This window comes from Pleurodeles waltl, chromosome 4_2 (genome assembly GCF_031143425.1).
Source record: "Pleurodeles waltl isolate 20211129_DDA chromosome 4_2, aPleWal1.hap1.20221129, whole genome shotgun sequence".
NCBI lineage: Eukaryota > Metazoa > Chordata > Amphibia > Caudata > Salamandridae > Pleurodeles > Pleurodeles waltl.
In genome coordinates, this window is record NC_090443.1 from 514,253,403 (window position 1) to 514,397,581 (window position 144,179).

Sequence of the window (144,179 nt, forward strand, 5' to 3'; positions counted from 1 at the left end):
TATGCTCCTGACTATTTACCTAGTGCTGGCAGAGAATGTTTCAAATATGGTCACCATGGACACAGAGCTACAAGCTCATGGGAAGAAGGGAACATAAATACTAGATTGTTAATCTGAAAAGGAGAAAGATATGGTAATAGAACAGATTAGTGAGAGTTGGGTTCAAATTCTGTAATTTTGACAAGGTAGATCACAAATGCCATGCTTTAACAGGAGATTATTAAATGTTTTTGCAGACTTCCATATGGATTTGCATACCTGCTATGATTTTACACAGGGGGGTCATGCTGAGCACCAAATCCACACAAAACCACTACCAATTTGGGCTTTATAACAGCAGTCTCACAACGGGCTAATAAAGAGTTATTATTCACAAGTGACATAACAAAATTAAAATTTGAAAGGAAGATTGTAATTTGTTTACTACATGAGTATCACTGACATCAGAGTGGGAAGGGTTGCCATTAATGGTTCCTTTGTACTGAGAGTGGTATACCATTGAAACACCTCTGACTTCAGATTGTGAGTGAGAAAAGATTGTAACTGACACTGAGATAAAAATTTAAAAACAGCAAAGAGATTTCACAGGTATGTAAATGAAGCAGTACATGTATGTACTAAATTATGAGTGTATATAAGGAGAAAGAAGCTGTGTAGGTTGTACACAGCAGTAAAAGGGAAGGTAAGTAATGGAATTAAGGAAAAACATAAAGAGCAGCAAAGGAGGAAGAAAACTGTCTGAAGTGAAAATGTAGTTATTTCATTGAACTGCAATGAATGAATGTGTTTGGAAGTAGATGTTGGTGAATTATTACTCTAAATAACTTAATAGTATATAATCCGTACCCACTCATGAAGAGAGGCAGACAATGATACATGCAGTTGCAGTCTCAGAACAGCTCATATGAACCAAAGAGAAATCTAGCCACACAGTAACTGACATAGCGAGAATAATATCAATGAAACAATTCCCACACCCATTTACTCTCCAATATATCCAGTTACATAGTGATTCAGACACTTATGAAGACAATGTAAGATCCACTCAGAAATATGCATAAGCATTTATGTATCCTGTACTTGGTCAATTACAAACACACAGCTATACAATTGATGATATATCCATTCAGCTAGCAACACAGCCACATACATATCTATTTAAAACACCATACAGCCATTCACTGGGCGAGTCGTAGAGCAATAGGGGGACTTACACATCCACTCTCACAGTTACAGAACAGCTATGTATAGAGCACTCCAGAGCTTTATGTATACACAGTAAATACAAGAACACTCAGTAAAACAGTCAGTAACTAATAGAGACAGCCACTTAAATACCCATTAAGAGTCCCTTAGAGTTAGTAAGACATCCAGTCACACAATAATGTAGATCCTTACACATCCAGCCACACACCCAGATAGCAACTGATAGTTACTCACATGTGTACTCAATTACTGAAACACCTAGTCACCCATCTCTACATTATCACATTTCATGTATTTACACATCCATACTGAGGGACTTACACTGCTTGTTATAGTCTGCATAGCCACTTCATTGATACAGCCACCTGGCACATTGGGAAAGATACCAATAAAATCATCCAAACACCCATTCACTGATGTATACCTCTTACATAGTCATTCACACCCTATTGCAGGCACTGTCAGGTCTGTTCACAGATATATACAGCCATTCATGTATACAGCACTCATTTAGGAACGGAGATACACAGCCATTCACCTGGTTAGACTTACAGTCGCCCACCCATGAAGTCACAAACATACCTTTGGACAAAACCATAGAACCACTCACACACCCAATAAGATAGCAAGAGAGGCACTTACACACCCACCCACACACCTACACAGCACTTATATATTCCGCAATAACACAGCCACTTGTACATACAGGGACATATCCCAACTCTAACTAACACAGCCAGTAAGCAATCCATATAGCCACTTACATAGCTATTTAGGGATCCATTGAGTTGTTAAGACAGCTAGAGATTTGTCTGGACTTTCATATGCTGTTAACCATATTCTTAAAACAAGAGATAATCTACAAAATCTGTCTGCGAAAGACTTTGTTGACAAAACTCATGGAAAGGATGAGAAGTTGGAAGAACAGAGACTTCCAAATATATTAAAGACTACAAAACTGTTATTTTGAAAATGTGGAATGCCAATATGGATATTCAATTTGTGGCCGACAAGTCCATAGCTGGTGCTCGTTATGTAACTTCGTACATAACAAAATCAGAGAAGACAGAGATAAAAGGTATGTGGGAGGAGATTTCTGCTGAAAAGTCCGTAAACAAGAAACTGTACAGCTTCAGTTTGAAGATGCTTTCACATAGAGAAATTGGACCCTGAGTGTTGTGACCGGTTGAATTCAGCTAGTTTATACTCGAAGTCAAGAGTAATTGTTTGGGTAAGTCTAGGCTTAGCATGCATGTGAAATAGAGTGTTGAAGTATTTTCCAGAAATTTAGTGCCCTGCTAAATTTGACTTGGAAAGTACAGACATTGTCAAAACACACATGTTTAACACTTAGGGGCCTTATTACAATCTTGGCAGATGGGATACAAATGTGACGGATATCGCTTCCGTGGTATTACATGTTCTATAGTATATAATGGAACTTGTAATATGGCGTACGAGGAAATATCCATCATGTTTGTGATGGTGTATCCCATCTGCCAAGATCCTGATCAGACCCTTACTGTCTAAAAAGAAGTCCACACCTTCAAAATGTTTGCCTTTATGAAATACTTCAACACTGCAGATATAGAAGCAATGTAACAGAAAATGTAGATGTTCTCCTTTTTTTGTAATGATGAAGGTAAATGTGCAGTAGTCGGTTGTGATGGTTGTTTAGTACAACACACGAACTGCAGTCTAATTAACCACAGAAAACTTAGTTGCCAAATATCCTGAAAAAAAGAGAGTTTTACTATTTGGCACTTCTATCACTGTTTAAACCTTGGGGTTCTGAATCTGAATTACTTGGACAGTTTGACTTAAATGACGACTCTTTCTGTGATGCAAAGGACAGCATTGAATGTTCAGGATATCCTAACTATTTGAAAATGTTAAATGGTGAGATTTAACACAAAGAAACAATTGCTGCTGAAACAGCTAAAAAGAGTTCATAAAACAGCCAAAGTTCAGGGCCTCTAAGTCAAGATCTTCTGGGACAGAAAATCATTGAAAATTAAGCTGTCATGCCAAAGAATGAGGCAGAGACTGCACTGCAACAAGCAAGGTGGGAAAGTACTGATTTGCAAGAGTTGGTTGGACAACTCAATGACAAGCAAAAAGTAATATATATGGAGGTGAAGGACATGAGTTGAGCATGGATTCCTCAGTGAGAAGTGAGAAAAAAGAGTGTGCATGCTCATCATTTAAGCCTATATTGCTGTATGTCAGCGGTCATACTTCATAATACACGTTTTCACTGCTTTCCTACAGGGGACTACAGAATGTAATTTGTCATGTGTAGTAACAGCACCCATTGGATTAGCATAGCTGAATACAATTTTAAAGGAATTACTTTACATCAACTCATGGCGCCTGTGAAACATGACCACAAACTGGAGTACCAAAAGTTATCCAGTGAAGCTTTTCATGAGGTGAGCGTGATCTCAAACTTAATGCTTGCCTTTGTACACTTGAGAATGCAGCAGATTCTAAGAACAGACTATACTATGATATGCTGTTCAGAGAAAAACAGTTGATTGTGTTTGGCGATCTACTACAACTTACACCAGTCAAAGAACAGCTTGTGTTTAAAACACTGATCCATGTTGAAACACAGACATTTTTGGGAAGTATTGGAGATGTAAAAATTTGGGTGAACTTCCAATACGAAGAACAATTTAGGAATATGCGACAAGCATCTGACATTGAATATGTAAATATTCTAAAGGATATTAGTGTAGGTATTCTCTCAAAAGAGGGGAAGCGTCTTCCAGGAAGTCAGCTTCTGAAAAAAGTGTTTCCTACAAACAAGATAGCAGCGGAGCTATTGTTAGTTTTCATCCAAGAAGGAAAATCAATTGTGCGCCTAATGCCTACATTTGAGGAGTGCACCTCTTTTAACAAACAATTGCTGGAATGAACATTTTGAGACTTAAACCAATAGACAAAATGGAACACCACGGTATGACAGTATTCCTAAATGAAAAGCTACAAGCAAAACTAGATTCATTGGAAAAATCTCCTTCCAGAACTGCGGAATTAGAGACATGTTTAAGTGTTTTCAAGAAGTGTACAGTAATTTTGTATTGAAATGTAAATGTTGTGGAAAGATTAGTTAAAGGTAAAGCTATGGATAAAGTGATAGATTTAATTTGCTTTCTGTAAGGAAATGCCTCCTTGGCATGGTTACCCCCTGACTTTTTGCCTTTGCTGATGCTAAGTTATGATTTGAAAGTGTGCTGGGACCCTGCTAACCAGGCCCCATCACCAGTGTTCTTTCCCTAAACTGTACCTTTGTCTCTACAATTGGCACAACCCTGGCACTCAGATCAGTCCCTTGTAACAGGTACCCCTGGTACCTAGGGCCCTGATACCAGGAAAGGTCTCTAAGGGCTGCAGCATGTCTTATGCCACCCTAGGGACCCCTCAATCAGCACATGCACACTGCTTCACAGCTGGGGTGTGCTGATGGGGAGAAAATGACTAAGTCCACATGGCACTCCACTCAGAGTGCCATGTCAACCTCACACTGCCTGTGGCATGGGTAAGTCACCCCTCTAGCAGGCCTTACAGCCCTAAGGCATGGTGCACTATACCACAGGTGAGGGCATATGTGCATGAGCACTATGCCCCTACATTGTCTAAGCCAAACCTTAGACATTATAAGTGCAGGGTAGCCATAAGAGTATATGGTCTGGGAGTTTGTCAAACACGAACTCCACAGTTGCATAATGGCTACACTGAAAACTGGGAAGTTTGGTATCAAACTTCTCAGCACAATAAATGCAAACTGATGCCAGTGTACAATTAATTGTAAAATACACCCAGAGGGCATCTTAGAGATGCCCCCTGAAAACATACCCGACTTCCAGTATAGGCTGACCAGATTCTGACAGCCTGCCACACACCAGACATGTTGCTGACCACATGGGGAGAGTGCCTTTGTCACTGTACTCGGTGGAGGTGCTTCTCACCTCCCCCTGCAGGAACTGTAACTCCTGGCGGTGAGCCTCAAAGGCTCACCCCTTTTGTTACAGCGCCCCAGGGTATCCCAGCTAGTGGAGATGCCCGCCCCTCCGGCCACTGCCCCCACTTTTGTCAGCAAGGCTGGAGGAGTAAATGAGAAATACAAGGAGGAGTCACCCACCAGTCAGGACAGCCCCTAAGGTGTCCTGACCTGAGGTGATCCCCTGCCTTGAGAAATCCTCCATCTTGAGTTTGGAGGATTCCCCCAATAGGATTAGGGATGTGACCCCCTCCCTCACAGGGAGGAGACACAAAGAGGGTGTAGCCACCCTTAAGGACAGTAGCCATTGGCTACTGCCCTCCCAGACCTAAACACATTAATATTTCAGTATTTAGGGGCACCCCAGAACCTAAGAAACTAGATTCCTGCAACCTTACAGAAGAAGGACTGCTGACCTGAAGCCCTGCAGAGAAGACGGCGACGACAACTGCTTTGGCCCCAGCCCTACCGGCCTGTCTCCCAACTTCGAAGAAAACTGCAACTGCGACTCATCCAACAGGGACCAGCGACCTCTGAAGCCTCAGAGGACTGCCCTGCTCCCAAGGACCAAGAAACTCCCATGAACAGCGGCCCTGCTCAAATACCTGCAACTTCTTTGCAACAAAGAAGCAACTTTAAAGACTTCACCTTTCCCGCCGGAAGTGTGAGACTTCCCACTCTGCACCCAACGCCCCTGGCTCGACCTGCGGAAAACCAACACCTCAGGGAGGACTCCCCAGCGACTGCAAGCCCGTGAGTAACCAGAGACAACCCCCCTGAGCCCCCACAGCGACGCCTGCAGAGAGAATCCAAAGGCTCCCCCTGACCGCGACTGCCTGTAACAAGGGACCCACGCCTGGAGCCAACACTGCACCCGCAGCCCCCAGGACCTGAAGGAACCGAACTCCAGTGCAGGAGCGACCCCCAGGTGACCCTCTGCCTAGCGCAGGTGGTGGCTGCCCCAAGGAGCCCCCTCCTGTGCCTGCTGCATCATTGAAGTGACCCCCGGGTCCCTCCTTTACTTCCTATCTAAAACCCGATGCGTGTTTGCACACTGCACCCGGCCGCCCCTGTGCAGCTGAGGGTGTACTTTCTGTGCCTTCTTGTGTCCCCCCGGTGCCCTGCAAAACCCCCCTGGTCAGCCCCCGAGGACGCTGGTACTTACCTACTGGCAGACTGGAACCGGGGCACCCCTGTTCTCAATTGAAGCCTATGTGTTTTGGGCATCTCTTTGACCTCTGCACCTTACCGGCCCAGAGCTGCTGGTGTGGTAACTTTGGGGTTGCCTTGAAGCCCCAACGGTGGGCTACCTATGCCCCAACTTTGAGACTTGTAAGTATTTCACTTATCTGCAAACCTAACCTTTACTTACCTCCCCCAGGAATTGTTGATTTTTGCAGTGTCCACTTTGAAAATAGCTTATTGCCATTTCTGGAAAGACTGTATATGATATTGCTTTTATTCAAAGTTCCTAAAGTATCTAAGTGAAGTACCTTACATTTAAAGTATTACTTGTAAATATTGAACCTGTGGTTCTTAAAACAAACTAAGAAAATATATTTTTCAATATGAAAACCTATTGGCCTGGAGTAAGTCTTTGAGTGTGTGTTCCCCATTTATTGACTGTGTGTGTACAACAAATGCTTAACACTACACTCTGATAAGCCTACTGCTTGACCACACTACCACAAAATAGAGCATTAGAATTATCTATGTTTGCCACTATCTTACCTCTAAGGGGAACCCTTGGACTCTGTGCACACTATTTCTCCCTTTGAAATAGTATATACAGAGCCAACTTCCTACACTTTCCCCATAGGAATGAGGTGGAATACCTAGCAATAAAATTTAATCAGATTGAGGGTGTAAAGCAGATACAAAGGTCTATTGTGACTTTTTTGTTTGTGAAAGACTTGTATGTTCAAAGGAAACAATTTTGTGTTTCTGTAGCATATACTGTGAGTATTCATAAATCTCCAGGTTCAGATGTAAGTGCAGCATTTATTAATATTGGTGGTACAGTATTTAAAGAAGGTATGTCATATGTAGCCTTATCTCGAGTTAGGACATTGTCCGGTTTGTATCTCGTTGAATTTGATGACAGCAAAATAAATTCCAATCTAAGTTGTGTGAAAAAATACAACTGATTAAGAAATGCTTAGGTTCCTCATTTAGAACAGTATCCATTTTATGAAAAACCCACCGTCAGTCCAAAGCAAAATCTTTCAAAGCATACCAGTGGCTTGGGGAGGCTACCCCTCCCAAACAATGTAACACCTATTTCCAAAGGGAAAGGGTGTTACCCCCGTCTCCCAAAGAAACTCCTTTGTTCTGCCTTCCTGTGCTTGAGCTGCTCAAGCAGTAGGAGGGCAGAAACCTGCCTGAGGGGTCACATCTTGGGCTACCAGGAAAACCCCAGAAGGCTGGTAGGAGGAATACTGAGGGTCCTCTAAGGAGCCCCCAGAGTGCATGGAATCATACTTCCAATACGTGCAACAGTATTGGGGTACGATTCCGACATGTTTGATACCAAGAATTCCCAGGTTCAGAGTTATCATTATGTAGCTGGACATAGGTATTGACCTACGTCCAGAACACATATAAAATGGTGTCCCCGCACTCACGAAGTCCAGGAAAATGGAACTAGAGTTCATGGGGGCACATCTGCTAGTGCAGGGGTGCCTGCCCTCACACACAGGTACTTGCCCCCTGCCCTTTGGTCTAGGAGGGCCTACTATATAGGTGACTTTCAGTGACCTGGTGCAGTGACCTGTAGTGAAAAAGGGTGCATGCACCCTTTCACGCAGGCTGCAATGACAGGCCTGCAGACACACTTTGCATGGGCTCTCCATCTGTGGCATAATACATGCTGCAGCCCATGGGGATCCTGTGGTGCCCCAATCCCCTGGGTATCTGAGTACCATATACAAGAGGCTTACATCAGGCACCAGTATGCCAAATATGGGGTGCATGTGGTTCAAGTAAACATGTTTGAAGGGAGAGAGCATAATCAGTGGGGTCCTGGTTAGCATGATTCCAGGGAACACAGTCAAACACACTGACAACAAACAGAAAATGGGGGGTAACCATGCCAGAAAAGAGGGTACTTTCCTACAAAAATGAACAAAACTTGTGCAACAAGAGACTTTGTAAAAACAAATTAACACTTTTGGCTTCTTGCAGCCTCAAGAACAGCAGCGATGGACTGTTCACTGACAGTTGACACTTTCTTGCACAGAGTGTTAAAGGTTTCCGATATTTGGTAGCTCAGGATCTCTTTCAGACAGACATTTTTCTAATTCCGGTGGAAGACTATCACAGGGTGCTACTTGTGTCCCACCTGATTCTGCAGGTTGTGGCGCATTGCGCTGTTTCTCCACCCTTGCAAGCTGCCAAGGATGTAAAGTTTTAAGATGTTTAAGCATACTTCTTGTCCCATGTGAGTACTTTTTGGAAGTACCCTGGACAGCACCTTCTCACACAGCTTGCACTTTACATTTTTGGCAACTACTTTTTTCTCTCCAGTTGGGATAGTGAAGATATCCCACACAGCAGATTGCTTCTTTGCCGGGCATGGATCCTCAGAAGAGCTGCTGTCTCTGTTCTGCTGCTGTGGCTGTGAATTGAGATGCCATTTTTTGTGAACAAACTGCTAAAAACACAAAGTGAAAAAAACTGGAGCTCCAGTATGAATAAGGTGTAATGTCAGCAACCACACCCAAAGAAGAACAAAGCTGGGAGGGACTGCCATTCAGAGAACAATGAAAGGAGTTTTAACCAATCAAATACCTTTATTCTAGAGACATGTGCGATTTGCAGGGCCGATGTTACCACAAATCCGGAAATATGTAATAAAACAACCTTACAATATAAATTTACTTATTGGAATGTAAGTTTCTGTATGATTTTAGAAAAGCACTTACCTCAAAGTACAATTTTATGCTCTGTATATATGTTTTTAAGTGTTGTTAAAAATCACACCGGATCTACAGATGTCCCGCAGACCCGGAATGCAGATAATGCAACGATTCACAGCAGATCTGCAAATTCGAAAAAACTATTTTAAAAAATAGAGCAGGTGCACAACCACTGTCAGTAGTCTAAGTCACTACATAGTAGCTAATGGGATGACGCCATCAATTCTGGACACTGTACAGAGCATTTTGAAAGAGATCGCTGAAACAATGTCCCAGAACTGAGCATGAGAACGTGTAGAGAATCACTCCATGGTCCTGTTACCCACCATCAGCAGCAGGTGAAAACACAACCACAATCTTACAGCAAACATTGAGCTCCCCAAAAAATACCAGGGACCAATTATTAGCTATTATTTGCAATTCCAGCCTGCAGACACCACACTGACAGAGGAAGGGAAAGTACGAAGACAGATTTCTCAAAATTCTCCCTGGAGGGTAACTGCATGCTATACTCCACGCTCTGGTGCTGAATGGCAGTATAGTAGGAATCTGCCTTTTTCGTGTTTTTGTCATACCCAAGTCTTCTAATTATATTGACTAAGCCCTATGCAATACAATATACATAAAAAGAGGGGCAAAACATGGTGCCATTTTTACTGATAGATAGCATGTGTCTGCTGTGGCTTCCATTCTAGGTCTCTGTAAAGGAGCACAAATATCTCTCAATTCCGTCTAAGAAATTAACTTTCAAAAGTTACAAGAACTTTATAATTTGCATATATTATTCAAACATTTTAAACATTCAGTAAAAAAGCAGAAGTTAAAAGGATGTATTTCTTGGAAATATAGTTTAAAAAAACTTAGCAATTGACTGAAAAACGAAAATTTAGAAGGATGTTATAGTTAGGCAATACCTTAGAACTTCACTTAAAAAAAACTAAAGGTTAGAGGAACATTATAGTTAGGTACAGATTTTAAGTGCACAAAACCATAGACATTCAGCAGTTATAGTTACGACCCTGCAATGGACTGTTTATGACCTCACATATTACATCACTTATGACATGATCAGTGCCATCACTGATAACATCACTGATTTGTAATTGCGTTAGAGTAATCGGAATAATCATTTGGACTAGAGTAACGTACTGTATTCAGGCCTCTCTCAAATGCGACTAAGATGTCTACAAGCAATTAAAAACTCAGCAGCCTGTCTGTTAATAAAGATTCCCGGACACTCATTGATCAGGACTGGTCTTAACTTCATTGGCTGCCATTTGGGAAGCATATCCAATTTAAATCTATGAGCACACACAGGGCTTTGTTTAACATCTGCCCATGCTATATTAAGAAGTTAATGAAACCTTACATTCCTTCAAGGCCCCTGCTGTCCTGTGATTTTCTGTTGACAGTGGTTTCCTGGATCACAAGACAAGAATTGGGGGTCGCTCCTTTAGATGTCTTGCCACAAAGATCTAGAAAAGTATGCAGGCCACTTTGTGGGAACGTCTTTTTGAAGCAGTTTTTAGAAAACCACTGAAAAAATAGCTTTTAAAATTTAAACTGCTACATTTCAGTGGTCTGTTTAAGCGGGGTAGCCCTCTTACAATTGAATCCTAGCTCTGAGAAATGTCTTTAGAAGGAGACATGCACTTTACAAATCATACAATCAATAATCAATCAATTTCAGTAATTTTGCATTACTCTTTTTTGATGCAAAATTCAAACAAATATGTAATAAAGCACGCTAGCATAATAATGAGTACTTTGGCAAAAAATCTTACTGCAGCAGCACAGGAACAACAAACTTAGTGAGTGGCTGCTGGCTGCTTTGATTCGTGTGTTGTTACATTCATATCTATTTACTTAGCACAAAAAGCATCCTCGTTCCATTTTGGATGCAAGGGCACATTTTGCTCTGAGAAAATAGCACTAAATGCTGGGTTATGCGCTTTGCATAATTCTACATAATCTTGCATAATTTTGCTGTAATTTCACATAATTATGCCACAGCAAATTATGCGAGTTATGCCCACCCCTACTTTTTGGGGGGCCAGATGTACTAAGCATTTTAACGGTCACAATTCCTCTGATTCAACATGTGTGACCTCTAAAATGCTTTTTCTCATGTACTAATCCCCAAAATGTTATCTTCCTCAGTGAAAGTATCTTTCTTTTCATAATCATCCAACTTTGTGTTGTTCACTGCTAAATAATATAAACTATGTACAGATACTCTCAGAATGTCTTCCTCGCAACTTCTAACTTTGTTCAGAAAACCTTGTGCCTTAATTTCTCCCAGAATCTACCTCAACCTTGCCCTGGTACATCAAATGTGTTATGTCCCAAGCAGTTGATATTGCCCTTTACTGTGCACATTTTCCTGGGAAACCATGGCATCCACAGATTTTCGATCAGGTGCCAGATTGGAAGAATTTTGAGAGCAGTTGATTGGTCTTCATATTCTACTTTCAAAACGTTTTACAATAAACCTCTTTCATGTACCCTGTTTTCAGTAATTAATGGACTTTAAACTTGCATAATAGGAGCCTCCAGTCTTGACATGTAATGTAGGCAGGGGAGTTCTAATGTCATTAAAGAGACAGAGCTGAGCATTAACCCACCGCTAAAAGCTTTAGAAATAACTGTCCTTTAAATACAAACTTATATACATGCTGACTATTTTTCTACGATTTATTGCCCCACCTTGCCATGTATTATCATTTTCCATATTATTTATGTATTGCTATTTTATAATGTTTCTGTCTTACCTTTTCTGAACATGTTTCTTCATTTTCATTCATCTGAAGATACAGACTGGATGGCAGTGCTTCTGTCATTTGCCTCCTTGCATTTCATTTACTTTTTCATTCCGTGCATGAACAAAGTGAATTGACTTTGTTCCGTCAAGAAAAAAATAAAAGACTATTGAGGAATCTGCTTTATATACTCCTCTTATGGAACACCTGAGAGACATATTGTAGTTCAAACCCAGATCCTGCTGGGATCTGACGTTTTTCTCCCTCTCAAAATAAGAAAGTGCTGGTACTCAGTACCGGACAGTACCAGCCCATTTAAAGCACTGTATTTACTGCTTTTACTGTACAGCTCGTTTGTTCTGGCTGCAATGAGATCATAGGCAAGGAAGTTGATGCTTAACACTCGCCTCCATGTCTTTGCTAGAATTACGACTTTGCTACATTAAATGAGAGAATTCCTCATTTTTCAGCATCACTTACACCGACCAGATAATAAATTACGTTTACAGAGACTAATGAAAACAAATGTAGATTTTAGAATGGCGGTGCTAATTTACCTAGCTAACTTTCCGGAAGTGGTTATATTTACATAATCTGATCCATTATCTATCATCTGCAGCAAACCCCATAAAAAAGCACATAAACGTTATTAATAGGCTTCTGCAGAACTAGAACAATGCCTGAATGTTCTCAAACATGTCTTGCGTGTCGTGCTCTCAAGGCAGGCTAAAAAGCCGAGACAAAGGGCAGTGGTGATTCAGGCGGGCCATGGGCTCGAATCCAAGCAAAGAAAATGGACGCCTTGCTCCCTCTGAGTAGCAAGGTTCAGCCATTCTTGGGGTGAAGAGACCCCAGTGTCAGGGTGCCGGTGGACCTGCAGCAATAAAAACAACCTCACCCCCCGATACAACAAAAAACAAAAAGTTTTCCATTCAGTAAATGCTCCCATACCAATGTTATGTTCACAGAAAGACACAGACAATGTTGTTTTTCGTTTACTGTACTGACTGATAAACGTGCCTTCGTAGCCAAGTTTTACGCAATTCCGCTTATCAGACTGCAGGTAAACAGTGTGTACTTGCGTGGAGCCTGACAGAACTGCCCCACACAGCACCAGGCCAGCGCACGGCGGCGCTGACGTGTTGGACTCCTTTCTGAGCGGGTCAAGGTGCCAAATTGGCACGTTTGCCTAAGGATAGATCAGTGAGTGCTAAGAGTAAACCCAGGAACTGACACGTGGAAGAATGCTTTCTGCAGAAACACAGCTGCTGCTCTTGTGTGTACACAAATAGCAAGTTTATCTTTTTCAAGTAGCTGTCAAACTGCGTCCCTGTGCTACACATAGCAGACAATTCCATTGTACTGGTGTTCGGGGAGGGGGGTGTTGATCCACAGGGGCCTGATTCATGCCACATTTTTAGGATATCCTCATAAAATAGAATTACACAAAGTGAATGAAAATCATGTCCATAATTAATGGTTATCGTAAAAAGTGTGTGTGTGTCTGTGAGCAACCCACTGTTAACCTATACGTTACACAGTAGTACTAATTTTATTGTCCACACAAAAATAGATTATCCTTGGGGTGGTTTCAAACTGGTGATCTGTGTGTTGCACAGAGGCCATTGCAGCAGGTCTGTTAACTCATTGAACTAACTCACTTTCAATAAAATGGATTACTGGAATATCATCCTCCTTGCTCTAGACTATTCCTTCCTCGCACTTAATAAAGTGGTCACCGTTTCCATCCACACACTTTCAAGCACCCAAGGTCCACCTCTGTCTCCTACAGTTCCGTTAGAAATCAGGCAGCTTGCTGAGTACGGAACACAACCCTGCACAACTTCCTTGTGGAGAGGAGCCAAATCAATCCACAGACTTCTGCCAAACCTCACTAAAAACATGTTCCTTCGGATCCCAAACTGCTCATTCGCACCCAAACCCAACCCCCTGGTCACCCTCAAACCTACTTCACTATCTGAATTAAGTGATCCTCCCTTCTATCACCACCCCATTTGATCATCAGCCAACTACAACTAAAGAGGTCTACATTGCTTGAATGGTTTATGGGTGACCTCTTACTTATAAGCCTCCTGTGCGGCGGTCACTGCCAAGACCATGGGTGGCAATATCGTCATGTATTGCACTTTCTCACTCACTTCTCTTCTCTCCTCATTTTATCCAGCACCATAACTTCAATTTAATCATACTTCCCACAATTGATACATATTTTCCACCTGTTTCAAAAGGCCAGGGCACTCGTATGAAATAAGATAAGAGTCTGTACAGTTAGGTTCTTGGTCTTCGGAGAATCAATATATAATCCAAACAGAGTTAAAGTTCAGTGTCTTTATTCTTGTGCGAGGTTTTCATACATGTTCATCACATCAGAAAGATTCCATATGTGGTCATCACAACAACATCCAACAGCCAACACGTGTTTCGTCTCCGAAAAATTAATCTCGTTGACTTCCTTAGGGCAAAATATAAGTAAGGTGTTAACATGAGTAAATGGCTTATCCTAATCAAGTAAAACCCTTCAAGAAAATGTACGATCAATAGAGAAAGAGTAGTGGGAATCACGTGACAGGAGCAAAACACTGTTATCCACGAGTCTTCGTGAGGGAGTACTCATAAGTCAGCACGTATGGATCCAAAATCTTTTACGGTGCGATCTATAAACAACTCAGTTCTTTTGGGTAAATTCTTGTGTTGGGGGCGCTGTGTCTTGCTCCCCGATAATTAAGCTGGCGTGTATGTAGAGAAAAAGGATGTGTAAACCCTCTGTCTCATCTAGACATATAAGGCATAGAAGAGACACAGAGTAAGGTCTCAGGAGTGTGTGTGAAACTCCTCCGCATTGTTTTCCACCTGTGTTGGGGTTTTCAATAGCCTATCCCCCAACAAGCCTTGGTTGTGGTGTGCTTTTGTGAGACATGCCAAGTTGAATCTCATCTACCACAGCAAACGTTTTTTCGGGAGGAAACCAGCCATCTACATTGAACCACAACTTGTTTTCAATGACGTCCATGGTCTTCGCAAGGGAGCCCACCATGCCTAGGTCCTTCCCACTCCAACAATATTGAACAAGATGTTTACAGATGCAGACCTCAGCTCTTTCAGAAATAGGACTAACCGTAAAACAATTATTTGAGTCTCACATTACGGTACAAATGGTTCAGACCTTTGTTTAAAATAGGCTATAAAGTCATATTGATCTAAATTAGGTCACAAATAGTAAAAGAAATCTTAATTGGCTCAAAAGCTGCAGATATTATACCATATATGATTGTCATGGAGTGAAAATATGCAGTGAAAGAAAACTTAACAGGCTTAAAAGTTGTAGATATTATTCTTGCAGATATACTTTTCATAGGGTGACTAACCGTATTTCCTGGATTTGACCCAGCATATTTCTATAAATGCGTCCCTTGACCAGGTTTTCAAAGATGTACACATAGAGGGATGATGCATACACTCGTTTGAACCCCAGTTTAATTAGTTATCAGCCCACATCAAGAAGCGATTTGAGTGACATTTTTACTTTGGTTCAAGTTTAATTTAATTTACTCTAGTTATTACCACAAAAACACACATTAGTGCTTCTTTATTACCTGCCCATTCCTCAAGACCCTGTTCAAACCTTTTATTGTCACAGTGGTCCCGACAGTGATGAAGACAATTCCGACAGTGGTGGTGACAGGCTGCTCTGGTAGCATCACCCTCCAGACCACTTGATGCAGCCGACTGAGCTTGCTTGAAGAAGCAAGCCCCGGCACTTTATATCAGCATTTATTGATCATAACAAGTGTGCAGGGTTTCCAGCTGGCAATTATTTTACCCACCTGGCCTGCATTTTTATGTTAGTAAAAAAACTGGAAGAAGCAGGAGAATCCAGTATTTTTTACCTTTTGAAATGTAAGTCAAAAACAGCAAACAAATGAATAAATCACTTAAAATTAGTTTGATAGCTCTATAACCGTTTACATGTTTATTAAAACAAATTAGAACATTGGAATGCTGGGGGCTCCATTGAAAACAATGCAGTGCTGCGGGCTTTTACTGGCCGGTAAAAGCCCGCAGCGCCAACATTTCAATGTTCGCTTTGTTCACAGCAGCAGCTGTGAACAAAGCCTCACGGAGCCCGAGGGGATTTTAATCCCCTCGGGCTCCGTGAACATTTTTTTTTTTAATAGAACATTCTGCCCTGAGTGGCAGAATGTTCTAATAGCCTTAGAACCCGCCGTAGCGGGCTCTACCGGCTATTAAAGTCCCTCTCCCTTGGTAAATGCCCTCGCCTTCGGCTCGGGCATTTAACGCGGGGAGCGGGCCTTTAATAGCCGGTAGAGCCCGCTACGGCAGGTTCTAAGGCTATAATAAACAGATTGATAATTGCTATGTTGCAAACGAATACTGAGAATTCCACACAAATTATTTTTCACCAACCAGAACTTGGCCGTTCCATTATAGCAAACCGTAAACATTGCAGTATTTGTATCCGAGAAAGGTGGCAAACCCACATTTATGTGGTGCACTGGTTCCCAAGGAGATCAGTAGTGTCACACTTGGATAATAAAGTCTTGCTGATATTCTCGACTACCGATTCTGGGTGTGCCTACAACATGTGTCATTGATTCTACAAATATATTTCATTCACTACCTTGCTGGAGAGAGTAGTTGCTATGTGCTTGTTATGTTATTCATCTATGCTCTAGTGATAAGACCCAGTGCAAAGGGCGAAGGCAGTCTGACACGTGATTAAATAATATTTTAATGCACAATTGTATGGAAGTTTGAAATAGATTGCTGGTAGGAAGCAAACCCGTTCAGTAGCTTTTGAGAAATTAAGACCCAAAAATAATTGTATATTTGGACGGTTGGGTCAGCAAGAATCTCAAGAGTTTCTCACAGGAGTGCCAATTTAAAAATAGAGTGTTCTGACTGGCCTAGGGAGCTTTATTTCCTTTGGGCCACTTCACTTCCAAGGAAGACAGACTCCTGCAAGCTCTCTGATTGACAGCGAGTAACATGAAAAAAGTGCTGCTGGCAGCCATTATAGGAGTCAGGCACTGTCCCCTGTCCAGATGTTAAAATAAAATACATTAAGGGGGCAGGTTAGGGATGGTCCCGCAGACCAAAAAAGAAAAATAAATGGCAAAAAATGCAGCAATCCAACAAGACTTGTGGGATCGAAAAAAAAAAAAATGGCGACTGATTCACATTCAATAGCTTAAGACCTGAGGAGCCCATCCCGAGGGCTGTATTCACAAAGGGGAGGGGGTTTGGCCCCCCTCCCTTATCCTCCAGAGGCCCCAGGAAGCCCACCTCTGGGGCTAAAATTTGATTATATGGGGGGCACATGAGCTCAACAGGCCCTGGGCAGCCCACACTCAGGGCCAAATACTTTGAGGGAGGTGGGGTGCGTGGCTCCCTCCGACAGCCATTAATGGGCCCAGGGACCACATTCCCCAGGGCCGACTCAGATGCTATGTCCTCTGGAGCCCATCCCCAGGACACCAGGACATAGGGGTTTACCTGCCTGCAGTGGCATGGGCAGGGATACCTGTGTTTGCTCTCACTTGGCGGGAGCATTTTCAAAACTCTCCCCAAGAGGGAGCAAACACCAAGTCTGCTCCTAGTGGGCAGGAGCTTCAAAAATGCTCTTGCCGGCTGAAAGGCTACTTTTGATCGGTTTCCCTGCCCACAGTGATGTGGGCACTGAAACAGATCAAAACTTTACTCCCACATGGAGGGAGCAGCATTAGGAGCTGCTCCGTGGGGGCGGGAGCAATGCCGGCTCCCACTGTATGCGACCAAGCTGCAATACCTAAGGCAGATGCGCTGCCCCAATTGCGCATGAAGGATCATTTTCATGCACATGTTGACTGTTCAGGCTCCATCCTTTGACTCCTGTGAGGGGAGGATTCGCTTCGGCCCAGCCTTGTCAAATCGGGCTGCTCCATTTCAGGCGTGGCTGTTGGGGCTGTAACATTACAGTGTACTTCTCGTCCTAGTGATGACACCGTAGCTTTGCACCTGAGCACAGTTATTGGCATTTTTGCTACTGCCTGGACAATGCCACCTGGCCTTTTCAATCTGACACATTTCCCTCTACGTTTACTCTTCAATCAATCAGTGAATCAATAAAAAAATTTATTACGCGAGCTACTCACCCGGTAGGGTCTCAGGGTGCTCTGGGGGGGATGGAGGGGAAGATGCCGATTACTGCTCAAAAAGCCATGTCTTGAGGTGCTTTCTGAATGTCAGGAGGTCCTGGGTCTTGCGTAGGTTGGTGGGGAGGGAGTTCCAGGTCTTGGAGGCGAGGTAGGAGAAGGATCTGCCTCAGGAGGTGGTGTGATGGATGTAGGGGAATGAGCAAAGGGCGAGGTCAGCAGAGCGGAAGAGTCGAGTGGGTGCGTGGAAGTTCACTCGTTCGTTGAGGTAGGCTGGTCCATTGTTGTGGAGGGATGTGTGGGCGTGGATGAGGACTTTGAAGATGATCCTTTTGCTGATGGGCAGCCAGTGAAGGGATCAGAGGTGAGCAGAGATGTGTTCGTGGTGTTGGAGGTTGAGGATGAGACGTGACTCTTCCAAAGACATTAAATAGTAAGGCATTCTGTGTATTTTTCCTGTGGTGAGCATGGACACCGTTTCATGACCTTTTGATTACCTTTGCTATCAGGATGTCCCTGCATCTATAAAAGTCCTGATGATACAGACCCCTTTACCCTTCCTAGGGATGAAACATTGTTGACTGTTAGCTGCAACAGACAAACTGACTGCTGTTTTGACTTTCCTGTGAGACTCATCTAATTATTCTTTGGAATTGTCTGCTGCCATACAAATGCTTTTTGCATTATATTTATTATGTGTATATCATTTATGATGTTGTTTTGACAGTGGGGAAACATTGCACTTTGTTTAAATTATGGTGTTAATGGTTTTACAGGCCGGATGTGTATGTTTACACTGTTTTATATTTTTTTTTAAACTTTTCCGACTAAGTGGTGTTTGTTGTGATTTCTGCACACATCAGAACCAAGGGTTCTGATAAGTTTGTAAATGTTTCAGAGTAGTTTGTACGATTTATTATCAGAATTCTCTTTTTCATAATACCTATGAGAACCCCGGTTGCTTGTAAGAAACGATTTTCAGCATAGTCACAAGAGATACACGTGTGTTCAGCAAATCCAAATGGAACTTACAAAGTGGTTAACTTCATAATTTGTGTGGATCCAGCCTTTCTTGGCCTATGTTGACACCCCGATTTAAAATATTCCTAGAAGTAATCTGTAATTATGATGCTGTGGGTAGGGGGAATGCTATGGGGTCCCTTAGAGCAGAGCATTAACAGGACGTTTAACAGTCATTTCGTTCTTAGTTGCCATGCCTAATTGACAAGTCAGTGGAACATAATTGTAGAGGAGATGGAGCTAAGCCTGCTGCACCATAAAAAAAAAACATGTGACAGACTCACATTTTTCCTGCCAATGTCCATTCTCCCCACAACCATCATGTCAACCATGCCAGTACCAGACAGAAACATGCAATGGCTACGTCAGTTAGTCTAACTTGTAATAAGCAAGCTCAGATATATTGGACTTTGACAGTCTGTTTGCTTTTCAATAGTGTATGGTTCAAACAATTCTGAATAGCAGTCGGTTCTTCTGCACACATAAGCCCACAGGGGCAGCCATTATGAATTGTTTCACGTTAGAACAAAACCACTCCAAGAATGATGCTGATGCATCAGCATACATGCATGAGTGGCCATCACCAAATGGGATTTGTTTTCAGCAAAAAAGTATTCCCAGATGGACATTCAGGTATCCACATGCTGGCTGACATTCTAGTGGACATCTTGGCTTTTTTTAGGAGTTATAAGTAGTTTACCATTGTTATATAAATTATAAATATAAAATAGTATACGCAGGATGCCCCACAAATTGAGATGTGAGAGGTCAGTAGCAGTGTGCATCTGCTTCACAAGCGCAAAAAACTAATAAAAAAAAAAAAAATGAGAATAGTGTGTGGTAATTGCAGGGGGTAAAGTAATGGGATTACCCTGTGGGGGGAGCAGGGTACAGTGGGGGTGACGGGAATAGAGCACTCGAGAGCAGTGCTAAAAGCTAAACAAAAAATAGTTCCCTTATGTCAGCAGGGGAAAGATACAACTCTTCCAACCAGAAACCATGGCAAAGACTCCAGAGGCAGGACAAACACAAGTACAGGAAGGAAAGCCACTGAACAGGGAGCAGTGAACTGAGGTAGGCAAGGAAGTCATCAAATCATGAGCAAGAGGATGATCCAAAGCCTACTCTAGGTGCATGTAAAGGTAGTGGCAGCTGTGCTATCTGTAGTATGTAGCAAGTCTACAAAAAATGAAGTGAAAATAATTGTCCCAAAAATGGTGCTCAGGAGTTAGAGTAAAAAGTGAGACCACCACTGGTGAAAAGAGATCAGCCTCGTGGTGGTCGTTAAGAAATAAACAAAACAACAGGGTACTACTAAATAGTATACTTGTGTTTCTATGTACTAGACATATTTATAAAAGGAAATCCGGTTTTATATCAGTGTCAACGAACTGAATAAGTCATTTGGATGTGAGTTGTAACAAAAGTCCATCTGAACAGCCAAACCAAATTATCCTAATGATAATGATAAACCATTTATAACAGGGATTATTATATCTTCTGTGGAATATCTGTTTTGCAGCTATACAAGTCATCATGACGCATGCGCACTCATGAGTGGCCATTTTGTAACAGGTTCTCTGAAAGAAAAAGCACCCCACGATGGTGCATGCAGCTGTATTGTGACATAATGATGCATGATTATGCATTGTAATGTACCCGCAGCTATTTTGTAGTTTTTTTTTAACGTTCAATTCGCCATTCCAAGAAGGCTGACTACCTTTTTCAAATTACATATTAAAATAGAAAAGTAAGCACAGGACCACAAAAATAAAGAAACTTACAGGTTAGAAGTATCATACAGCTGCCAGATTACCACTAACAAAAAATTAAGAAGAAAAATAAACTGCAGGAAGAGGGGCATGGGTGAGCAATGGTTAAGAGCTAGGGGTTGTCGGGATGAAAGGCAACAGAGGTATGGGGAAGGATGGGAGAGCAATGGAAGAACTGATGTGGGTTGGTGTGAGCTCTGAGACGTAGACGTGTTGAGGTGCAGGAGGTGTGGCCTCAGTGCACTACCGGTTCAGAGCTTCGGAGGCTGGATGGGGTCTTGGATCAACGCGGCGTGTGGCAGCGGGGTGTGCGGCTGTCCCTTCCCCAAGCCTCGCCCAAAACCAGCTTTCTGGCCTTGGGCCTTCCTGGCAGCCTTGGATCGTGGCAGAGATCACGGGCCGAGATTGCAAGCAAACTGCCACGAGCAAACAAGAAGACGGGAGCTGCAGTAGAAGGTGCGGGCTTAGCTCGGCCACAGCTCGACAGAGCGGAGAGGTGTAAAGTGTGGTGCACAGAACACCCCAAGCACCCCTAAGCACTCTCCAGCACTACCCAGCACTCCAGGCCCCAGGCTCCCAGGTCTCCCGGTCACCGGTCTTCTGGCCACAGTACCGCTGGCGGTACTGATATCTGATAACTGACTGCTGCTTACTGGTCACTGGTCGCTGGATGCCGGTCTCTGTCATTTGGATAAGGAAGTGAGGTGAAGCAGAAGGAGTGGTAAGAGCTGCTGTGGAGTGGGGAGAGGGGATTGTGGAGTGCGGAGTGCAGAGTCCATAGCCAGAGCCTGATCCAGTGCCGGTGTCCCTCATAGCCCAGTGACTTTAATTTGACAAAATTGGCAAAGTGCGCAAAAGTGCAAATAAAGGGCTGAATAAGGGATCAACAAAATCGGTGAAGGAGCGGTGAAGTCGTTTTAAAGAACCCTATCCAGACCAATATATAGTAATTTTGGAGTCCATTAAATGTCTTGAGAGAATTTTATTGTCTATTTTGGTACTTTTAGAAAAATCAGTGAATAACTCAGATCATACCCAAGACTTATTACTGTCCATATTGAAAGTCATCCTAGATCAAAAGAATATCAAACCAGTCCTGGATAAGAAAATGTTGTTCATCAAAAATTGGGGTGCTAAGGGCCTAGTCCATTTCCGTTCCCCTTGGACTCTCGCCCATCTGTAAATCTATTTAATCAGCCCACTCATTCTGATCAAGGAACCCAGGCAGGCAAAACGTAAGTTTTTTTAAATCTTCGAATATACGGGATCCCTGCAACCAAGACAGTGTTGCTTAATCCTTAGAAAAACTTTTTTCCAGACCCCTTTCTCTGAGTAATTCAGCATCTGCTAGAACCTACTATCCTGAAAGATGAGCCAAACCTATCGGTGGCCCCTTTCCCTATTTTTTTGTCGTTACCTAAAGTATACCCTGACTCTTCAATGGTGGAGTATAATGGGATCCCGGCAGCAAAAGCTGTTAAAGAGAGGAAAATGGGTAAGAAAAAGGGAAAAAAGGTGGGGGAAAAGGGGATTAAGCTAGAGGATATGGGTCCAGTAGGAACCTCTCCATGCAGGGAAGAACATGAACTGATAGGCACTAAGGGGGTCATTACAACATTGGCGGTAAAAGCCGCTTACCGCCGTGCAGAAGACCGCCAACATACCGCCGCAGCCGTGGAATTCCGCCACTGTCATTATGACCCACAGCTCGGAATCCGCCAAAATCCAGACACCCACACAAGTCCGCCACACCAAAGGTCAGTGATAAACTGGCGATAACAAAACCTACACCGTCACGCCAACAGGAATACGCCCACACTATCACGACCCACGAATCCATGCAGCGGTCTTTCAACCATTCCATTGGCGGTACACACTGCTGCGCTCAAAATACACACACATTTACAAAACAAAGCCACATTGGACAATTCGAAATACACACACCTGATACACATACACACACCACTCCCACACACCCAATACAATATAAAACACACACCCACATCACCCACAAATCCCTATGACTAAAATCCCGAAAGAAGGCCAGAGAGAGACACTACAATCTACAAACAAGCATCCACAGGCACACAACACCATCACCCACATAACATCCACGCACCCCACACACCACACCACTAAATATCACCCCACATATCACAACAAACTTTCCCCACACATCACCCACACCACCCCATGGCACGGCAAAGACACCCCAGGTTCTCTGAGGAGGAGCTCAGGGTCATGGTGGAGGAAATCATCCGGGTAGAGCCACAGCTATTTGGATCACAGGTGCAGCACACCTCCATTGCTAGGAAGATGGAGCTATGGTGCAGAATAGTGGACAGAGTCAACGCAGTGGGACAGCACCCAAGAAATAGGGATGACATCAGGAAGAGGTGGAACGACCTACAGGGGAAGGTGCGTTCCGTGGTATCCAGACACCACATCGCAGTACAGAGGACTGGCGGCGGACCCCCACCTCCTCACCCACAACTAACAACATGGGAGGAGCAGGTCTTGGCGATTCTGCATCCTGAGGGCCTCGAAGGAGTAGCTGGATGAATGGACTCTGGTAAGTCAAACCTTAACTACCTTATCCCCCACCATACCAGCATGCTATCACATACTCCCACCCTCGCCCTCGCCCTCACCCCCATCACTCCAACTCCTCACACTATCACAAACCACACATCCCAACACCAAGCCCTGCATGCAACACCAAAGCATGGACACCCATCACCAATGCATGGCCACGGCACATACCCATACACCCCCCTAAACCATCATCACACAAGGTCCCACACAGGAATGCAAGCACTGTGGTACACGGTCACCCACCCATTGCACACCATGGTACACACAGATGCAATAATCATGCTTTTACACCCCTGCTGGACCCCTACCCAACGTCACTGCACAGGAGGGTCCACACATGTCCACACCACCAACAGAAGAGGCCCACAGTGATGACAGCAGCTCTGTCCAACTGGATCTAGATGACCAGCCCGGCCCATCTGGGACCTCGGACTGTCGGTTCCCCTCACACAGTCACAGGCCACCACAGAGCTTCCCCCCTCTGGAAACACCAGCATGGCACCCACCCAGCGGGCCCATACCTCTGTCCCCAGGACACGTCAATCAGCAGTGTGTCCACCACTACAGGGAACCCAGGCTAACCCACCACCCCAACAACAGGGACCTGGGGGCAGTGGTAGTGGGCACACCGTTCAGGGGACAGAGGCCCAGGAACACAGGGGAACTGGGAGGGCTGCTGTATGACAGGGGGAGGACATGCCCAGGGAACCCACTCTCCACGAGGCCCTCTCCAACATCATGGGAGCATACCATCCTTCCCAGGAGACGATGGCAACGGTACTGGCCAAGTTTCAGGAGGCCCAGCGGCTGCAGGAGGAACAGTATTTGGGCTTCAGGGAGGAACTCATATCCATTAATTCCACCCTGGGCACCATCGTAGGGGTGCTGAAGGAAGACCTCAACACCAGGAGGGACACTGTGGCACAACAAGGGGCCCCTGACACTAGCCTGGATGATGAACTGCCCACCACCTCCGCAGGCGCTAGTGGACAGGAGGCACCGCCACAGGACCGCCACACCAGCACCCCACCCCCTGCAGATGGAGAACCACCCCGCAAACGGTCCATGAGATCCAGGACAAAGACAGAGAACGATGCCAAGACCCCCGCCAAGAAATGAGACCGCCCTGAATGTCATCCTTTTGTCCCACCTTGTCACCCTGTCCATCCTCAAACTGCCCCAGCTCCACTTCCTATGCCCCTTTGGACAATGCACCTTTGAAACAAATAGACTGGACTCTGCCATGGACATTCCTCCACCATCACCCCTCACCATTTTACAGCATTCTCCAATATTGAGCACCAAATAAACACCCTTAAAGCACAAAACAATCTGGAGTCTGTCGAAATAGTGTATTAGCAATTACAGTGACAAAATGCTCTTTCAACTGTAATGTCAACATACCTATGTCACACAGCTCTAGTCCATGAGGAAACAAAGCAGATGTCACACAGTGGGCCCCACATCTGTGAAATCGTAAGGGAAAGTGAAAACTCAGTGACCATACACTGGGAGAAAAGGACAGACAGTAGAGAGGTAGTAGTGTTAAATTACATGTAGTAGGCAGGTTTGTCTTCTTACCTGTGTCTCACTGGAAGTATTGCAAGATAACAGAGTTCCTGTTGTCGATGTCCTCTTCTTCTGCCTCCTCGTCTTCACTGTCCACAGGCTCCACAGCTGCCACAACACCTCCATCTGGACCATCCTCCTGCAGAAAAGGCACCTGTCGTTGCAAAGCTAAGTTGTGAAGCATATAGCAGGCCACGATGATCTGGCACACCTTCTTTGGTGAGTAGAATAGGGAACCACCTGTCATATGGAGGCACCTGAACCTGGCCTTCAGGAGGCCGAAGGTCCTCTCTATAATCCTCCTAGTTCACCCATGGGCCTCATTGTAGCATTCCTCTGCCCCTGTCCTGGGATTCCTCACTGGGGTCAGTAGCCATGACAGGTTGGGGTACCCAGAGTCACCTGCAAATGTCGAGGGACAACTGTTAGACACACACTAACCTGTAGGGATATCCCCAGACCCAGACAACTATTCCCACTGATTTTGTTCCAGGTGCTCACCTAATAGCCACACACGGTGTCTCTGGAGTTGCCCCATCACATAAAGGATGCTGCTATTCCGCAGGATGTAAGCGTCATTCACTGAGCCAGGGTACTTGGCATTAACATGGGAGATGTACTGGTCTGCCAAACACACCATCTGCACATTCATCGAATGATAACTCTTCCGGTTTCTGTACACCTGTTCATTCCTGCGGGGGGGACCAAGGCGACATGTGTCCCATCAATGGCACCTATGATGTTGGGGATATGTCCCAGGGCATAGAAGTCACCTTTCACTGTAGGCAAATCTTCCACCTGAGGGAAAACGATGTAGCTCTGCATGTGTTTCAGCAGGGCAGACAAAACTCTGGGCAACACGTTGGAAACATAGGCTGGGACATCCCTGATGCAATGGCCACTGTAGTTTGAAAAGACCCACTTGCAAGGAAATGGAGCACCTGCACTTGAGGGGGGATTCCTGTGGGATGGCGGATAGCTGCCATGATGTCTGGCTCCAACTGGGCACACAGTTCCAGGATTGTGGCACGATCAAGCCTGTAGGAGATGATTACATGTCTTTCCTCCATTGTCGACAGGTCCACCAACAGTCTGTACATCAGAGGATGCCGACATCTCCTCACATGTCCCAGCGGACGGTGCCTATGAAGGACAACAGCGAGCACAGTCAACCAACTCAGATGTACGTACACACAGCTTACACAGAACACAATACATAATCCGAAATTAGCATATATGAGTGTGGAGGCAAGGCCTAGGTATGTGTGACGCAGTTAAAAATAGAGCCATGTGGGCCCCTGAAATGGAAGCTGTCTGACCTGTAAAGTGGGACAATGGGATATGAGGTAACTGCGCTGGCATTGTACACTGTCGCGGTAGGCGGGTGAAGACCATAGCGCAATTCTGCATTGGTTAACATTGGACCCTATGGGTCCCAGGAGCCAATGACGATGTACGCCGGCGGTGACGGTACGCACCGCCGCGGACGTGACCACCATTTTCTATCTGTGCAATCACTTGATACCTGATCTTCGACAGGAGAGGACCTACACTGCAAGTGCTGCTGTGACCTCAGTCTGGAAGAGACAATGGCTCGTGCGTCTGGGGAAAGGGACCGTGCCTTCACATCGGAGGAGTTTGAGAAACTCGTGGATGATGTCCTCCCCCAGTACACGCTACTCTATGGTCCTCCAGACAAACAGGTAAGTACACTGGGAGCATGCTGTATGGGCTATGCCTGTGTGGAGTGGGGTGGATGAAAGAGAGGGGGGGAGAATGAGGCGTGCATGAAACGACGGTGAGTGCATGTGCCACATGGCAAGGGTAGGAATGCGGGCCAATGACTGTGACGGTGCAGTTGGTAATAACTTTTCTTTTTCCCCTGTACAATTCCTGTAGGTCAGCGCGCACCAGAAGAAGGATATTTGGTGTGCCATCGCCAAGGACGTCCGGACACTAGGGGTCTATCACAGACGGAGCACCCTCTGCCGTAAGAGATGGGAGGACATTCGCCGCTGGAGCAAGAAGACGGCGGAGGCCCAGCTGGAGATGGGCTCCCAACGTGGGAGGGGTGCCCGTCGCACCATGACCCCCCTGATGTTCAGGATCCTGGCGGTGGCATACCCGGAGTTGGATGGGCGCTTGAGGGCATCACAGCAGCAACAAGGGGTTGAGTACACTCTCATTCTGCTGATTCAGTGCGCAGTGGAAGTGTCTGGGTGGGGGAGGTGGGCTGTGGGTTCCCCTAGGCCAGGGCGAGTGTGCTAGTTAGGTCCCCACCCCAACTGGGTACAGTGCCCACTAAACCTAGTCAGGCTCCTGTGAAATCCATGTGTGCAGGTGTCAGCCATAGCCTTGTAGGCCATGTCCCAGGGATTGCTTAGTGGACCCCAAGTGTGAGGCGTAGTGCAGGGGGCTTCTGTATCTGTCGTGTCCACCAATGGTAGCGGTAATGCATGCACTCAACATGTCTTTCTTCTGTCATCCCCCCCCTTTTTGTGGTCTCCCTGTTCATGTGTGCATTAGCATCATCAGGCGGAGGAGCAGTGGCACCGGAGCAGGAGGGAGCTGCATCCCGCATGGCCCTGGAGGGCGACACTACGGAGTCTGATTTCACCAGTGGGACGGAGGGCGAGGGGAGTTCCACGGCGGGGACAGGAGCTGACACCAGTGATCCGGACTCGTCCTCTGATGGGAGCTCCCTTGTGGTGATGGGCCCATCTGTGCCCAGCCCCATCTACATGTACAGCCGCCACCCCCCTTCCAGCACCGCCCTCCCAGCAGCCCCTCAGCCTTTGCCCCGTGTCTGCTCACCCAGGAGGGTGGGCATCTCGTTTGCCCCAGGCACCTCAGGCCCTGCCCCAGTCACCCCTGCTACCCTCAATGAGGAGGCCATTGACCTCCTCAGGTCCCTCACTGTTGGGCAGTCTACCATTTTGAATGCCATCCAGGGTGTAGAGAGGCAGTTGCAACAAACCAATGCATTCCTGGAGGGCATTCATTCTGGTCAGGCAGCCCAACAGCGAGCTTTTCAGACTCTGGCCTCAGCACTGATGGCAGCCATTGTCCCTGTCTCTAGCCTCCCCCCTCCAACTTCCTCCACCCAGACCCGCACCCCTGTACCTCAGCCTACCCCAAGCACACCATCAGACCAGCATGCACACACCCCAACACACAAAGGAAGCTCAGGCAAACCTAAGCACCACACATCCCACAGGCACTCATACAAACATCACACACATGCAGACATAGCAACATCCACTGCCTCCGCTGTGTCCCCCTCCTCCTCGTCTCCCTCCTCCCTCCCAGTCTCGTCTCCACTCACACCTGCATGCACTACATCTACAGCCACTACTTGCATCACCAGCACACACACCACCACACCCCGCTCACATGTAGTCACCACCCCCACTACCATTCACACATCCCTTGTGCCCTCTCCCAGTGTGTCTGTGACGCCACCTCCCAAGGTACACAAACGCAGGCACACACCCACCCAACAGCCATCCACCTCACGACAGCCTCCAGCGCATGCACCTTCACCCAAAGTCACCAAACGTACACCTCCTACTACCACAACCTCTTCCTCCACTCCCAAACCCCCTCCAGCTACCCGTCCCAGTGTTCCCAAGAAACATTTCTGTCGACCCTTGACCTCTTTCCCTCACCTCCCCCACCCCGTCAGTCTCCTAGGGCCCGACTCTCCAGGTCCCAACCTAGCACCTCAGCCACGACATCGGCAGGATCAGTGGTGCCAGTAGTGACCGGATTCTGGAGTGCACCAGGCAGCAGGGCAGCCAGTGTGGCAAGGAGCCACAGCACGGACAGTCCCCCACCTGTCAAGCATCAAAAGTTGGCCAGTGCCCGGCGGGAGAGGGGCAAGACACCAGCCACCAAAGCCGCTCCCAGGGGTACAGGTGGGATTATGGAGTCAGCTGCGACACTTTCCAAGGTGGGGAAGAGGCACAAGAAACCCGGCAAGTCTGGGAAGATCGGCACGGCGGAGAAGATCGCCATCAGCCCCGCTGCCCAGGAGAAGACCGCCATCAGCCCCGCTGCCCAGGAGAAGACCGCCATCAGCCCCGCTGCCCAGGAGAATACCGCCATCAGCCCCGCTGCCCAGGAGAAGACCGCCATCAGCCCCGCTGCCCAGGAGGCGACCGCCATCAGCCCCGCTGCTCAGGAGGCGACCGCCATCAGCCCCGCTGCCCAGGAGAAGACCGCCATCAGCCCCGCTGCCCAGGAGGCGACCGCCATCAGCCCCGCTGCCCAGGAGGCGACCTCCATCAGCACCGCCAGCAGCAGCCCTGCTGGCCCAGACAGGACCGCCAGCACCAGCCCCGCTGGCCAGGAGGCGACCGCCAGCAGCAGGCCCACAGGACCAGACAGGACCGCCAGCACCAACCCTGCTGGCCCAGACAGGACTGCCAGCACCAGCCCCGCTGGCCCAGACAGGACCACCACCACCAGCCCGCTGGCCCAGACAGGACCGCCAGCACCAGCCCCGCTGGCACAGACAGGACTGCCAGCACCAGCCCCACTGGCCAGGAGGCGACCCGCAGCACCAGCCCAGCTGGCCCAGACAGGACCGCCAGCACCAGCCCCGCTGGCCAGGAAGCAACCGCCAACAGCAGCCCACAGGCCCAGACAGGACCGCCAGCACCCGCTCCGCTGGCCAGGAGGTGACCCCCAGCAGCAGCCCGCAGGCCCAGACAGGACCGCCAGCAGCTGAGTCGCTGCCAAGGACACCGCCGCCACAAGCACCGCTGCAAAGGACACCACCGCCACAAGCAGCGCTGAACAGGACACCGCCGCCACAAGCACCGCTGGCCCATGAGCGCCAAGAGCACTGATGCTTGGCAGGATGAAGCACTCTGGGCACAAAGCCCCCTCCAGAACCAGTGGAGAAAGGCATCCACAACCTCAGTCCTTGGCAGGATGAAGCACTCTGGGCACAAAGCCCCCTCCAGAACCAGTGGAGACTGTTATCCACTTGTGAGACTGTGGCTTTGTACTCCCCAGGATTGAACAGTGGGCAAACCTCCCACTGTAGAGACTTGAGAGACTGTGGCTTTCAACTCCCCAGGATTGAACAGTGGGCAAACCACCCACTGTAGAGACTTGAGAGACTGTGGCTTTGCACTCCTCAGGATTGAACAGTGGGCAAACAACCCACTGTAGAGACTTGAGAGACTGTGGATTTGCACTCCCCAGGATTCAACAGTGGGCATGTGGCCCCCTCGTGGATTTGGCGTTGTGCACTCAACCGGCTGAGGTGCCCCCCCCTTTCCCTTCCCCTGAGGTGCCTGTTTTATTTCTATCTGATGCCCCTGCAGTGTTCTCTCCGTCATGTTCGGGTTCCTTGTGTGGGCCTCAACCTTGCAGTGTGGGCCCAGTGTTCCACGGACTTAAATGGAGCAATACCTGGACTTCTATTCTTGGTTAATATATTTGTTAATAGTGTATATATATTTTTGCGTACTGGATTTTTATAGATTACAATGGTTACACTCATTTCCTTTTGACTTTGCATTCTTCCATGGGGGTTGGGGGGTGTAACTGTAATGTATCATGCTGTATTAGTGTATGTGTTGTAGTGGGTGAGGGTGGGGGTGTTGCGTATTGCGTGTGTGTGTGTCCCTGTTTTTTCCCTCCCCTGTGTCATAGGTGCAGTACTCACCGTGGTCTTCGCCGCCGGCGTTCGTGCTCCTGGTAGAGGAGCAAGAAGATAAAGGCTGGGAAAATGTGAAGCTCTGGTTCCATGGCGTCCTGGTTCCTCGTGGGGTGTGTAGAGGTGAACGTTTTCCCTTCGAAGTCCAGTTTCCGCCTTGTTTTTGTTCGCTCTGAATCCGCCCCGGAAAAGGTGGCGGATTGGAAGGTTGTGATACTGTGGGCGGTACATTGTCCTCCGCCTGTGTGTTGGCGGTGACCGCCGCGATGTTTGCTTGTACCGCCGTGGCGGTCGGAGTGTTAAAGTGGCTGTCTTTGTTGGCGGTTTCCACCACGGTAGTAATTCCAATTTATTTACCGCCGGCCTGTTGGTGGTTTTAGCGCCGCTTTAACACTGACCGCCAGGGTTGTAATGACCACCTAAGTCTTGGGAATTGTTGGATCTCCTCATCCAAAGGAAGAACAAGACTTGGGCCCTTTGTGGGGTTCACAACAGAATAATCCACCTGATATAATGAGGGGTGTGACTAACTTAAATCCGTGTGCCGACTCATTCTGTAATGTGAAAACACATGCAGTGGTATTGAACTCTACATCTAATCCTGATAAAGGTGGGGAAGTAAACAATAAGGAGGAAGTTATCAAATGGTATACAGAGTCCCCTGCATGTCTAGAGTTTTGTGCTCAATTTGCTCTGAATCTAATTCTAAATCGTTCTCTTTTAATCTCTAGCTTTACAGACATAGAGGAGTTAAAATTAATTGATAGCAGTGACATTTCTCGGGGGTATCTTGATCAAAGTATAGGAACGATAAAGACAAAAGTCTGTTTTTTCTCTAAAACTGTTATAAATCTGGTTTTAGTTAATTGTGAGCAGTTACAGCGTAGAGGCATAGATGTGGTCCCAGTATGGGAAAAGGAAATTCCTTTTAATAGGCAACAGTCCCCCCTCATACACTACTCGAATGATAGTAGTATCCCACTGTGTTCGTGACCCTATTTCTTCCTCTCTGAAAAAGGTGAAAGTTTCCCTTCTCCATGGGGAAAGAGTCGTAAAGATTGTGGAAGATGCCTCTTCACATTATTTAGGCACCAAACAGGAAAACTGAAGTTGGCTGGTGGGGGCTCTAAATAGCACTCAGGCGAAGGGAAAGATCTTACAACCCCGCCATTAACCTTAATTTTTCTGTGGTCTATTGGAATGTCGCAGGAATAGGGAACCACCCCAAAAAACTAGATCATATTTGTTCTGTACAGGCTGACTTAATTTGCATCCAAGAGACTTGGAGTGTATTGACTTCACCCGCCCTGGGTACTCTGGACTTTGTCAAAAGGCACAGCCTTCTAAGAAAGGGCACGCAAAAGGATGTAATGCAATGTTGCTAAGCAGCAACCATAAATGGGAATATGTTAGTTTTTCAGTCTCCTCAAATCTTTTTCAGATAGTGAGAGTGTACCCAATATTGGAGAATGGTAGGAAAACCCCCATGCTAATAGTAAACGTCTATATTCCACGGGTTAAGGACTATGATACAATTCTGCTACATGTGTTTAACCATATCTCTGCCATCTGTTCAGATTCACATGAAAGTGCCTATGAGGTATTGATAATGGGGGATCCAAATAGTACAATTTCTAATCTATCTCTTTCGATTTTTTATGATACAGAGAAAATTATTTTATCTTCGATAGAGACTTTGAATTTTAAGGGCCAGGGCATTAACTGTAATTGGAAATATGGTAGAATTTATCGGACACCCGTGAAAATATTACCTGTGAAAGAAGTACTTGAAAGGTCAGCAAATCACATTGACGAATGGAGCGGGATGTGTTAAATTATTTCACTGAATATATGAGATACATAATTCAAAGAGATTAGCCTAAGCGTACCAAGCCTCCTCAAAAGAAAGTAAGCTTATTCGTTTTAATGTTGAATAGAGAAATTAATAAACTAGTAAGGCGACAGTATTAATGGGAGTCTAAGGATAGGAGTAGAAGAATATCCCTTTTAAAGAGAAGAAGAGCACGAATGAAGTTAGGTATAAGGAAGGAGGAGACTGAACAAAAGTGGATTGCATTGAGGAAAGCCGCTATGGCTAAAAATACCCGCAGATTTGGGTCTATTATTTCTGGAGCTTGCGGGAATCGTAAATCTTCTACTGCCCCTCTGATAGCCGAGACAGATTGGAGGGAGTATAGACTTGCCCTATATCTGGAAAATCAGGACATGGAGCCATGGGAACTGGACCCAAGTACAAGTATCAGAACTGAACTGGACAGCTTCGGCTCTCCATCAGTTATTGAGATCGAGGGGATTATAAGGTCAATGCAGGCCTCTGGAGCAATTGGTCCCGATGAGGTCCCTATGACAATAATTAAACGTGAGCCCCAGGTCCGGGCAAGAATTCTATATCCGGTCTTCTATTATTGCTATTTACAAGGTAGGGTTCCGGCCTCCTGGACTGGGAGTGTTATAGTCCCTCTATATAAAAAGGGAGATAAATCTGTACCCATAAATGATTGTCAAATTGCACTGTTGGACGCAACTTGTAAGATATTTGCTAAAAGTATTCTTACGCATTTAACCTCCTGGGTCGAGGAAAACTCAATACTTCCTCTGGAACAAGCAGGTTTCAGAAAGGAACATAATACTTTAGATAAAGTTCTATTCAATCAAATTATAAATGAAAAATATGTTCAGATCAGGGGTGTTGTATTGTATTGTTGCATTGAGAGATTTTTCAACGGCTTTTGACAGGGTAGATCGGAAGATCTTATAGAAGAAATTATATGAGTTGGGTGTCCCACCAAATCTCCTACGTTTGATCATAGCTCTGCACTCTTCGACCTGGTGCAAAGTTCTCTTAGGTGGAGAGCAGGACCTGTCTTCAGAATTCCCTACAAAAAATGGGTTGAAGCAAGGTTGTCTGTTGGCACCATTGCTTTTTTCTTTATGTATCTATGACTTGCCTAATACTCTAGGGAATGCTGATGGCTTCGCACACAAAATTGGAGGGCGTTCAATCCCCTGCCTTCTATACGCTGATGATATAGTGGTGATTGACCTCACTCCGAAAGACCTAAATCAGCGTTTGGCCTCACTAAATCAATCCACTACGCAGCATCACTTGAAAATTAATATATCAAAATCTCAAGTACTTTGTTCCCTAGGGAAAAAGTCTGGTAAAAAATGTATTTCTCTTGGTCCCAGGGTCAACATAAGCTGGAGCGGGTGAAAACCTACTGTTTCTTGTGGAAAATCTTATCCTGCTCACTCAGCGACCAAGACCATATCCGCAATAATGTCAGTAAGGCTCTCTCTCAGACACAAGGGTTAGTGGCCTTTTATAATGCAGTTGGCCGGCGCCACTTCCCCCACTTACTAACTGCTTACCAAACAAAGATTCCGGCTACCCTTTTGTATGCTATAGAATGTACAGAGATCTCTAAATGGGATTTCCTTGATAACAGAGAAGGGTAGATCCTAAGACGCCTGGTTTCGTGTAACAACTCGACATCAGTGGCAGTCTTAAGGCTCGAATTTGGTATTACGAATGCCTTTGCACAGGGCCTTGCGGCAGTGGTCCGGAGGGCTTACTGCCTAGTACACAATGTGGAATCCGCCCTAAGACATCTAGCATTCATAGAAATGTTTAGCATACTAAGAGAAAAATCTATATTCTTTGGAAACTATACTCTTGCTGTGTAAGTGCTTGAGCTTGACCCTGAACTTATCCCATCGGTACCACACACTATTTTTAAAAAGTCCTTGAAAGAGGCGACATGGTGCAAAGGTTTTTCCATGCATTTTGATTCTTGTCATTTAAAGAGGAGACTCGTCACATTAACCAAATCAGTGATTTTCAAACACCCTCAACCATACTTAGCTTGGAATCTCCCACATGGGGTGAGGCGCTTCTACATTCTGTTGAGATTAGATAGAACGACACTTAGAGATCTGACCTCCCAATGGGATGGATCCTCTAGCACCTGTGATTTTTGCCAATTGGGGGTACAGAACCTTAAACATGTATTATTTGTCTGTCCCGCTTTAGCTACATTGAGGAAAAAATGGCTGAAACCTCTCTATTTGAATTTTAAAATACACTCGGCAGGACAGGCCTTGTAATTATTGTATAACCCACCTAATGAATTATTCTGTTTTAGGATTTTTACGTTTTTTAAGACATTTTTAAATATATATTGAGTTTTCTATGCATTGGTGGTTGTAAGATGAATCAACTTAAGTGAATTATTTTTGTACTTTGGAGGCACTTTATACGAATCTTACTGTAAAATAAGTAAGAGGGGTTTCTACAGCATAACAGACCTTGATAATGTTTTTGTAATTTATGGTTGATAGGCAGAGGGTTAGTTGTTTTGTACTCTGCAGATTTCCTTTTACTATGGATCTTAAATGTGTGCGTTTTATCTGCTCTTTATGGAGGGAAATAGTATCATACATTGGCTCCTCCTAGGGTACCACTCTTATGCACTGTGTGAGGCGCTTTATAGGAAGTACGGTATGAAATGAGTTTACAGGGTTCGGTTTTAATATTATTTTATATAGAAGTTAATTCTTCTGGTTTGCTGCATTTTATATATCGAATGTATTGTTCGAGATTGACTGTGTAATATATGCTTGGTGGGAAGTATTGCGAATGTATCACATTTCATAGCTAATCAACGTTTTCACTCAGTTTTTATATAGAACATTTTTCTTTTTTGTTGTTTTATGTTCTATCTATGCATGTGGACAACCTCGGAGTTCCAAGCCATGAAATAAATACATTGAATTGAATTGAATTGAACAACTGATGGGAAAGTTGAAAAGCTACAGAAGACAGGCAAAAAGCAAAAGAAAACAAAGAAGATGTGGGGGAGCAATGGAGGAGGTGGGGAAGCAACAGGCACAGGGAAAGCAATATCAAGGACCTGCAGTCTTGGGGGACAACTCTCATCAGGGGAGCAGGAAGGGGTAGCAAAGCAATTGAGAAATGTGTGCGAAGGATAAGAATCAAAAGTTGTGCAGGAAGGGCATGGCATAGCAATGGAGCAACTGGTGGGGGTGAAAGGCATTGGAAGAGTAGGGGATGGAAAGGTAACCAAGGAAGTGGGCGGAAGCAACGTGCACTGCACAAGGTATCAAAAAGGTAAAACAAAACACACACAGGGAGAGAGAGGAAAATACACAAGCACTCCCATAGGGTACTAAGAGAAAAAGAAAAAAAGTAGATCCATGACTGTAAGCAGTGGAAGGTTACAAGTCATCCAGGTAGAACACTGCAAAGCAGCTATGCAGGGGCACACAACAGAGGTAGAAAATCAATCAAAAAGGAAGTGAGAAAATGGGATTGATAAGAAAGTCAAGCACTGATAAGCAATGACTGACCCAAAGCTCACTCTAAGTATTGGTCTTTTGACAACAGACAGCTAAAGCACTCTGTAGATGAGACCTAGTAAAGGTGTAGTCTCCAGTATGTTCGATCAAGGACAGCAGAGTGTGCAGCAGGCAAACATGAAGTGGCGATTCACACTTCATTACATGTTTTTCCGTAGCTGCCAATAACGGTCCTTGCAGAGGACCATGATAGATCGCATAAGGGTGGAAGCAGTCACAGGCATGGTGTGACCTTTATGACCACCTCAAGATTAGCAGTGCATGGTGATGGAGAGGCAAGGCTACCTCCTGCATCCAGGGTCTCCCCCCCCCCCATGTAAGTGAATCCCTGCAGTATTCTTATAACCCTCTGTGCTCCAGCTCAATAAGTTCCCTGAGGCCTTCTATGTGCATATTTCAGAACTATAGCGCAGGCACATGGACAAAGACATTTCCTCATTTATCTACGACCACCTCCCAAGAGAAATAAACACTGGCATATGCCAATAAGTCTCGCTTTGGGGTCCTATTCGCTATACCTATGTTTTTTAGTGATGTTGTACAGCAAATACGATGCTGTGCAGCATTACTAAATAGGGGAGAAAAAAAGCATCTGACGAGGCTGGCCACATCATTTGGTAGGTGTTTGTACCACACATGCACATATCTACAAAATGTCACAAACACTTCTTTTTTCTTTGAACTTACCGATATGAGTTGGATCAGTAAATAAAAATAGAGTTAAAGCATTTTTAAAGTCAGAGGAAGAAACATGGAGGGTGTGGATGGGGGAAGCAAAACAGGGCACAGTTGGGGAAAGCAACACAAAGGGTGCAGGTGGAGGAAAGTATCACAGAGGGCGGTGAGGAGCAACACAATGGGGCAGAAGCAAAACAGAGGTCTATGTTGGACAGAAGCAATGCGGAGGATGGGGCAGAAGCAAAACAGATCGTGTGGGAGCAGAGAAGCACACAGACATGAGAGAGCAACACAGAGCTTTGGGAAGAAGCACACAAGTGAAAATGCAACATGGGGGCAAAAGCAAATGAGAGTAAGAGCAATACGGAGGCAGGTGGGGAAGAAGCACAATGGAGAGAGAGAGCAATCCATGGAGTGGAAGGGAGAACAGAAGTACAGGAAGTGGACAGCTGGGAAACACATGCACTCTCATTGAATGTTTTATGAAAAAAAGTAGTGCCTGATAATTAAGCAGTGGAATGACACAAGTAATCAGGCCATGCTTCCAGGGAGGGACAAACACAAGAATGAACAAAGCTAACAAATAAAACAAAAGCAAATGAAAGTGAAAATGAAGCCAACCAATGGTAAGCCAAGGATTGGCTTTACGTACACTGCAATTTAGCTGTAAGTCTTTTTGCATACAGACAGTTTACACTGTCTGGTAGGCAGAACCTATTGAGGGATTGTCACTTGCGGTTGCATTGCCACTGTCTCTAATTACAGAGGGGGCTATCTAAACAGCTGCAAAATGTGGTAGCGCAGTCCTCTCTCAGCTGAGTAGTCAGACAGTCAGGATGAGGGTGCAGTGAGGCTCCTCACAACCATGGCCCTTGGTGTGTTGGAGTGTAGCTTTTATATTCAATATTAACATGAAAAGCTTGCAAAATAATGTATAAATAATGCTGAATAGAAAACGTGGTAGAATAAATATTAATGCACACGTTTGAAATGTGTCCACGGGGAGTGGCCACCAATGTATACGATGATTAATGAAACTGACTAATAATGAATTAATGATGTACTCATGTATGCTTCTGTATTAGCACTATGAATTTTGTATTAAGGTTTTGCCAAATTAATCACTAGGCCTTAGTTAGCAAGGGTCTGGGCCTAGTAACCTGGTCTCATATTTAATGTGTTTTCCTAACATGCAATGTGCTGTCTTACTGAAGGACGTGAAACTGTACTTTTCCAGAAGCTAGAGATGTGTGTGTAACCGTAGTAAATTCTTTCTCATGAGACCCGACTTGCTCAAGGAGACATTCTTGCTGAATGCAACAGTGTAATTCGCAACAGGTACAAGGTCGCCTAAACTGGTAAAGACAATGGAAATTAGGAACCTGTTAGACAAGATTAATATAACGACGTGACACCAGGAGAAATCGGCATTCTTCCTCGCCATTTTGATGCCATTATTGAGCCATTACTCGCCTTTACCCTGCTGTTATTCTTCTTAGCTATCCTAGGAGACTTTGGCCCTCATTACAACATTGGTGGTAAATCCTGCTTACCGCCGTGCAGAAGACTCCAACACACCACCGCGGCTGCGGAAATCCGCTACAGCTATTATGACCCACAGCTCAGAATCCGCCAAAATCTAGACACCCACACAAGTCCGCCACACCAAAGGTCAGTGATAAACTGGCAATAACAAAACCTCCACCGTCACGCCAACAGGAATACGCCCACACTATCACAACCCACAAATCCATGCGGCATCTTTCAACCACGGTATTCCATTGGCGGTACACACCGATGCGCTCAAAATACACACACATTTACAAAACACTACCACATTGGACAATTCGAAATACACACACCTGATACACATACACAAACCACTCCCACACACCCAATACAATATAAAACACACACCCACATTACCCACAAACCCTTACAACGAACAATTTGGCAGAAGCAGAGAGACAGCAAAGCAAAGACCACACCAGCATACAGAGGCACACAACACCATCACACATACACATCCACGCACAAAACACCACACACCCCTAAACATCACCCCACACATCACAACACACACCACCTCACACATCACCCACACCACCCCATGGCACCGCAAAGACACCCCAGGTGTTCTGAGGAGGAGCTCAGGATCATGGTGGAGGAAATCATCCGAGTAGAGACACAGCTATTCGGATCACAGGTGCAGCACACCACCAGAGCTAGGAAGATGGAGCTATGGCGCAGAATCGTGGACAGGGTCAACACAGTGGGACAGCACCCAAGAACACGGGATGACATCAGGAAGAGGTGGAACGACCTACGGGGGAAGGTCCGTTCTGTGGTCTCAAGACACCACATTGCGGTTCAGAGGACTGGCGGCGGACCCCCACCTCCTCCCCCACAACTAACAACATGGGAGGAGCAGGTCTTGGCTATACAGCATCCTGAGGGCCTCGCAGGAGTAGCTGGAGGAATGGACTCTGGTAAGTCAAATCTTAAGTACTTCATCCCCCACCCTGCCTTCATGCTATCACGTACCCCCACCCTCGCCCTCACCCCCATCGCTCCAACTCCTCACATATGTCCCACTATCACAAACCACACATCCCAACACCAAGCCCTGCATGCAACAACAAAGCATGGACACCCATCACCAATGCATGTCCACTGCACGTACCCACACAGACCCCTAAACAATTAACACACAAGGTCCTACACAAGAATGTAAGCACTGGGGCACAGGGTCACACACCCATTGCACACCATGGCACACACAGATGCAATAATCATGCCTTTACACCCCTGCAGGGACCCTACCCAACGTCACCGGACAGGAGGTTCCAGACATGTCCACTCCACCCACAGAAGAGGCCCACAGTGATGACAGCAGCTCTGTCCAACTGGATCTAGATGGCCAGCCCGGCCCATCTGGGACCTCGGGCAGTTGGTTCCCCTGACACAGTCACAGGTCACCACAGAGCCTCCCCCCTCAGGAAACACCACCAAAGCACCCACCCAGCTGGCCCACACCTCTGTCCCCAGGACACGTCAAGCAGCAGTGTGTCCACCACTACAGGGAACCCAGGCTAACCCACCACCCCAAGAACAACAGGGACCTGGGGGCAGTGGGCACACAGTTCAGGGGACAGATGAACAGGAAAACCAGGGAACTGGGAGGTCTGCTGTGCGAGAGGGGGAGGACAGGACCAGGGAACCCACTCTCCACGAGGCCCTCTCCAACATCCATGGTAGCGTACCATCATTCCCAGGAGACGATGGCAACAGTACTGGCCAAGTTTCAGGAGAACCAGCGGCTGCAGGAGGAACAGTATTTGGGGTTCAGGGAGGAACTCAAATCCATCAATACCACCCTGGGCACCATTGTAGGGGTGCTGAAGGACCTCGTGAACACCAGGAGGGACACTGTGCCACAACAAGGGGCCCCTGACACTAGCCTGTATGATGAACTGCCCACCACCTCTGCCGGCGCTAGTGGACAGGAGGCACCACCACAGGACCACAACACCAGCACCCCACACCCTGCAGATGGAGAACCACCCTGCAAGTGGTCCCTGAGATCCAGGACAAAGACAGAGAACAATGCCAAGACCCCCACCAAGAAATGAGACCACCCTGAATGTCATCCTTCTGTCCCACTTTGTCACCCTATCCATCTTTAAACTGCCCTAGCTCCACTTCCTATGCCCCTTTGGACAATGCACCTGTGAGACAAATAGACTGGACTCTGTCAGGGACATTCCTCCACCATCACCCCAGACCATTTTACAACCCCCTCCACTATTTATCACTTAAATAAACACCCTTGAACCACAAAACAATCTGGAGTCAGTCTGTGCTTTCACAAATGTGTATTTGCAATAACTGCGGGAAACAGCAATGTCCATTCTATTGTCAACATACCTATGTCACACAGCTCTAGTCCATGAGGTAACATAGCAGAGGTCACACATTGGGACCCACATCTGTGAAATCGAAAGGGAAAGTGACAAATTAAGGTCCATACACTGGGTGAAAGCGCTGTGTGGCCGGAGGAGGGGCAGGAGCCCTTTAAATTTGTATCGCGCTCCCGCTGCGCGGGCGGCGCCCGTGCAAAGCCCGGGCCAAGGGCGGGCCCGTCCTTCGCCCGTCATCAACCGGAAGAGGCCGGGCTGGGCCCCCCCCTAACGTCTACTCCTTCCGCCAGTGGTAACTCCATCTGGGTGCTGTGTCAGATACTGTGTGAGTCTATTATTAAATATGGGGAAAAGAAAGACTAATGTTCAAAAGGGGGAAGGTGGGTCCAGCTCCCTTCAGTCCTCCATTAACTAGTTATTTATCTTCTGTGATGGGGGCCATCGAATCTGAACTTGAACATGTAGAAGAAAGGATTGGGGCTGTCCAAAGTACTGTACAACACCCCACCTTGGAACCTATCGTCCACATTTCCACCTTTCCAAGAACTGGTCTTTCATCACTGATCTTGCCTCTGAATACCAGTCAGTTGGGCGACGATATACTTCCCACTAACGACCGAATCAATTCTTCTCCCCCATTAGCTATTCCTCCTCTTGAAAGCTCTTGTTCTCAGCCCGATTCTCCTCCTTTGAAGAAGAGGAGAGCCGGGAAAAAGCCCAAAAATACAAAAAAGGCCCTGGGCTCCAAAAAGAAACTACCTACCTTCCCAGCCCAAAGTGACCAACCCCCAATCTCCCTGGTCTCCTTCCCCGAATGTCCTCTGAGTAAGGATGCTCCTGAAGACCGTTCTAGTATTAGTGACTTGACACTCAAATCCTTTTGCGCAACTCTAGAGGCAAAAATTACCACTTTGATCGCTAGGAAGCTTGATTGCTTTTGTAATGACGTGACCAGGTTTTTATCTAGTTTTTTAAAACCAGGTCCATTAAGTACGGGAATACATCATAGCCCTGAACCAGCCTATCAATCCATTCCTCCCTCTACTTTGGTATCCCAAGGAGTAAGTAACTCTTCGCTTGATCCACAAGCCGTCTCTGGTCAAGGACCTCTTGTTGACAACCCTGCATTAGGGCCGACAAGGAAAGTTTATTCCTCTAGGTTGCATGATAAAGGTCCAAATAAACTTACTAACCATGCAGACTTTTTACATTTACCACCTGCCTGCAATCCGTACGTTCTGGTTCTCTCAAACGTTCCTCCTCTGGAGTGGTCCAAACAAGAAGATACCCACTCCCTAATTAGAAAAGCTGGTCACTGGTTGAACTCCAATTTCAAACCTAATTTTTTTCATAATGATAAGATTCTCATGGCCCGAAGAGTGAGGAGGGTAGGATATTCAAAGGCATTGGAGGAGGGAGACTATGTCGTTTTAAATTTTGCTAATCCTCGTTCAGTAGACCATTTTTTGACCAATTTGGACCACTGTAATATGTCAACTAACAGGATTCAAATACATCCCCTGTGTAATTTTTACGACCCTGTGCTCCTACCAAATCGCATTGTCACTAATTCAAGTATTCACAGACCAGACCCAGAAAGGCTTCATTTACAGGTTAATGTACCCTCTAGCAACCGGTTATCGACTCTTAGTCACCTTGGCGAGAACGATTGACTATCGGTGATCTACCCCTGTTCTTCTAACATGGAGAGACCGAAGGCTGGGAACGTCCACGTTGAATGTACCTGGGACACAGGAAAGCCTGTAATGGATCTGAAAGTTCCTATAAATACCAAAGTTCTAATGTCATGTCCTGTGTCTAGACCATTAACCCTGCTTAGCTGGAACATAGCAGGGCTGCGATCCAAAATTGACAATTCGGACTGAAAGAGCTTTATTTCCTCTTACGATATAATTTGTCTACAGGAGACCTGGTCCAAAGATACGCTCCTTCTGAACGGTTTCACCTCTCTGTGTCAGCCGGCATTAACCTCCCAAATGGGGAGAGCTAGCGGCGGCCTTTTAGTTCTTGTTTCCGTACATCTTCCGCTTTTAAATGTGTCCTTAATCTGGTCTTCCCTTTATTTTATGGTTGTCTTGGTCTCTATTAGTGGCCAAAGGATATCCTAATTTTAAATTTTTACTATAACATTCCTCGGGGCCTCCTTATGGGTCATTTGGAAGAGGTAACGGACTTCATAGATTCTTCACATGTTTTGCAGAATAGCGATCTAATTATTCTATGGGTGGGCGATTTCAATACTCCTCTGTGTAGCAAAGAACACATGGATTTGTGTGCCTTTCCTGCTGAGGGCAGAGAGTCAGTAATTCATTTTCATACTTCTGAAGGAGATGCCTTAAACCTTTTTACTTGTAAATTTGATCTGGTTCATGTCACCGAGAAATTGGCCCCCGACGCCTGTAATACACCAACCTTTACAGGGAATTTGAGGGGGAGTATTATCGACTTCATACTTATCGGCTCCTCTGATTTTTATGTAATTCAAGAATTTAAGATTATGCCTCATTGTGCGAGCGATCATAACCCCCTTAGAATTATATTGGACCTAAAAATTATCCAGGCATCCAAGAAGAAAAGCTTGAGCGCTGCTACTGTTTATAATCCAAATTGTGGCATACGTTTAAAATGGGACAAAATAGATCCAAAAGTTTTTAACCAGGAAATTGTAAGAAGTAGGTCTGACTTGATTCATATGTGTTTGTCCCAGCAGTTAAATCCTGACCGCATAGTGCGTGAATTTGAATCTTTAAGCACTGACATTTCACGCGCCCTGGCGGAGGACAGGCCCACGAAGGGGCCGGTGGCCAACAGATGGTTCGATTCTGCGTGCTCATCCGCCCATAAAAAACTCAAAGACGCACTTAAAGCAGTTCCTCTCTCCCGTCAATTAGTTAAAATAGCTAGAGCCGATTATAAGGCTGCCCTTGACAAATGGAAATCAGAAATTAGGTCTAGGGCCTGGGGCGAACTTTTGGCTGCATCTGAGCAGAAGGATACTTCTAAATTCTGGAAAGTGATAAATCACTCTTACTTTTCTGGCAACAACTCTTTGGCCAATGACTGTCTTATTGCTGAGGACGTCTGGTTAACTCATTTTAGGAAAGTCTTCTGTTCAGGAACTTATGAGAATTTGCATGTAAATTCTTCTGCACTTTTTATTTTAGATTCCAAAACTAAGGCCCCAAATATTATTTTTGATCTCCACGAGGTCAAAAATGCAATTGATAGATCAAGGCAGGGAAAGGCTCCTGGCCCCGATGGGGTTCCCGTTGATCTTTTTAAATCAGAAATTGATCTTTGGGGTCCGTTAGTTACAAATGTGTTGAATAGTGTGGTAAATAGTAACGTGCCCCTCTCATGGAAATCGGCTATTATTGTCCCCATCTTCAAAAAAGGAAATAGACAAGATCCTTCTTGTTACAGACCAATTTCTCTTATCAATTCGACGGCAAAGATTTTAGGTAGCGTGATCTTGTCCCGTTTAGAAGATTGGGTGTCCGAGGCCCAGATTTTATCTCCTATTCAATTTGGTTTTAGACCCGGTGTAGGCACAGTTGAGCAAGTCTTAAACTTGCAGCTGATACTCAGCAAATATGTGATAGTCAAAAAAGAGTCTATTCATTTGGCTTTCATTGATCTAACCAGTGCCTTTGATATGGTTAATAGGTCAAAGTTATGGCAAATTTTGGAAGTCTTAGACAGCGATCCGGCTCTATTGGAGCTTATTAAACGCCTACACACAGATCTAACGATTTCTGTTCAGGCCGGCTCACATGGGCAGAGAACCTCCCCCATCCCGTCAACTAGGGGTGTAAGGCAGGGATGTATCTTAGCCCCTTTTCTTTTTCTGATATACATTAATGGGCTCTATGATTCACTGGTAAAACATGCAAAGGACATACCGAAGATGGGCCAGAGGCAACTTCCAGTTTTATTATATGCTGACGATGCAGTTTTAATCGCTCGTACTGCAAACGGTTTACAGGGACTACTGGATGCATTTTATAATTTTATGTTGAACCTTGATCTGAAAGTAAATTACCCCAAGACTTTCGTTATGACTTGTGGCCCACGTAACACAAAGTCTAAACAATTTACTATGGGAGGGCACACTCTTAATAAGGTCAAAGAATTTTGTTATCAAGGCATGTACATGAGTTCTTCTTTGTCCTGGAAGACACACATTAATTTTAAGCTCCAACAGTTGATAAGGAATAACAAAGCAATCTTTCACTTATCAAATAAACTAGGTCACAGACCCCCTGCACAGATGAAAACTCTTTACAATTCCAAATGCACTGCATCAGTCCTTTATGGGGCAGGCGTCTGGGGCTATAATAAAATACTGTCTCTCCAGAGTGTTGAAAATAAATTCCTGCGCAGATTATTGTTGGTCCCAAAATGCACTGCAAACATAATCTGCCATGAAGAACTTGGTCAGTGCTTTTTGGAGGATAGGGTCTTTATGGCTCCCCTACTGCTCTGGATTAGATGTTGGTCAAACCCTATGGCAACTTTGGTCCAAGACTGTATCTCTGATTGTCTACAATTGGAAAATTCAAATAGGATTCCCTGGCTTATGTTTTTGCAAAACTCTTTTGAGAACCTAGGGCTTAGATACATGTTTGATGATCCCCATTTGTTAACCACAAACTCTAGGTCTGTCTTGAAGTCTACTTACTGCAAGCATATATCAGAGCTGAGATTTTATAGTTCCCTGAAATTGAAATCTTTTGATTCCTACTCTCGGATTGTGACTGTTCCATGCCTTGAACCCTATTTGACTTGGTTTTCAAGTTTTAGAATAATTTCTTTTTTAGCACTTTTTAGACTTAATCTAATTCATTTTAAGGTAGCTTTCCCCGAACCATGTTTTTGGAAAAAGGACTTACCACTTTGTCCCTGTGACTCCAAATCAACTCAGAGCACTTTGCACTTTTTTCTTTTTTGCCCTTTATATGCTGCTCCTAGAGGGGCTTTTATTTTACCCACGTTACGTCTTCTTAGACCCATTCATTATAAGGAAGCCCTACTATATCTACAGAGATTGCCAGATATCCAAATTTGTCACCATGTATTAGACTTTGTTACAGCTTCTTTAAGTATTAGGAAAAGGCCTACTCCTTTTTTAAAAAAAATTATGTACGTATAGTATATCATTTTAAAGCTAATATTTGTACTTTTCTGATTTTGTGATTTTTAATCATGTCTAGTATATTTATCTGTGTATGTCAAGGGGTTTCAGATTGGATGCTCATGTGGTGTTTTTAGTAATGGTTTTAAGTTTTTTATTTTATATTATTTATAGATCGGTAAATGTGTCTTGGTTTGCACTTTTATGGCAATTGCCGAATAAAGCTATTTGACTGACTGACTGACTGACTGACTGACAGACAGGTGAGAGGTTGAACAATTTTATCAGATGTAGGAGGCAGTGATGTCTTCTTACCTGTGTCTCACTGGAAGTATTGTTGGATCGCGGTGTTTCTGTTGTCTATGTCCTCTTCTTCTGCCTCCTCTTCTTTACTGTCCACAGGCTCCACAGCTGCCACAACACCTCCTTCAGGACCATCCTCCTGCAGAAAAGGCACCTGTCGTCGCAAAGCCAAGTTGTGCAGCATACAGCAGGCCACGATGATCTGGCACACCTTCTTTGGTGAGTAGTAAAGGGAACCACCTGTCATATGGAGGCAACGGAACCTGGCCTTCAGGAGGCCGAAGGTCCTCTCTATAACCCTCCTAGTTCGCCCATATGCCTCATTGTAGTGTTCCTCTGCCCTTGTCCTGGGATTCCTCACTGGGGTCGGTAGCCATGACAGGTTGGGGTAGCCAGAGTCACCTGCAAATGTCGACAGACAACTGTTAGACACACACTAACTCTTAGGGACAACTCCAGACAACTATTCACACTGTATAGGGTCCTTGTCCTCACCTAATAGCGACACACGGTGCCTCTGGAGTTTCCTCATCACATAAGGGATGCTGTTATTCCTCAGAATGTAAGCGTCGTGCACTGAGCCAGGAAACTTGGCGTTCACATGGGAGATGTACTGGTCAGCCAAACACACCATCTGCACATTTATAGAATGGTAGCTCTTCCGGTTTCTGTACACCTGTTCACTCCTGCGGGGGGTACCAAGGCCACACGTGTCCCATCAATGGCACCTATGATGTTGGGGAAATGTCCCAGGGCATAGAAGTCACCTTTCACTGTAGGCAAATCCTCCACCTGAGGGAAAATGATGTAGCTGCGCTTGTGTTTCAGCAGGGCAGACAACACTCTGGACAACACGTTGGAGAACATAGGCTGGGACATCCCTGATGCTATGGCCACTGTAGTTTGAAAAGACCCACTTGCCAGGAAATGGAGTACTGACAGGACCTGCACTAGAGGGGGGATTCCTGTGGGATGGCGGATAGCTGACATCAGGTCTGGCTCCAACTGGACACACAGTTCCTGGATGGTGGCACGATCAAGTCCGTAGGTGACTATTACATGTCGCTCTTCCATTGTCGACAGGTCCACCAGCGGTCTGTACACTGGAGGATGCCGCCATCTCCTCACCTGCCCCAGCGGATGTGCTCTATGGAATAGAACAGCGATCAGAGGGTCAGCCAACACTGAGGTACAAAAAAAACAACTTTATTGCACACAATTGTCAATCAGCTATGTGCCTGTCTTAGTGTGTATGCAAGGCCTAGATATGTGTGACGCATTTAAAAATAATGCCATGTGGCCCCCTGAAATGGCGGCTGCCTGACCTGTAATGTAGGACAAGGGGATATGAGGTAACTGCGCTGGCGTTGTTCACCGTCGCGGTAGGTGGTCGAAGACCGCGGCACAATCCTGCATTGGTTAACATTGGACCCTATGGGTCCCAGGAGCCAATGACGATGTACGCCGGCGGTGACGGTACGCACTGCTGTGGACGTGACCGCCATTTCTCTCTGTTCACTCACTTGATACCTGATCTTCGACAGGAGAGGACCTACACTGCAAGTGGTGCTGTGACCTCCGTCTGGAAGCGACAATGGCTCAAGTGTCTGGGGAAAGGGCCCCTGCCTTCAAATCGGAGGAGTTGGAGAAACCAGTGGATGGGGTCCTCCCCCAGTACACGCTACTCTACGGTCCTCCAGACAAACAGGTGAGTACACTGTGAGCATGCTGTATGGGCAATGCCTGTTTGGTGTGGTGTGGATGGGAAATGGGGGGGGGTGAGGCGTCCATGATACGACGGTGAGTGTATGTGCGTCAGGGCAAGGGTGGGAACGTGGGCCAATGACTGTGACGGTCTGGACGGTTAATGTTTATCTTTTCCCCTGTACTATTCCTGTAGGTCAGCGCCCACCAGAAGAGGGATATTTGGCGTGCCATCGCCAAGGACGTCCGGGCCCTGGGGCTCCACCACAGGCGGAGCACCCACTGCCATAAAAGATGGGAGGACCTTCGCCGCTGGAGCAAGAAGACGGCAGAGGCCCAGCTGGGGATGGCCTCCCAACGTGGGAGGGGTGCCCGTCGCACCATGACCCTCCTGATGTTCCAGAACCTGGCGGTTGCGTATCCGGAGTTGGATGGGCACTTGAGGGCATCACAGCAGCCACAAGGGGGTGAGTACAGTCACATCCATCTGACTTTGCGCACATTAGGAGGTGTCTGGGGGGGGGAGGTGGGCTGTGGGTTCCCCTAGGCTAGGGCGAGCCTTGTAGGCAAGGACCCTTTGTGAGGCAGGCTAAGTGACACCCCAACCCCACCAGTAGTAAGAGCCATCTACACCTAGTCAGGCTCCTGTGACTTCCATGTGTGCAGCGATTGGGCATAGGCCATGTACCCCATGTCCCTGTGATAAATTAGGGAACTCTAAGTGCATGGCGTAGTGCAGAGGGCTGCTGTGTCTGTAGTGTCCGCCAACTGTAGCGGTGTTGCATGCACTGAACATGTCTTTCTATTTTCTTTCCCCCACCCTTTTTGTGGTCTCCCTGTTCTTGCGTGCATTAGCATCATCAGGCGGAGGAGCTGTGCCACCGGAGCAGGAGGGAGCTGCATGCCACGTGGCCCTGGAGGGCGAGACTACGGAGTCAGAATTCACCAGTGGGACGGAGGGCGAGGGGAGCTCCACGGCGGGGAATGGAGTAGAGACCAGCGACACCGACTCCTCCTCTGATGGGAGCTCCCTTGCGGTGGCGGGCCCCTCTGTGCCCCCCGCATCTACAGGTACAGCCGGCACCCCCCTACCAGCACTGCCCTCCCAGCAGCCCCTCAGCGTGTGCCCCGTGGCCGCACACCGAGGAGGGTGGGCATCTCCTTCACCCCAGGCACCTCATGCACTGCCCTAGTCAGCCCTGCTGCCCTCAGTGAGGAGGCCATTGACCTCCTCAGATCCCTCACTGTTGGGCAGTCTACCATTCTGAATGCCATCCAGGGTGTAGAGAGGCAGCTGCAGCAGACAAATGCATACCTGGAGGGCATTCATTCTGGCCAGGCAGCCCAACAGCGAGCATTTCAGACTCTGGTCTCAGCACTGATGGCAGCCATTGTCCCTGTGTCCAGCCTCCCCCTCCAACTTCCTCCACCCAGATCCAATCCCCAGTGCCTAAGCCTATCCCAAGCACACCATCAGACCAGCATGCACACACCTCAACACACAAGGGTAGCTCTGGCAAACATAAGCACCACACATCCCACAGGCACTCACACAAGCATCATAGCCATGCAGACAACAACATCCACTGCCTCCACTGTGTCCTCCTCCTCCACATCTCCCTCCTCCCTCCCTGTCACGTCTCCACTCACACCTGCATGCACTACGTCTTCAGCCACTACCTCTATCACCAGCACGCCTATCACCAATCACTGCTCACGTGCAGTCACCACCCTCACTACCATTCACACATCCCCTGTGTCCTCTACCAGTGTGTCTGTGAGCCCTCCTCCCAAAGTACACAAACGCAGTCACACTCCTACCCAACAGCCATCCACCTCACAACAGCCTCCAGCCCATGCACCTTCACCCAAAGTCAGCAAGCGGACACCTCCTACAACCACTACCTCTTCCTCCACTCCCAAACCCCCTCCATCTACCCCTCCCAGTGTGTCTGAAAAACTTTTCTTGACAAACCTTGACCTCTTCCCTTCACCCCCCCCACCCCTTCCGTCCCCTAGGGCCCGCCTTTCCAGGTCCCAACCCAGCACCTCAGCCACCACATCACCGGGCACAGTGGTGCCAGCAGTAACCAGCTTATGGAGTGCGCCAAGCAGCAGGGCTGCCATTGAGCTAAGGAGCGAGGCCAAGGACATTCCCCCACCTCCAAAACAGAAGAAGTTACCCACATCCCGGAGGGAGAAGGCCAAAACACCTGCCACCAAGGGCTCAGCCAAGACAACAGTTGGGAGTGGCAAGACAGCTGTGCCACCATCCAAGGTGGGGAAGGGCCTGAAAAAGAAAGGCAAGTCGCTGCCAACCTGCATGGCGGACAAGACCGCCACCGGCACTGCCACATGCACCACCGCCACGACCACACAGCCAGCACCCAAGATACTGAGCCCTTCACCAGCACCGCAGACACTGTGCCCTTCAGCAGCACCGAGGTCAGTGAGCCCGCCACCAGCCCCGCCGCTCATGACACAGCCGCCAGCACCGAGGTCAGTGAGCCCGCCACCAGCACCGCCGCTCATGACACCGCCGCCAGCACCGAGGTCAGTGAGCCCCCCACCAGCACCGCTGCTCATGACACCGCCACCAGCACCGAGGTCAGTGAGCCCGCCACCAGCACCGGAGCTCATGACACCGCCGCCAGCACCGAGGTCAGTGAGCCCCCAACCAGCACCGCTGCCCAATGACCACCGCAAGCACCGCCGCTACTGAGCCCGCCGCCAGCACCACCAGCGGCCACACCACATCCTGAGCCAGTGGCACCACCGCAGACATGGCTGCTATCCCCAGTGGTCATTCGTACGACGCTGGTGGTCAGTTCCAGGGGCCTGGGCAGCTTCCATTTTGCCCCACCGTCAATGGAGTATCACATCCACTACCTCAGTCCTTGGCAGGATGAAGCACTCTGGGCACAAAGCCCCCTCCAGAACCAGTGGAGTATCACATCCACTACCTCAGTCCTTGGCAGGATGAAGCACTCTGGGCACAAAGCCTCCTCCAGAACCAGTGGAAAAAGGCATCCACTACCTCAGTCCTTGGCAGGATGAATCACTCTGTGCACAAAGCCCCCTCCAGAACCAGTGGAGTATCACATCCACTACCTCAGTCCTTGGCAGGATGAAGCACTCTGGGCACAAAGCCCCCTCCAGAACCAGTGGAGTATCACATCCACTACCTCAGTCCTTGGCAGGATGAAGCACTCTGGGCACAAAGCTCCTCCAGAGCCAGTGGAGTATCTCATTCACTACCTTAGTCCTTGGCAGGATGAAGCACTCTGGGCCCAAAGCCCCCTCCAGAACCAGTGAAGAAAGGCATCCACTACCTCAGTCCTTGGCAGGATGAAGCACTCTGGGCACAAAGCTCCTCCAGAGCCAGTGGAGTATCTCATTCACTACCTTAGTCCTTGGCAGGATGAAGCACTCTGGGCCCAAAGCCCCCTCCAGAACCAGTGAAGAAAGGCATCCACTACCTCAGTCCTTGGCAGGATGAAGCACTCTGGGCACAAAGCCCCCTCCAGAACCAGTGGAGAAAGGCATCCACTACATCAGTCCTTGGCAGGATGAAGGACTCTGGGCACAAAGCCCCCTCCAGAACCAGTGGAGACTGTTATCCACTTGAGAGACTGTGGCTTTGCACTCCCCAGGATGCAGCAGTGGGCAAACCACCCACTGTAGAGAATTGAGAGACTGTGGCTTAGCACTCCCGAGGATAAAGCAGTGGGCAAACCACCCACTGCAGAGACTTGAGAGACTGTGGCTTTGCACTCCCCAGGATGCAGCAGTGGGCAAACCACCCACTGGAGAGACTTGAGAGACTGTGGCTTTGCACTCCCCAGGATAAAGCAGTGGGCAAACCACCCACTGGAGAGACTTGAGAGACTGTGGCTTTGCACTCCCCTGCATACATCAATGGGCATGGAGCCCCCTTGTGGAGCTGGCGTTGTGCACTCATCCGGCTGAGGTGCTCCCCCTTCCCTTCCGCCTGAGGTGCCTGTTTTATTTCGATCTGATGCCCCTGCAGTGTTCTCTCCGTCTGGATCGGGTATCTTGTGTGGGCCTCGCCCATGCATTTTTGGCCCAGTGGTCCACGGACTATATAGGTGCAGACCTGGACTTGAATTCTTGGTGTACATATTTGTTAATAGTGTATATAAATTTGGAATAATGGATTTTTCTTGATTACATTTGTTCAAATCATTTCCTTTTGTCCTTGCGTTCTTCCAGGGGGGGTGGAAATGTAATGTTTCAGCATGTGTTTGTGTGTGTGTTGTTGTGGGTGAGGGTGGGGGTGGGGGTGTTGCGTGTTGCATGTGTGTGTGTCACTCTCTTTTCCCTCCCCCCTCCCCCCTCCCCTGTGTTGTAGGTGCAGTACTCACCGTGGTCGTCGCCACCGTCGGTCGTGCTCCTGGTAGAGGAGCAGGAAGACAATCGCAGGCAGTATTTGGAATTCCGGCTCCATGGTGTCCTGGTTCCTCGTGGGGTGTGTAGAGGTGAGAGTTTTCCATTCCAAGTCCTGGTTCTGCCGTGTTTTTGTTCACGTTGAATCCGCCCCAGAAAAGGTGGCGGATTGGCCTGTCATAATAGTGTGGGCGGTACATTGTCTTCCGCCTGTCCGTTGGCGGTGACCGCCAAGCTGTTTGTTTGTACCGCCGTGGCGGTCGGAGTATTAAAGTGGCTGTCTCTGTTGGCGGTTTCTGCCACGGTCGTGTTTCCATTTTTTTTCCGCCAGCCTGTTGGCGGTCTTACCGCCGCTTTACCACCGACCGCCAGGGTTGCAATGAGGGCCTTTGTCTTTAGCTGGTTGATGCCCTAAACCATCCTCATCCTCTCTTTGCCCTATAACGCACTTCTCCTCCTTATGAGGGAAGAATTCCTTCTTACCCTATCTTGTTGAGACTTTGCTGTCCTATCCTGGCTGATGGCGAATCAACTGCTGTCCTGAGGGCGAAGACTGACTCTGTATGCTGACCCATTACGGAGGGTAACTATATGATAATGAAATTGTAATTGTCTGTTTGCCTTTTCTTTCTAGGTACCAACTGCGCTTTTGACAGACACCATAGTTAGATGTTTTCTAAATTTGTGTTGCTAAATTGTTTTGCATGAAGCCCAACATGCTGATGCTAATTAGAGTTTAGTTAAGGAATTCACTAATATTGGGTGCAAATAGACAAATGACTGAATCTCTGCTTTGTTGAATACTGTACTAATGATACTCTGCTAAAGTTGATTCATGTTGACATCGTGTTTTGTTCTGATGTTCCTGATTTTTGCTTTGATAAAGTCTTATTCAAGTTGTCATATTATGATGCTTTTGATGTGCTTATTGATATTGAGACTAATAAACATGACCTTAGAATTGTAACAAATAGGGAATAAATATCTTAACCTTTATTAGTTTTGCGTGATCATTCATTGGCTGGGAAGCCGTGGTGTTCTAGTCTTATTGGAGGGTATTGGCAAGGTTAATCAATTAGTTATTGTGAATGTTGATGAGGTGATCGATCTATTGACTGAAATGCTAAATAATTATCTCGTCTCAAGGAGTCCCCAATCAGGGTCAAAAGGTTAATTGGCCTAAAACGAGTCCCCGTGAAAATAATTTAGCTAGGTCGGGACGCGTTATCAGTTCTGGTAGCAGAGGATGGTTTGGGCCCTTTGGGACCCTAAGATGAGGGACCACTGTTTTAGAGCTGTTTTTGCGATAATGCAAATTGGAAAGATGATGTTCCCCCAAATCCCAAATGACTTTCCTGGGACCCCAGAGCCTGCTGAAGTGAGTTGGGTATGTTCACGGCATTCTAGTGATAGTATGAGTGAAGTAGGGTTCGCGCTTGCACAGCTTATGCACACCACAGGTGAATTGTGAAGGTTGTGAGGATTTGTAGGCCAGGTAATGTTTTAGTAGGAGTGTGCGTACTCCACAGTATGAGAGTAGGGAAGTCGGCGAACTTCATGTGAGTGTGGCGCTTTGTGCTAAAAAATTGTCCACGTGGTTTTGGTGATGTACGGACCCTGCGTGGTCTAAGACTATGGAGTATATTGAAGGAAGTATGGGAGTGAACAGACTAGAGTCCTATACTGAGGCAGAATTGAGGTACTTGTGCCCAAAAATAACTAAAGAAGTGAGCAAGGTGAGCAAGGTGCATCAGAGGTTGGCGAACCTAGCAGATAAATATAGCATATACCTAGACAATACTAAACATCTGAAGAGAAGTTAGAGGTTAGATTTTGAGCCTAAGGATTTTGATCACATGAGGTCTACTGGGATGAAGGCACACCTCAAAGAAATACTGCAAAGCGCCCAAGTTTGGGGAGCGTTAGAAAAGTGGGAAGGCAGATGGGCAAAGAAAAGAGATAAAAGAAAGAGTGATTGCTCAGAGCCGCAGCTGCCGAAGCCAGCACAGGATACCGGTACAATAAAAATGCTACTCATGAGAGAAACAGCTGGAGGGGTTCTTGTCCATGTACCATGGTCTAGAAGTGACATTCTGTCATTCACAAATGACTTTCCCAGGTTGAGGGAGAAGCCAATAGAGTGGTATCAGCAGACAGACAGGTTTGTGAACCTTGCGAAGTATCTCTGGGAAGACCTGAATACCCTGTTTGAGATCATTGTTCCTGCTGATTTGTGGCTTGAGTGCAAGAGAAGTGTTGATTGGCCAACCACAGAACCGGCAAGGGACAGGGTTACCGGAGCACCATCTCCGGATGTAATGAAGTACTATTATAAGGTGATTGAGTTTTTGAAGCAGAAGGTGTCGCCGCAGAATATTGATTGGCAAAAGATTGATCGAACGGCACAGGAAGCTAAAGAGTCGATACATGCCTACTATGAGAGGTTGTTGAAGGCGTTCAAGCATTACAGAGGTACAGAGGTCATAGAGCCGAAAGACATGAATCACCTTGTGTTCAGATTTGTTGAAGGATTTAGACCAGAGATTAGCCAGATGATTAAAAATCATTTGATCTCTTGGCAAGCGAAGCCGATTGATGAGGTGTTGCAGTATGCGAAATACTGTAATGACTAGATTGAGTTGAAGCAGAGATAGTTGAAGGAGAAAGTGATGGTGATGCAAATTAAGGCAACGTAAGCAGGGATGCAGGGAAAGGGAGTACAACAAATGGTGCAACAGCCGCAAGGAAACGGGATGTTTCAGGCGTAAGCGAGAGGCAAAGGTCGAGGAGGTTTTGGGAACCGTGGTCCAGATTTGAATACCGTTACAGTTCAGAATGATGTACAGGGGATGAAGAAGGTGTTACTATGTCATGCGTGCGGGGGCGTCGGACACTGGAAGCACGAGTGCCTGATGATGGTGCAGGAGGGTGTTGTTCAACAAAGCAATGATGTCAATGCATTTCAAAGTGTTAAAGGTCCAAGAATGAGGGATCCGAATCCGAACTTCCAGAATAATATGGTTCAGATGCAGGGTCTTCAACCCATGCAACAAGTGCAGATGCCACGTTTACAACCAGTACAGATGCAGCAGATGCAACAGCAGATTCCCATGGTACCTAGAAAGCAAATGCAGTTGCACTTAGCACCAATGGGACAGCAACAGGCGATGCTTCCTCAACAGGTCACAGGTCAAGGAATGAGTCAAACTAACACAGTACAACAGTTCCCATTGCATGGTGAGAATGGAATAAACGATGACTGGTCGGAGGAGAGTTCAGATAAAGAGGAGTGTAGACTTGCAGCGTCCCTAGAAGTAGACCAGAGAGGGCCCTATGTGCAAGGGAAAGTGATGGGTCACAAGGTCTAATTTTTGGTTGACACAGGAGCTACGCGCTCTACCGTCAGAAGTGCAGAGGTTCCGAAATTACCCCTTTCGGGACATACAAAAAAGGTAGTAGGAGTGACAAACCAGCACCTGACTAACCCAATTACAGATCCGGTTCAGGTTGAGATTGGTACCTTCCAGGGACTGCACAGATTTGTGGTTTGCGACTCAAGTCCGGTGTCCCTACTGGGAAGAGACTTACTGTGCAAGACGAGGTGTTCTATCACTTGTTCCAATGAAGGGATAGAGGTGCAGACAAACAGTGATGATGAAGGGGATGATGGTCAGATCTCAGAGCCTGAGACGGAGACAACAGATGAGGAGTACCCTCTGATAAGCTTCTTCCCAATGTTCGCAGTGACTGATTTGCCCGCAGACCTGCAGGGGGCCGTCACAGAGAAAGTGTGGGACTTGACAGGAAAGGAAGTGGGACTGATAAAAGGAGACGAACCAGTCAAGGTCTATGTGAAGCCAAATGCCGTGTTCCCCCAGGTACCGCAGTACCACATGGCACAGGATGTCCTCATACAGGTAAAGCAGATAATTGCAGACTTTGTGAAGCAAGGGGTCCTGAAATAAGTGATGAGCAGTCCATGTAATTCACCTATAATGGGACTGAGAAAGCCTTGTGGGAAAGTTCGAATTGTCCAAGACTTGAGAAAGATCAATGACATAGTGGTGAAATGTTGCCCAGTAGTGCCAAATCCAGCTGTAATAATGTTCCAGGTTCCATGCGATGCAGAGTGGTTCACAGTAGTGGATTTGTCCCGAGCATTCTTTTCTGTGCCTCTTCACGAGGACAGCCAATTTCTCTTCAGTTTTAAATTCTTGGACAAGGTTTACAGTTGGTTTCGAATCCCTCAAGGGTTTTCGGAGTCACCTTCCATCTTCAATCAGATCCTGAAGAAAGACTTGGAGTCATTGGAATTGCCGTTCCAATCGACACTAGTGCAGTACATTGATGACTTGTTGATTGCATCTAAAACGAGAGATGATTGCAAGTACGATACTATTGCCTAACTGAACCACTTGGGAAAGAATGGGCATAAGGTGTCCCCAAGAAGTTGCAATACTGCCAGAAAGAGGTAAAATACCTAGGTCATCTAATTGAGAAGGGGTCGAGGAAAATATCCAAGGAAAGAGTGACCGCCATATTACAGATGAGTCCCCCAACGACACAGAGAGACTTTAGGATGTTTTTGGGAATGGTGGGCTACTGTCGTCAGTGGATCCCTAATTTCTCAATTATCTCCAAGCCGCTTGTGAGACTGATGGTTAAAGAAGTTAAGGATGGCCCAGTTGCTGTAACTATGTCCGAGAAAGAGATGAAGGTGTTCATCGAGTTGAGGGAGTATATGTGCAGGGCTCCAGCTTTAGGTATGCCTGATTACACGAAGCCTTTTGTCCTGTTTTGGCATGAACGTGATGCTTGTTCCTTGTCTATCCTGACACAGGTCCATAGAGGTGCAAACCGACCAGTAGCATATTTTTCAGCTACTTTGGACCCAGTCGCAGCAGCCTTATCGGGTTGTCTGCGTTCGTTTGCAGCAGTTGGTCAAAGCCTTACACAGTGTGAAGGCATAGTGATGGGACATCCTTTAACAGTTATGGTCCCACATTCAGTCGTAATTTTATTGACCGGGACCAACACTCAGCACATGACAAATGCCAGATTGATGAAAAATGAAATGATTATATTGGGGTCATCAAATGTGTCACTGAAAAGATGTACTGTGTTGAACCCGGCAACTTTGCTTCCAAATGAAAATACAGAAGTTGAGGATGCTGATGATGTAGAACACGATTGTCTTGAGGTAACCGAACTGTGCACCAAACCGAGACCTGACATTCGAGATACCCAATTGGAAGAAAATGATTACATTATCTTTGTTGATGGCTCATGTTTAAGAGATTCAGTAGGAGTATTGAGAGCCGGATACGCTGTGTGTACAATCACTGGCATCCTAGAAGCCTCTTGGCTTGAAAGAGTATACTCTGCTCAAGTGGGTGAATTGGTTGCTCTTAACCGGGCATGCCATGCCGCTGACAAAATGAAGGTAACTATCTATACTGACAGCAGATACGGATTTGGTATTGTCCATGATTTTGGCCAATTATGGTCACAGAGGGGTTTCCTGGTACCTCTGGTTCTCCAGTGAAAAACTGTGAGAGAATTAAGGAGTTGTTGCATGCGATTCAGTTACCTCTTGAAATTGCCGTGGTGAAATGCAGCACTCATGTGAAATCACAAGACTCGGGGGGTCATTACAACATTGGTGGTAAAAGCCGCTTACTGCCGTACAGAAGACCGCCAACACATCGCCGCAGCTGCGGAATACCGCTACTGCCATTATGACCCACAGCTCGGAATCTGCCAAAATCTAGACACCCACACAAGTCCGCCACACCAAAGGTCAGTGATAAACTGGCGATAACAAAACCGACACCGTCACGCCAACAGGAATACACCTACACTATCATGACCCATGAATCCACGCGGCGGTCTTTCAACCGCGGTATTCCATTGGCGGTACACACCGCCACGCTCAAAATACACACACATTTACAAAACACAACCACATTGGACAATTTGAAATACACACACCTGATACACATACACACACCACACCCACACACTCAATACACTATAAAACACACACCCACATCACCCACACACCCAATACACTATAAAACACACACCCACATCACCCACAAACCCTTATGACAACAATTGCGACAGAAGGCCAGAGAGAGACACCACCAGAAATAACAATAGCATCCACAGGCACTCAACACCATCACTCACACAACATCCACAAACCTCACACAACACACCTCTAAATATCACCCCACATATCACAACACATACCAACCACACATCACCCACACCACCCTATGGCACCGCAAATACACCCCAGGTTTTCTGAGGAGGAGCTCAGGGTCATGGTGGAGGAAATCATCCGGGTAGAGCCACAGCTATTCGGATCACAGGTGCAGCACACCACCATAGCTAGGAAGATGGAGCTTTGGCGAAGAATCGTGGACATGGTCAACGCAGTGGGACAGCACCCAAGAACTAGGGATGACATCAGGAAGAGGTGGAACGACCTACATGGGAAGGTGCGTTCTGTGGTCTCAAGACACCAGATTGCGGTTCAGAGGACTGGCGGCGGACCCCCACCTCCTCCCCCAGAACTCACTACATGGAAGGAGAAGGTCTTGGCTATAGTGCATCCTGAGGGCCTCGCAGGAGTAGCTGGAGGAATGGACTCTGATAAGTCAAACCTTTAACTACTTCATCCCCCACCCACCTGCATTCTATCACATACCCCCACCCTCGCCCTCACCCCCATCACTCCAACTCCTCACATATGTCCCAATATCACAAACCACACATCCCAAACCCAAGCCCTGCATGTAACACCAAAGCATGGACACCCATCACCAAAGCATGTCCACTGCACATACCCATACACCCCCCTAAACCATTATCACTCAAGGTCCCACACAAGAATGGAAGCACTGGGGTACAGGGTCACCCACCCATTGCACACATGGCACACACAGATTCAATAATCATGGTTTTACACCCCTGCAGGACCCCTACCCAACGTCACCGGACATGAGGGTTCAGACATGTCCACTCCACCGACAGAAGAGGCCCACAGTGATGACAGCAGCTCTGTCCAACTGGATCTAGATGACCAGCCCAGCCCATCTGGGACCTCGGGACAGTCGGTTCCCCTCACACTGGCACAGGCCACTACAGAGCTTCCCCCCTCTGGAAACACCAGCATAGCACCCACCCAGCGGGTCATACCTCTGTCCCCAGGACACGTCAAGCAGCAGTGTGTCCACCACTACAGGGAACCCAGGCTAACCCACCACCCCAACAACACCAGGGACCTGGGGGCAGTGGTAGTGGGCACACGGTTCAGGGGACAGAGGCCCAGGGAAACAGGGGAACTGGGAGGGCTGCTGTGCAACAGGGGGAGGACAGGCCCAGGGAACCCACTCTCCACGAGGCCCTCTCCAACATCATGGGAGCATACCACCATTCCCAGGAGACGATGGCAACGCTACTGGCCAAGTTTCAGGAGACCCAGCGGCTGCAGGAGGAACAGTATTTGGGGTTGAAGGAGGAACTCAAATCCATCAGTTCCACCCTGGGCACCATTGTAGGGGTGCTGAAGGAACTCGTGAAAACCAGGAGGGACACTGTGGCACAACAAGGGGCCCCTGACACTAGCCTGGACGATGAACTGCCCACCACCTCCGCCGGCGCTAGTGGACAGGAGGCACCGCCACAGGACCACGACACCAGCACCCCACCCCCTGCAGATGGAGAACCACCCCGCAAGCAGTCCCTGAGATACAGGACAAAGACAGAGAACAATGCCAAGACCCCCGCCAAGAAAGGAGACCACCCTGATTGTCATCCTTCTGTCCCACTTTGTCACCCTGTCCATCCATCAACTGCCCCAGCTCCACTTCCTATGCCCCTTTGGACAATGCACATGTGAGACTAATAGACTGGACTCTGCCATGGACATTCCTCCACCATCACCCCTGACCATTTTACAACCCCCTCCACTATTTTGCACTTAAATAAACACCCTTAAATCACAAAACTATCTGGAGTCAGTCTGTGCTTTCAAAAATGTGTATTAGCAATAAATAACAGTGGCAAAATGCTATATCCAATGTAATGTCAACATACCTATGCCACACAGCTCTAGTCCATGCGGAAACAAAGCAGAGGTCACACAGTGGGACCCACATCTGTGAAATCGAAAGGGAAAGTGACAACTCATTGTCCATACACTGGGTGAAAATGACAGACAGATGAGAGGTAGAAGAATTAAATCAGATGTAGCAGGAAGTGTTGTCTTCTTACCTGTGTCTCACTGGAAGTATTGCAGGATCACTGTATTCCTGTTGTCTATGTCCTCTTCTTCTGCTTCCTCGTCTTCACTGTCCACAGGCTCCACAGCTGCCACAAGACCTCCATCTGGACCATCCTCCTGCAGAAAAGGCACCTGTCGTCGCAAAGCCAAGTTGTGAAGCATACAGCAGGCCACGATGATCTGGCACACCTTCTTTGGTGAGTAGAATAGGGAACCATCTGTCATATGGATATTTCGTTGTAAAGGCATTACTGATAAAATCATTAGCAATAGGCACCATTCACCCTACATCCCTCACCCCCCCAACCCCACCCCAAAACCTAAAACCACCTGACCCCCACCCACTCCCCAAAACCAAAAACGCCCCACCCCCCCAACCCCACACCAAAACCTAAATCCCCCTGACCCCCCACCCACTCCCCAAAACCAAAAACGCCCCACCCCCCCAACCCCACCCTAAAACCTAAAACCCCATGACCCCCCACCCACTCCCCAAAACCAAAAACGCCCCACCCCCCAACTCCACCCTAAAACCTAAAACCCCCTGACCCCCCACCCACTCCCCAAAACCAAAAACGCCCCACCCCCCCAACCCCACCCCAAAACCTAAAACCCCCTGACCCCCCACCCCCTCCCCAAAACCTAAACCAACCACTTACCTTCACCAACTCACTTCTTTGTACCTTAACCACGCATGTTCGTTGTTCAGAACATACGTAGTTAAGGCACCAAAAACCGGAGTTGTGGTTAAAAAAAGCGTTGTTGCGCTTTCATTAACCACGACTTTCGGAAAAAAAAAGTCGGAAAAAAGGATGTTCCTCACTGACAGCACCTGCACTAGAGGGGGGATTCCTGTGGGATGGTGGATAGCTGAAATCAGGTCTGGCTCCAACTGGGCTCCAACTGGGCACACAGTTCCAGGATTGTGGTACGATCAAGTCTGTAGGTGATAATTACACGTTGCTCCTCCATTGTCGACAGGTCTACCAGTGGTCTGTACACCGGAGGATGCCGCCATCTCCTCACCTGCCCCAGCGGATGTGCTCTATGGAGGAGAACAGCGAGCAGAGAGTCAACCAACACTGAGGTACGTAAACACAACCTAATCTGAAAATATTTAAAAATAGACATATGGCTGTATTAGTGTTTAAGCAAAGCCTAGATATGTGTGACGCAGTCATAAATAATGCCATGTGGCCCCCTGAAATGGCGGCTGCCTGGCCTGTAATGTGGGACAAGGGGATATGAGGTAACTGCGCTGGTGTTGTACACCGTCGCGGTAGGTGGTCAAAGACCACAGCGCAATCCTGCATTGGTTAACATTGGACCCTATAGTCCCAGGAGCCAATGACGATGTACGCCGGTTGTGACGGTACGCACCGCCGCTGACGTCACCTCCATTTTCTCTCTGTTCAATCACCTACACTGCAAGTGCTGCTGTGACCTCAGTCTGGAAGAGACAATGGCTCGTGTGTCTGGGGAAAGGGCCCCTGCCTTCATCACAGAGGAGTTGGAGAAACTAGTGGATGGGGTCCTCCCCCAGTACACGCTACTCTATGGTCCTCCAGACAAACAGGTGAGTACGCTGTGAGCATGCTGTATGGGCAATGCCTGTTTGGAGTGGTGTGGATGAAAGATAGGGGGGGAGAATGAGACGTGCATGAAACGATGGTGAGTGCATGTGCGTCATGGCAAGGGTAGGGATGCGGGCCAATGACTGTGACGGTGCGGACGGTTATATCTTCTCCTTTTCCCCTGTACTATTCCTGTAGGTCAGCGCCCACCAGAAGAAGGATATTTGGTGTGCCATCGCCAAGGAAGTCCGGACCCTGGGGGTCTACCACAGACGGAGCACCCACTGCCGGAAAAGATGGGAGGACATTCGCCGCTGGAGCAAGAAGACAGCGGAGGCCCAGCTGGGGATGGCCTCCCAATGTGGGAGGGGTGCCCGTCGCACCATGACCCCCCTGATGTTCCGGATCCTGGCAGTGGCATACCCGGAGTTGGATGGACGCTTGAGGGCATCACAGCAGCCACAAGGGGGTGAGTACACTCTCCTTCAGCTGATTCAGCATGCATTGTAGGTGTCTGGGTGGGGAGGTGGGCTGTGGGTTCCCCTAGGCCAGGGTGAGTTTAGTAGACAAGGTCCCTTCTTAAGGCAGGCCCTGTGGCACCCCACCCCACCTGTGTACAGAGCCAACTACACCTAGTCAGGCTCCTGTGACTTCCATGTGTGCAGCAATCGAGCATAGCCTTGTAACCCATGTCCCTGTGATTGATTAGGGAACTCTAAGTGCATGGCGTAGTGCAGGGGGCTTCTGTGTCTGTAGTGTCCGCCAACTGTAGCGGTATTGGATGCACTCAACATGTCTTTCTTCTGCCTCCCCCCCCTTTTTGTGGTCTCCCTGTGCTTGTGAGCATTAGCATCATCAGGCAGAGGAGCAGTGGCACCGGAGCAGGAGGGAGCTGCATCCCACATGGTTCTGGAGGGCAACACAACGGAGTCAGAAGCCACCAGTGGGACCGAGGGCGAGGGGAGCTCCAAGGCGGGGACAGAAGCTAAGACCAGCGACACGGACTCCTCCACTGATGGGAGGTCCCTTGCGGTGGCGGGCCCCTCTGTGCCCCCGCATATACAGGTACAGCCGCCACCCCCCCTACCAGCACCGCCCGCCCAGCAGCCCCTCAGCGTTTGCCCCATGGCCGTTCATACAGGAGGGTGGGCATCTCCTTCGCCCCAGGCACCTCAGGCCCTGCCCCAGTCAGCCCTGCTGCCCTCAGTGAGGAGGCCATTAACCTCCTCAGGTCCCTCACTGTTGGGCAGTCTACCATTTTGAATGCCATCCAGGGTGTAGAGAGGCAGTTGCAACAAACAAATGCATTCCTGGAGGGCATTTATTCTGGTCAGGCGGCCCTTCAGCAAGCTTTTCAGACTCTGGCCTCAGCACTGATGGCAGCCATTGTCCCCGTCTCTAGCCTCCCCCCTCCAACTTCCTCCACCCAGACCCAATCCCCTCTACCTCAGCCTATCCCAAGCACACCTACAGACCAGCATGCACACACATCAACACATAAGGGAAGCTCAGGCAAACATAAGCACAACACATCCCACAGGCACTCACGCTAGCATCATACACATGCCTACATGCCAACAGCCACTGCCTCCACTGTGTCCCCCTCCTCCTCGTCTCCCTCCTCCCTCCCAGTCTCGTCTCCACTCACACCTGCATGCACTACATCGTCAGCCACTACCTCCATCACCAGCACACCCACCACCACACACCGCTCACGTGCAGTCACCACCCCACTACCATTCACACATCCCCTGTGTCCTCTCCCAGTGTGTCTCTGAGCCCACCTCCCAAGGTACACAAACGCAGCCGCACACCCATCCAACAGCCATCCACCTCACGACAGCCTCCAGCCCATGCACCTTCACCCAAAGTCACCAAACGTACACCTCCTACAACCACTACCTCTTCCTCCACTCCCAAACCCCCTCCATCTACCCATCCCAGTGTGTCCAAAAAACTTTTCCTGTCCAACCTTGACCTCTTCCCCTCACCTCCCCCACCCCTTCAGTCTACTAGAGCCCGCCTTTCCAGGTCCCAACCCAGCACCTCAGCCACCACTTCACCGGGCACAGTGGTGCCAGCAGTAACCGGCTTCTGGTGTGTGCCAAGCAGCCGGGCTGCCAATGTCCCAAGGAGTGAGGCCAAGGACATTCCCCCACCTCCAAAACAGAAGAACTTGCCCACATCCCGGAGGGAGAAGGCCAAAACACCTGCCACCAAGGGCTCAGCCAAGCAGTTGGGAGTGGCAAGACAGCTGCGCCACCATCCAAGGTGGGGAAGGTCCTGAAAAAGAAAGGCAAGTTGCCGCCAACCTGCACGGCGGACAAGACCGCCACCGGCACCGCCACATGCACCTCCGCTGCGGCCACCGCTGTAAGCACCCAAGATACTGAGCCCTTCACCAGCACCGCAGACACTGTGCCCTTCAGCAGCACCGAGGTCAGTGAGTCCGCCACCAGCACCGCCGCTCATGACACCGCCGCCAGCACCGAGGTCAGTGAGCCCCCCCCACCAGCACCGCTGCTCATGACACCACCGCCAGCACCGAGGTCAGTGAGCCCCCCACCAGCACCGCCGCTCATGACACCGCCGCCAGCACCGAGGTCAGTGAGCCCCCCACCAGCCCCGCTGCTCATGACACCGCCGCCAGCACCGAGGTCAGTGAGCCCGCCACCAGCACCGCCGCTCATGACACCGCCGCCAGCACCGAGGTCAGTGAGCCCCCCACCAGCACTGCTGCCCAATGACCGCCACAAGCACCGCCGCTACTGAGCCCGCCTCCTGCGGCCACGCCACATCCTGAGCCAGTGGCACCACCGCAGACATGGCTGCCATCCCCAGTGGTCATTCGTACGAGGCTGGTGGTCAGTTCCAGGGACCTGGGCATCTTCCATGTTGCCCCACCGTCAGTGGAGTATCACATCCACTACCTCAGTCCTTGGCAGGATGAAGCACTTTGGGCACAAAGCCCCCTCCAGAACCAGTGGAGAAAGGCATCCACTACCTCAGTCCTTGGCAGGATGAAGCACTCTGCGCACAAAGCCCCCTCCAGAACCAGTGGAGTATCACATCCACCACCTCAGTCCTTGGCAGGATGAAGCACTCTGGGCACAAAGCCCCATCCAGAACCAGTGGAGTATCACATCCACAACCTCAGTTGTTGGCAGGATGAAGCACTCTGGGCACACAGCCCCCTCCAGAACCAGTGGAGAGGCATCCACTACCTCAGTCCGTGGCAGGATGAAGCACTCTGGGCACAAAGCCCCCTACAGAACCAGTGGAGTATCACATCCACTACCTCAGTCCTTGGCAGGATGAAGCACTCTGGGCACTAAGCCCCCTCCAGAACCAGAGGAGAAAGGCATCCACTACCTCAGTCCTTGGCAGGATGAAGCACTCTGGGCACAATGCCCCCTCCAGAACCAGTGGGGTATCACATCCACTACCTCAGTCCTTGGCAGGATGAAGCACTCTGGGCACAAAGCCCCTCCCAGAACCAGTGGAGAAAGGCATCCACTACCTCAGTCCTTGGCAGGATGAAGCACCCTGGGCACAAAGCCCCCTCCAGAACCAGTGGAGAAAGCCATCCACTACCTCACTCCTTGGCAGGATGAAGCACTCTGGGCACAAAGCCCCTTCCAGAACCAGTGGAGACTGTTATCCACTTGAGAGACTGTGTCCTTGCACTTCCCAGGATAAAGCAGTGGGCAAACCACCCACTGGAGAGACTTTACACTCCCCAGGATGCAGCAACGGGCAAACCACCCACTGGAGAGACTTGAGAGACTGTGGCTTTGCACTCCCCAGGATGAAGCAGATGGCAAACCAACCACTGGAGAGACTTGAGAGAGTGTGGCTTTGCACTCCCCAGGATAAAGTAGTGGGAAAATCACCCACTGGAGAGACTTGAGAGACTGTGGCTTTGCACTCCCCAGGATAAAGCAGTGGGCAACCCACCCACTGGAGAGACTTGAGAGACTGTGGCTTTGTACTCCCCAGGATAAAGCGGTGGGCAAACCACCCACTGGAGAGACTTGAGAGATTGTGGCTTTGCACCCCCCAGGATACATCAATGGGCATTGAGCCCCCTCGTGGAGCTGGCGTCGTGCACTCATCCGGCTGAGGTGCCCCCCCTTCCCTTCCCCCTGAGGTACCTGTTTTATTTCGATCTGATGCCCCTGCAGTGTTCTCTCCGTTTGGATCGGGTATCTTGTGTGGGCCTCGCCCATGCATTTTGGGCCCAGTGGTCCCCGGACTATATAGGTGCAGTACCTGGACTTGAATTCTTGGTGTACATATTTGTTAATAGTGTATATACATTTTTGAGTAATGGATTTTTCTTGATTACATTCGTTCAAATCATTTCCTTTTGTCCTTGAGTTCTTCCACAGGAGGTTGGGGGGGGGGAATGTAACGTTTCAGAATGTATTTGTGTGTGTGTTGTTGTGGGTGAGGGTGGGGGTGGGGGTGTTGCGTGTGTGTGTCACTCTCTTTTCCCTTCCTCCTCCCCCCTCCCCTGTGTCGTAGGTGCAGTACTCACCGTGGTCGTCGCCGCCGTCGGTCGTGCTCCTGGTAGAGGAGCAGGAAGACAATCGCAGGGAGGATTTGGAGTTCCGGCTCCATTGCGTCCTGGTTCCTCGTGGGGTGTGTAGAGGTGAGAGTTTCCTTTTCCAAGTCCTGTTTCCGCCGTGTTTTTGTTTGTGTTGAATCCGCCCCGGAAAAGGTGGCGGATTGGCCTGTCATAATAGTGTGGGCGGTACATTGTCTTTCCCCTCTCTGTTGGCGGTGACCGCCAAGCTGTTTGTTTGTACCGCCGTGGCGGTCGGAGTGTTAAGGTGGCTGTCTCTGTTGGCGGTTTCCGCCACAGTCGTGATTCCATTTTTTTTTCCGCCAGCCTGTTGGCGGTCTTACTGCCGCTTTACCACCGACCGCCAGGGTTGTAATGAGGGCCTTTGTCTTTAGCTGGTTGATGCCCTAAACCGTCCTCATCCTTTCTTTGCCCTATAACGCACTTCTCCTTCTTATGAGGGAAGAATTCCTTCTTACCCTATCTTGGTGAGACTTTGCTGTCCTATCCTGGCTGATGGCGAATCGACTGCTGTCCTGAGGATGAAGACTGACTCTGTGTGCTGACCCATTACGGAGGGTAACTATATGATAATGAAATTTTAATTGTCTGTTTGCCTTTTCTTTCTAGGTACCAACTGCGCTTTTGACAGAGACCATACTTAGATGTTTTCTAAATTTGTGTTGCTAAATTGTTTTGCATGAAGCTCAACATGCTGATGCTAATTAAAGGTTAGTTAAGGAATTCACTAATATTGGATGCCAATAGACAAATGACTGAATCTCTGCTTTGTTGAATACTGTACTAATGATACTCTGCTAAAGTTGATTCATGTTGACATCGTGCTTTGTTCTGATGTTCCTGATGTTTGCTTTGATAAAGTCTTATTGAAGTTGCCATATTATGATGCTTTTGATGTGCTTATTGATATTGAGACTAATAAACATGACCTTAGAATTGTAACAAATAGGGAATAAATATCTTAACCTTTATTAGTTTTGCGTGATCATTCATTGGCTGGGAAGCCGTGGTGTTTTAGTCTTATTGGAGGGTATTGGTAAGGTGAATCGATTAGTTATTGTGAATGTTGATGAGGTGATCGATCTAGTGATTGAAATGCTAAAAAATTATCTCGTCTTAAGGAGTCCCCAATCAGAGTTAAAAGGTTCATTGGCCTAAAACGAGTTCCAGTGAAAATAATTTAGGTAGGTCGGGACGCGTTATCAGGTGCTACACTTAGTAGCTACACCCCTGCAGTTCCAACCCGACGTCTGTGATCCCACATTGCACCAAGAGCATAGAAACGAACTCAACAACCGGTCCCACCTCCCTGGACTCCCACCGCATTGCGGCTATTGCGTTCCTAGATCCGTAGCTGTGTAATGCGAAAGGCATAGGATTACATGTTGATTCTGCAGCTTTGAAAAGCTGTTTGTGAGCAGCTCATACGTAATTTGGGCCGGTGCTTTATCTTGAGATAATTTAAAACGCAAGTAGTCATAACTCGGCTGCGACCCGGCACAGTCTTGACTTTGGCCTGTTCCTTTTATTGGTTGCTTCTTTCCTGTAAGACATCCAAGGTTACAGTGATGTTGCCGCTGGGACTTACACGTTTATGATTATGCAATCAGAGTAGGTTACATCTAGTACCCGGCGCCTGAAGTGGTGATTAACAAAAGTAGTGTGTACTTTTCTGGCACCGTTTTTTCCCAGGTTTGTGCCAGGAAAGCAAATCATTGACGCAATGGCGTCGGTGTTTTTTTTTTTAATTATTATTATCAGAAAGTAGAAAAGCCCAACCTACTGCTATCTTGTTTAAAGGTTACGAGCTCTAGTTACCTTTTTTTTTGCTTTCATTGGTTTAGTGCTTAATTTGTAAAATAATGATAATAAAGTTATATGGTAATAATAATAACAACAACAATAATACATAAGACGAGTCCGTGCATAAAAAGGAATCTGTTTACTCTAGGGTCCCATATATAGGGCACAGCAGAAAGGGGGTGAAGTCAAGTAGGGAGACTCCATGAGCTGTTAAGCCAATGATAGTCAGCCAATGTTTCACTTTTAGATAAATTATCGACCTGAAGAAATTGACAAGGCAAAAAATGTAACAGTAAAGTTGTTCTGGTTTACTTAAGAGGAACACGACGGATAGAGACAGCATGCTGTAAAAAGACTAAACCCATTGAACAAAAGTACCCAGTAAATATGGTCTTTAAATGATATATTGCCTTGATATGGGTCCACAATGTTTACTCCCTTATGCAAAGTGTCTTGCCGTATTATTTTCTTTATGGATTATCCTATTCGGTTTATTTTCTTGTATATCTTGTGGAGTTAGACTTGGGTGTATTCCACATAGAAAAAGTTGTTCCTGCCCCTGATCATAAGCTTACCTCTACGAAAAAGTCAGCCTCTAAATGAAGACTGTTCAGTAGTAGTAAACATATTCTGGGGCTCATGATTTCTGCTTGTCATGTGGAAATCAGATGACATCTATACAGAGATTAACTATTGAAGGTGGTGGGCACCAGCACTCATTTTTGGAGTCCAGAACTTAGTTTTGATGATCAGACTTTGACCCTGAGCAAGAGAAAAGGTAGAAGAAGAAAGCGAAAGAAGAAGAGAATCATAGGAGATAGTGACAGAGACAACAAGTTTTGCCAAAGCCAACAGGTCTTGCCTATACAAGCGCTATTGGCTTGGCAATGTGTTTTTGCCATGTTGTAGACCGGTGTGGCTGCTGTTCAGCATGGCTAAAAGTTAGTGGCGTGGAGTGTCATTGAGTGAAGTGGGGGAGTAGTGTTGTACAGTGGATTTGTTGAAGTATAGTGTTGTAGAGTGGAGTAAGGGCAGTAAAGTGTTGTAGAATTGAGTAGAGGGGAGTAGCATTCAGTGGTTCAGTGGCAGAGAGTGTAGTAGAGTGCTGTGTCATAGAGTGGAGTGGTGTAGACTGGAGTGAGGTGGAATAGATTGGAGTGGATTGAAGTAGTGGGCTAGATTGGATTGGAGTAGAGTGGGGTGGATTGGATTGGGGTAGTGTGGGTGGATTGGAGTGGGTGTATTGAAATGGAGTGAGGTGGATTGGGGTGGGATGGAGTGGGGTGGATTAGATTGAGGTGGATTAAATTAGATGGGTGTGGTTGTTTGGAGAGAGGTGAATAGGAGTAGGATGTAGTGGCGTGGGTGGATTAGATTGAACTGGAGTGGGATGGATTGGAATCACTGGAGTGTGTTGATTGGATTTATTGATTGGAGTGGGGTGGGTTGGACTAGAGTGAGGTGGAGTGGACTGAACTGGGGTGGGATGAGATGGATTGGACTGGGGTGGAGTGGGGTGGATTGGAGTAGATTGGAGTGGAGTGGGGTAGACTGGAGTGGGGTGGATTGGAGTGGGGTAAAGTGGATTGGAGTGGGGTATGGTGGATTAGAGTGGGGTGGACTGTTTGGAGTGGATTAGATGGAGTGGATTGGATTGGACTGGATTGGAGAGGGGTGGATTGAAATGGGGGTACGGTGGATTGGGATGGGTGGGCTGGAGTGGGGTGAGGTAGGTGGGGTAGACTGGATTGGATTGGGGCGGGTTGGATTAAGGTGTGGTGGATTGGATTAGATTGGATTGGGGTAGGGCAGGGTGGATTGGAATAGGGTGGATTGGAGTGAGGTGGATGGGAGTGAGGTGGACTGGACTGGAGTGGAGTGGGGTGGACTGGATTTGAGTGGACTAGATTTGAGTGGATTGGATTGTGGTGGATCGGAGTGAAGTGGGGTGGATCTGAGTGGGGTGAACTGGATTGGTGGGGTGGAGTGAATTATTTGGAGTGGGGTGAATTAGATTGGTGTGGATTGGATTGGAGTGGGGTGGATTGGACTGGAGTGGGTTGGAAAAAGGTAATTTGGAGTGGGGTGGATTGGATTGTAGTGGGCTGGATTAAAGTGGACCGGATTGGAGTGGGATGGAGGGACTGGAGTGGGTGGATTGGTTGCAGTGGAATGGATTTGAGTGGGGTGGACTGGATTGGAATGGGGTGTTATGGATTTGAGTGGGTGTATTGGACTGGCCTGGAGTGGGGTGGGTTGGATTGAATTGGGTGGATAAGACTGGAGTTGGTAGGTTGGTCTGGAGTACGGTGATTTGGAGGAGGGTTGGTTATATTGGTGTGGGGTGGGTTGAAGTGGAGTGGGGTGGACTGGATTAGAGTGGAATGGATTGGAATGGAGTGGATTGGGGTGAATTGTGGTGGATTGGCGTGGAGTGCATTGGGGTGGAGTGTGGTGTGAGTATTGGATTGTTGTGAGGTACAATGGGTCGGAATAGCATAGATTGGGTTGGGCTGGATTCGGGTGGATTGAATTGGAGTGGGGTGGGGTGGATTGTGGTGGACTGGAGTTTGGATGAATTGGGATTTAGTGGGGCGGATTGGATTGGGGTGAGGGGAGGTGGATTGGATTGGAGTGAGGCAGATAAAGAGGGGTGGATAGGAGTGGGGCACATTGTTCTGGAATGGAGTGGGGCAGATAGTTTTGTAATGGAGTGGGCAGATTGGAGTGGGTCAGATTGTTTTGGATTGCTTGGGACATATTGAAGTGGTTTAGATGGTTTTGGATTGAAGTGGGGCAAATTGGAGTGGAGAAGATTGTTTTGGACTGGAGTAGGGCAGATTGGACTGTGGCAGACTGGAGTGGGGCAGATTGTTTTGGATTGGAGTGGGGCAGATTGGAGTGGGTCAGACCGATTTGGATTGGAGTGGGGCAGATTATTTTTGGATTGGAGTGGGGCAGATTATTTGGATTGGAGTGGGGCAGATTGTTTTAAATTGGAGTGGGGCAGATTGCTTTAAATTGGAGTGGGATAGATTGGGGTGGATTGGACTGTAGTGGATTGGGGTGTATTGGATTGGGGTGAGGTGAAATAGATTAGAGTGGGGTGAATTGGAGTGGGATGGATTGAAGTGGGGAAGATTGGATAGTCGGATTGGAGTGGATGAATTACAGTGGGGCAGATTGGAGTGGGGCAGATTGATTTTGATTCAAGTGGGTCAGACTGGAGTGAGCATATTGGAGTTGAGTAGATTGTTTTGGATTGGAATGAGGCAGAATGGAGTGGGGCAGATTGTTTTGGATTGGAGTGGGACAGATTGTTTTAGATCAGAGTCTTTTGGATTGGAGAGGGGCAGATTGGATTGGAACACATTGTTTTAAATTGGAGTGAGGCAGATTGTTTTAGAATGGAGTGGGGCAGTTTATTTTGGATTGGAGTTGGCAAGATTGTGTTGGATTGGAGTGGGGCAGATTTGAGCGCGATTGGTTGGGAGTATTGGAGTGTGGTGGATTGGGATAAGTGGTTTGGAATGGAGTGGGGTGGATTGGATTCGTTTAGGGTAGATTGGATTGGTCTAGGGTGGATTGGATTGAGTGGAGTTGACTGGTGTGGGTGAGGTGGGGTGGACTGGTGTGAACTGGAGTGTGGCGAATTGGATTGGTGTGGGGTGGGGTTGATTGGGGTGAACTGAACGATTATGTGTTAAAGCATAATTTTGGAAATTACACATAAGAAAGAAACAACGTCACTTTGCAAAATTTAAAACAAGATAATCGTCATCTTTTGAGAACAGTTTCCACAAGCAAAAACAAAACATCAGTGCAAAGTGAGGAAAGAAGACTTGGCAAAATAAAAGAAAGGAGCTAACTATAGAAAATAAAACTTTGCAATTTTGTTTGTCCTGCGAGGAACGTTTTTGCCAGTCACACACCTTCTGTTGGCAGGGCCCTAGAAGTTACAAAGAAGCACGTCAATGACATCAGGAGGAGCGGACCGACTCTGATTGAGCTGAATCAATCAGTAATTGGTCCCTGCTCCAAAGACAGGAACGGAAATGATGCTAGGCCTACAGTGACCACTTATGAGTCTGTAAAGATGAGTGCCATACAAGCCAACAAATGGTAAATAATGGGTGGGCTCTAAGCCCCATATAAGTTCACAATAGCCTCAAAGAGACAGAGGGGGTCATTCCGACCCTGGCGGTCATGGACCGCCAGGGCCGGGGACGGAGGAAGCACCGCCAACAGGCTGGCGGTGCTTCAGGGGCAATTCTGACCGGGGCGGTAAAGCCGCGGTCAGAAAAGGGAAACCGGCGGTTTCCCGACGGTTTTCCCCTGCCCCAGGGAATCCTCCACGGCGGCGCTGCAAGCAGCGCCGCCATGGGGATTCCGACCCCCTTCCCGCCAGCCTCTTCCTGGCGGTTTACACCGCCAGGAAGAGGCTGGCGGGAACGGGTGTCGTGGGGCCCCTGGGGGCCCCTGCAGTGCCCATGCAGTGCCACTGGCATGGGCACTGCAGGGGCCCCCTAACAGGGCTCCATTAAGATTTTCAGTGTCTGCAAAGCAGACACTGAAAATCGCGACGGGTGCCACTGCACCCGTCGCACACCAGCAACTCCGCCGGCTCCATTCGGAGCCGGCTTCATCGTTGCTGGGGCTTTCCCGCTGGGCGGGCGGGCGGCCTTTTGGCGGTCGCCCGCCTGCCCAACGGGAAAGTCAAAATGTCCGCCGCGGTCATTTGACCGCGGTACGGTCTTTTGGCGGTCTCCGCCCGGTGGGCGGCGCCCGCCGCACGCCGGGGTCGGATTGACCCCCAGAGTGTGGGTTGTCTAGTGCAGAACTGAAAAGCAGGGTTCAAAAATAATCTTCCAGGCTGAGATAAGGAAACCAGAAACATACAATCGAGGAAAAAAGAGGCGGAAGTTGAAATTAAGAAAAGGCCATCTGGTATTTATCAATCCTGGCACTTGGCGATACTGAAGACAAGTTCCTGAGAAACTCTTTGGGCGAATGCACTTCTTTTTTTTTTTTTTTTTTACAAATTGAGCTCTAGCATGAGTTTGCAGAGCAGCAATGACCTAACAAATAATTCAGAGGTTTCCATTGCAGACCAGTGCCTGAGTAGGTTTGTGGGCATGTGAAGTCAGAGCTGTCTTTGACAAATCAGCATTTGTATTGCATTTTCCATGAATTCTGGTAGGGTCACTTGGCAGTCCTTAAATGGGAGGACAGAGGTAGCCATTTTTCATATAAAATATGAATATAACCGTAGCTCTTCTTCTACTGTTTGTAATTGACCTGCAGATGAGAAAAGCATTAAAATAAAGATGCAATTTCCTCTCTCGTTCCATTTATTAGTACCACATACTGTTTACTTATTATTCTCCCTGCAAGTTGAAGCCCATAGTCAGTAAATGTCATCCCATTTACCACAACTTTTCTCATGATGTAACTAAAGTAAATGTTTGCAAAGTTTTTTTAGCTTCCTAAAATTTCTGAGCAGGCAAAACTATACACTAGATATGATTTTGCAAGACAATTTTCTTTCTAAACCTTTCTCTTCTCCCCAAAAATATAGAATGAACGTTTCATTCTCCAGCGACACCCATGTTTTGCTCTATGCAACCTTTCTTTACAACTTTGCCAACTTCGTGAATTAGAATCGTAATTGGAAAAGGCCAACATTCCAAATTTTGCACACTCCTACTTAAAATTTGATGCATAAGCAAGGTCATTTCAGATAACTTCGCTGATAAAACGCGGTGGAATCAGGAAAGGAGAGACAGTCTTAATGCAGTAAGCATTAGTATTTTTCTCCAACGAACACTTCTCACTTTCAAAGTTTAGATGATATAACCTTTGTTCACATTACGCGCTAGACTGATAATATAATCCTGCCAAATGCAGATTTGAGGTTTGTAAGATTTAGTTACACATCTCCACAGTGGCTTGGCGCCTATGTATTTTATCAGAAACTCCATGACAGGAGAAGTTGACTTGGCATCGCTCCCCACTGATGGCTGCCAAAAAATAAATACTATTGCCAAAATGGCCAATCCCAGCGGCCCATATCTAATTTAGACAACGCTACCTGGAAGACCGCACTCTGGTTGGCGGTGCACCAGCAATGGTTCAAACAAATTATTTGTGCATGCTCTTTGAAAATGAGAAACACACGCAGCACATCAGGTTGTGAGCAGTCATCTTGCAGTGTCTTGTGTCACAGATTTAGGCCTATATTTATACTTTTTTGTACCGTGTTTGCGTCACTTTTTGACGCAAAAGCAGTGCAAACTTACAAAATACAGTTGTATTTTGTAAGTTAGCGCCGCTTTTGCGTCAAAAAATGACGCAAACGTGGCGCAAAAACAGTGTAAATATGGGCCTTAATTGTTTACAGAAAATATTATTTTAGGAGTAGCACGGATTGTACCTGACGCCAGTACCAGGGCAACTAAATGAGAGATCACGTGGATGTGGCGAAAACGCAGTAGGTGGAAGCAGGCGTTACTGAAGTTTGAAGAAGGAGGATGCAAGATTTTCTGATCAAAGCACAGGAGGCTTCGAATTATGCTTCTCTCTCCTTACTGATTATTAAACAGCAACCAATCAAAAACTTCTAAAAACACAAACTAATTTTCCCAAGTGCCCCAGTAGTCCATACTGTCCACCAATCATCTGTCTGTCCCATGTATACATGTGCTGCAAACACAGTCCTTCCTCTTTCTTTGCGGCTTGCAGCCATCAGATAAGTGCTTTTCCATCATAGTACATTGCGTTTTACAGAGTGACTTTTTCTAGTATATTAGCAGCATGGAGTGGGAGCGGGGATATCGCAGTGTGCCGCAGTGCTCTCCTAGTGCGGCCTCTTGAGCATCCCAATCAGCTCGTACGCGATCGGTTCGCTCTTGAGGCCCGTCGCCTCGTTTCTATTTTCACCCGTCCTCAGACGTACCAGAACACCCGACGGGGCGATTACACGATAAAGACATTGTGCTCTTTTTTTATTGATGCTTAGGGTTGGATCGGACGCCTAGACCGCAACCACTACATTTAGGAGGACAGTAGTCCTCTTTCTATGCCACGCGTCGCGCATGCTCTCAGGAACAATTTTCTCCATTTTTAGATAGGAGATTGGACGGAACACTGCACGCACAATTAGAGCATTCTATTATCCCCCATAACGCCCGACGGAGTGCATAAACGTTTCACGGCTCTGCCTTAGGGGTTTCATTGCAGGAGCTGCCTCCACATTTGAGTTTTGCTGCCTTAAATTGTGTTTTTGACTGTCTACAGTCCATCTTGATATCTTTGAGCTTAAATCCTACTGTGGCTGCCCCTTCCTGAACTCCTTCATTCCTTGTGCTCGGAAGTATGGCATACTACGCCAAAGAGGACGAATATTATCAGAAAATCCCTGAAATTTCAGATGAACATCACATGGAGGAGAGATTGGTTGAGGCCCTGGGACACCACGTCCAGGATTCTGTGAATCAGGCACTTATTAAAGCATTAAAACCCTTTATTTAGCCTCTCATGAGGTTTGCCCAGTGTGAATTAGGGGGCGAGCCCTCCTCAAAACTGTGTCCAGAGGTGACCAGACTTTTCCAGGAGCCTCAAAGGGATCAGCCTTTTCAGCCACAATTCTTCTGCAAATGGTTGTGTCAGTTATTAAAGACCATGAGAATGGCTCATTCACCTCATTGGGTGTCCCTGACTCCTTCACGGGGTCCTCTACACAGACGGAAGCAACCCACCTTCTTCTTCTCAATCTTCGGATTCTGACCAAGGGCATGACGACCCTGAAGCTTCTGGTAAGCGAAGGTGTAAGACCCGCAATCTGCAGGAGGGTCACTTAATACCTCGTACCTTGTCTTTTGATCCTGAAAATATCGTCCACCCTCGTTCCACTGAGTGGATCCCTTGTTGAAGAGGCACATTACGTGCAAGACAGATTGAGGAAGGATTTTGATCGCAATGTGCGCAGGACTGCACTCTCAATGTACTTGCACCTCCCTTTTACACAAGGTGGGGGGTACGCCTGAACTCGATTCTAATATGGCAACATTCATTAAAATTCTCTAAAGATCCAAAAAAGGGCCTAGATCATGCATGGAAGGGTTGCCAGGATAAACTACTGGACATTTCAGGCCCCATCAATTAAAGCCCTGGAACTTGCTGTTCAGGCAAAAGAAACCAATTCTCCTCTGGATCTGCAGACCATAGTGGAATGGGTTCAGCGAGCCATCTGCCTTTTGGGAAATGCCAATTGTGTGATGTCCACCGAGCGCAGACTGTTCTTTTTGATGCACATTGACCCAAAGCTGGCAGAATTAGCCCCTAATGAGGCAGGGTCCATGGCGAATGGTATGTTATTTGGAGAGAAATTCGTCAAAGACCTAGGGAAATATGTGACTACCTTCTCCGCGTTGGATAAGGCCTAATGCTCTATGAAAAAGATATTTAGTGAGGGCCTTTTTGTCAGGGCCAGACGCTACAGGGGCCGAGCGCCAGGCCGCGGATTTTACCAGGCCTCAGGAGGCTACAACCAGTGGGGTCGAGGTACCACCTATTCTACTTTCGGATTCTACCCTACCAGATCCCAGAGAGGTCAGGGCCATGGCTTCAGGACGAACAGCTGAGGTGGTTTCAACACTTCTTATGGGACATCAACAGGTGATAATTATTCCCTACTCAAAGGTTATTCTGGTGGGGAGGTTGAAAGAGCATATTCCGGCTTGGGAACGCATATCTCAAGACACTTGGATATTGCAGACTGTGCGAGGGTAGACTAGAGTTTTATGCTTCCCCTCATCAGAGAGCCCCTCCTTGTCCCATTCATTTTCCCAAGTAGAAAGTAATTTCATGGACAGGGAGATCAACGCGCTTCTGCGCAAATGGGCCATAGTCAGAACCAGGCCTCACTCTTCTGGGTTTGTCAGTTCGACATTTTTGGTATAGAAAAAAGGCAGGGGTTACCGTCTAGTGCTCAACCTCAAAGAGTTCAACTCCTGGATAATCTACCGTCACTTCGAGATGGAGGGGATCCATCTCTAAAGAGACCTTCTGCAAGAACGAGACTTTCTAGCATGACTAAATCTCAAAGACGCATATCTTACGGTACCTATTTATGGGCCGCACCATCAATATCTACAGTTCTGTTGGCGAGACCAATGGTACAAATTCTCCGTCCTCCTCTTTGGACTTTCTTTCGCTCCTTGCTGCTTCACCAAGCTTTTACATCCAGTGGGGCAGTTCCGCAGAGAAAGAGGCATCCGCCTCATTATATATCTTGGCCACATTCTGATCAAGGCTCAAAGCAAGGAATCAGTATTGATGCACCTGTCGTGGACTGTCCAGCTTTTGCAAGATCTCAGTTTCCTCATCAACTCGGACAAGTCGATATTGACTCCGTCTAGGGTCATGGAATTCTTAGGCTTGCAGGACAATTCTATCAAAGCCCAGCTGTTATTGCCTCTGACCAAGAGGAGTTCTATCAAGAAAGAGTTGAGGAGAGCCCTTGCCTCTCCGATTATATAATTGAGGACCCTCGCACAACTGGTAGGCCTCTAAGCCTCCTCTATTCAGGCAATTTTTCCAGGGCCTCTTCATTACCGGGCCTTGCAGCGATTGAAGATAATGTATTTTTGCAAGGAATTGTCCTTTTCGGAACAGATTTTGCTGTCGGACGAGGCCAGGACAGAGATCTCCTGGTGCCTTGCTCACATGGATGCGTGGAACTGCAACGCCATTTTCGCATCAGTGGTGGAGATAGTAATAGAGTCGGATGTCAGTCATTGGGACTGGGGAGCTCATTGCGGCTCGTTACAGACAGGGGGCAGGTGGTCCTCGGAGGAACTGACGCTCTATATCAACTGGCTGGAACTTCTAGCTAGGGTGTTTGTTATTCGCTCTCTTTCTCCCCGCCAGGTGAAATGTTGCATTCTACTGCGCATGGACAACATATAGGCGGTTCAATATATAAACCGCTTGGGAGGCACCAGGTCTCGAGTCCTGGTGGAGATTGCCAAGGAATTCTGGTGGAGATTGCCTCCAGCATCCTATTTCCGTGACGGCGAAGTATATTCCGGGACGCGCCAACCTGGTGACGGACTGGAACTCTCTCTTCCTGAAGGATGGCAGCGACTGAAAACTCAGTTCAAAAGTGTTTCACAATCTGAATCTTTGGTGGTGTCTGTGTTTAATTGACCTGTTTGCATCGAGAATGAATGCTCAGCTGTCACGATTCTTCAGTTGGACACCAGATCCTCTAGCTCTAGGGGTGGATACCTTTCTTCAGACATGGGAGAAGAGTCTGCTGTACGCATTTACCCCATTCTCCATGATTCAGAGAGTACTTTCTCAGGTGAGGAGACAGAAGGTGGATATCATTTTGGTGACGCCTCTTTGGAAGGCTCAACCGTGGTTTCCAGTGGTGATGTCACTGTCATGTGCACAACCCATTGCTATTCCAGAGGATCCATATCTGTTGCCGCATCCAGAGGAATTACCCCATCCTCTGATACTAGCAGAGGAGTTGTCCCTCAAGGCGTGGCTGATTCCTGGAGACACAAGCAATTGCTAAGAATTTTGGATAGCGCAATGCTTTACTTGCCCCAATCTTGGGCCCCTTCCACTCATAAACTATATGAATTTCCTGGAAGAGATGGGTTTGTTGGTGTGGTGAGCAATGCACTGATGCAATGGGAGCGAGCATTAATATGATTATTAATTATCTTTCCAACTTAGCAGCACAGGGCCTAGCATACAGAACTATTAATAATTTTAGGTCGGCGGTTTCAGCGGGTCATCCTCATTTGGAAGTTAAACTTGTGGGTGAGCATTCACTAATTTACAAGCTGCTGCATGGTATCAGGATGGTTAAGGGTCATCAACCCAGCTATTCTTCGTTATGGGAGGCAGATGTTGTCTAACATTTTCTGAAGGCCTGGCCTTGTAACAAAGAGATTTCACGCAAACATCTGTCAGCAAAACTTACCTTCTATTTTGTCTGGTGTCCTGCTGACGTGTTTCAGTTGTACATGCATTGGATTTAGCAGGTAGAGTATTTACTACATCTGGAGTTTCTTTAGCAATTTCTAGATGTACAAGGACTGCATCTAGAAGTTTTCTGACCCATCATCAGAAACTATGTGTGGTCAAATGTTTTAAAGCTTATGAGGAGTGTACTCATGAGATTTGTAGAGATATTCATGGACAATTGCACATTTCATTGCAGAGTCCCTATGGACCTGTTTCTGCTGCAACTCTGGCAAGATGGGTCAGATGGTTGTTGGGGGAACCTGGGATAGATATTTCTATGTTCATAGCTCACTCTGTTCGGGGAGCTATGGCCTCTATGTCATTTAGTACTGGTTCTCATTTAGAAGACATTATGACAACAGAAGACTGGTCTTCGGACTCGACTTTCAACTTTTTTTTCACAAACCTATTGTTGATGTGGTGTCTGCGGTGCTCGAACAGCTTTGAACTCACATAATCTGAAGCCTCCGGTCCTGACACATAATAAAAAAAAATCTAGCTTACGAGTCAAGAATTTTCAATTCTATTAAGGACGCGGAGGCGAGGATTATCCCACCCATAGAACAATTTTATGTGTTTTTATTGTTATTTATCAATTGCTGCTGATATGTTTAATTTTTTTTAGGTGCCCACCCGCTGTTTCATCTGTATGGATTGGGTATTATTCATTTCTTTTGTTTGGCCATAGGTGCAGATAATAAAGGATAATAAAGGTGCCTGAATGATCAATTGGATCAGGAGAAGATAGTTCTGGTTTTCAGGTCCTTAGCCCAGTTGGCAGTCGACGTCTTGGGAGTCTGAGAGTCAGTTCGTCGGTTGGATTCCAGTTCTTAGGAGTCAAGTAACATGATTTTCATGCAAAGAAAGAGGAAGGACTGTGTTTGCCGGGACAGATATGCATGGGGCAAACAGGTGATTGGTGGACAGTATGAGCTACTGGGGCACTTGGGAAAATAAGTTTTTGTTTTTAAAAGTTTTCGATTGGCTGTTGTATAATAATCAGTAAAGAGAGAGCAGCATAATCCTCACCTCCCTGTCCTTAATAGAATGGAAAATTCCTGACGCGTAAGCTAGAAAAGTTTTTATTCTTTCTCGAATAATGAGAGAGCCAGTTCATTGTGATTACTGGAGGGTAGTTTTCAATTGTTTCACTGTTCTCAGGTACGCTCGCCAGTTTGTTCAAGGTCACACTGAATTTTCAGACAGCACAACATTTGTTGAGTACGCACACATGCAGAACTGGTCGTTGGCCAAGCAGTGTCCTAGGCGAAACCGAATTTAACACCCCATCCACTACTGGCATAACAAAACATGATCCGCCTGCAAGATATGCAGAAGGGGCCCCCCACACTCACATCAGTAGGGGCCCCATCCTGTATGGGTAAACCTACCTTCCCACCCCACCACAGCACCGCAGGGGCCTCCATTTCGCCCCTGCACTCCCCTCGCCCTCTTTAACTAATTATGTGCCTTCAGATCAGAGAGAGCCTTCTGCAGCAGCTTTGCATCCCTCTGGAGTTCTGCTCCCTGGTCGTGGGCATAGCTCACACGTGCTACAGGCCAGCCATGAACATATGAGATGCCAATATCCATGTCCTTTTGGCCCCATTATGAGATCCCCTTTATATGCTCCAGTAACTCTGCCTATGGAATTACATCTTGGTGGGTGGAGTTACAGGACATTACATGCAGGGCTGGCTCTAGGGCGGTGCGACTAGTGCAACCGCACTGGGCGTTGACCTGCAGGGGGGCACTGACCTCAGGAGGGTGCTGTATTGAGCAATACCTTGCAAATTAAAAACACCTGCTGCAGAGTTCCTTGTGCCTCCAGCTTTCAGGCAGCAATAAAAATGTCAAGATAGCTCCTGTGATTAATGCTCCTGCTGGAGAGAGAGATAGGAGTTTTGTCTAGTGGCTGTTTAGACATCGCCATAAAGTAGTGCAGAGTGTTAGTATGCCTGCTCCAAAGAAAAGATCTGTATTTCATGTGGATAGCTGAGTGGATTAAAAAAGCCAGCCTTTACCCACTCTTTAAAACAAATGAAATGTGTGTGAGTGAAGGGCTATGGAGAGATATGGGGCAGTTTTGGTGGGTCGTAGTGAGGCAATCTTAAGAGAAGGCCATGGGAAGGGGTTCCCCAAAAAAGATTGTCTAAGTGGGTACCACCAACACTAAAGTAGGACACTGGGGATCCCATTATTAATAAGGAATTACCAGAGGAATCAGTAATTCCAGTCCCATGTCTCCTAGTTATTCCTTATTTCTTTCCACCACAGACCCAGCCTGCATTTAGCAGGTGGAATCTGAAGGAGAAACTCCTTAGACCCATTGAATTACTGTGGATCTTGTAATCCTGATTCGACTAACTCATAACTCAGTCTGAATCGGAATTACCAGGGATCTTGAGGCAAAAAAATCAGGTTTCGAAGACTTTTATGTTTGTTTCCACCAGTGACCTAATTCATTTGGTTCATGTTTATGCTCTCTGTCATCTCAGTCACAAGCTGGGTACCAAAACCACCATACACTGCATACAGACCCACAAACACTCAGGCAGAAAAAACCAAGGATGACCAGTGTCTCTAATAGCAAGGCAGAGAATCAGACTAGGCTGAATAGAAAATCCAGATATTGAATTACCCATTACCAGAATCAATCTTCAGTCCAACTGAGGATCACATTGCCTTATACTGAAGCATTTAATTAGCGCTTCATATCCGTATATGAGGCGTTGAAGCACATTTATGGACAATGATGGAGTGTGTGGTTGGCAGAATATTGTGTGTGTTGTGATCCTATGTAGGGAGTGTTTTGGTGTTCTGCATGAGTGATCAGAAAGGTGTCTTGGGGTGCTGTACCTAGCAGTGTTATGGAAAAGGAGGTGCGAGAGATAGCTGTACAAATTATTATAATTTAAGTTAAGACTAAAACATTTAGGCAGCTACACATCACCAGCCCATCCGCAAGACAACAGGGTGTGATTTGAGTGTAACCCAAAATATGGGGTAATTAAAGAAGATCCAGTAATCTATATGGCAAAATGGGCAAGGCCGAGATACTGTCATGTGTGTAAGATGATGTAAAATGGACAACAATGGAAGTTGATGACGTAAGCACTTGCCATGCACCTTTTGTAAAGGCAGGGATACTGCCTGTAGCTGTGCAAATGCACCTCATGAGCGAAGACAGATGTGAAAGAAGAATTAAGGTTGGCAACCCTAGCAGAAACTACACAATCTTTAAAAAGCCAAGAATCCACCCACTCTCGCAAAACTGAAGGAATTAAACATTTTGAGCAGGCTTTCGGATCCTAAACCCCTATCATGATCCTGAAGTTTCCCAAAGATGGAAAAGCACCAGCTGGGCAAGCCCTAGACTTGTCAAGGTGTCAGACCCTTGCCAGACTGCCACCCTGCACATGTGAGGGCGAGGGGCGAAGTGCTTGTTAGGTTACTTAACTGACAGGAAAAGAGCAAAACAGCCTTCCGCATGGTATGCTTCTGTCCTCACCCTTACATGTGAGCACAATACTATGATTATATCCCAGAGACCTTTGCTGTTTCTGGTTTACATGAGGCGCCCTCCTGTCCTTCTAGAATTCCTTCCCAGGCAACGTCCACTTTCAATATTAATCCTGAATTGCTTTCCAGGGGTCACAGGGTTTGAAAGAGATAAGGTGGCTAAAGGAAACCTGCCCTGTGTCAATTCTTTTGGCTAGGATAGCAGGATGGCACAGACTTGGCAGTTCTTAATTTATTTAATTTTAGCCCCGAAAAGCAGCTGCTATACTTCTTTCCATTAATGTTCTTTCCTATCTCCCCAGCCTGGTCCCTTCTCACTCTACCCTTCCTCGTCCATTACCCTGCTCTCACCTCTAGCAAGAGGTCTTTGTTTAAAACAAAATGTCATTTTCTGTTCAAGACACGCCTAATTCAGCCTCTGGGAATGCCAGCTGCAGCCAGCAAGGTGCGGTAAGTGAGCCTGTTGGACACTGCAGCTCACACCTGCCCTTGGGAAGAGTTTTCTTTGCTCACTTGTAGTACGGTATTGATTGCAGCATTCATATAGTGCTTCATGCTCTGTTGTAAGACGCTGAAGTGCATCATTGAATGTGTAGCAAGCTACACTATAGCGGAATGAAGTGTTGGCAAATGATGGTGTTTCTTTGGTGTATATCAGGAGAGCTACCACTGAGGTCAGAGAGATCTTATAGGAAGGGTGTAAAGACAGTAGAGCTAGAAGTTGGTTTACACTGATCTTGTAAGTAGAGCATAAAGGTAGTAGAGCTATCACACAGGTCACGAAGGTCTTGCAGATAGGGGTCAAAGACAGCGGAGCTAACACAGGGGTCTTGCAGGGAGAGTGTATGGACAGCACTGCTGTCACTCAGGTCACAACAGTCTTGCGGGGGGAGGGGTGTAAAGACAGGAGAGCAACTGCTCAGATCACAGACCTTGCAGGCAGAGAGTAAGGACAGCAGAGCTAACTCTCAGGTCACAGAGATTTTGCAGGTCGAATGTAAGGACAGCAGAACTATCAACAGGGAACCTCTCTGACTCTTAAGTCCGGGCATCTTTTGCTACAAAATGGGAGTTGATTGGTAAGGGAAAGAAAGCAGGAGAGCAATCTAAGGCATAAGTGACGAAGAAAGAAATCGAGAATGAAAAAAGCTGCAAGAGTGAAATAACGAGACAAGAAGTGTGGGGTGGAGGCAGAATGAGGCATGAGGTGAAATAAACATCAGGCAGCCTTGGTTTCCTTCATCTCCAGAATTTAGCAGTTTCATAGACAGGCTCCTAAGAAAAACTAGGCTCCTTTTCAACAAATTAAATATTGGTGACAACTAAACCCTCACAAATCCATGGAGAGACTCTTGAGGCCGATTGGCTGCCGTTGATTCATAGCGCAGCGGTAGAGTATTCTTATCTGAACCACAAGAGGAGATGTCTGCAAACTCTTGGTGAAATGTGTACAGTCTCCACCACTTCCCCTGAGCCTGTGTTGTGTGTGCTTAGGAATGCATGAGTACCTCGTGCAGTATGAATAGGGTCATCCTTGAGGACATGCTGCATGGTCCTCAGGATGCTGTTGTCTCCCAGTGGGTTCAAACCATCCATTTCCCTGTCCCTTGGTGTTGTCATCCGGGTTTGCATTTTGGCGACTCAGTAGCTGTTACACCCTTTTCTGGGTTTGGGTGCCAATCGCCTTTAAATGCACAGATCTTCGCTGGAAAAAACGATTGAGCTGTACTGCTGTGGCTGCCTGGGCATGTGCAGCCCTGTCCCCAGAGGTGCCTATTGATAATTTACAATTACTCGGAATGTCTTATCTGTGTTTGCCAAAATACGCATTCTCGTGTCCATCTCTGGTATCCCTCTGAATTATGTGCTTAGAGCTTGTGGACACAGTAAAACCCAGGCACGGAAAGCCTACACAATACTTATGCTCTTGTACGTGCATTATTTTAACTCTTTAAAGCAACGAACTAGACACAGCAAAGGGAAGGGTAGCACATTAGAAAATAATGAAATGGCAATAAAACCAGATGTAACTGGTTAGAATTCAGGTTGGTTAAATAACTCATTAAATGGGCGGACTGAAAGTTCATTGCACAGATAATGTGCTAAGAGGGCAAACAAGCAAAGCTGCACTAAAGGTCAAAAAGGTCATGGAATGCATAGACGAAATATAGGAGCTGAGCTATGAGCTCAAGGGGAAGTATGTAATGAAACTGGCGAAGATAAATAAGGTGGAGCAAATATGTGAACACGCTTAAACATAAGCCAGAGGAAGTGAAAACTGAACAGTAAAGTTGAGCAAGTCAAGAAGTTGCATGTGCATTTACAGAAGAGAAACTAAGACTTCGAGAAACTGTAGTTAAGACAAGAAAGTACTTGGATTTGGAGCAGAAGTTCAAAACAGAGAGAGAAAGAAGAATCAATTGCATTTTAGAGATATTGTAGAAAAAAGGGACAGCTTTTAGTAAAAAAGAACCAATATGTCAAAGAAAGTTGAGCGAAGAATTAAACCAAATTCCAGAATACACGCTGATGTAGAAAAAGACAGTAGAGTAAAAGAGAAAGAAAATAGCTGTGAGAGATGACTGTTGAAAGGGGGAATACAGCCTCAAAACAGAGAGACAGGCAGAGATTTAAAACTAAATGTCAGCAGAAAAGGGTAAAGAAATTCATCTTTTCGCATGATGGCTCCCAAAGTTTTGGAATAGTGCTGCTAGTGTTTCACCACTGAAAGTGCACTGAGGCCTGCTAACCAGACCTAAGTGCCAGTGTTCTAACCCATTACAAAATGTATGATGCATTGGCTACTTCCAATTGGCATAAGATGTCTTAATTATACATCCCTAGTATTTGGTGGCAAGGATGCCCAGGGCAAGTAAGACAGAGCTTCCCTCGCCCTCCCCCCAGGCTTCAGCAATGACTGTGTACAAACAGGCTCCCAGCCTGCCACTGCAGCCTGGAGGAGCAGTTTTAAAACTGCTAGTGCAACTATGACACTTAAACCAATGGCAAAGCCCCCTCTTCCCTCAACAATATGTATGTCTCCTCTAAGGAAGGCCTATGGAGGCCTAAGGCACAGAGGTGTATATTATTAAGTAGCACGTGTACTTCTAATACGTTCTAACAGCCTCACTTCGAAATTGTCATTTTTGCTATGGGAATGTTAGTAGCACCATTGGCTAACACAGAGTTACTGGCTTACCTCTCAGCCCGGATAACTTCATAATGGGACTAACAAAATGGGTACATCAAAGTATCAAATTAATCATGACTTTAAACTCGACTTGATGCTCAAGTCGAATTTAATGTCACTTTTAAGGAAAGGCAACTTTTAGAAAGAGGACATTCTATTGCCCTACACAGTTACTGACCAAATGAAGGCATTCTGCCCTCCTGGGGAGTAGTGTGAATGACTCCAAGGCTCAGAAACAATAGATGCCTGCAACAGGGAGAGGTGTTACCCCCCCCCCCTCACAGGAAGCTACTAAGGGTGTTGGCCTAAATGGTAAGTTTCAAAGGTGAAGCCGTCTTTGGTGGGTAAATGGTGAGCACACTCTTGAAAGTTGTCCCTTTGTTCAGGTAGACAGGCTGGATGCGGGAACAGAGAGGGGAAGCCAAAGCCCAAACCGGTTTTCCCGCAGGTGTGTAGCCTACAGATAGCCACACGTCTAGCTTGGACTACCAAGCACCCAACATCCAAGGAAGGGTTCAGACATTGTGGAAGTCTTCACAGTGTAGGAGGGACGCTTGTAGTCCATTGGCTAGTGACCACATCATCCCCCTAGGGCACTTTCTGTGCATAAGTATAGCACCCATGACACCCTGAACCTCAGATGATGATGAAACTGGAGAAAGAACCAAATAAGGACTGCCCTGCTGTGCCCTGGACCTGGCAAGTGAGGCTGCACCAACTGCTGGACTGCACCTGCCACACCTTGGGCTAGCAAAAAACAAACTGTGCCTGTGGCTCCTGGCTCATGGGAAAGTCGCTCCCGAGCCCCAGACCAAAGAAGTGACTCCAAGGTTCAGTCTGCTGACTCCCTGGAAGCATCACCAGCATCATCAAAGCTGAAGAAGCCTACATTGGCTAATCAGTAGCCACATTCTACAAATAACAGCTGGGCAACCCAATAGACAGCTTCTCAACAGCCAAAAGTTGCCCCCGAGTCTGCTCGACCCGATTGTGTCATTTGAGTCCAGAATGGACACTAAAGAGGGGCACCAGCCTTCACCAAAGGAAACCCGCTGTGTATAGAGGGGAGCAGCCCAGTCATATCTGCCCTTCTACTGGCTCAAAGAGGACTGCAAGCCCTGTGGACAAAGTCCCTGCACCTTACCTGTGGAATGAGGAATAACTGCAAAGACACCCCCCCATCAACAGCAAAGCACCCACAGCATCTTTCACCATCCTGCATCCCCTTCATCAGGGCCACTCCATTGAATGCTTTGGTGGTCCTGAGGTAAAGTGTGGAACTGGACTTGAGACTGCTTTGGTGACCAGGTAACTGTCCAACTACTCCTTACTTGCCCCCTTGACCTTCTACATACCGTATTTGTTCTCCCCACTCAGGTCGGAGTAGCCGAACACAACTCTTTCAAACTTTTCCAAAGATTCTAAACTTTACAGTTACCAATGTTTGATTGCGCTTTGGACTAAAAAGGCTGAGGTTTACATTTTACTTGAAAATCTATATCTCCAAAACCCTCTAGTTGGTTTTGCTCATCTCACTGTCTAAAAATTAATTAAAATATAATCTATGTTTATAAACTGGTATAAAAATTATTTTATGTTGTGTGACTTTCTCGTTTCTTTATTTGGTACTTCTAAATGCTTTACACTAGTTCCTTTGTTTAATCCTCGCTCCACAGAGCCACAGCTGCCCAGGGTTGACCTAAAGATTTTACAAAACAGCCTCACTGAACCGAAGACAGTATTGCAAGTGTATTACACAGTAAGGAGGCACAACCATATCATATAATAATAAAAAACAATCCACACAAATAGAAAGAAAATTTGAGAGTCACCTCTTAAAGGCATGACTTGAAAAAAAAGAAAATAGAAAATAACAAAATAGAATAAAGGAAGACAAGTAAATGAACCAGGAAAGAATATCAAGGACTACCGAAGGGTTGAATTGCGACAGAAAATAGGTTCCAGCACCAAATAAAAAGTAGCCACTGGTAGTGAATCAGACAGCTGAAAAAGTGCCCCACATTTGCAAATCTGTACTAATTTTGAACTTGTAAAGACAAGCTGTATACATGTTTTGTATGGTATTGGAGACTACGTTCATTTGTGTTTGCTCCAGGCATGGTTTGTGGTTATATCAGTGAAATGAACTGTAAGCAATGGCCCTGCAGGCAATTAAACAGGCTTTCAAACAGCTAGAAAACTAGCCTATATACTCACCTGACAGGCCACCCTTCAGACACTGCCAGATTGCCCACCATGCCAGTTCCACCCACACCGCCAAAATGTATAGGCAAATAACATATGTAGAACCCTTACTGGATACCTAAGACCTGTGATCAGATACATAAAAGTGAAACTAATTTGATCTGATCTAGTAATACTTGGTGGAGAAAGAGAATTCAGAAGAGTGGGGTGGTCCGCCGAGCAAAAAATGCAGAAACATCTAATGGAACTTCCTGAAAACTAAGATTTAGAAACATGAAATAGAGCAATTTGGTCGAAAAGTAGGGAAGAAAATGTGATTGCACATGGACAAAAGTAGAGGTGGACGAGCCACTGAAGGCTCAAGCCTGATCGAAACAGTGGCCTGGCTCTTGCTCAGCTGGAGTTCTTCTTGGGCCCACAAGCCCTAGGTAATCCAAGCTTCGCATACTTGCCGGCCCTCCCAATTTAGGCGGTAGGATACTGACTTTCAGGCAGGCCTACAGTGTACATAATTTACTGAGTAATCTACCACTTTTTTGCGGCTTTCTATGCGTATGTGAGCTGTGAAAAAAGAGGTTAGCACAACCTGTCCCTCTAATTATCAATAACCTGTTAAAAATGTTATGTGGCTAATTGGAGCACTTTGGTATTTCACCAAAGGTCACACTCCACTGCAACATCAGCTGAGCTTTTGGTATAGGAAATTCAGCCGACCCTACCCTGGACTGTAAATATGCCGGACTCAAAGGAAGATTGCAAACACATCTCCGCAGGTAAGCACGTAGCATAGCCAGCGTGTAATGGGTCATAGTGCTGTTTGAATTTTAAAATACAGGAATAATCAGGATTCAGCGGGCCACTCTGGCCTCTGGGCCGTGGTGCCACTGCACCTGCTGCACCAGTGAAAGGTACTCCCCTGCAGGTGAACACTAAGCTTCAAAGGAGGGCTCTCTGCAAACTGGGATCTCTGCCGGGGGGGGGGGGCGTTGTGGACGGGGGAGGGGGGGGGGGTGGGGGCGTTGTGGACAAAACGTGCACAGAGTTGCAATGTAAAAAGAAAACACTGCATAAGACTAAACGAGCATTGTATCTAGCTGGTGAAGCGTCTTCTTGCAGCCACTCCTTGTTCCTAAGAATCCGCCACTAGATCACTCTTCCCTGTAATGCGGGGGTGAGCAATTCCAGACCGAGAAGTAGCTAAACCTGAAAGGAGAAATGAAACACTTGTAATGAAAGCTGTTCTGCAAGCGTCTGATGTTAATGTTACAACTGGGTGTGCTGTCTGAAGAGCCTGCCCGGTTTGCAATCACCACTCCTGTGTCTGGGGCCCGAAGTTTCCGTGTAGTTTGATCATGGTGAAAATTGCATGATAAGGGAAACACGAAGAATAAAGGGACAGTGAAAGAAGGTAGTGAAAGATGCAAAAGACAACGGAGGAGAACGAAGAATGAGAAAGGATAGAAGAGGAGCCTGGAAAGGAAAACAAAAGAGGAACAGACATAGGAAGATGTCCGAGATCAAATGTGAGCAGCTCGTCCAGTCCTGTTTTTACATTGCATTGTGGTCTTTGTAGTTCTGAATAATGCCAACTACTATTCCGGGTGATAGGGTGTCAGTGGCTGGGAGTAATCTTTTGTTTTGCTAATTTATGCAAGTGCCTTCAGTAAGGTGTTGGGGCTCTCCTGTAACCAGCCTCATTAAGTCTGCGGAAGCCGATGACATTAACATAGAGGAGTCTTACTTCCTCTAACTTAACTTTCTAATTCTTGTCTACGAACCCTTCTTGTCTCAATATGATTTAGCATGCAATATGTGTACTGATTTAGCTCATCAAATAATTACTTCAGAGCATTAACCTTTGATGTAATAAGGACAAGAAAAAACGGCACAATGTGAAACCAGGAAACCCTGGCTCAATCCCGGCTTTCCCCATTTAACCACATTGCGTGATCCCAGGCAGGCACTGTATTTCATTGAGCCTCTTCTTCTTTCATCCTCACATTACAGATCGCGTTGAAATACATATCTTGCATGTGGTTTACTAGATATTTTGTTGCACCATCTAGCCATAGTAACATAAGCCACATATTTGCGAGTGGGGAAGGGCACATGAATATGTCTACGCTCATATTGAGAAACTATCACTTCCAAGAATTCCCACTCTATGCAATAATATAATCCAATGTACAAAAGTGAAACTTGCATGTCAAAGACATACACTTTATCAGACATAATTTAGAAGGCCAGGTGGTACTGGGCCCAACCGAATTGGCTGAGGCCTTTTATTTCTGATGGCCTAGGGCCCACCCTACTATGGATCCTGCTCAGCGGGGTCAAGCAATCCCTTCTGAACCTGGCTCTCATTACAGTAGCGTAGCTCAAACAGCCAAGGCTCCTTCAGGTGGAGGGGAGGTGGCAGATCAGTAAACGCAAACAGCGCAAACATTAAGTAAATGGCCAGTCAAATACTTGTTTTTATATGAAAAAAGTATTTTACCTGTAACTCTATGCATGCAAAGGTGAATGACAGTCAAAAGCAATAACACAATCCCCCTTGAGGTAGGGTGTCTAGTAGTTGTCAGGCCACTCCATGTCCTCCCACTGCTAGTGACATGGGCTCAATGTTATTCCCCATTCACTGATGACCAAATCTAGGGAATGTAAACTAGTGGCCTGTACTCAAGAGTCCTTCCCTTTTAATCTGCTAGTAAGTTCAGTCATTAGAGTATAGGGATTTGTAGCACCAATGGTGGTAGTCCACCTGAGGCCCAAAAAGCCTGGCTTACCTGCTGTGGTAGGGGGGAACCCTTTGCGCTGCTCTGCGGTCCTGTTCTGGATCGGCAAGATTGGGCTGCATGCGATTACACACATCAGCACCTGACAGGCGCCAACTCTCTTCCTTGAGTAACACTCCCTGCGGATTCAGAAAGTCTGGGTTGCTTCTGCTCCGGCGGTCGTGCAGTGGTCACTTTCCTTCTCCAGGGATGTTGGTTGGTCTCCTTTCTCCAACAAGGCTCCGGTAGTGTCCTGTTGTTTCTCAGACCTCCTGCAGTGCAGTCCACAGAATGTGGTATGGTCCCACCTCAGTCACAGCATTTTCTCTGTTTCGGGCGATGGCCCAGACCCCTTGGCCTCAGCATCTCACATGTCCCCTCCTAGCATACGGGGTCCCTCACTTCAGTTCTCAAATGCCCGGTTGTAACGACTCCACCTTGTGCCCTATGTGCAGTGGGTTTTACTCTCCGGGCTTATGTCAACCTTCTCTTATGGCACCTCCCTAATGTGAGTATTCCTATTCATGCCTTCTTCCCTAGTGGTGCCTCTCAGCCCAAGCTCTCTCTATGGTTTCCCCCTTCACAAGAAGTCCGAACCATTGATCCTCTTGTTCAGTTGCTATGCAAGCTTCATCTAGTTTGCACCCTCAGATATCACATGTCTATTTAAGATAGTCACATTTCCACCGTGGACCATTGGGTTGTACCTTCATGCACTTCGGGTCCTGCTACCTGTTAGACCCATTTTCGTTGTTCTGTAACGTGATTTTCCCCCCGGTTCATTGGAATATTCCATGCTCTCATGTAAGACACATACCCTTCTGGAACACTCTTGGCTTCCTGTATATATAGCTGCTCTTAACTTGCATTTGAGCTTAGCCTCAAACCTGTTCCCGACATGCGCAAGCATAATTCCTGCACTCACCATCCAGTATTCCAGTCCAGCGGAAGCCTCTTCTGGTTCACCCAGAGCTTCCAGTGCTCTAGTATTTCAAGCATTCCTGATGATTCTGTGATTCTGCCGTCTGCAACACTACCAGTGTCTTTCTTCATGAGTTACGATTCTGCCTCTTCTTGAGCTTCTAGCATCAAGTTTCCTGTCGCCTTCGGATTTCTGTTCCAGTATTGTTAAGGCTAAGTACTTAACTCTCAGGTTAGTGCACACTAATCCATGGACTAGCAATATTTCAAGAAGTATCTCCCTAAAGGCACAAGCCTGTTTTGAATTTTGAACATTGTTGGAGCACTGAACCCTGAGGCCCAGCTCTCTGGAATCATTCATTGTAGCGCTTGAAGTCTTCTTTCATGAACTGAAGGTTTGTCACCGTGTTTCTTGACAAGTTGTATTGAGTGCCTTGGAATAAGTTCCTAGAGACTAAAGTTGTATTTGTTTAGAATCGGAAATCTTGTATGTTCTGGAGTTCTGGAACATCACCATTTGATCTTGAATTGATTGCTGCTCTCTTTCATGCATAGTTTATTATGATGCCTGTAAGTGTACCAGAAGGGCAAACTATTGTTTGAGATTCTAAATTGGGAATTTATACGTCACATTCTCTTTTGGTATTTATAGTGTATCACATCTGCAAAGAGAAGATTGAGATTCAGAGAGCTCTGACCTTCTAGACAGTGAACAAGGCAGTCGAGCAGTTCCCGCAGAGACGTGAGTTTCATCTTTTTCTTGCTTTATCATAACCCTCTTTCCCTTCTGGAGGCTGTCAGTGGACCTACGCAGTCATTACTTGTTACAATGTGCAGCCTCAGATGGGACTGGAGATCCAGCATCACCCCTGATGCTGGAACCAGATGAGTGCATGACAGAAGGCCAAGACTCACACTTTTTCACCACTCAGACAATCTGGACGACCAATTGCAAGTTGACAATTTAGCTCTGGCATTATCCGAGGTACAGGGTGAGATGCAAACAATGGACAGGAAACTCTATCACTAAAAGATGAGTTAGTCAGATATGGTCCCGTCAGTCACTCTGGTTAGCTGATTAGGGGGATCAGCACAATTCCTAAAGACACATGGCCTGTTTTACAACCAACACACTTTGGTGAAATAAAAAATCCCACTAGTACATCTTCCCTGGGTAATGCTATTCCTGTGCATGTCACTGTAGCTATTCCCACTCCAGTGCCCCTGGAGATTGTAATACATTTGATACCTTTTGGAGGCAGTGCAATTGCACAGCTAAGGTAGCCTTTGTAATCTCCTATTTTGGGGGCACAGCTTCTTACTGGGCAATACCCCTCATTGAAAACAATGATCCCTTATTACATGATTTTGTAAAATTCAAAGAGATGATGCGCCATCTCTTTGCTAAACACACCTTTGTTCAGGCTAGTGATGAGTTGTTGAATTTACGTCAGGGTTGTGAGGATTTGCTGACTTATATTATGGCCTTCTGTAGACTGGTTACAGAAACCCAATGGCCAGATGAGAAGCAAATGTTTCTCTTTTATAGAGATTTGAGAGATGACTTGAAAGACTCTTTGGCACATATTGTGAGTCTCACAAGAGACTGTTCTGAGTTTATTAATTTAGTTGTTTGTTTAGATCATAGGTTGACAGAACATAAGGCAGAAGGGAGAACGTTCTCGCGGTGAACCTAGGCCTTTAGTGGTATGCCCAGAGAGCACAGCGATAGAGATTGAGGGCCAGATGTAGAAAGCGTTTTGCATGGTGCAAACAGCGAATTTCACTGTTTGCGCGATGCTGATTCCCATTTTACAAGTCGGTAACCTGGTTACCGACTCGCAAAATGGGAATGCGACTCGCAAATATGAAGGGGTGTTCCCCTTCCTATTTGCGATTTGCATCGCGATGTAGAATTGCTTTGTGACCGCGAACGCGGTCGCAAAGCAATTCGCAGTTAGCACCCATTTCAAATGGGTGCTAACCCATTCGCAAAAGGGAAGGGGTTCCCATGGGACCCCTTCCCCTTTGTGAATGGCTCTGAAAAAATGAAACAAAAACGTGTTTTTTTTGTGTGTATTGCAACTCGTTTTCCTTTAAGGAAAATGGGCTGCAATACAAAAAAAAGAAAAACTGCTTTATTAACAAGCAGTCACAGACATGGAGGTCTGCTGTCTCCAGCAGGCCACCATCCCTGTGAGTGCTGCGAATCGGAAGGGGGGGGTCACAAATTGCGACCTACCTCATTAATATTAATGAGGTGGGTCTTTGCGACCCCCTTCCGATTCGCAGATGGTGTCAGGGACACCATCCAGCGTCCGGGTTTGCGACTCGCAATTTGCGAGTCGCAAACCCATTTTTTCATACATCTAGTCCTGAGAATCAGTAAAACACTGAACCTATGCAAATCGCGGTTTATGCAGTCTGTTAACTACAGAAGAAAAAGATCAAAGAAGAAACCTGAATCTGTGTTTGTATTATGCAAGGCATTTCACCTGTGAATATACTGTCAAACCGAAAGGCATTCGAAAGAATGTTGCTGTCTTGTCTAGTTCGATAAAGGAAAACTATGGAGCCTGGCTGACGTAGGGGTAAACCAATCAGTTAAGGTCTTAGTATAGACCCCCCACTTTTTGCCAAACACTTCAAATAAAGTTCCACAACATTTCACTACTTTTGCCATGTTAATACTTTTAAATCAACAGCAGAAAAGGTATTACCTATACTTTTAGATTATGGAGCTACAGGAAACTTTTTTGGTCTAGCGTTAGCCAGATCCTTGCATATTCGTTGTGTTAAGAAGAAAGAATCAGAACCAGTTGTGGCTGTGGATGATACGGAGCTCTCTTCAAGAATGATTACATATGAAACTGTTCCTATTAGTCTTGTGTACCAGAATGGGCATACAGAGTCCTTGACCTTTGACCCCATACACACACCCAACATTGGCATTATTTTAGGGGTCCCTTGGCTTCAACTTCACAATCGCTTCATTGATTTGTCCCGTTGCCTTGTCACCCTGGATTCCCATTTTTGTCATATCCATTGTTATAAGGAACCGCAGGAAGTCGTGTCTGCATTGACGGGTGCAGCATTAACTCAAGCATGCACAGCACAGATTCCTGTAGAATACCAGGATTTTCACGATGTTTTTTATGAAATAACGCATACATTTACCTCCCCACAGAGAATATGATTGCTTCATAGATTTAATTCCGGGCGCAGCACTTACTTGCAGTTGCGCGTACGCTCTCTTGAAGCCAGAGCCTAAATACCTACAAAAATATCTGGATGAATTCTTAGCCCTGGGATTCCTCTGTCATTCCACCTCCCCAGCCTCTTCATCACTCATTTTCATACCGAAGAAGAATGGTGAGTTAAACACATGCATAGACTATAGATCCCTGAATAAGGTTACTGTTAAGAACAGATATCCATTGCTTTTCATACCAGTCTTGCTAGATCAGGTTTGAAAGTCCATGGTGTACACTAAATTAGATCTGCAAAACTCATACCACCTCATCTGTGTTAAAAAAGACGATGAGTGGAAGACAGCCTTTCTAACCAAGTTGGGGTTGTTTGAATAAACAGTCATGTCTTTTGGGTTGAGTAATGCTCCTGCTGCGTTCCAGTATTTTATAAACGAGGTGCTGCAAGACCTACTGGACATCTGTGCACTTGTTTACATCAATGACATTCTCATTTATTCTCAAAACATGGCAGAATACATAGAAAATATCAGAAAGGTGCTGCAACGAGTTCAGGAAAATGACCTTTTTGTAAAACTCGACAAATGTACCTTTCACACACATTCTGTTGAGTTCTTGGGATATGTCCTATCCTAAGAAGGCATTACCATGGATCAGAAAAAGTTGCAGGTGATCCTGGATTGCCTAGCACCAATCTTGGTCAGCGAGGTGAAATGTTTCATGGGGTTTCCAAACTTGTATAGGCGCTTTATCACCCATTTCGAGACATAGTAAGTATCATTACCAAGATTTTACAAAAAAGGTACCTTTTGTCTGGTCCCAGGAGCCCACAAAAAGCATTCAAACTACTCACTGGGAAATTCACTATGGCTCCAGTGCTCAGACATGCAGATCCCAACTTTCTGTACTTTGTAGAGGCAGATGCCTCACAGGTTGCCCTAAGAGGTATTCTGTCACAACGCGACTGCACCATTGAACAAATGCATTCTGTAGCATTCTTTTAAAAAAAGTTGTGCCCGATGAACAGAACTATACAGTAGCACAAGAAGAACAATTGGCAATTAAGTTGTGCTTAAAGAATGGGAGAAGTACCTATTAGGGGAGCAACATACATTACAATATATACTGATCGTACAAATCTACAGTTCTTGTGATCATTAAAAGCCTTGACCCTAGACAAGTAAGATGGTTGTTGTTTTTTTAGCTAATACAATTTCATCATTACCTATTGTCCAGGTACGCAACAGACTAAGGCTTACTTGTTATCCAGGTCGGGTTATTCGAACCAGATTCAGGAACAGACACTTCGGAACAGCAGAGCGTCTGAAGACATAATAGGCCTTTATGAACAAAAATAATTTTTGGATAGAATTAGTCAAAGCATGAGTCAGAAAAACTTAAATTTGTGGGTAACAGATAAAGATAATCATGTCCATAACAACCTCCAATATCATGGTACCACCTTATTTGTTCCCACTAAAGAATTAAGAAAAGAAGCATTAACTTGGTGTCATGATACCCGGTTAGCTGGACATCCTGTAATTCACAAGACCCTAGCCAAATATCAGTGATGGTTTTGGTGGCCTACACTGTCCAAGGATGTGCATGATTATGTCCAGACCTGTCCCATCTGTTCTCAGAACATGCCTTCCCACACCGCCCCTGCAGGTCTGTTAAAAACCTTACCTGTACCCCCACATCCCTGGCATATGATAAGTATCGATTTTTTTACAGAATTGCCCAATTCCAATAGTTACAATACTATTTAGATAGTGGTTGACCTGTTTTCTAAAATGGTCCGATACGTTGCCTTGAGACAAATACACAACGCCAAGACTCTTTCCACTCTAGTTGTGCAACATATCCGGCAGTTACATAGTCTGCCCTCCGTCATTATTTCTGACCGTATCCCGCAGTTCGTTTCTTGGTTTTGGGTCAGTCTTTGCACATCTTTAGACATTGATGCTTGACTATCGTCTGCCTATCACCCTCAAACCCATGGGCAGAGAGAGCGAGTAAATCAAGTACTCGAACTGACACTGCAATGTCTTTTTACCTCGACTCCTAAGGAATGCTACCTTTTGTAAAGTTTGCAACACTTTCCTGCCCAAACACAATCCATGGAGAATGCAGCATACATAGAAAGGGGAAAAAATTAGGAGAAATAAAGATATTTCTCCTCGTTCAACTACCCTGAGGAGGCATACAGTTTTGACGCATTTCCAGGTTTACAAATCCTTGTAAATCTGGGAATGTGTCAAAATACATGGGTGTTGCGTTGGAAATCCGAACACAACACCCATGGAACACCCCCAGTATGCAATGTAAGGTAATGCATCACCATATCTACAAGGCCATGAAAAGCCATGCAAAGTGTCTTTGCATGGCTTTATAGATGTGGGTCTGCACTCTGCGCTACCGAAGCGTCATAAAAATGGAAGAACTGGTGGCAAAAGGGGTTTGTACACACACACAGCTATAAGTTTGCACAGTTATAAGTTTCCCTTGGGTGCCATAGGTGACAAATGGTGCCATGTCAAGCCACCTCATTAGGGGCTGGAGGGCAGTGTTAGTAGGGGGAAGAATAGGAAGTGGAGGTGTTGCTCGGGGGTGAGAGGAGTCCCCAGGTGGGGTTGGGTTCGGACACAGGACACTCTGGGGCTAAGGAGGGGGGGCAGTGATAGGGGGTGGGATAAAGTGCTTGAAAAAATGAGATCCAAGAAGATGAATTTGCTGGATCACACACCTGTCTGGAAGGTTGGGAAGTGGGGATACTTATGCGGTTTGACTCCAGTGCTGTGTGATACCAGGTTTACTGTGTGTGGGATGGTCTGTTGGCAGAGACTGCACAAGTTAGGAGAGGGGGATGTGTTTTAGGAAGCATATGCACTTTAACGTCCAGTTAGTTATAGATCAGATTCGATACATATGTACCTTATGTAGTGTAAGCAGTTAGAAGTTTAGAATAATGGTCAGCTTAGGTGGCACTTTATTCAATGGTTGCACTTTAAATATTGGTCAAGTATGGGCCACAGGTTTGCACTTTTGTATTTTGGTCACTTTATGCACATTAGGCACTTTTAAGCATGTTTGCTCTTTCTCTGGTGAGTTCTTTGCTGACCTCCTGAGATGAGAAAGTAGGGATGATGTCTAATTGTACTTTGAAGGTGGCCTCTTTAAATGTCATCGGCCTTAATAATAAGTAGAGGTGTGAAATAGAAGCATGGTTTAGAGCTGAGAATCCTTCTGTAGTTTTATTGCAAGAAACTCATATCCCGGCCAAGAAGCTTCTGTAATTCTCCAAGTTTAAAAGCTGTATAGAGGGTTTTTGTCTGTCCAAACGACACATCGCGGCACCACATTTTTTGTGGCCAAAAAGCTAGGAACTGAAGTCGTGGACATTGCTAGTGATAAAAATGGACATTGGTGATGGATGAACTGTTCGATGTTCTCTAGGTAACTTTCGTTTGTGAGCCTGTATGCCACAGTGGAAGATAATCCTGGGCCTTATGAGGAACTTTTTTCAGTCTTTATTACAAGTTCCAGGGGAAATTATTATAGAAGGGTATTTTAACTTCCTCCAGAACCCTAGAATAGACTCCTCCGTAAAAATTAAAAAAAACAGTTAAAACCTAGAGTTACAAAGGTTTTGCTGAATTATCAAAGAATCTTGACACTTATTGATACTTATTGATCTTTGGCGGGTGGGTTTTCCGACCAAGTAGAATATACACATTTCTCCAGTCGATTTCACATTTTATCTCGGATTGATTTTTTTTGCTTTCAAAAGCCCTGGTTTTTAAGGGTCAACAAACACTCCCTAACAGCTTTTCAGACCTCACAATTCTCACTTTGGAGGAATTGGTGGTGAGAGGTACGCCTCAAACTTGGAGGTGGATTTTTAATAAGCAGCACCTACAGGAAGAAGGATGGGTTTGGATATGTAAAGAGGAGATCAGAGAGTTTTTAAGTAGGAATCATGGGTCGGCTTCCCCAAGTGTAGTGTGGGATGCTTTAAAAGCATATATAAGGGGGCTCGCAATAGTGAAAGATGGCGCTAATAGTAGAAGTATAAAACAACGCAGATTTTAGAAGAGAATGTTCACAATAGACTAGATAGATTTATAAGACATCCATAGAGAGTGAATAGGAAAGCGTTTGACCAGGCCAAACAGGCATTAAGTTATCTGTACTATACTTAGGGCCACATCTACATGAAAGTGGTGTGACCAATGCGCCACTTTTCTTGGGCCGCCACTGCTCCACCTAACGACACCATTGTTGCACCATATTTACAATACAGCACACAATGGCACTAGTTTCCACAAGAGCGTCATAATTTATGATGCTATTCAGGCACTTTGCTAGATTAGTGCCATAAAGTATGACAATAGTGCAGCAAAGCACTAAGGAGGCCCACAGGTTATTATGGGCCCATCACTTTAACCCCTGCCCCAAGAAGGCGTTACAAATGATGGAAAAAAGTGTTGCAGTGAAATCTTGTAGATTTCATTGTGACATTTTTTGTGGCCTCTCTGCGTGGAAACGCCCCCCCTTGCATACATTAATCCTGGTGCAGGTGTATTGTAGCACAAGGGGTTACAAAGTGGCACAATGATAGCATTGTGCCACTTTGTAAATATGGTGCGGAGAAATGGCCTTCTTAACGCCACATTGGTATTAAAGAAAAATGACAGTGTGGCACAAGGAGGCACAAGGGCTTTGTAAATCTGGCCCTAAGTATGATGTGGTGGATTGCCACTATATGCAAAAGGTCTATGAGGAGGGTCATTTCATGGGGAGATTCCTAGCATGGCAGGCACGAGAGCAGGCTGCTAGTAATACAATACGTGCTCTGAAATGCCTGGTCTCTGAGGTTCGGTGTACAAAGCAAATTAAAGTGGGTGAAATCAGATTAGAGCATTATAGATAAATATATAGTCAGAGTCAAGTGGTGGATGCGGATGCTTTGGGGGATTTTCTAGCAGGGTTCACTATTCCTTCTTTCGCTAAGGAAGATAGGGAAAGTATTATCCGCCCCTTTACCAAGGAAGAATTGGTGGAGGTGAAAAAAAGGCTCTCAAACTGTAAGGTTTGTGGCCCTGACGGCTTTTTGGCTGAATTTTAAAAATCTTTCCTTGAAGCATTGACAGATTACCTTTTATTGATTGACAAAACAATGTTGAAAGGTGGCCCTATTTCAACATCTTTTAGTGCGGGTAACATTGTTAGTTTCTTAAAAAAGGGAAAAGATGAGGAAGATTCCAATTCGTACCACTTAATCATTTTATTGAACTCTGATTATAAAATTATTATGATGCTTTCGGCCAATGGATTTAATTTGATAGCAGCAAAATTAATCCACCATGATATCATCAGCTTGGTACGAATCCACATTACATAGCCAAAGCGTTGGACTATTTTTCAGTCAACAATATTTCTGCCATAGTTCTCTTACTGGATACAGAAAAGGCATTTAAGCTTGTGGTCTGGGAAATGTTATTTAGCGTTTTAGCCAAATTTGGGGTGGGGATAGGGAAAGTATTATCAACCCCTTTACCAAGGAAGAATTGGTGGAGGTGGTTAAACGTCTCCCAAATGGTAAGGTTTGTGGCCCTGATGGCTTTTCGAATTAATTTTAAAAATCTTTCCTTGAAGCATTGACAGATTACCTTTTATTGCTTGACAATACAATGTTGAAAGGTAGCCCTATTCTAACATCTTTTAGTGCGGGTACCATTGTTAGTTTCTTAAAAAAGGGAAAAGAGGAGGAAGATTCCAATTCATACCGCATACTCACTTTATTGAACTCTGATTATAAAATTATTATGATGCTTCCGGCCAATGGATTTAATTTGATAGCAGCAAAATTAATCCATCATGATATTGTCAGCTTGGTATGAATACGCATTACCAAGCCAAAGCATTGGACTATTTTTCAGTCAATAGTATTTCTGCCATGGTTGTGGCCTGGGAAATGTTATTTAGCATTTTAGCCAAATTTGGGGTGTCTTCCCAGATCACGGTCTGGTGAATAGGATGTATCTGAATGCTGAATCCAATATCTTAATAAATGCCACAGAGGTGGGTAAATTACAAGTTTGTTGAGGGACCCTGCAGGGGTTCCCCACTGTTGCGGATTTTGATCACTTTCTTCATTGGCAATTGCAATTAGGCAGAATACTGATATTAGACCTCCTATTGTTCAGATGGGGAAGACTAAATTATATAGGCAGATTACCTTTTATTGCTTCACAATACAATGTTGAAAGGTAGCCCTATTCTAACATCTTTTAGTGCGGGTAACATTGTTAGTTTCTTAAAAAAAGGAAAAGAGGAGGAAGATTCCAATTCATACCGCATACTCACTTTATTGAACTCTGATTATAAAATTATTATGATGCTTCCGGCCAATGGATTTAATTTGATAGCAGCAAAATTAATCCATCATGATATTGTCAGCTTGGTATGAATACGCATTACCAAGCCAAAGCATTGGACTATTTTTCAGTCAATAGTATTTCTGCCATGGTTGTGGCCTGGGAAATGTTATTTAGCATTTTAGCCAAATTTGGGGTGTCTTCCCAGATCACGGTCTGGTGAATAGGATGTATCTGAATGCTGAATCCAATATCTTAATAAATGCCACAGAGGTGGGTAAATTACAAGTTTGTTGAGGGACCCTGCAGGGGTTCCCCACTGTTGCGGATTTTGATCACTTTCTTCATTGGCAATTGCAATTAGGCAGAATACTGATATTAGACCTCCTATTGTTCAGATGGGGAAGACTAAATTATATACTGATGATAACATGTTGATTCTTGACAGCAATAAATACTTACAGGAAAAAGCTTGTGAGATCTTCCCACAAATTGAGCAGGTGTGGGGGGGGGGCTATACAATCAATAAGCTGACCCTGGTAACTCTAATTTTTTAACTATTGGAACCACCTGTTTGATGTCCTAAATAAATTGTGTTTCCTGCAATTGATGGTGCGTACGTACCATTGATAAAAGTCCCATCTCACATAGGTGTCTGTGCCAGAGGAAATGTTTGACTGCAACCATCTGTATATGAGATACAGTTGTATGTCATAGGGAAGCCAGAGGCAATGCGGTTCCCACAAGGCTAACGCGAAGATGTAAGTTTTTTACATTTCTGCAGAAATCAGGTGAACTAGGCTCTGGATATCCTAACATGCCCCTTCACATCTGACTCCAGTCACACAAGCCACCATCTCTCATTTTTCCTCAGCTGAAATCCTCTAGCAACTTATGCTTAATAACTAGGAGAGCTGTGTACTCTTTGCCAATTGAAAATTCCCTATATGCTAGCAGTATTTAGTAACTACTGAGACTGTGCACTTCTGTCAGGCACCAGAGGCCAGATGAGCACAGGTGTAACCTTTGTGAACAGGTGGCCACTTTAAATTTATGACATGATGATGGTTGTCAATGCTTCACCCCAAGCACCAGGCAGAATTCTCCCCCTCAGGCCCTAGGAGGTCGAGTACCAGTGAGCATGTGTAGACACTGTACATTTACAGCCGAGTAATGCTTGAAAGATTTTGACTCATCGAGAAATACAGGGGAGACTCTCCATACAGACATACTGACAGAAGATTATGAAGTAAGATGGATTGTTTTCCATGTGTAAGCAAGCAAGATCCAAGAAGACCTGAAAAGGAGCCAAAGAGCTTTCATTAAGTATTTAAATACAATTATGCATTGCCTGGTCTTGTTAAAAATGCTGCCTCAAAAGCAGCAATGAGCTGTTATGGTGCTGAGCGTAAATAAATAGAGTTCTTTAGAGGACGAGCCTCCTACTTGCCTTTCAAGGTTAGAGCAACTGTTGGCATCTTATTTTGGTGAGGAGATGAGTCCACATGTGTGGAGGAAAATACAGAGTAGGTGCAAGTTGGCCACTCGGGATATCAACATTTATCCATTAACTCCCTGGGTTTCCTTTTTGGTTTGCTTGTTTTTAAATCGGTTTACCCTGATTTAGAAACAAGCACTGGCAAAGCCAAACAGTGTGGTGTTGGCTGCCAGCCTTTTGGCTTTGTGAATGTTTGCTTTATTTTGCCATGGTTGTTATAAAACAATGTGGTGAGAGACGCTGGACCCTTGCCAATGTTAAACAAAATGGAAATAAACAAAAATATTTTTTTATCTGAAAAAGCAAATATTTGCATGGTCTCTCGCACTGAAGGGAACCGCTTTGTGTTCAGATGTGTCCCTTGCGAAAGGGCAGAATGACGTCACTTACTGTGGAGTCAGCCAATGACTGAGGTGGGCTGACCCACTGCCCCCGCTGCATGCTGGGGTGGGCAGAAGAAACAAAATCACTGCTTACAAAATCTCATCAAAACGAAATCTAAACCTCTCAAAACGAAATCTCTGCAACTGAAACCCAAAGACTATTACTTTAATCTCTGGAGCATATCTCTGTGTCTGCTACTCTGTTTCAGTCTGTAATGTTGAAGAATATAATTCTTTTTTTGTTTGTTATGAATAGTAATGGCAAGAGATTGCCCTTATTAACTGATTCAAGGGTGTAAACTGTATTCTGAGTGTCTAACCTAGGAGTCTACAACTTTTTCAGTAATAAGAGCTAGTTCTATCCAGTGAAAATCACCCCAAGCAACCAATAATATTAGTGTTGCAACCATATCGAACACGATTACATTAGAGGCCACCATATGTAAGATTACCAGCAGTAGCCAACTTAGTGCTTCAAGCAGCGTTAGTCAACAGTAACAATAATATTATTTTCCATTTAGAATGCCTTTATAATGGCAACACCTAACAACCATAGCTGCAATGCCCCTTGCACAAAGGGAATATTAGTAATAAGTCTCTCTAATACCACATGGCTTATCACTCAAACTTCCGCTTTAAATGTATATTGGAGATATATATTGGAACTTTTATCAGAACATAAGGTTTTATGTTTATGACTTCTCAAAATACATTCATTTTCACCTCGTATATGAACTTTTCACATTTGGTTGACATATAATAATTCAACCAAGTACAAGCTTCTTGCTTAGTAAGTTGGAATGCCCACACAATATCTACTTAAAAAGTAACTGGAGAACTACCAGTAGCTCACAAGGTACTTGTTGGAGAAGCCTGGACTATCCTCACATCAACTCGTTTGAATGAGACTTGCGGCTCCACCTCACTAATCTGGATGAGTCAAGCACTACATGAGAGTACTAAGGCCCTCATTACGAGTTTAGTGGTATTTGGGCAAGACAACCGTGCGAAATGGTGCCACCTTACCAGCAGTGGTGGCAGAATAGCGACCGCCGGATTACAAATCACAAAACACAAACCGCCAAAATACAGACACAAAACCAACACCGCCAGGCCAACCCACGGCGAATAAGTGACTGATCAATCGCTGGCCCCGCCACGCCAACACCATTCTGACCATCATATTATGAATCAACCTCCAGAACACCGGAACATGCACGGCGGACACGTAGGCGGTTCGCACCGCAGCAGCACAAAAAGGCACGGCGGGAAGTAGCTAACACCACATTGCCTAGTTCAAATTTCCCACACCTGATAACCATACACACACCACGCACACCTGACCATGCCACCATATAACCATCCCCCCCAGCAAGCTGTTGCAACAAATAGGAGCAGCCACAGCCACCCTTGAGACTAAGCACACACTGAACACAGCAAACAAAGATCACACAGCACACATTGCACAAAACAACACTGCAGCTCCCCAGCACGCACAGTCAAACACCCCCATATCACCACACACCCCATACGCCACCTGACATGCACAACACATTCCCACCCCACAACATGACACGCCAGAAGCACCCACGGTTACCCAACAATGAGTTGCAGGTCAAGGTGGATGAGATCATCAGAATCGAGCCACAGCTCATGGGTGCCCAGGTACAACAAACACCAATAGCCAAAAAAACACAGCTATGGCAAAGGATCGTCAACAGGGTCAACGCAGTCAGCACATCCCCACGCATAAGGGAGGACATCAGGAAGAGGTGGAACGACCTCAGGGGGAAGGTCCGTTCCATGGCGTCCAGGCAGAGGATAGCCAGTAATAAGACCGTCAGTGGGCCCCACCACCTCCCCTCCGGCTGACAACCTGGGAGTGGAAGGTCCTGGACATCATGTATCCTGAGGGCCTGACTGGCATCAGCGGAGGGCTCAACACCAGTAAGTCAGCAATTCCCACCAAGCACCAACCACCCATGCCCAGCATGTCACCCCACCACTCTCCAACCCACTGCAACCCACCCCACCGACCCCACCCCAAACACCCCACGTCCCTCCTCTGCATGCCACACCATCCCACTCCCACCATCCCTACTCACACACCCCAAATGCACGGATGTCAACCGCAATGTGAAGAACCACAGCTCCCACAATCCAATCCAAAACAATGTCTGCAGTGCAGCAGCTATCATTGCTATCACTGGGAAACAAGTTGAGCCACTGCATGCTTTCAAAACAGGGACACAACAGTCACACAACTAACATCTACCATATCCATCCACAGGTACCCCTGCCACTGTCACCCTGCAGAGGATTCCAGGCTAAGATAGCCCTCCCCAGGATGAAGGCCCCACTAGATGTCTGGAAGAGGACGACTTACCTGGGCCATCTGGGGTCACTTGGCAGTCCACCAACGGCACACCCACCCTGGTCACACTGGAAGACCCTACCCATGTGGCAACAATACCACAGCTAGACAGAGAACCCCAAACCAGTGCCCCAAGGACCCATCACTCAGAGTTGTGCCCCGTGGTACAGCGGCCAGAGTCAAGGGCATCCACCCCAGACAATGACGCCCTACTGCTACTGGGAATGGGCTCACTGTGCCAGGGGCATAGGCCCAGCGGGTCAGGGGTAGTAGGAGGATAACCGTGACCCAAGGGTCGGGACAGCCACACCAACTAACTGCCCAGAAGGGCCTCAACCAAGTCCTGGGTGTGTACCAGCACACCCATGACACAGTGGCTATGATCCTCGCTACAGTGCAGGAGACCCAGAGGTTGCAGGGGCAATACCATTTGGGAGGCCATGCAACAGTGGCATGCCCACAATACCACGATGACCTCCATTGTAGGGGTGCTCAAGGACCTGACCACTGTCATGCGTGAGTCCACCACCCACCATCAGTGGCAGTCAGTGGCATGGAGGCCCCGCCACAGGTCTCGCAGGACACAAGCACCCCTACCTCTGTAGCTGAGGAAACCCCACACAAGCGAGGACGTCCAACTAGATATCCAGCCGGCCATGATGCCCAGACCATGACCACTGCCAGGAAGTGATCCTCTCCTGAACATTCTCCCTTGTGTGTGACACCCTGTTGACTGTCCACTCCCACATCTCTGTCTACCCTTGGCCAGCAAACTGGACCTGGACTACCTACAGCTGGCCTTGCCATTCTTATGATTTCTGCAGCCATGACCCCAGTCATCACCCCTCACACTTATACATCACAAATAAACTACAAATGAGCACAGTCCATGTCTACGTGTTTATTTGCCATGAGTATGTATGGAACTGCCAATATGTGTACAAGTGGCAACCCATTGCCCTGCACATTCGTGGGAGGGTGACAGCGGGGAGCAAAATGACGGGAGGTAGACTGTGGAGCAGGCAGTGGCTGGACATATGTGTCAATGGAGGCAGCAGCCCAGGCAGGGAGCACAGAACACCACAACATTGTCCTGAAAGGAGAGCAAGACAGGGACAATAATCACTGTAGGAGTCAACAGACGCCAACTCCACACAAATGCACTGTAGGAAAGGGTATCCAGGGCAGATATGCCAGGCAGGTCCACAACCATATGGCCAGTACCAACACACATACACAACACATACCATACCCACTTCCAGCAACAACAATGTTGCACTGCTACCCAATGTTGACTCCCAGGATGGACGCTGCACATATGCAACAACCCTGTGTGGCACACACACAGCACCTGCACTGGCAACTCAGGGAACATTCCACATACACATTGATGACACTAGTGCACTAGCACAACACCTGCCTGCCCATAGGCCTCACCTGTACACTGTGACTACCTCAGTCATCGGCCCAGTGACACCCCCCCCCCGAACCCACCCAGATTCAGATCTGCAATCCATTACTGTCAGTGGTCACAGACAACAGGTGGCATAAGGGACAAGGCAAACAGTTGTAGAGGATACATACCACACAGTTTCCACATACCTGCATCTCAGCTGAAATAATGTTGAATCAGCTCTGCCATTGAGTCAGCTGCATCATCATCCTCTTCATCACTCCCCATGTCTCCTTCATCAGCCACTGGCACAGCTACCTCCTCCTCTGCATCCAGCAATGGGATGTGATGCCTCAGGGCCAGATTGTGCAGCATGCAGCAGGCCACAATGATCTGGTACACCTTCTGTGGGTTGTAGAGCAGGGCACCCCCGGAGACATGCAAACACCGGAACCTAGCCTTCAGCAGACCAAAGCATCTCTCATTGACCCATCTGGTATGATGGTGGGCCTCATTATAACGGTCCTCTGCAGCTGAGGTTGGACGCCTCACGGGTGTCAGGAGCCAGGGCAGGTTGGGATAGCCAGAGTCACCTGTGTGCATAGAGGGAAGAGGCATATCAGGACCGGTAGGGCAATAGGGTAGGCACACAAGGGTGCAGTGAGCTGAGGGGCACACATATGCAGGGGAACATACCAATGAGCCAGGCCGGTCCCTCTGGAGTGGTGCCATCATGTGTGGGATGCTGCTGTTCCTCAGGATGTAGGAATCATGCTCAGAGCCTGGGTACTTGGCCGTCACCTGGGAGATGCACTGGTCCGCGAGACAAACCACCTGCACATTGACTGAATCAAAGTTTTTACGGTTTCTGTACACCTGGTCATTTCTCCTGAGTGGCACCAGGGCAATGTGGGTGCCATCAGCAGCACCTATGACATGTGGGACGTGTGCCACAGCGTAGGACACAGCCTTGACAGTGGGCAAATCTGCACGTTGGGGGAACCGAATGTAGCTGACCATATGTTTAATCAGGGCACACAGTACATCCCTCAGGATGTTGCTGAACATGGGCTGCGACATCCCACTTGTGAGGCCCACTGTGACCTGGATGGAGCCTGAGGCAAGGTAGTGGAGGAATGACAACACCTGCACTATGTGAGGGACGGTATTGTGATTGCGTATGTCAGGCAACAGATCCAGCTCCAACTGGGCCACTAGTTCCATTATGGTCACACGGGTGATAGGTCTGAATGATGTGACGCTCTTCCAGTGTGGCAAGGTCTACTAGGGGCCTGTACACCGGTGCATTCCTCATCCTCAACCGTGCATAGTATCTGGGAACAGGGGAGAGGTGTTAACATGTCATGCCCCATAGATGTATGATGAACTAAATTTCACACACATCAAACATTCTAAATGTGAAATGGTTGCCGCCTGTCTGCATGCATGGGAAAGGTGGACGTGAGATCATCCCGCCGGCCTAACACGTCATGGTGGTATGCGGTCACGGCTGCTGTGCTACTCACCATTGGTTCACACTGTTGCCAATGGGAGGCAGAAGCCAAATATGATCGCCGCTGCTGTGACGTGATGTCCGCGGCGGCCGTGACTGCCATTTCATGAGCTCATGCTCATTTGACTCCTGAACCTCGTGCACTGAAGACCTCCACTGCGTGTGTTGCTGTGTACTGACTCTGGTAGCCAAGATGCCGCATCCAGCAGTAGACAGGTCCCAGCCTTAACACAGGAGGAGTTGGAGCGGCTTGTAGACGGGTCCTGCCCCGGTGTGGACAGTTGTATGGGGCACAAGAGCAGCCAGTGAGTCCTGTATGTGAGTTGTAGGCCTGGGGGTGGGGGGCCTTGGTAGGTGGCAGTGTGAATGGAGTACAGACATGGGTGAGGGGCCGAGGGCTACGTTGGCGGACGACATGTGGGTGTGGTAGTATGATGTGTGCTGTCCACTACTGTCCCAGGAATGCCACTCTACATGACTGTGTTCTTCTGTCTGTGTCACCCATGCAGGTCAGCGCCCATCAGAAGAAGGGGATTTGGCATGCCATCACCAGGCAAGTGCGGACCCTGGGGTCCATGCCCGGTGGAGCACCCACTGCAAAAAGCAGTGGGAGGACCTGCGACGCTGGGCCCGGAAGACCGCAGAGGCCCATCTGGGGACGTCTTCCAAATGAGGGAGAGGAGCCCATTGGCCCTGACCCCCCCTAATGGCCCGCATATAGGCGGTGGCCTACCCTGAGGTGGATGGGCGCTTGAGGGCAGCACAGCAGCCACATGGGGTTGAGTACTCAGTCTCACCTGTGACATGTGCTGAAATGGTGGCTCTGGGTGGCACCATTGGGTTGCTGTGGTGTGGACGCTAGGTACACTGATGTCCCCATGGGTTGTGTCCATCTGGGTAGGATTGACATCACAGGTGTGAGTAATGCCATGCAGTCAGTGGTAGCGGACCGTCTCCTTCAATGAATAACTCTGTGGCCACCTACTTGCTAGATCTGCTTGCCAGCACATGGCAACTGGATCTTCAGAGCTGGGGTGTCAGGGCATTGTGATTGGTCCTGACCAACCATTGTGCCAGGGGTGTATCCATGACCTCAATCAGATGGCAGACACTGCATGTATGGTGGGGTGGGTGCACAAAGTGGTGAAAGTGCTTCTTGACAATAGGCAAGGGGGCTTGCCAACTAGCCGTGCAGGATCCTCTTGGGTGTGGTGGGTATGACACTCCTCATGTTGAGATATGCCTCAGTCAGCGGTTGACATGTGCATTGTTGCGGTATATCCCATGGTATCACCAAGTAGTAGGATGTTCAGAGGTGGGCATAATGTATAATAATTATGGCATCAAATGCTGTTATTCTACACTGTGTGACGGTTGAGCTGGCATTGATCGATTGTACCCAGTCTCTCTCCCTCCCTGTCCTCCTCTGTCTTTGTGTGCATCAGCATCATCTGACGAAGGAGAAGGGGCACCAGCAAGTGGGGAAGTCGCAGCCCACAGGACGCAGGAGGCTGACTCCAGCAGAGCCGAGGGGACCAGTGGGACGGAGGGCAAGGGGAGTGCCATGGGGGAGACCAGATCGACCACTACATCTTCAGATTCCTCCTCCGATGGCTGCTTCCTCATGGTGGTGGACCCATCTGGGACCACCCCAGCATCATCCTTGTCCGCCATCCCATACCAGCACTGCCCTCCCTGTAGCTCCCCACCCAGTTGCCCGTTCCCACTCACACAAGAGGGTGGGCATCTCCTTCGCCACAGGCACCTCTGCTCCTGCCCCAGTCAGCCCTGATGCTCTGAATGAGGAGTCTATTGACCTCCTGAGGTCCATCTCTGTGGGGCAGACAACTATTGTGAATGCCATCCAGGGACTGGCAGCCCAGATGCAACAGTGCAATGCATTCATGGAAGACATTCATGGTGCCTTGTCTGGCCTACAGAGATTGTTTCAGGCTCTAGCCTCCTCATTGACAGCAGCCAGTGTCCCTTCTTCTTCTGTCCCACCTACAGCTACCTGTTCCCAATCTCACACCCCCCTCCCCTCACCCATCCAAGGCACACCTACTGACCCACATGCTTCCACATCAACAGACACGGGATGCAAGGACAAACACAGGCACCAAAGACACCACCCCGCCATGCACACACTCAACACACACATGCGACATGTCAACATCCACACCCTGCACCAACTCCCCAGCCACCTTCCCCTCTCAGTCGACACAACACTCACACCTGCAGTCATCATCACATCAGTCACTGTTCCTGCCACATGTGCCCTCACTGCTGCAGTCACCACATCTTCTGACCCCCATTCATGGACCCCATACACCACTCGCGCGCAGACACCACAACTATCAACACACCAAAATGCAGCATATCCACCCTCCCTGCAGACACCACCCCAACATACACTCACACTTCCCCACCATCTCCCTGCATCTCCTCCCCACTTCCTCCCAGTACATCTAAACGCGCACACTCACCCACCCAAAAGTCCCTTAAAACACACATTTTATCCACCCATGCACTATTACACATCCACGTACACATCTCACAACCATACCCACTCCATCCACTTCCAAACGTATTTCCGGTGACCTCCCATGTGTTCCCAAAAAACGTTTCCTACGAGAGTTTTCCCTGTTCCCACCACTGACCCAGTTCCCTGTTCCCCCCAAGCGCCCTGCTACCCATCCTCTGCCCCAGCCTTCCACATCCAAGTCTGCCACTGCCCCTGCCCATGCCCCTCCACCACCTGCAACTTCCGCCCCTGTCACGTCCACTGCTCCTGCTGCCAAACCCAAGCCCACTCCCTCCTCTTCTCAGGCCAAGCCCATACCCACTCCCCTTGCTAAGCCCCCCATCCAAGGAGAAGCCCAATCACCCCCCTTGCTAAGCCCCCCATCCAAGGGCACCCCTAAGGGACCCCCCTCCAGGCCCAGGTGGAAGGACCCCCCCTTGCAAGCCCAAAGACCCCCTTGCCCCCAACCCCCACCCCTGAGGTGCCTGCATTCCCCATTGATGCCCCTGCCCTATGGAGGTCTGCACTTTGCAGTCAGGAGTCAAGTTGGGGTGTCATCTTGTGCCCAGTGTGCTCTGGGCACTATGGATTTTGGACTGTATGTACATTTGTTGTTGCACAATTTAGCAATATTTGGTTCTCATGCGACACTACACCATTGTTGTCGTTGTTACCTACCTAGTCCTGGCTTTCATTCACCAAGTATGTGTGGTGGTGGTGAGTATTGGTGAGTGTGTTTGTGTGTGTGTGTGTTGGTACGGGTGTTTGCGTGTGTGTGTGGGTGGGGATGGCTTCCCGTGTCGTGTATGTGTGTACTAACGTCATTCCCTCCAGTGTGTGCTAGGCTGGTGTACTTATGGTTGGTGTTGTGGTCGCTGTATCCGGTCCGGGAGTTGCAGGGCCTGGTAGAGGATTGGAAGGAGTTGCAATTCGCGTGCCATGGTGCCTACAAACGTGCCTGTGTTACTGAAGGTGGGCGTTCCATTTATATTGTTTGTTTCCGCCAGGCTTTTGGTGGCGGTGGTTCCGCCCTGGAAATCCTGGTGGTGTGCAACCTTGTAATATGGTCGTGGGATGTTTTTCAGGTACCTTTCCAGGACTTGTAATATGGCGGTCTTCACTGCCAGGCCTGCAGCGGTACGACTGCCAACTCCACTGCGGCGGTAAGCTGACCACCAAACAAATCTAAATCACCTAGTTGGAGTGCATCAGTCTTATGGCCCCAGGATACCAGTGGTAAATGATGCCAGATTGTTACAAATGGGGTCAAGTACTGCCCAGCTCCCTCGAGAATCAAAGAAAAGGCCTTAGAGCGGGGCTGAGGGTGACATCATTATGACATTGAAAGTAGAATATGTGCTTTTTCCTCTTCTGCCTGGAAAATATGCAGGGCTGCCTGGCAAAAAGTCCCCCATGGGGAAAACCCTTTTCATTTGGGACTCCACTGGATTTTCCCCTGAACTGCCATACATGAATTGTGGAGAGGGGGAGATAGAGGGTTACCATCAGCTCTGAACTGGAGGAACTCACCACTACCCCATCACCATCCTTCTACCCCTTTAGGGCAGGTTAGGACTGGGACAGAAAATAAATGTGCCCCCATTAGTAAATTAGAAAGCTAAAAAAGTGGACCCTGTTTTCAAACTGGGGCAGTTCTGAACTTGCAAAGACACACCTGTTAGTGTTTTGCAGGACAGTTTGACTGTGCTCTAGAGCAGACAACATTCAGGTGGCGATTAGAATTGCAGAGTCTAACCTGGCAGATACTGGTAGAGCCAGGTATACCCAGTACTTAATTTGTAAAATAAAAAGTGCTGGTGCCGAAGCTCTGCTCTGACGTTTGCATTATTTAATATCGGCACACTGAATACCAAGGCTGTTCTATCTGCAGTCTACCCCATGACTCTTAAATCCACTACCATATACCATCTTACTTTTATTCTTGCAGGTTCCTGCCTCCTCCCTTTGTGACTTTTTTCCATCTTTCTCTTCCTCCTTCATTTCCCTTTGTGTGTTTTTCCCACTTTATCCTCTAATGTTTTCGGGAAATATCCAAGGAGGAAAATTGAGTGTGGCGAATGGCAGTGGTCCCCATCGGCAACCACCGGGTCAAATTAAGCACTGGCTATACTATCATCTGATTGAGCTTTCCCCACAACCATCGTTTGCTAATTGGTCGATGGGCAGCAGGGTGTTTACTAAGGGCGGAGGGACAGTAACAGTGAAAATCGGTTAAGACAGATCCAATGTAAATATGCACAAATTGAAATATGTGCTAAATGTGTTGTATGTTCAGGTCTCCGTTCTTAACAGTTGCAAACGTGTACCATCATCTTGTTTGAATGTTAACCCCTCCCATCCTTAACCACTTCCCTCCCACCTCCCCTGGTTTCTTTCCACATAAAAATTACAAATATAACCCACCAAAACAGGTGCACACATAAATAATCTTTTATTTTCGGGCCTCCTCCAGTGCCAGTTGAGGGACTGAATTGAGAAACCACTGATGCGCCTTGCAGCTTGTCACAGAGAGCACAGCGGGCCATTAAAGCCATAGATTATTCACTCCTCGTATGTTCATTTTTAGCTTTTATGCACGTGTCTCTCCATACTCACTTCCAAGAGATAAGCATCTCAAATCCTTGTAACATGTCGTCATAGCAATAATTCATACAGGTATTGTGCACACTCGGCATGTATTCTGAAAGTCTTTATGTGTTTTTCGCAGGTGAAACAGCTGCTGAAATTCAAGGATTTTTAATGCAAGCTGTTCTCTCCCCTGAGACTAGCCGGCACTGACATACTTATCAGCACAGCACAGTGTAAATCTAAATTTATCACTTACCTAACACGACCGCAAACAAGTCTAAAGGGACGCAGTCGCTTTGCACGCAGTCATATTCTTTCGTCTCAGCATGTGCAGGTTTTCGCTATTTGCTCCACTGATCTAAAGGTGTGGTTGTGTGTGGGCGTTGTTGACGATTGACAGACAATTGAAACGCGGTACAGGGACGTACATGTAAGTTAGAACTCGTTTATCTAGTTTTCTTATCTCCAACTTTATCAATATTGAGCTGCAGTACACTTTCTACTCATCAATATACTTTCAGCCACTTGACATTGTTAGAAAGGGAGTCTCTAGTTGGCAGTCAGTCTACACCCAGTCCAAGTAGGAACCCTCACTCTATATCAGGGTAAGGGAGTCACACTTCTAAGATAACCCCTGCTCACCCCCTTAGTAGTTTGGCGCAAGCAATTAGGCTTATTTCAGAGGCAATGTGCTAAGTATTTGTACCATCACACACTAACACAGTAAAAACACTATAAATGGACACCAAACCAGTTTAGAAAAATAGCCAATATTTATCTAAGTAAAACAAGACCAGAATAACAAAAATCCAACATATGCAAGCAAAGATATTAATTTTTAAAGATTAAATCCCAATAAAGCGCTTAGAAACACAATAGCTTCAACTGGGGCTATCATGATGTTGACGGAGTCGCTCACAGCAATCCTACTCCACTTGCAAGGGAGTGCAGCGCTGGTCATGGAGTCACACGGACCCCAGTTACAGCACCTTAGAAACAGGCAAAACAAAGACATTGCACAGAGTCTGGGAGGTGAGGCCTTGGTGGAGTCTGTGCAGCTGCGGTTCCTCACTGCTACGGGGAGATTAGGTGTTGGTTCCTTACTGTGAGGCAGGGGAGGGAAGGCGTTGGTTCCTTTCGGTTGCAGGGGAGATGATGCGGCATAGGTGGTGAGGTATCAGTTCCTTATGATCAGGTGGGGTCAATGAGTCCAGCAGGTCAAGACGAGATGAGGCAACTTTGCAGTGTTGCAGTCATACCACGGGGCCACAGGTACCATGGTGGAGTCAAGTGTCACAGACGTCGGTGACACAGCACTTGGGACTCACAATGTCACAGGACTTGAGAGGCACTGTGCCGGCTTCCAGCCAGCGTGTCGGGTCTGCGGCTTTAGTCGCAGTCGTAGGCACTTCAGCTGGGAGCACGGCTTTGAATGCAGGCAGCAGCGCAGAGTCCGGCAGCGGTGCCGGTTCTGGAGTCGTCCAGGTTTGATATGCCTGGTTCTTCTTGTTTTCACCTGATCTCACTTCCAAGGGCCCAGGATGTGGATTTGGCACAGATTGGTAAGTCAGGGCTCTCAGCAAGAAAGCCCAGGTGCTGACAGATGAAGTCTTTGATGTCCCTGAGACTTCTAAGAAGAGGCAAGCTCAGTTCAAGCCCTTGGAGAACCTTGGAAAGCAGGATGTAGGAAGGAAAGTCCCGTCCTTTCACTCCCAGGGCAGAGCAAGAGCAGCAGCATGTCAGCACAGCAAAGCAACAAGCAAAGTGGCAGGTCCCCCTCAAGCATCCAGCTCTTCTACTTGGTAAAATGTCCTCAGTCCAAGAGTGTTCTGAAGTTGTGGGATCAGCAGTCCAATACTTATACTCATTTCTGCCTTTGAAGTAAGCAAACTTCAAAGGAAAGTATTTGTAGTGTACAAGACCCTGCCTCTCCTTTTCCTGTTCCCAGACACACTCCAGGGGGTTGGAGACTGCTTTGTGTAAGGACAGGCACAGCCCTATTCAGGCTCAAGTGTCAGCTCCTCCCTCCACTATAGCCCAGGAAGACCCATCAGGGCATGTAGGACACACCTCAGCTCCCTTTGTGTGAATGTCTAGAGTGAATTCACAAACAGCGCAACTGTCAGTCTGACCCAGACATGTATTCCACAGCTAGGCAGAGGCACAGAATAGTTAAGCAAGAAAATGTCCACTTTCTAAAAAAGGCATTTTCAAACTTACAATCTAAAAACCAACTTCACAAAAAGATGTATTTTTAAATTGTGAATTCTGAGACCCCCAAACTCCAGATCTCCTTCTGCTCCCAATGGGAAACTGCACTTAAAAGATATTTCCAGGCAACCCCCTTGTTATCCTATGTGAGAGATAAGCCTTGCAATAGTGAAAAACGAATTTAGCAACATTTCACTATCAGGACATGTAAAACACACTAGTACATGTCCTACCTTTTAAATACACTGCACCCTGCCCACGGGGCTGCCTTGGAGCTACCTTAAGGGTAATGTACATGTATAAAAAGATAAGGTTTGGGCCTGGCAAGTGGGTACACTTGCCAGGTAGAACTGGCAGTTTAAAACTGCACACATAGACACTGCAGTGGCAGGTCTGAGACATATTTACAGGACTACTCATGTGGGTGTCACAGTCAGTGCTGCAGATCCACTAGTAAGATTTGATTTACAGGTCCTGGGCACCTCTGGGGCACTTTACTAGGGGCCTAGAAGTAAATCAAGCATGCCAGTCATGAAGAAAACTAATCACCAACCCAATTTAGATAGAGAGAACTTGCACATTAGCACTGGTCAGCAATGGTAAAGTGCCCAGAGTCCTAAAGCCAGCAAAACCTAAATTCAGCACAGGATCATAACAGGAGGTCAGAAGCAAAAAAGACAGGGGAAACCAAAAGCTGACAGGTCTAACAAGAATTATGTAAACATATGTCATAGTGTTTCAGCGCTTCATGTAGCAGTCAGATTAGAGGCAAGTTATGCCCAGACCTCACAGAGAGTCATAGCAGGGATGTACAGGAGAATGGGAAAGAAAGAAAGGGAGGGAGAACACCACAGGATACGCTAGGAACAGAAGCAAGAGATGAGGCTATGTGAGGGCTTCAGAATGATCAGTTAAAGCATCACCCCAAGTGAGTGATTAGGAAATATGTTTATTATTGTTATTAGTAGTAGTAGTAGTAGTAATAATGGTAATAGTACCAACAGTAATCATAACAACAACAGCAATAATAATAAAACTAATAATAATAATAGTGTTATTTATTAGCTGCCAACTTCAAAATCGTCTGCAAGCACAGGCCTTCTATTATTATTATTATTGTTTTAAACAGGTAGGTCTTGAGGTTTTTTTCTTGAATTTTCTTGGTTTCCTTTCTAGTGGCAGCTGGAAGATTCTTCCACCACCTAATTCCAAGTTATCTCAGTTTGCGGCCTCTTTCTGTAATAAGTGTGCATACTTTTCTTCACTGGATGGTGGGGTCTAATGGAATTGTATGGTTTGATTTTGTTGGTGAGATACGTCCTGAGTACATGTAACTGGTCATGGTTCAGTCCTAATGCAGAGACCACAATCCACATATGAAAGTCATGTGCACAGAAATGGCAGGAACCTTGCCCTGAGTCCTTTACTTGTGAAAAGACTCTTACTGTTTGTGCAAAGGAATAATATGTAATAACAAATTGAAGGATTGTTTCGATAGACACAATGCACTTTGACGCAAAATCAATTAGTAGCCTCTGAAATCTAGTGGGAGTGGGATGAATAATTTTTTGTAAGTTGCAAAGCCATTGGCGTAAGAGAATGACAGTGACTAGGAGTACCTTTGGAAAATTGAATGGAATCAGAATCTGAAAGTTTGGTGACTGACATTGAGATAAGGTGTGTTAAGTCATAAGAATGAGGGGACATATTTAAGAAAAGTTGCTCTGCACCCAGTGCAGCACCACTTTCCTAGCGCCCGGTAGCGCCCCTAACACAACCATACGGCGCACCATGGCTGTAGTAAGGGAACTAGTTTTTGATGCTAGTTTGGCACTTTGCTGGACTAGTGTAAAAAATGCTGACGCTAATCCTGCAAAACACCTAGATGCTCATTGAAAACAATGGGAGCCTCATTTTAATGCCTGCTCTGTGCAGGTGTTAAAAATGCTGAAAGAACTGCACAAAGAAATCTCTTAGATTTCTTTGCTCCTTATTTTCACCCCATCACCCCACCCCAATGGGAGAACGTCCCCTCTTGCATACATTATGTGTGGCACAGGCATAATGTGGCACAAGAGGTTACAAAGTGGCGTAATGCATGCATTGGGCCACTTTGTATATATGGCACTGCGATTTTGGCATCATTGGGGCTCTTAAATATGCCCCAAGGAGTGTTTGAAGGACAACATCTTGAGCTGTATATGGAACATCATGAAAGAGGCAGCTCCACCTGACGGGGTAAAGAACTGACTTAAAAACTGATGATTTTGAGCAGGAGACCTCTGGGTGTGGGGTGTCTTTTCTGTGGGGAGCTCGGCAGCCTTCCAAAGTTGTAAATTATCAGCGCAGTGAGAGGAATACTAGTGAGGTGGGGAGGGTAAGAACTTGTTACCCAGGGGAATGGCTGGGCTGTGGGCCCTAGTTAATATTTTGTCAAAACAGTTCCTCGAGATTTAGTTCTGCTTTCACTCGTTATAAAAAGTGTGAATGTGTTTTTTTTGTGTTATTACAAAGACGGTAATATATTAAAGCGAAGCAGCCCTCCACACTGTTGCTCACATGCAGTAAAATTCATGGAGTGTCTGCTCACTGTATACAGTTGGTGCATAGCTGCGTGGTTACATTCAATCACGGGGGTTAAATGTACATGTAGACACTGCAGAATATGGAAGTAAAGAGCAGCCATGGCTGTAGGGAGGAGGTATATTTGCTCCTTTGGCCATGGATATATTGCTGATGAGGTAATTCGTCAGTAAAGTTTTTATCCACATCAGAAGTGGAAAGATTCTGTGCAGTTGCTGCACGTGTTGTGGTACCGAATTAGAAAATAAGCGAATATGTTAGAAAATACAATATTCCTGATCTGTATTTCAACCTAAAAAAGCTAAAACAGTTTACCACCGTCCTCCAGGTAACTGTTATTTGATAAGAGAAAAGTTCAACAGATTATTGGGCCTTGTTTTGTCACACTCGCTTCTTCGAACTACTCCAGAAGTATCCAAAAAAGATCACATTTATGTCCGATTTTCAAAATAACCATTGATTATGTAAATCAGTGGTTCCCAACCTTTTGATTTCTGTGGACCCCCTCTTTAACATTAATGGAACCCAGGGTCCCCCAATGAATCATCATTAGAATCCGGGGACCCCCGCCTGAGTCATTACTGGAAGCTGGGGACCTAATTTGTCAATATTTGTTAATATTTTTAAATTTTCTAGGCTCTCGCGGACCCCCTGAGAAGGCTTCGCGGATCCCCAGGGGTCCTGGACCGCAGGTTGGGAACCACTGATGTAAATGATTTCCATTGAGATTCACTGTATGTAAATGTATCTTAGGTGAAAATTCATAAAATGTGACATAGAGTCTGCCCTTCCTAACCTAGGTTCAACAACACGAACATATTTAATTATGGTGTCAACACCTCAATTTATTGAAAGTAGACCTGGGTGAAATATAAATTAAGCCAGCGCAATTCATGTAAATTCAGGAATTTCACATTACTCTTGTTACCTGAAATAGCCAAAATGACTCCATTACACCACTTTTCATAATTAAGCACCATTCACAATAAAAAATATGCAGTGAACAGCACCATTCCCAGTAGCAGCAGCATTCGCTGTAAAAGATTTACAGCGATGTTACCAAGTATCCTGAGCACTTACTAAGGGTCGGACCAGGACAGAAAATAGATCCAAGCACCAAAATAAAAAGTCTAAGATTAGTAAATTAGAAAGCTTAAAAAATGGCCCCTGTTAGCAAATTATGGCAGTTTTGAACTTGTAAAGACAGGCTGTATAGATGTTTTGCAAGGCATGCACGATTGCTTACATTTGTGGTTCTGCAGGTAATGTTTATTTACATATCAGTGTAATGAATAGTAAAAATGGCATCAGTAGACCATAAAAAAGCCCCACAAACCGCCAAAAAACAGCCCACACAATGACATTTAAGACCAGCCTGTGGGGCACTGCCTGGTTGCCTTATAGGTCAGTCCGACCCTGCACTTATCCAGGTTGGAAATGTAGGGAAATTTAGAAGATTTCACAGTTCATTTATGTGGGTATTACCGCTCTACCGAACCATGTTATACCTCTAAAATTCTGTTTAATAAAGGATTGCTCTGCATATTAACACTATTGGGTTGCTTCTTAGGTGCAAGAACCAGCAGCGATTAAACAAGCATTGGCAAAGCCATTAGATTTCGCCTTTGTTTTTTGTTTTTTTATCAAGCTGGAATACAAAATGTTATAAATATGTTATAATAATGTTTGTTTTGAATTTGATAAACCATTAATAGTTGTTTATTAATAAACAACCTAAACAACTATTAACGGTTTAACAAATTTAAAACAAACATTATTATAACATTTTTCTAATATTTTGTAATCCAGTCAGATAAAAAGAAAAAACGAAGGCGAAACCTATTGCATGACAGCATGCAGTGAAGAAGGAAGAAGACAGTGAAGAAAGAAGACTGAGAAGATGGCATGCTGCGAATAGAAAGAAGAAAGCAGAGAAGAAAAAAGACAGAGAAGATGGCACGTGGTGAAGAAGAAAGAAGACAAAGAAGACGGCATGCGGTGAAGAAGAAAGAAAATGGCAGTGAGGAAAGAAAACTGAGAAGACGGCATGCGGTGAAGAAGAAAGAAGACAGCAAAGAAAGGAGCCAGAGAAGAAGGCATGCGGCAAAGAAGATAGAAGACAGTAGTGAAGAAAGGAGACAGAAAAGACAGCATGCGGTGAAGAAAAAAGAAGACAGCAGTGAAGAAAGAAGACAGAGAAGATGGCATGCAGTGAAGAAGAAAGAAGACAGCAGCGAAGAAAGAAGACTGCATGCGGCGAAGAAGAAAGAAGACGTCAGCGAAGAAAGATGGCATGCAGCAAGAAAAAAGAAGTACCTTCAGCATCATAACCAGAAGAAGGACACTGACCTGGTCCTGAGGCAACACAACGGCATGAACAGCAAGGAAGACAGCAGGAAGTGAGACATGCAGACGACGTGCTGGCCAATGAGAAGCACGTAAATTAGAGCGACATTGGATCAAGCCAATGGTAAGTTCGGGTAAGTAAGGGGCGGTTTATAAGCCCCTTTTAAAGTTTTTTTTATCAACAAAAGAATTCACAAGCATGTGCAGGTGAAACCTAGAAAGTAAAGGACCTAGAAGACCCAGTTCATGAAGTAAGACAATCCCTGAAAGGCCAGGACCCATACTTTGTTATATCGTTTTCTTCACCTATAAATAGGAATCTGCTAGAAATCATTGACTTTTGTGCTGCAGAACTGATAAGGTGGGAAGAGTGGGAAGGGACTTACACTACTGTAGAGTAAACTCTACGTGCTTGGACTCACCTACATCAAAGAGGTTGAAAATTTGAACAAGGACATACACCATATGTTTCTCCCCCTTGAATCTGGAGTCTGCTGTAATGGTAAATGTACACTTTCTGCAGCATGCCACTGGAAAGCTAAGAGGTCAAAAGCATAATGGGCCTGTTTCATTTCTGCTGTGTTCTTGCACAGGTTGTGCTGTCTCCCATATTCATAGTGGTTGTTAAAGGTCTCAAAGCGGTGTAAAGATTGGCAAGACCACGGTTTATTAAGTCACTTACCATGGGCCTAATTCGTCACGCCAAATGGGGAGCCCACAAGTTGAATTTACATGGTCAAGTGGCTGAATTACAAATGCTTATTCGCTGTTCCAATTCACAAAAGGTGAATTCGTACTCGTAGATTAGTATGCTCCTGCTTAATATTACATATGAGTGAATCCTCTTCCAGGGTGAAAAGTGGACTTTTCAGGGCTGGGAAGTTTGGAACTCACAATCCTGTGAGTTTGTGGGTGTTCACAAGTGTATCTATAGCCCATCCCCGTCCTGTGAACTGTTTGAAATGTACTTCTGTCGGGCAGAAGTAAATGTATTTCCAGAAAGGAATGGAAAACTTCTCCAACATTTGTGGGGGTGTATGGAAAGGCTTTTCTCCATTGGAAAAATTATTCTTACTGTGTTTTCCATTTTATTTTTTATTTTTTTACAAAAAGTGCACTAGCTCTCCTGCAAAGGCAATTTCAAGTCTACAATTGTGTAGTAATGCAGAACCGACGTCATATACATGCCAAAGGGAATTAACAAAATATTTCCAGACGTGCTCTTAAAAATATTTTTCGATCAAATATTTCGAAAGACTTCAAATGAGTAAAACATAGGGATGAAGATTCTGTTTCTTTTCTTTTTTTCAGAACTGAGACCACATGCGGTTCAATTGCACCTAAAACATGTGACATAATATTGTCTCTGCAGTCACTTGGTGAACGTTAGGCCACACAAGCACTTGAGCCTTTTGTGTCATTGTAATATAAAACTTGCATTTTTGTAAAAATGCAGTGTAATTCCCCATTGCACTAGCAAGGAGCACAGATGGGCACTGATATAAGAAGGATAACGTATGTATTCTAAAAGAAGTTGAATAAACCCTAGGTTCTTCATAAAACTCTTCCCCAACTACACTACTGACCAGGGCTCCACCAGGGTCAACCTACTATGGCACAGGTTCAAGCAAGCTATTAGCGTCATTCTCGAAGCCATCCCACCACTATACTGAACAGGATAGTCAACACAAATGCATACACTAACAAGTATGTCATCAATGAACTGGCCTCCTTACAAAATGGCTGTGCATTCAAGCAAACTAATGTGAAAATCCGAACTATGTAAGGGTAACGCAATCTACCTCTGAGGATAGTTTTTCGAGGCAAAGAACACCTCCATACAAACTATCTAAAAATGGTGCCCTTGTTTGAAGCCCCTCTTCTGCCTCTGTGTCTCAGCCCCTTACGGATTCCTGCAATCCTGTAATACTAAAGTATGAAATTTCAGAAAAACCATACAATCACAAATTCTCCTCCTGTACCATCATTTGGAGTTCTAAACACATCCACCACAAGGCAAAAGGGCTTTCTTTCCAGTATTACTAGCTCACAAGCATCCTCTCATCAGCATTCAAGACAGGCCCTTCCTTTATCACCTTAGATCCCCCCTAAGAAAGTGCTGAAGTTCACCGTCTTTTCACCTGATCAAAAGATGCAATAGTTATCAATGCTTCCTTCCTACCGGAATCTTCCCTCACCACTATAACTTTTTGTTATTGCGTCCTCCTCAAAAAGATGTATGTCAACCATACTGTCATATCCATCTTCACATCAAACACAAACATTGTCTTCTGTTTTCAGACTAATGGTCAGCAATACCACCTATTAACAACATGCTTACATTAAAAGACACCTCTCTAGTTGACCTAATTCAAACTGAATCTAGACCCTTTACCTGCACATAATCTGCCTTGACAACCATTAGCAACTACGTTCTCTCTTCTCTGATTTGCTTTCTGTTTTTGGCACTTTTGCCCACTGAATATTGTTGGATGGGTTCGAATCTTACTTTGGCGGGAAAGGTCCAGTCTTGAAACAGGTATAGATTTTCTCCATTATCACACTTAACAGTGAAACCAAATTATTTCCTATCCTCTGCCTGAATGCTGGAATGGGGGGTACCTAAGACCTCCTCCATGTTCTGATCCTGTTTTCGAGCTTCCCATCCAGCACATGTGCTCATATGTTGCCTTTGTAATGTTAGGCAAACAACACCCATCTGCTCTTTCCGTACATCTCTAATGCCATTTCCTGCTACCTTATAGTCTGGATTGTTTTTTAATTTACATTCATCAAATCTTGAGTTCTTTAGTCTTTACCATATTGCAAAGGTGCCTGTTGATTTCATGATCCTATGGTGCCAAGGGTAGATTTAAGCCTTGAGATCAGTCTGCATTACTATTGGTCAGGTAGGAACAAGCTGGCTCAACATCTTTATGTAACCTGGTAGGTGTGGAAATGTAGAAGCTCAGCCAGGGATGTTAGGCCTAAAGCCCCTCTCCCACCAAAGGTAACCCCGCAGGTTTCCCACAGAGATCAGCAAAGAGACCCCCTCCTGCCTTCTCTTCTTCAAAGGCATGAGAATGTTCATTAGCTATTGTAAGAATTCAGAAGAAAATAGTTTTGCAGAAATCTGGAATCTAGTGAGAAACCTAGGATATCCCGACAAATAAATAAAAGAGTACTTTGTGTTAAATCTTTCTTTTTTCCTCTCCTCTTCCGAACTCGAAATGCTGAAGTGCTGCAAACACTACTTAATCTTTAAATTGCTATGGACATGCTAGACGTCAACATTCCACTGCTGGACGTTGTTAAGTATATTCTTTCTCCTACCCAAAGGATAGCCCTTCTCCTGGGCAATTTAAAACATTCCTAAGCAGCCATCTTGTGCACAACCTACTTGCTGATATATGCTGTCAGTTGGTGCCATCCACCTGAGTTACTGGTCTTTGTGCAAGCTGAGACTATGAGTAGAGATGCACTTTTGTTAAGCTGAGTCCCGCAGGAATCTTAACTACACGGCCCCAGCGCAGGCTGACCAGTGCAACAGTTTGCGCCGCAGACCGTTCAGGTTGCAACACTCACCGCCACTCGTCCACCAAAAATAAAAATGCAGCAGTCACTACCGAAAAAAAACAGCAAGCGTCCATAGACAGTGTTCGAGCGACATTAACCTATGTGACTCCCTACTTGAAAAGGTAAAACATCCTTGTAAAAACACCAAATGTATAATCTAAAGTGCAATCTCCCAAAAGTTGGGATAATAAATACTTAATACAAATAACAAGTTAAAAAATGAAACATTGAAATAAACTTTAAACCTTAAACACTTATTCACAGAAAACACATGCAAGGTACTTAAGGCACTTAAGATGCCTGCTGGGCTGGAGTTTCTATGGGCTGGCATAGTCAATTCCTATTATATAGTTTTGAGTAGGGTTGGAAGTTGCTTTTAAGGGCTGCACACGGAGCAGCAATAAAAGATAGATGCATAATGATATCCTCCGGCCTTAACATGGAATCACAATAGCTGGCCATGCAGCCAGTAGACTCATGGCCAAGGACTGCTCAACAGAGATTGGCATCCTGCCACAGACCAAGGTCTTTCTTTGTTAATAAGGATACAACTGGCCACGTAGACCCTGTGAGACATTTCCCTCTGTCCATTAGGCAAATCACCACTAGGTACGATTTAACATGTTTATTTATTCCAAGCCAGGAGAACTCAGGCAAGGACTGTGGAGGTGCATACACGTATCTTCATGTGAAAAATAACTTTTACTCTTTTTAGTGATACACCACTGACTCCAAATCCTACAGATTAGCTCTTCAGAACCAACGTGGATCACTCCATCATGAATTCCACGAAATGCCTACTGTTTTACAACATATGATCTTGGTGGGATAACACTTCTACCGGAGAAACTGCAAACATGGTTGTAAAGTATTTTCACAGCAACAGCCATCTTCATTGTTCAAAGAACCGACTAACTTTCGAGTTATGAGGATCTCCAGGAAAGAGTAAAACCCCAGCCTTCCAGGTGAGAGTTCACGCTGATGTAATAGTCTATTACCTGCTGGCAGCCTGTCTATTGCTTTTCACAGAATTGTTTGCTGTCTTTCAGTACAACAAATGTTTGTTTTATGGTTCACAATTTACTTTAGGCCTTTAATCTATTCTCTGTTCAGCCGTTTTGGGGCCACGTTGACAGCACCTGCTTCTCTCTGAAAGCTTAAAATCATTTCAGTAGTAAGCACCAGCCTGAGCTTAATAAACCCAGAACTTCTTATTATCAACCAGCGCAAGAACATCATGCTGTTTGGATTACAGTCAAATTCCCTGACTCGGTGACCATCAGATGGTGATGGACGTGAATCTTGTCGGAGCACTGAATAGCAAGGAGTAACCCTGGGGCTGAATTCATTTTCAATTCAGCACATAGGTGCACTTGACCATAAAGGCAACCTGTATTACATAATATTTGTTATTTGGGGCTATCCTGTTATAACTTCCCAGATTTTTAAGATGCATTTGTGTTTCCTTTATTTCTCTTTTATGTATTTGTTTTGTATATTGTGACAGACTGTTTTGAGGTGCTTAACAATACCCGCAACCTACGCGGAAGGTGTAGCAGAAATCTGCTGTTGCAGGACCTCTAATAGCCCTTTTCCTAGTGCCCCTTAGTGCGCAGGATACGAATTGGCTCCAAGTGTGGAGTGTTTTCTTGGGGGATTACAGGATGATGAGGTTGGGGATAAGACTGATGAAAGCCAATTGCAGAGGGGGTTATATGACGAGAGCGGACATTCATCCCTAGAAAAAAGCCTTAAACAGAGAAACCACTGGAATTCTTACATGCATTTGATGATTGGAGGGTGACCAACGGTAGCTTGTTGTCAGATTGTGGGGATGTGGGAGGTTTCTATTACATGTTTTTTCAGATACATGCGAGTCAGGGCTGGCTAGGCACTTGCTGGTCAGGCAAGGATACACATTTTTAGGTCTAGCTATAGACAGCTTCAGCATTCTGATGGAGCTCATGTCATCAACACAAAAGACGTACACAAGAAGGGGCTTTGGTCAGACCCCTTTAGCTATTGAGTATATGGGTCAACTCCCTTCCTCCAGTGCTTGAAGTAAGCGTGGTTCATATTTTGGATAAAGCCTAGGAAGCATTTCAGTCTCACAATTAGCTATTGGCTATTTGACTAACACCTATTAAAGAAGTGCTTTCTACTGTCGCGTAGGCTCTCATTATTCTAATGAGACTACTGGATTTGAGCGCAGAATCACTTGCGCCGTGGGGGACTGAGTCAGGACCCACTACAAGTGACACCTGTCTGCCTAATCCGGGTTCTGCTCCACCTAACTAGCAGTGCCATATCCCTATCCAAGGGCAGGGATGATTGGGCAGCCGAGCGCACAACACAATTGCCTCCTCAGGAAATTGTGGTCACTCAGATTGCATCCGTTTCTCTAGTTTACATTAGTCTCACATATACAAGGACAATCAGAGGCAGTATATGTTTCTATAAGGTTTTAATGAAGCAACTGCATCTTAGATAATAAAGCATGTACTGCAATAACCAGGCCTTTAAAGCATGATAGGAATAAAATTGTGACAAGGAGAGTGAAGCATAAAAATAACGCTACCATATTGTCACTAAAATCGTTAAAATAATTCCTACCTAGGCTATGTTAGAGCACAGCATGTTAAGCTCGATTTCTGCCCTCAGGTTCCCCTAGGAAGACATCATCCCTCATTCCTGAGCAAGAGGCCTGTAGTCTACGTAAGCAGCTGTAGTAAAGCGTTCAGCAATCAACATACAGTCGTGGTCATCTGGCTGGAATCTCCTTCTAACGTGTATGGGACAGAGAAGTGTTTTTATAATAAAACAGCTGGTGTTCTGAGAAAATGTCTCTACGTAAGGATGTGTATGTTTCTGTGAACACTAGAGACAAAGCGTTACACGTTTACCGGCTGCTATGCCATTAATTGTTTTTGACCACTGACTTTGTGTTTCACCACTGCGCATATTACTTGTTCAATGTTCACCAGTAGCATAATACATGTTGTATTCAGTTTAGCTGCCTATTGGCTTTAACATGGCATTAGACATTACATTCTGTATTCAGTTTAGCTGCCTATTGGCTATAACGTGGCATTAGACATTACATTTGGTATTTAGGTTAGCTCCCTATTAGCTTTAACGTGGCATTAGACATTACATTTTGCATTCAGTTTAGCTGCCTATGGGCTTTATCGTGGAGTTCGACATTGCAGTTGAGACATTGCAGATGACCTGTGTTTTTCCACATGGTAGGCCAAGCTGTGTTTTTCGTATTTCAAATTCTTACCGAGCCCTAGCGTGATAAGAGAGTGTATATTTTGTGTTTTTCCCTCTGCTCAGCCCTGGGAACGAGCGAGCTTTGGAGACTTGGCCACTCCCCAACGCTTGTTCTTTTCCCACTCTGATGTACAGTAGCCAGCATGTTTTGACTATTAGTGGAAAGGGCTTGTTAGCAGGCTTTTTCATTATAAGGGGTGTCCCGGGGCAGCAGCGGGGGAATTTTCCAAGACTTCAGTCAGGAGCGGACGTCAGCTGCCTGACCTCCCATTTGGGTGGAAAATCTCTTTCTTACAGTTGAACAGGAGTCATCAACTTGCAGGCATGAGAAAGATGAAGAGTAGTGCCCTACGGTGATGAATTTTGACATTGATTCTTTGCTTTGAAGTTATGCTATAACATAATCACATATATTTGCTGTGTACCTTGTAATTGAGAAGTACTTTACTTTCATTGCTGTGACTACTTTTAAACGTGTGCTTCCAACCTACTAATCTCGTCTCTCATGAACCTCGTGGTGAAGTAATAATAAATGTCTTCTTTAAACTAAGAAGTGCATTCCAGAGAAGTTTTGTCAGCTCGGTCATAAGATAAGGAAAGCAAAATACCGGCAATCTATCTTACTGCAGCCTTGAGAAAAGCAGAGAGTGAAAGAAAGGCCTTGTTTAAAAACGCAGTGCTGCCCTAGGCAAAGAACAGCTAGATAGAGAGAAATAAAACAAGACCACAAATGTGGCTATTGTTAAAATCTTAAACAAAGCCAAATAAAATATATATAGGTGAAAGTGCACAGCAGCAGGCCTAGTTTGCTAAAATAACACGTATGAAGCTGTCACTAAAATGGGTACACAACACCCTCCCCTTGCCCACTCAAAGGTGGTTCAAATCCTAATTCCATATAAAAGCTATAATAATCCAACCAAAGGCATGCATAAAAATGTCAATAATGACAAGTCAAAAAGACACTTGAGCCTGTATAAAAAGGACAATTTAAAGATGTTAACTGTGGGGTAAAAAAGGCCGAATTTCAAAAGTCAAAGTCATTTTGGAAGTTGCCAATCGCATCCTGGATAATTGAAGACATGAAATCTTCCAATTTAGCAGGTGGTAAAGTAGGAAGTTCATCGCCAAGGAAAGCCAAGGAGTATTTGTGTTCCAAAGCCTGAGCTCCAGCCAAGGCAGCAGCATTCCGTGGTGTGCCTAAAAATGAGTTTAGAGCTGCATCCTCCATCAAGGGCAACTCATAAGCAGCTTTCCGTAGCAAACGCACCCTCAACGTGCATGTCTGGTAATGAGCCTTCAGCGAGAACATCAACAGATCAGCATCCAATGAAAGCAAGTGCTGCATAAAAGGAAAACTTTCAGTGCATGATCGAATGAGCACCAGAGGCATTGAAACACGGGCTACACACAATGCAAAACAGGTCTGAATGACAAAGACCAGTCACACTCCAATTGCTCCAGGAGTAATGCTCCAAAGTACTGCATCATGCATTCACAACACAGATGCGCTGGTGGGAGCACCTTCAGTCCTCCTTGCTGCAGCGGGACAGCCATTGCGCAGAAAAAGTAGCACTAGCAAGATGCCACCTGTTATAGCCAAAGTTATCAGAAATCCCCCGAAAATACTGGAGAATAATGAGTGGATGGCGTATTAAAACGAATATAGAGGAGAAGGTGTGAACGAAACCAGAACCAACAACCTCAAAGAAGTTTGTGATTCCAGTAGTACTGGACGCATTAAATATTTGTCCCAAATATTGTACTTAAAAGGGACTGTATCTCCGCTGATGACTTTGCCACCTGGAGTGCATAGGTCTCGCGTGCAGACGTGAGTGCCACATGTTTTTTGGAACAATAAAGCCTTGAGTCTGCTCAAGTTGTCAAAATTCACATTAGAAGTAGCAATATAGGGCCAACTGTCAGCTACCTCTCTTTGTCTAGTGGGAGGAAAAAGTACATTCCAGCAGCATGTAACAATCTTAGAGACCGAAACAACATAAACTATTCCGCATCGCATCCCACAACAGTCTTCACTATTAAGGAGAACATAGCTGCCATTTGAAAGCACCTGGAATGCAGATCTAATCAAGGGGACTGGAACTCCCTTTAGATAACAGGCCAAGTTCGCTGCTGAAGCATTACAGGCACCGTGCAAGGATATCTGTTTACAAACTGTCGAATGGCTGACAGAAGTCTTGCATGCCACTGAGACATTTGTATGAGAAGGGCAGCTCCCACACCTCATGGATGTAACTATCTCCTAGCCTTTCAGATCTGCCTACTTGAATGTGTTTTAAGCAGGACGTGAATTGAAGTGTTGAAATAGGCAGATTAATGACCCCGTGTATTAACTACTCAGCAGATGGTATTACAGCCAAAGTAAAAGGCACTTTTCGAACTTTTCAATATTTAACATGACATAAGTCTCTTCTTTCTTAGCCATTAGTTGTTGTTGTCACGTTAAATTAAACGTGGAAAATATGTCCCTTGCGCTAACGTGTTGCCAGGGAACAAGACCTGCCTTCAATGTTTGAAATGTCCAACCCAACCGCATAATGGACCATAGTTGACTCTGTCCATGGTGCAAACAAGACATATCACTTTGTGTTATGTCTATTGCAGAAGAAACAATGTTGTTTAAGGTTTAAATCCGGTTGGACAGGGTTTTAATCCCATTATCTACAACAGCGAATGCCTTCTGTAAGTTTTCCTGATCTATTTGTCCTAACCAGGCAGCAGCTTCTTGTTCAGAAAGCTTCAAAATGTCATTATAGGCTGCATATAAGAAGCCCTTTCTGCGTTGCTTTCTGGGGCCTAACAGTAAATCTTGTAAGTCAGTGTCATTAGACAGGAGACTGAGGTGTTCTCTAACAGCATCTAGTAAGGAACTCGTCAACCATTGCTGGCATGTATGTTGTTACTATACCCGCATGTTCAGATGACACATAGCAAGAGTCTGGCCTACTTGTTCTAAAACCCACAGAGGAGTTTATAAGACGTTTATGACACCCTTTGGTATCTATTGGCCACAATAACCACCTGCCAGGACATGACAGTGAAGCATTAAACTTGCCATTCTGGACCCATTCATCGAGCTGATCTTCAGTTGCATTTATATATTTTTGCCATTTGTAAAATTTTGCAGGGGCTGGAATAAAGGGCTCTTTCAAATCCTTTTTTTTTACTAAGCCTAAACCACTTGTCTGTTGTACAGTTTCATTTAAAAAATATCATTTGAATAGGTATCAGGCATGCCCTAAACAAAGCTTGCTTCCCCCTTATTTGCCAGTTTCGTGTTCCCCACACAATTTTTAAGTCAATCGACTTCAGCCAATATTCATAGCCTTCTATAGCCAACCAGGAAACAAAGGAATCAGAATAAATGAATTTCGTATCTGTCAATAATATATGTACATTTTCCTTCAATGACAATTTGAAATAATAGGACTCAGCATTTTTAACATTGTGCCCAGAAAAATATGCACATTTTTCAGAATATGCTTTAGAACTCCCTTGTAGTGGAGTTGGACCATGTTCCCATTGTGTGTAGTTAAAAATAGTCCTTGGGGTACTTGCTCTGTGAATGAAATGGTGCCCATAATAATTATAGCAAAACATATCACCTTTATTCTCTTTAGATTGATAAACATTCTTACTTTCAAATACAGTAAAATATTGCATTCAGTCATCATCGAATCAAATGTTTTTACATCAGAAACAACTCCGGGTATTTTTACATCGTTCATTGAAATTTTAAACACATATGGTATTTGAATCCCCATAGGGCTGTATACATCAAATGTGACTTTATCTCAAACAATCCTATCAGGAATTGGTATAGCGGAAATGTTCACGAAAGACAAGTCTCTGTGGACCTTGTGAGAAGAAAAATGGGGTTTTAGGACCTCATCCACCATTTCAACTGTTGATATTTCGGGAAGAAAATGACCATATATTAATAGAAAGAATGTTATGACAAAGCAAATCCAAAGGAGGAAAGCTACTACAGTCAAAGTAAGCCACAGATAGTTCCATGGGAAAATAAAGTAATTTGTTTTAAGCCAGTTTATCAGTTTACGTGTTTTTGGCAGTTCAGATGTAGAAGAGGCAAATGAGTCTGAGAAAGTGCCCTTGATGTCGGCAAAGTATCCAGAAGTAGCTCATGCAAAAACCGGAGCTGTATTAGTAGGAAAAGAACTGGTAGGGGTCTCCCGCTGTGGTTCATAGTAAATGACGCCATTCATCTGTGTTGAAGTTGTGTCAAATCGATCAGTAATTTCTGTGTCGTTTGTTGTAACAGATGTTAGTGGAACTAATGAAAGATAATTTTTCACCCTCCCCAAGCTCGGAGAGGTGTCAGCGTTGCTGCTCAAAACTTGTAGCGAACATCTTGACCGGTAGTGAGGGGGATTCGGGAACTATTGGCTGCTCCTCTTCATCTGCTATGCAGGATTGGCCACATGGTGTAACTTGACATTGTCGATAAATACAAAGCGATTTTCGTTAGCACCAGCCAACGGTAATAGAATAACAGTTCTGGTACTGTGTAGTCCCAAGACTGGGACCGTGCACGATAAGCAGGACTGAACGCACAGCAACTTTTTCAAGTACTAGATCCCCAACTTTTGGAATCCAGCAGGTGGGTGTTATTGGTACATCCTTAATTCCTGCGGAGGCAGCACTGGCAGAAGCGTTGTCATCAATGAACTGTTGTAATTCCTGCAAAGCAGAAACACATTCATTTATGTCAAAAGGTGTTTCTGCAGCCTCCACGCCAGGACCATCAAGATCTGGAACATACATTTGAGTTCCAAACAGTCACTCATATGAAGTAAGACCCCCCAGGGACCTTCTAGGTAGATGGTTAAGTGCTCTCTGGACTCCATATAGGTGATTAAGTCAACTACGATCCGTACCTAAGACTCTGGCTGTTAAGGATTGCTTTAAATTATGGTTTTGTCGCTCCACGACACTATTTCCCTCGGGATGAAATGGAGACGAGTAATGGAGTTGGACTCTTAATGAAGCCATGGTATCCCTGAACTCCCTTGAGGTGAAAGCAGGGCCCTGGTCCGAGTGGAAATCCGCAACTGCATATGTGCCGATAAAGACTTGCAAATCTTTAATAACATTCCGAGCGTCAGCCAAGTGTTGTGGCCACACCCATAGAAATCTGGAGCAAGAGTCAACAGCGACTAAAATGTATTTGTATGCACTGTCCGGTGTCAGGGGACCACAATGGTCCTAGTACACACATTGTAAAGGTTTGTTGGAAATTAGGAGGGGTGTCTGTGGTGGCGTTTGGTGGTGGAACCCTTAATTTGTTGGCAGATGTCACAACAAAGGACATACTGCTTGCTCTGTTTGTATAGACCTGGCCACCAATAACATGCTTGCAATAATGCTATTGGAGCCGCCACACAAGCCTGGGCAGATGCAACCCCCTCAACTCTGATCTCAGGTCTTTGTTGGGAATTACTTGAACTCCCGCGCCTGGTATTTTTACTTCGGCATCAAGGAAGTCTCCCATTCGGTAGGAATATTTAGCAGGAAATTCTTTTGGATAGGGTGTGCCTTCAGCCGTGGCTTTCACGGCAGCCAATATGTCATCGTCCGGTTTTGTTCCAGAAAGGGTTACTACAGCAACAGCAGCCGTAGCTATTTCTGATTTGGCTGCTTCATCAGCCAGTGTATTTCCAGCAATGTGTATTCAAACGCACTGGTGTCCAAGTGTATATACAACCTGGACGTTTGGTAGCGTTTCCTTCAGATCTGCTACTTTTCCCCACAGAAGTCTGTGTTTAATGGTGTTGCCTTTAGAAGCTCTGAACCCATTCTGGCGCAAGTAATGCAAGTATTAATTGAAGGATTGGACACAATAATACAAATAACAAACAATCAGTGTTAGCTGTGCAGGATCAGTGTGTTCCAGTGCTATCACCAGAGCTTTTAGCTCTGCTAGTTGTGCTGTGCAATCCCCTAGGGTTTGCGTGAATGTATGCTGGAGGCAAAATTTATTATTCTCCATATAGCCACTTACGACTTCGCAAGCAGCGGAGTATTAATGTTTTGTGCCTATTGCAGGTGTACATGACTCTTTGATATTGATCAATAGGCAATGTATTTGCTGAAACTGGGTATTCTAGTTTCACAGTGGGAGCAAAGCGTTGTTCTGCTGCTGAATACAAATGTGATTTGTATGCAATCCGGACCGTCTCACCCTCATTAAATGTTACATAGGTGAAACCAATGGCACCAGCAATCACTCTGATGACCAGATGTTTTTTACTGTCCCTTGTGTGTAAGTGTTGTGCTGCAAGCATGTCTGTTTGCAAAGCTCTGAGAATGCATGTGTGTTCGACTGTCCAAAATTTACTGGAAAAGTCTGGACGTATTAGGTCATATAAAGGTTTTATGTGTGATGAGTAATCTGGAATGTAAGTTCTGCCAAAATTTAGGAAACCCACTAGGGACTGGAGTTTTTGAATGGTATCTGGAGGTTGTAACTGTGCAAATTTTTTCAAGAATTGTGGCGCTAGGCTCTTTCCTTCACTTGATAGCTCATATTCCAAAAACAGGACGCTAAGGAAGGCTATTTTTGTTTTCTTGAAGTTGAATTTATAGTCAAATTCGGGAAATCCTACAACAATGCGGGCTACCCGTTTTAGATGTTGCAGTAATTCATCATCCGTGAGGTAGATATCATCTACATAGGACAATGCTTCTGGGTTAATGTCGTGCAATATTGAAGTCACACGAGCCGCGACTGTTCTTGTAACCCTGGGGTAAGCAACAGAACTTTTTCTGGGAGCCTAGTGCGCTGAAACTTGTTGAGTCTCTACTCTCAGGCGCTATATTTTGGCAGAAAAAACCATTGGATATGTCCAGTGTTATTTCGTATTTTTTGCGCACTATGTTATTGATGAGTGATGTGCTATGTAAGTTTTGTATAGCATATGTGCGTGTATGACTGTTTAAATGTCTGTAGTCTAAAACTATTCTGTACGAATGGTCCAGTTTAGCTACTGGGAATAAGGGATTATTCATTGGTGAGACAAAGAGTTCGATTACACCCTGGTACTCTAGTTGTGTGAGGATTTCCCTCACGGGAGCTTGTGCATCGTGTTTTATTGGATACTGGGGTTGTGGTTGTGATTGATTTTTAATAGGGATTGCATGATAGGGGGAATCTTTATCCCATCCTACGTGGTTGCGATATAACGCGGGTGCCTGCGCCAATGCCCAATCAATGGCGTAGGATTCTGCGAGCTCATCATGAACAAGGGGTGAGAAAGAAGGTTTGATAACATCGTCCCCATATGGGCAGGTACGAACAAGTTCAGGTGGCCAATCCTTTTCGGCCGGTAGAATATCATATACATTTACGACGCAGTCCCAAAAGATTGCATCGATTGTGCGCTCAATGTCTCCTTCTAACTGTAACATTACTTTGTACACCCTACCAGGCGTGGAGACGTGATTTTTTGGGGGAAGTTTCTCTTCTTTTTTAGCAAAAACTTCTGATGAGCGTTGTGATTCCTGTCGCGGTTTCACGTGCTCAGTTCTTCGCTCTGACCACCCACCTCTCTCACTGTTTTTCTGCTGAGTCCTGAAAGGAACGAGATTGGCGTGTATCAGTATATTGATATCTGTCAGGCATTTTTATATTATCCCTATTCCTGAGATTATGGGTCTCATTACGACCCTGGCGGCCGGCGGTAAGCTGGCGGTAACACCGCCAACAGGCTGGCGGTGTTACTCCAGCTATTATGACCGTGGCGCAATAGCCATACCGCCGGCCCCTCCACTATACCGCCAGGCTTTTGCTTGGCGGTCATAATCCCCAGGGCAGCTGTTTATTATGAGTCCCACCTCCATGGAAAGGCTAGCGTTAAGGGGGATTTGGGGTGCCCCTGGGGGCCCCTGCACTGCCCATGCACTTGTCATGGGCAGTGCAGGGGCCCCCAGGCATAGCCCCATCGCGAATTTCACTGCCCAAATTTCGGGCAGTGAAATGCGCGACGGGTGCTACTGCACCCGCTGCACATCAGCATTGTGGCCAGCTCTATTACGAGCCGGCAGCAATGTTGATGTGACTTTTCCGCTGGGCCAGCAGATGGTAACACTGTTACCGTCTGCTGGCCTAGCGGAAAAGTCATAATAGGGAGTCAGAAATGCCGCCGGCACTGGCAGTATTCTGTCTCCCGCAGCCTTGCGGTCTTTTTGAAAGGTTGTAAGGAGGTCCTGTATCTATTCTGTGGGGTCTCCGTATGCGGAGATTCTCCCCTTTCTTTTTTAGATGTTTGTTGTTTTTTTATCCCAGCGTTTCTTAGTACCCTCAGGAGCTTGCTTGGTAGAATCTTTATTAAATTTACCCTGAAGTTGTGGTTTTGTAGGTCTGGCCCCAGATTATCTCGACTAATACTAGAGTGGGTCTCAGAGATAATCTTTGGCAGCTCATGTTCTTGATCCTGTGGAGGAACGTCCCGGAGCCGCATGCTCACTGCTAGTGTAACTGCTTCCCCTTTAAGGTTACTTATTATAATTGAGGATACTGTGGCAAAATTACCCATTAGTTGCATACCCAAGCCCAGGGCCAGGGCAGCCCCGTATTCATCTTGAATTTGTTTCAACACTTCTGGTAAATTGGCAAGTGTCGATGTACCGTGTGCGGGAGTATAGAGCGTAGCAAATACCATGCCCCAAGTATTGCAGTTATCTATTGTGGGAACCATCCCAAATGGCAAGCACATAGTTAATATCCTATGCTTATCCTGAGGTCCCATATGGGGATATACTGCTTCCAGTGCTTTTATTTTTTGAGCTAACCAAAACGGAATTTCTTCTTGTTTGGTGGGTACTTTGCCCATGTTCGAATGTACAGTCGCAGGATTAATACCTGGCATTAATGCATGTGGTTGCACTGGAGCAGCCCGTGTGGGGGTTTGTATTTAATGTTTGCATTACAAACTGTACTAATCGTCTATATATTTCCGTCAGCTCAGCGTATAAGCAGCAGACTACAGCTACCGTCAAGGTTGCTGCATCAGGGTGAGGTGTATATGTGGCCAATAACGACCAGGTAGGACCATCATTACTTAGAGGGCCTAACCTAACGTGTAGAATTGTATGGAGTAGGGTGCCATCAAGACAATTATTATGTTCTTGATAATACAGAGGTATTTGTAGATATGCATATGTTCTGTATTGTGAGGTATATTTGCAGGTGTATAGTGGTGAAATGTATTTGTGTTCCCATCAGCTGCTGGAAATGTGACCCAAGAATAAAATAATTCTGTTCTATAGGCTGGATGAGCCTCAGCAACAAATGTGACTGGACCCCGTTGGGCCATTAGGCCACGTGCCAGTAAATGTGCAGTAGGGGGTAGTCGCATATTGACTGCAATTCCTACCCGTTGTGGGTGACACCCGTAAGCCTAAGCTGGGTTTTGCTCCGCCTAACAAGCAGTGCCACATCTCTATACAAGGGCAGGGATGATTGGGCAGCTGAGCGCATGACACAATTGACTCCTCAGGGAAATTGTGGTCACTCAGATCCCATTTACATTAGTCTCACAGATACAAGGAAAATCAGAGGCAGTATATGTTTCAATAAAGTTTTAATGAAGCAACTGCATCTTAGATAATAAAGCATGTACTGCAATAACCAGGACGATAAAGAAGACAGGATTACAATTGTGACAAGGAGAATGAAGCATAAAAACAATGCTACCATATCGCCACTAAAATCGTTAAAATAATGCCTACCTAGGCTATGTTAGAGCACAGCATGTTAAGCTCTGTTTCTGCCCTTCAGGTTCCCCTGGGAAAACATCATCCCTCATACCTGAGCAAGAGGTCTGTAGTCTACATAAGCAGCTGTAGCAAAACGTTCAGCAATCAGCATACAGCCGTGGTCATCTGGCTGGAATCTCCCTCTAACGTGTATGGGACAGAGAAGGGTTTTTACAATAAAGGAGCTGGTGTTCTGAGAAAATGTCCCTACGTAAGGATGTGTATGTTTCTATGAACACTAGAGACAAAGCGTTACCACGTTTACCGGCAACCTATCTTACTGCAGCCTTGAGAAAAGCACAGAGTGAAAGAAATGTCTTGTTTAAAAACGCAGTGCTGACCTAGGCAAAGAACAGCTAGATAGAGAGAAATAAAACAAGACTGCAAATGTGACTATTGTTAAAATAATAAACGAAGCAGAATAAAATATATCTAGGTGAAAGTGCACAGCGGCAGGTCTAGTTTGCTACAATAACCTGTATGAAGCTATTAATAAAGTAGCTACACAACACTACTGCAGTGCATGGATGGTGAAGAGAAGGATGCATCTTCTACAGGTAGAGGGGTGTCTGTGTTCCTTAGTGTGTTTCCATAATCCTGTTACTGACATAAATGTGATTTGCGCAGCTATTAATGATGGCACAATGTGGCTTCCTTTACACCGAAGCTGATTTTACATCTAAGGCTATCAGTACACGCACCTTAGAATAGGGTGTGATATTCACCAGTTACAATAAATAGCACCTATTCAAGTTTGTCCTGAATATGAGCCATAACATGTAGATTTTGATGCTTACTCCACCAAAATGTATATGTTCTGCAAAACTGCAACAGGTTAAAACTGTGAACTTTACAGTCGGTGGCATCCTGTCACATACCAAGGTCTTTCTTGGTTAATAAGGCTAAAATTGGCCACGTAGTCCCTGTGAGACATTCCTCTCTCCCCATGAGATATGCACCACTAGGCACCGTTAAACATGTTTATTCTGAGCCAGGAGAACTCACGCAAAGACAAATAACTTTTACTCTTTCTAAAGATAAAACACTGACTCCAAATCCTGCAGATTAGCTCTTCTGAACCAAAGTGGGTCACTCCATCCTAAATCCTAAATCCCACAAAATGCCTGCTGTTCTACAAAATCTAGGTGGTCATTATCCCCTGGCGGTAATGATCATCAACTTATGACCATGGCGGTGATCCCTCCCAAAAGACAACTAATGTACCACACCAACCGCCAGCGCGGTCCGAACACGGTGGTAGACACCTACAGGCAGGCAGAAGACAATGATCCGCCCACCATATTATGACATAGCACACCACCATGATTTCTGGGGCGGTAGCAACGACACCAAAAGCCTGGCGAAAACACATAATTTAAAAGGAGACACTCACCTCCAGAACTGCAAGTCTTCCCAATGCTGTACCACGCCATGGCCGTCCTGAAGCACCGATGCTGATGAAGATGACGACAGTGAGTACAGCCACCTAGCACACAAGGGAGGGAGAGTGGGGGGAGAGTGACACACACATGCACAACACACACCATACACACACATCACACACCCAGAACCAGATGCACAGGAAAATAACAGTAACAGAACCCCGGAGTAAAGAAACCTAGGATACATACACAGTTCCAACCACTGTATTCCTTTTGTATGAATGTGTAAAATGCAAAAACATTCACAACTTCAGAAATAAATTCATGCAGGCCCAAAGGCCAGTCCAAAATCACAAATGCCCACAGGGCAAAGACGAAGCCCCAACCTGACTCCTGACAACAATGGGATTCCACTGTTCTGGGGCATCATGTTGGAAATGGGAAGGCACCTCAGGGGGTGGGAGGGTAAGGAGGTGGGGGGCACCCATTGGGAGGGCGCTTCCTGCCCACTGGTTCTGGAGGGGGCTTCCTACCCACTGGTTCTGGAGGGGGCTGCCTGCCCACTGGTTCTGGCGGGGGCTGGCTGCCCACTGGTTCTGGAGGGGGCTTCCTGTCCACTGGTTCTGGTGGGGGCTGCCTGCCCACTGGATTTGGAGGGGGCTGCCTGCTCACTGGTTATTGAAGGTCCCCCTTGGCCTCTGATTCAGGATGCTGCTCCTCGGACTCTGGTATCGGATGCTGCTCCTTGGCCTCTGGTTCTGGATGCTGCTCCTTGGACTCTGGTCACGGATGCTGCTCCTTGGCCTCTGGTTACGGATGCTGATCCATGGCCCCTGGTACCGGATGCTGCTCCATGGCCTTTGGCTCCGGATGGGTCTCTCTGGACACAATTTTGAATGGGGGATCCTTGGCCATGGTTTCGAGTGGGACCTCCTTGTACAGGGGTTTCTTTGGGGCCTCCTTGGCCAGGGATTTCTGTCGGTCCTCCTTGGCCTTGGATTTTTTGGGGCCTCCTTGTCCTTGGATTTTGTTGGGGCCTCCTTGGCCAGGGATTTCTGTGGGGCCTCCTTGGCCTTGGATTTTTGTGGGGCCTCCTTGGCCAGAGATTTCTATGGGGCCTCCTTGGGCTTGGATGTTTGTGGGTCCTCCTTCGCCAGGGATTTCTGTGGGGGCTCCTTGGCCTTGGATGTTTGTGGGGCCTCCTTGGCCAGGGATATTTTTGGGGCCTCCTTGGCCTTGGATTTGTGTGCGGCCTCCTTGGCCAGGGATTTTTTGGGGGCCTTCATGGCCTTGGATTTTTGTGGGGTCTCCTTGTCCTGGGATTTGGGTGGGGCCTCCTTGGCCCTAAGTTTTGGAGGTGGCCCCATAGTCTTGCCAGCCTGTTTGGGGGGTTGCAGCACTTTAGCCCTCCGTTTTGGGGGGGAGGAGTGCTCTTGGTGGGGGGGCCGACTTTGCACTCATGTGCCCCTTAGTGGCAGCTGGAGACTTTGGGGATGGAGCTGTGTCAGACTAGGTGCTTGAGGTACTGGGCTGGGGTGGTGTGACCTTCCTCTTACGGGCAGGATGGGGGGGAGGAAAGAGGTCAAGGCGGGCAAGGAAAAGCTTCTTGGTGACAATGGGGCAGGATGTGGGAGGAGGGATGGGTGTGGAGGTAGAGGGAGTGGTTGTAGGAGGAGGAGGTGTGCTGGACGTGGGCGCAGGTGCATGGACGGTGTGCGTGTGTGAGGAGGTTGACTATTGGGGGTCTGAGTGCGAGCGTCTGTGCGTCACTGGAGGGGGGCAGACAGGGTGGGGGAGGACAAACAGGATGTGTGGATGGATGTTGTGGTGGTGTCTGCAAGTGAGGTGGATGTGCTGCATGAGGTGGTGGTGACTGGGCATGTGGTGTGTGGGGTGCATGTCTACGGGTCTGCTGTTGTGGTTACTGTGGGCAAGGCTGTGCAGGTGGCAGGTTCAGGAACTGTTGATGCAATGCATGCAGGTGTGAGTGCGGATGTGACTGTGAAGGAGGCAGGGGAGACAGTGGAGGCAGTGGATGAGTTGTGTGTGCATCTGTGTGTTGGCTGTGTGAGTGCTTGTGGACTGAAGTGTGCTGCTTGTGTTTTTCTGTGTGAATCTTGTGTATTGTTTTGGGTGCATGCTTGTCAAAATGTGTGCGGGGGATGGGTGGGGGTGAGGAGACCGGGACTGGGTAGTGGTACTTGGAAGGAGGACGGATGAAACAGGGACACTGGCTGCTACCAGTGAAGAGGCCAGAGCCTGAAACGATCTTTGTAGGGCCGCCAACCCACCATGGTTGGCATTCACTGTGATTGACTGCCCTACAGAGATTGATCTCAGGAAGGTCAATAACCTCCTCACTGAGAGCAGCAGGGCTGAGTGGGGCAGGGCCTGAGGTGCCTGGGGCCAAGGAGATGCCCTCCCTCCTGGGTGAGCGGGCACGGGCAACTCGGTGGGGGGCAACTGGGAGAGCGATGCTGGTAAAGGGGGGTGGCGGTAGAACCTGTAGCTGGGGTGGTCCCAGAGGGTCTCACCACCAGGGAGCCCCTATCGGAGGACGAATCAGAGTCCGTGGTGTCACCTCCTGTCCCCACTGTGGTGCTCCCCTCGCCCTCCGTCCCACTGGTCCCCTCGTCCTTGGTGGAATCTGCCTCTTGGGTCCCGTGGGCTGCAGCTCCCTCACTTGCCGGTGCCCCTGCTCCCTCGCCGTATGATACTAATCCACACATGGACAGGATGACAAAAGGAGAGCGGGGAAAAGAGGTAGAAAGGGAGCACAGGGTCAATCTCAGCACCAAAATAATAAGAGAGGGACCGGGAGATTAGAGGTCCAGTGTACGGCCTCCCAAAATAGACATTATAAATCAAAAAGTACACTGTTCCTATTGAAAATGGACTATAGAGTGAATGGAATGTCTCCAGGAGCAAGAACCCTCATGCATCACAGTGGATGACTGGCTTCATCATTGGGAAAGCTCCTCGTTAGGCCGGTGCTGCAATGCCTAACGGGCTCCCCCAGAGGGTGTGCTCTTAACCGGGGTGCTCAGATAGTAGCACCTCCAAAACATTGAATTGATTTAAGTGGGTGCCCAATAGGGAGTACCCAAATATCAATGGAGTGAAAGGAAAAAGTTAAAATTGGTTCATCACCAGTGATTGTCAATCATAGTTTTAATCTGTTTTATATGATGAAGACCAAGATTAAAAACAAATCAGAGAGTAATGGGTGATAAATAATGGTCACCTACTCCCAAAAAAGAGGATAGACACTCTATGGTATCTCTCTATAGCAGGTCTACATGTTTCGCGTCTAAATGGTCCAATCGGATCCCATGACGCTTCCTCAGGACCGAAAAAGAAAGTCTACTCCACAATTATTAGAACAAATACTCAATAGTATCTAAAGATAAGTAGTCACTTACTTAGTTCTACTTGTGCAAAAAGGTTCACCCATCCCCAATTTCAGGATAGCGCTCTTGAAGGATCACAAGTCAGGAAAAAGGAACTTTTATTTTGTAGTTCCTTGTTTCGCAGGCTGATTAACCTACCCCGCAGACTTGTGGCCATATGATCTCAGCACCAACAGCACAGATGGCAGACACATCACTGTCACACTTGAGACTGCGAATGGGCAGTATAGACCACACTGGCATACCATTGGCTAAGTACCACAGCAAGGTGGAGCCAAACACTGGCAGCTACACACCAATTGGGACCAGCTAAGCCCTGTCTGAGCTGGGAAGCCACCTACCCAGCTATCTAATACATGCTTTCCACCCTGTTAACCTGAGCTGGACCACACAGCAATGTCTGAACTGGCATATTGGAGCCCGTACACCTGTATTAGCACTGCCGCCAGCCATATCCCCCCACCTGACACACTGCCAGCACACACACACATCTCCATGCAGTCACGTTGGATGCAATAGACCCATGGTGTGCTCACCTGTTGGTCCAGAGCCCCATACAACTGCCCATAGTGGGGTAAGACCCCATTCACAAGGCACTCCAACTCCTCTGATGTGAAGGCTGGGGCCCTTTCCCCTGTTGCACGAGCCATGGCAGGTTCCAGACACAGGTCACAGCAGCACACGCAGTGGAGATGTCGTCCTGTGGAAAGTCAGGAATCAAGTGAAGTGGTACAAAGGAAATGGCGGTCACGTCCGCGTCACCGCCAGTGTTGATCATCATTGGTTCCCATTATCCATAGAAGGCCATGTTAGCCAATGAAGAAGTGCACGGCTGTGCAGACTGCCTTCCGCCATGACACGAACGCCAGCGGAGTGAGGTCACTTTCACCTGTCCATGAATACAGGACAGGCCGGAGCCACTTTCTAACGATGGTACACATGTACAGATTAATTAGTTCGTTATTGTAGTTGAATGTACTTACCTACACACTTCCAGTGTCCAACATACAAGTATGCTCTGTGTACACTGCTGTAGTATGTTCATGGTTCCTGTTGTCACTCCTTTCTTACATTTAGGTCCCTTAGGTACCAACCACTGCTGAGGAATAGGAGGTGGCACACACCTGTGTACAGACCCCTTGTGGACTTGGCTACACTGGAGGACCGGCACATCATACTCACCTATCATCTGGACAGGGCCACAATCACAGAGCTGTGTGAACAATTGGAGCCTGATCTGCTACCTGCTATCCGTAGCACCACAGCAATACCCCCTCTAGTGCAGGCACTCTCAGTGCTCCATTTTCCTGGCAACAGGCTCTTTCCAGGTGACAGTGGGTTTGGCTGCAGGAATGTCACAGCCAATGTTCTCTATTGTGCTTGCAAGGGATTTGTCTGCCTTACTCAAACACATGTGCAGCTACATCGCATTCCCCCAGGTAGATGATTTACCCACTATGAAGGCTGGATTCTATGCAATGGGACATATACCTCATGTTATTGGGCCATCAATGGGAACCATATTGCCTTAGTCCCACCAGGGCCAATGAACAAGTGTTCAGGAATCTG

General features: G+C 46.4%; 1 long non-coding RNA gene across 1 annotated transcript; it reads right to left on the minus strand.

Annotated features, from left to right (window-relative positions):
• Positions 1-9,144: 9,144 nt before the first annotated feature.
• LOC138294172 (uncharacterized) lies at positions 9,145-114,373 on the minus strand. The gene is made up of 3 exons (XR_011203239.1): positions 114,288-114,373; positions 96,603-96,717; positions 9,145-9,252 (listed from the first exon to the last, which is right to left on the minus strand). It is a non-coding gene; the product is annotated as an uncharacterized lncRNA (long non-coding RNA).
• Between the last annotated feature and the right edge of the window lie 29,806 nt (positions 114,374-144,179).